Consider the following 127686-nt stretch of genomic DNA (forward strand, 5'->3'; position numbering starts at 1 on the left):
AGTACTTTATACTTCGCCACCATATCACAAATTATATCCACTAGTTTGAGAGCTTTTCCTTGAATTATAATTCGTTTTCCTGTGTTGTCGACTTGAACTTGATGTTCATCACCAGTTTCCAACATGAGATAAGATAATACTCTTTTACTCTGTTCTCGATAAGTCAGTGGCAATAGGCTTCCAATTTTCAATACAATCGAATTCAATTCTTTCTCCTTTGAATGCACTGCTGCTGCTGCAGAATCTTGAGGAGATGTTTCCTGTTTAGAGGGATTGGTGACAGCGACGGTGGGTCTCTCACGATAAGGCTTATGCTTGTCCAAACGTCGCAATGCATCTTGAAGTAACAGCAGTTTTTTGTTATCGGCAATATTCTCATCATTAATTAATTTGCTTAGATTGTCTTCAAAATGTTCGACGGGGGAGAGGAAAAGTTCAAATGGTGTCAATTTATAGGTTTTTGTAATCTAGAGAATACTTTTCACAAGTCCTGCAATTATTAGCAGTAAAATTGCAAAAAAGCTACCACCTGCCTGAAGAAGTTGTTTTCTTTTAAATTTTTCCCCTTGTTTTTACTAGGCCTGACACGTAAAATTGAAAAATGTTGCTTTGTCCGTTGTGTAGCGCCGTCCAATAATTGTATCTTGCCCTCGTTTATACTAAAACATAGTATATGTATTATACTAATGACATCGTTTTCAACACCATGTTTGAATATGGCCTTCCTAAGCGAGGGTTTTGAAATGCTTGAAACGGAAAATAAATGCCGTTGTTCGTGTAGTTATTTCAGTGTCATAATGGCAACTAATAGCCTTTTCTACTTTTCACCGGAAGATATACTGTAATATCACTGTCGAAAAGGTCGATGGCTACGCTTAGGTCCTCGGGTGTGCTCCGAATAAGATCTTGCAATATGTAACAATAGGACTTATTATTTAAACTTGTGCATGCCGAACAACTAAATTATGGGGTACCATGATATATCTTACTTCTGAGAGTCATGAGCGAGATAGAGTCGCGAGCAACTCGATAGGTAATATATATATTACAATTCAAAGCTAGGGTTTGTATACATTTGCTCTGATGAAACAGATTGTGTAGAACTAGGGTTATGGAAATGTGTTCATGATAGGAGTAAACAATGAACAGTTGTAGTAGTTCCTGTGAGAACTGGTCAATGGATTAAGCCAAATTTTCGATAATCATCCACAAGTTTGGTTTAATACTATTGAAAACATCAAGTCCCCGTATGACTTATATTGATATGGCTGTGGCAACTGCTTTCATTTTATCGTAGAATTCCTGCCAAATGTTATAGCAATAGTGGATTTTTTTCGGTTTTTCCAAAAACATTTTCTGACAATTTTGAATTATTTTAGTTAAAAGTGTTGTTTTCCCCGACATTGAGGGACCAGACAGAAACGATCTGAAGGGTTTTTTAAATTGATACATGCTGCTGTTGCAGCTGCTGTTGACAACAGTTGGACTATAACTAAATGTAAATCAAACGTGTGCAATGAATAAGTAGTAGTAATATTGATTTTCCCATAGATCTATCTACGTTAACAAGAACAACAACAAAAAAAAACAATATTTAATGGGCATTTATTTCGGCAACATGAAAACTATATTTGTTCAAACTGAACAACGATAAGAATAACACTTTATGTTCAACAAGAACCTGACAATATTTCATGATAACTTAATTGCAACATGAAAACTCTATTTGTTCAACAACAAAAACATAAGAATAACACTATGTTGAACAAGAACTGGACAAAATTTCATGGTCATTTATTTGCAACATGAAAACTCTATTTGTTCAACATGAACAATGATAAAAATGACACTATGTACAACAAATAAAAGCACTTTTTGTCCATCAACAATAACACTATCTGTACAACACTTATTGTCTATAAAACATTTTTTTTTGTTCACCATCACTTTATGTACATTAGCACAGAGTAGCACACTTTTCTTTACAACAACAACAACACTTTTCTTTGTACAACAAAAACACTTGAAAACAACACTTGAAAAAACACTTGAAACTTGAACTAGCACAGTTGAACATTACAGTGAATTTAAAAATGGGGCCCCCCCACCCACCGGGAGCTGCGGGCGGGACCCCCCACCCCCGGGGCCGGCCATGGGAAGGACCCCCCCCCCACCCCCCGGAGCCGCGATGAAAAAAAAACTGTACAATAGTTGTCGTCACTGCTGCTGCTACAGGTTAGGTTGGGTTAGATTGGGTTAGTTAATTTATGAACGGGTTGGTGGTCGGTTGGGTTAGTTAATTTATGAACGGGTTGGTGGTGGTGGTGGTTAGTTGGTTAGTTGATTAGTCTGGTTAGGTTAATTTATCCAGACCAAGTTGATTGCGATAGTCTATGCATTCAACTCGGTCTGAAATACGGTAGTGGCCACGAGGCAGGACCCTAACATCATTCTCGAGCACGTAGACTTTGTCAAATATACATGACATTGCATTTTTTTCCGCTCTGACAGTATAATTTCTATACTGTAGAGAGCGAATTGCAAGCACTTCTGCTCTCGGCACTAGGCTACTTTCTACACAGTCTCTGTACACGCTCATGTTGAAATTACTCTTTACAAAGTGTGTAGGCACCCCTTTACACGTCTTATTTTCATCTCCTTTATTAATTTTAAAGCAATCAACCTTAGGACCCGGAAGCACCCCCCGGGATATAAATCAGCCCCCATCTCAGATTTTAGTAGGAATTGTTGGTCTGGGGTTTGAAATTTTAAAAGCTTGGGACGGAAGGACGGATTTGAATTGGTAAAACCCATCCGCGAGCTGATGTGTTCCCCCTTTTCTAGATCACCCAATAAATCTTTGGTCCTATTTACCTTTAACAGCAGATGATCTGTATCACCATAGTAAAATTGAACCTCCCCCGCCCGTGTCCATTGCACGTTGCACACATTTTAAAAAAACGACAAAATGAGCTTTTTGGAAATTTCCAGTACTGAACTGCCTCCTGCTATATTCTTGTTCAGTACCACATTTCTATTTCGCCTATGTAAAAGAACCATGCCAGTCTCTATGCTCGTGAACGATGTAAAATTGGGGTCGGCAATAATTCGTGCACACTCTAGAGGGTCAGTCACAACGTCTCAGCGAGATCTGTTACGTACGCTTTCACACATTTTGCCAAACGCTGAATTTAGAATGAGTTTGTACAATTCCTTCTCTACCTTGGAGTTTGCCCTAGAGCGTTTATCGACAAAAGTGTCGATAAACGTCTTTAAATAAGGTTTCTGATTGAACTGCAGCACCCTATGTATTTTAGTGATCTTGAAACCATTGTTCACCATCCAGTGCAAAAGCACATTGTGAACTACGATATTCTCCTTAGGATTCAAATCAGCAATCACTTTTTGCTTAGAGGGGGTCCAGTGCATCCCCATATTCTCAACCACTGATCGATTATAGGGGTCCAATGAGTCCCTGCTCATGGGCCGATTGATACAGGGAAAAACAAAATCTCTGACTGAATCGTGAAGCGCCAGAGGAATGTGCCCGTCAATTTCAAAGAACCATCCTTGTGGCCCATTGTCCTCGACGGTGGTAATGTCGGGGAACTCAAGGATTCTCAAGTCATTGATAGTTCCGACACGGCAAAGAGTAGTGAGTCACTTCCAAGTGGTACAATGATTTCATGTCCAAGAACACTGCATTTGACTTTGCATCGGTGCTGTTTTGTCCGCTCGAATCGGTTGACAAGACCCGGTCCCCATAAAAAATAGACACTCCTCTCATTGAACGCTTTACAAAAAGGTGTTGATCTACATCTGTGATTAGGCCTATTTCCTCCCTACTAATTTTTAAAATTAAATCTATCACCACATGCGGCGTGGAAAAATAGTAGCCTATATCTAACGCGAACTCTGAATAGATTTGATCTGTGTTCTTACAGACTATATCCAACAGAGTTAAAACGTCACTGGCCAAGTACAGTCTACAATAATCCCACCCATTTTTACATTTCCCCTTAGACCACATCTTCTTGGCAAACTCATATTCCTCGGCTGTGCATTCATTGCTGGTCAGTAAATTGTAAAAAGCTTCAATTGGAGGTAGTTTCACCTCGCTTAAGCGAGCGCCAGAACAGTATTAGTCGCATGCGTATACACCTTTGCAGGTCAACAGGTCATACATTTCACTGTCTGGAAAGTGCTGTTTAAGCAAGGGAAAGCTATCAAAATTTTCACTTTTCTGCACTTGAATCAATTGACTCAATACCTCGGGAAACAAACTAAAGGAATCTAAAAACCTGATTTTATTCCAACACGTATGCCCATTATTTACTGCCTGCCATTTAAGCTCAAAAAGCAACAACTTCATGCCGGCTTTGGAATAATGTTAAAGAAAAATGAACTGTTTACCCATGGACTGTCTACTCCCCCTCCCTTCTTTTGCATACGTGCCAGTGCCGGTAAAATAAATTTTAAATCGTAATTTGAGTTGTGGATAAAAACTGGAATAAAAAACTGCTGGCTAACATTTAACTTACACGATTGATGCGCAACCCCTCTAAAATTACTACCCCCAGAGGATATTTCCTGCCACAAATGATTATGATCTCTGACTTTCCCCCTCCCCCCTCGTTTCCCGTTAGGCCCCGTTTCCCCCTCTTCAAACCCCCCTTACAAACCCAACATATTTTTTTATTTTTAATCGCGAGACGATCGTCTGCAGACAACATTATTGGGTACTTTGTGTTACTTAAACGAGAAATTGAGCCTTCAGTCTCTCCTACGGGTTTGATAAATGAATGGATAAAAAACTCCTCCTTATCTTCTGGGTAAGTTATTACTTAAAACCAAATGTTATGAAAATAGTTTCTTTGCAAATGGGCATATACCAAAGAACTAGATTTGTTTGCTATTACGTGGTTCATAGATCAACTGTTGGATACCTCCTCTTTTTGATCCTTATGGTCTGACATATTTTGTTGCACTGGAGGAGGGTGTTTTGAAAATTTTTAAAACGTAAAATGGCCCTATCCCCTGAAATCGTTTCCACTGTCTGGTAGCCATGCTGTCTACAATGCTTCATGTGATTTTGCAGCTTAAATTCAGTCCAAAATCGAGAGAGGCATGTTGGACAGTAGAAACGTGTCCCCCTATACTTACCCTCCCCCAGAAATCTACTAATGTCTGTGATCGGGTTAAAATGGCCAATTGGATTGGCAAAGTCACTAGATGGTGGTGTATACAACAACCAAACCCAGTGTTTGACTAATTCAATTGACGGGCCTCTTACTGGGAAAACCACTCCCTTCTTTTTAGAACGAACCCCATCTTCAAATTCAGTTTCATACTAAACCACAGTAATGCCGATATTTAAATGGGCATTAGCCCTTTCAAAAAATATAAATAGATCTTAGCGTTATTGGGTATATTCCCTCTAAACAAGAAAAATCTACAATGGAAGAAATCGGACCCCTCCTTCCCATGTTCAGCCCAGTGATCTAAATTCGTCTTGGAAGCGTTATCTGCTAGAGGCTGAAATGCTGATATGAGGAAAGCATACTTGAAACATTTTTGATCTGTTTCAAAACAGATCTTCTGTACACCACGACCACCAACTAAATCTGGATTATAATTTAAAACTATTGACCTCCCAGACCCTGCCCCCCTCTTAAAATAAAACAATTCTTAAATTTACAAATATTAACGCTTAAATTTTCGACATAATGAACCACAGACCCGCTCCCATTGTCGTTATAATTCTTAAGATGCGCAATAATATGACCTATCCACTCGCAAAAAAACACTCTCAAAAATATCTACATTCGGATAAATCATGCGCATCTCAGAGTGTATATAGTGATGGTAAACTTCACTTACCCCTCATTTAAATAGAATACCTTTAAAACAATAGAAACCTTAATTGAATCCCTCCCCCACCCCATAAATGAATTTGGTTCTCCAGCAGTGCACGAATTTTATCTACATAGTCATGCACAAATTCTACGGGGTCAAACACATAATTTTCCCCCATAATTGAATTAAACAGATTCCCAAAAGTCGCAGTGTAGACAACTATTGCATTTAAAATTGTTTTGGACAGCTGAAATTCGGGAAAAGTCGTGAATTGGACATTACCCCCCTCCCCCTCGTGTATATTATCAACACTCCCTCCACATTGTTCAACAATAGGGCTATGGGAATCCACTTCAGTTGTTTGAAGTGAAAGTAGGTAATCAGTGGGGGTTAGAGGAGAATTCCTTGTTAAATCCCGGTTAAAATCGTCTAAAATTAGCATGGTATTTGGACTTAGCTATGGCAAGTCCCCCTCTGAACTAGGGACATTACCTTTCTCAACTGTGCTATGATCTACATTAAAAAGAAAATCATTTAAAAAATCATCAATATTGTCAGGTATTTGCTCATTAACGATACCGCTCCATGCTGAATTGTTGGGGAGCTCCACCGGTGCGTCCTCCTCTCCTTCTCCAACTGACGAGCAGGGGGGAGATGGGGAGTATGGAACCAATGGTCCAACCTATAAATGAAACATACCTTATTTTCAAAGTGTTCAAATCCCCCCTACTGTTTAAAATTTGGATTATTATTATTTACATATTATTTAAAACGCGCTTAGTAGTAGTAGTAGTAGTAGCAGTATGCACATAGTAACATTTGGTTAATTCACTGTTCCCCACAACTATCGATATTCTGAAAGTTCCAACTTAATATAAGATATTTACAATCTAAAACGCTTTACATAGAAAGCAATTTGATTTTGCTCAAACAACTCCGCCCCCCCATAAATTTCCACTATTTAATCCCCCCGAGCCGGCCCAGCGGGCCATCGCAGCGCTTCCACGGCCCGCGGCGCTTCTCGCAGCGCTTCCTGGGCCCACCGCCCTTTCCCGCTGCGGTCACTGGCCGTTTACATAATGTTCAAAAAAATAAATAAAAAATATTGTTAGACCATAAGTCGTTTCTCTCTCTATCTCTAATTTCCAACAGGTTGTCTAGGACTCATTAGCTTAATTATTGTACGCCGCGTCTGTTCTGTTCCAAGACTGTTCAGCAAGAAAATACAATTAAATGGGGACCGTTAACTCCCCTAAAATCTTGGCAAGTTGTAAGTTTGAAAGCTGTCAAAAATATTACGCAAATTAGAATCCATATGTGCAATAGATAAATGGGATAATCTCTGTCCTTCAAATTGAGTGGGGGGGAAACATCTTTAGCAAAAAAAATATCTTTTAATATCTCTGAGACACACTTTTACAGTGTTGAAAAAAAGCGAAAAGAAAAGGCCTAAAAAGATTGGAAGAAAAGGTAGGTAAGAAAAAAAATGCTCACATTTGCAAATTCCAGTTGCACTTGGGTGCCAGATGGACCTGGCATAGCATGCTGGAGGGCAACCTCCTGACCTAGCGTTGGTGGGGCGGCTATTAGAGGTCCACGGAGAGCGGATGAGCAAGCGATGTCACAATCCTGCGCAGAATGGGCTGCGGCTTGGGCAGGTAACACTTGTTTAGGAGGCTTCGGCCAGCGACCATATTGGACAACTGTCACCTTCGCAGGGGCCGCATTATTACCCCTTGCTCTCTTACTGGGTGGCGGCGGGCATTCTTCACAATTTGCCTTAAAAGAAGAGAAAAAAGTTAGTATCAAAATAATTTCCCCCTTTTTTTACAGAAGGAAAATTAGTACCCCCATCCACATAATTTTGTCTAGAAAAGCATTTATCACTAAGAAACCCCCCCTACGCCAGCATTTTCAGTAAAGCAAAAAGTAAAAATATACTAAACTCAGAAATCAAATGCTATTTTAATTAATTAAAAAAGCTTATTCATAGACATCCCAACCTAACCTTACTTTTCATGCAAAGAAAACACTTTTTTTTCATTTTACAATAATGGCGATAGAATTGGGGCGTGTCCCCCTCCCCCCTTTCACCAATGTCCTAAATATATTGTTAGTAATTATTTTTGGAAATAATCCCGTTTCACTCCTCCATAAATACAGGTTACGAATCCACAAGCTTAATAAACAGCAATCTCTTTTTGCTTAAAACTGCTTTAATTTGAGAAAGAGAGAAACAATCCTTTTTGCCATTGAAACCTTTTGGTTAAGTCGCTAACGTAAAGGATTAACAAGCAGGAAGTGCAATTGTGGGGTATCATCTTTTTAAATCATTGCAGAAAAAGGTTTTGAAGCCAATTAAGCGTCGGCGGCTTAAATGGAAACAGTCTATTAATAGCTAAGAGATTGATAGAATTTGACTGTCACTTTTAGATATGCTTACAGAAATAATAAATTTATAGAAAAAAGACAATTGTTTCCATTGGAAGAATTATACTTGTAAAAACAGTGGGGTTGTGGGTTTGATGGGGGTTAGGTAGTAAAAAGAACACATTTTATGTTTTCTATCGAGTATAAAGATAGCATGGTGGAGTTTTTGTATTAGACTGGGCGGGGGAGGGGGGACTTACCTAAATATACTAGAGGGTGACCAATTATAATCTTGTGGAAATGTTTTGTCAATTTAGCGGCTTAATGGCTAAGGGATTGACAGAAGTCAGTGGACACTTTAAATCACAATACAGAAAAGCAAGAATTTTATCGAAAAAAGACAATTATTTCTATTGGAAGAATTATACTTGTAAAAACAGTGGGGGTGGGGGGTTTGATGGGGGTTAGGTAGTAAAAAGAACATATTTTATGTTTTCTATCGAGTATAAAGATAGAATGGTGGAGTTTTTGTATTAGAGTGGGAGGGGGGACTTACCTAAATATACTGGAGGGTGACCAAGGAAAGTAATTTTATTTTGAAAATGAAAATGTACTAAAACAGAACTCACATTGCTAATTGTGGCTGCCAAGGCTTCAAGCTCATCAATAATATTCATTCTTGTTCTTTCAACTGTGTCACAATACTTTCTGATAATTTAATCACAATGCATGTTTATTATATACGAAATCTCAAGGGCGAATTGTTATGTAATGGGGAAAATCATATGTAAGCGAGTCTGTGATTGGCTGAGAAGGGGGATGTAACCGAGCCTCTGATTGGCTGAGAATGATGCATGTACTTCCGGTTTCTTATTCCTGGATCTTAACATTCGCCCCGAGCGTGCACTTGGCCAAAACAACAACAACAAATAAATCCCCCAGGCCTAAAGATTAAAGAAGCCATAATGTTTCTTAACTCCCCTTTCGTGAATCAATAATTCCCCGCTGATTATGTAAATCAATTTCTCAGGTTAGGTTAGCCTACAGATCAAAGAAGCCATGATTTTTATTAATTCCACTTTGGTGAATCAATACATTCTCCCCACCGATTATGTAAATCAATTTCTCAGGTTAGGTTAGCCAAAAGATCAAAGAGGCCATTTTTGTTTCTTAATTCCCCTTTCGTAAATCAATACATTCTCCCCACCGATTATGTAAATCAAGTTCTCGGAAATTCACTTCCCCCTCGAGTGCTAGATCAATACATTGCCCCTAGCGTGTACCTGGACGAACAATAACAACAACAACAAATAAATTGACCTTGAAACATCCATCAAAGTGAGAAAAATCCTGTTTTTTCATTCTCACTGACAAAAACCATAAAACAGACATAAATTACTGTTGACATCCATGAAAAACATTAAATAAAATGACCAACACACATAACCTTCCAAGAAACATCCATAAAAGTGAGAAAAATCCTGTTTTTTCAAGTGAGAAAAATTCTGTTTTTTCATTCTCAGTGAGAAAACCCATAAAAACATGCATAAATTATGTAAAAAAGTTGTAGGTGGCAGCACAGTGTTCTCGTGGGACCTTTAGGGTCCTTTCTACTAGTGTAAAGATGACAAGGGCTCTCCGTATCTCTCATCTAGGTGAAAAACTTAGAAAAGCGTTTGGTGTGCTATTATGCTGTAAAGCTTGCTACAGCAGGCGTATTCTCGCCCGTGTCTACAACGCTTTTGCGAAGCCTCATGTCCTCGCACTGACTCCATTTTAGAATATGTTTACGGCTACTGATAAAAAGACTATTAGATCCGTATATTTTTGTTTCGCGAAATTTTTCTTGTTTATACCCTTATGGGCTAGAGACAAAAGACTGGTGTCAGTGTACGGGTTAACTGAGTCACTAAACATGGCTGAGCAACGGTGCGGTTGCTATTTTTCTAGGCTTGATAGGACAAACAGCATCCATCCTGCTATGTGCTAGTAGAAATACTTGAATCTGTTCTTGGTAGTATAGTTTTCTTTGTGAATCCGTTCTTCTTCTTTTTTTCTTTTTTCTGTATTTTCATCTACTTCGTATTGAACCCCTTTTGTGTTTTTTGGGCAAAAAAAGATATCGATATTGAATATTTAAACAGCATATATCTGCTTGGTAGTTTACGTGGGATCTTAGAAAACAAATACCTAATTTAAGGTATTGCGTTGAAAATATTTATATTTATTAAAATATTAAAATATTTTAAAAATGAAAACATTAAAATATTAAAAAAATTTGAAAATATTAAAATATTTATAATATTTGAACAACTCATAATTTATTCCTTTTCGTCAAAAACAATTTGTTTTAAATTTCAAACTCTTTTGTTGTTTATTTTAAGGTAACACGGGACCCTTTCAAATGCTTGGCCCGATTAGACCCAATCACCCTTTATCCGACCCTGTATGACATATGACTAGATATAATGAATGAGGGAAATATATTATTAGGGCTTTCTTTATATTGGACCATCAGGGGGGGGGGGGTATATACTCAGTGTAACAGTAATTATATTGAAAAAAGTAGCGTAAAAAAGGGAATCTATTGGTACTGCTTTCGTTTCATTAAGAGTTTTTCTCCATATGAGCTGTCACTGTAATGTTACCAGTAAAATTTAGGATGTTGACGCATAAATCTTATTTCCAATAAAATGTTTCATGATGGTTTGAGAAATACTGCATCTGCACTGGTCATATAAGCATTAAAGGCGAAAAACTAGACTGGACAGGGTGTCTTAACTAGATTGGATATGGACAAACAAATTTTAAATTAGGTATTTAAGACTACTAGGATCAAACATAAAGGTATCAAGTATTGCATCAACTGTATTGAGTATTTCTTTTTAGTTCGATCCCAGCAGCTCAGGATTAGAACGCTTTTGACAAAATGAAAATCTCCCATTGGCGAATATTTTGGACCAATCAGAAGAAAGAGAACTTTTCAAAAATTAAAGGTTATATACACATTCTTTACAGGAGTGACAGTTAAGGAACATTTGTAGTAGAAGGAGGTAATATAAGTTAAACACGGATGTCTGAAGGATAATGATTGCCGATACTTTAAACAATAGGTAATAGTATTTTACTTTTTGGCTTTTAAGTATTGCTGGTTGCGATTTACTTATTGCTTCGGTTAAATTTTCATGCAACATTTATTTTCCATAACCTCAAAATGAGAAGTATTCTAACCTGAGAACGGGCACCAAAAACAAGACTGTAGGAAGCCGCCCCCCTTCTGACCAAATTTGCAATCCCGTCAATACTGCTTTTATAAAATTCCCCTTTTTGAACTTTCCCCTCATAAGAAAAATAGTAGGATCATTCTGGAAATTTTGCCATGTGTCATTTAGCCTGAGATCTGGTTATGGTCAGAAACGTTGGTTAATTACAAAAAACCTCAAAACACCAAATGAATTTTATGGCCTTCTTAATTAAGATTATTTAATTGAGATATTAATGAATAACTCATTATATTGCGTACAGTGTTTTTTCGGTCATCTCAATAAGCAAAATAAAATTATGACTGTCTCACCTTTTTTCAGCGAGGGACTCACTAGTGGTGTCATTTAATAAAAATACAGAGGGGTAAAATGTATTTTTCAAAATCTAGGACTGGTAATTTTGTTGTTCTTTTTATTCAGTGAAAAAATGCATTTATCAGTGAAAATTTCAAAGAGGTAGGTATCAGTTTAGTGGTTAAACACTTCTAATGGAAAGGAAGCATGCCAAACAAATTAAAACAGTACTATTAGATCCATATATTTATTTCATTGTCATATTTCCTGGTCGTTTTTTCTGACAATGCACCCCAATCCCCCTGATAGTACCAGATATAGCCCTAGGAATATTTAACAACTAAAAGAAAATGCTAAAACAAATAAATTCGGTACTTATGCATTAGCTGGTTTCCCACGCGAGAAGTCAAGTTTGGTTAATGCCAATGAAATAAAACAAACTATGGTGAAAATACAATAGTTTAGAAACGAATTTGGGCTTTATATTTGCATATTAGGGGGTGGGGGTTAAGCACAGCATATATTAAATACGTAACCTAACCTAGGTACCTTTTCCCCCCTAAACCCCCAAAACCAAGTGTTTAAATATTTTAAACGCAATGACAAACCACGATTTGCGATCCAACTCTCTATTGACAGATACCCGTCTGACTAGTTTCCTTTAGCACAATACATCACGTGGGTACCAGCTAATGCACAAGTACTTTAAATTCTTACTTTAGAATATGCAAGATCTTTCTATTAATCAGATTATCACATTTATTTCCATTATTGTCCACTTTTTAAAAATATTTCAATTACGAGACCATTTATATTCACCATTAATATTATTATCTCGTATTAATAGTTGAATCCAATGATGAAATTAGTCACTGGTGAAACTGCGCATCATCGGCTTTAGAATACAGAAACCCTATTTTAACAAAGAATACATGAAGTATTACAAAATTCAACTAAGGGTTAAATATATCACAGAAACATAGAACCATCAGGGGGGTAATATCAAAAGCGTATCCAGGATTTTGTTCGGGGGAGGGGTTACCAAAAAAATTTAAAGAGCATAAAAAATTTGTTTGTGTGAGTTTATGCTACGTTTTTACGAATCTGACCAGAATTTCAGGGGGAGGGGGGGGTTTGAAACCGGTAATCTTCCCCTTAGATATGGCATTGGGTAGGATGGATTGTCAGAAAAAAAAACTATGTGTACTTATGTATTATCCAGAACACACTCAAGAAGTTTGCTTCGTTTGAGCAGAGCAAACCGGTTTATACCTCGCATTGGGTTTTAATTAACTTATTTTTTCGTGAAATAAACTATGATGCGGGTATATTTTAATTAAATATTTAATATATAGAAGTGGTTAGGCTAGGTATTTAATATAATGCGTTCTGGGAGGCCTACTTTCTATTATTCTTTGTTGTAGTTTCCGTAATTTTGTTACTAACATATTATATTTTCATTATATTTCGGTAGGCCTATATATCATTATGATTAACCTATCTTCACTTCTTGAGTGTGTTCTGAATAATACGTAAGTACCCATCTATGATATTTCGAAAGAGCATAAAATAAAGACTCTAGTATTGGGCTATTACTTTTGTTTAGTAGCATATTCCCTGTAGAAGTGGTCTTGGGGGGCGAATACCCCCTTTAATTGATACCCCAGAGACCTACAAGGGAGTATGCAAATCATTATTTACGAGTCGTGGTGTTAGATAAGTGCAATCACCTTCCTTCTCTCTCTCTCTTTACTTAAGTCTATACAGCTATCTGTTTTTCTATCGCTCTCTCTCTCTCTGTCTATGTTTTCATGTGCTAGTACACGCACAGTTAATTTGTTTAACAGGAAAACATATTGTCCTGTTTACCCAGACGCGTACTAGGGCCTCAATCAGTTTGGGATATAGCTGTGCCTCCAAGTGGGGATCATGAAGTCATAAGCCATTTATTTTGTTTACCCAAATTATTCGGTATTAAACTCACATAGTACAACATGCAGCTTTTCAGTTTTTATTGTTATTTTTACAGCTTTCTTATCTTTTTTATGTTCCCTATGCAATTTTTGGTTTCTTATTTTCCTGCTCTCCTGCGGCCTTAATAAATCAACGGAATATGATAATTTGCTACTATTTTATAGATGAGATCAAGTTCTGTCTATTTACCGAACTACATTTTAAAAGTCCGGAGTGCATAGTTTTTTTGCTGGAAAATTTGTTGAATATTCTTTGAAAACTGTTGAAAAAACAACAATTAAGAAATTATCTGAGTTTGTGTTTCGTGTTAAAGGACTTTGTTTTAGTATTTATGGTGAAAGGGATTACTCTCTGGCAGGGCCATATCCAAGGTTTTTCTTCAGGAGGGGGGGGGTTACAAAAGGATTTTTTCTGGTTTCGTATAATAAATATACGAAACTTACGAATTAACTTACGTAACGAACTTCTATATTCATATATTTTTAATACATTTATTATGGGGTTCGCCCCCTAGTCAATACCTTGCTCTTTAAGCGAAAGTTCAAATTTTGTTCCAATTCTTTAAAAATTACCTCTTAATCACAAAGGCCGTTAATTAGAATAAATAGCTCTTATGAAAGTACTAAAAAATCTTTGGCTTAAAGAGCGAGGCATTGAACACGGGGTGAACCCAATCATATATGTAATATTTTCTGTTCGTTTAAAGTTTCGATGTTGCTGCTGTTGCAGTTGAAATACTTGTTTTTTTATATTAAATTTCTGATCTTTTTTTAAATAATGCTGGGATGTCCGGCGTCCCCTTCATAGCAATGTCCCTTCCCCCATGAAAACTTCCTTCATGGAAAGATTCCCCCACATAACCCCCGACCCACCCACCCCCACCCCCCACAACCAGGAAAAATCTCCCCTGAAAACGTCCGTATACTTCCAAATAACCCATACTATATGTTAACATTGGGTAAAGTTCATAACCTTTAGCCCTCCCCCGGGAACTTCGGGGGATTAAGTCATCCTAAAAGACATACTTACAATATTTTCGAACATGCTGAACAAAATGGCTATCTAAAAATTTTGATCAGGTGACTTTGGGAAAAATGAGCGTGGGAGGGGGCCTAGTTGCCCTCCATTTTTTTTGGTCACTTAAAAAGGGCACTAGAACTTTGAATTTCCGTTCCATTGAGCCCTCCCACGATATTCTAGGACAACTGGGTCGATACGATCACCCCTGGAAAACAAACAAACAAATAAACACGCACCCGTGATCTTTCTTCTGGCAAAAAATGCAAAATTCCACATTTTTGTAGATAGGAACTTGAAACCTCTACAGTAGGGTTTTCTGATACGCGGAATATGATGGTGTGATTTTCATTAAGGTTCTATAACTTAAAAGGGGTCTTTCCCCCTTTTTTCGAAAATCAGCCAAATTTTCTCAGGCGTCTAACTTTTGATGGGTAGGATTAAACTTGATTAAATTTATATATTTGAAATCAACATAAAAATCTGAATCTTTTGATGTATCTATTTGTATCAAAATATCGTTTTCTAGAGTTTCGGTTACCATTGAGCCTGGTCGCTCCTTACTTACAGTTCGTTACCACGAACTGTTTGATATCATAATTCTGTCTCTGTGAGTAGATCTAAGATTAATTAATCCAATGATATGAGTGTCTTGTCTTTTTGGAGTAAGTTGCAGCTGCATGATTATCGCAACACCACTTGTTTCAGAGTGAACATATACCTAAAATATATATGTTCAGTCATAAAATATATGCTCAGAGCAAACGTATACCTGAGATAAAAAAAAGAACCAAAGGGAGATGCCAAAAGGAGATAGTTTGATACTTAATTAGTGACTGAAAGGGAAACCCGCTATTTTATATCTACAATAAACTGAAAATAATCTACAATAAACTGAAAATAATCTACAATAAACTGACACAAAAATAAACGAAGAATAAGCATAACAAAATGCAAAAAGAGAAAAGAAGGGAAAAACCGAAGGGGCACCCACTTTCCGTCACCCGGTGTATATTTTAGAACGTCATGTTTGCCACAGAGTTCCACCATACGTTGCCCAGTTCTACCATGCTTGCCATAGTTTCCACCACACTTGTTTCTCCCACAATTCCCCCCCCCCTAAAAAAACAACTTCGAAATGAAAAGTAAGTGGATCCCTTTAGAAATCAATTACGTTCATTAATAGAATGTGTCTGTATCAGTGGGAAATTGAAGTACTAAGAACTTGGTAAGTTTAAAGACACCAAGTTGAATGGAAAGAGGAATAACAGGTCATTCAAACGTTTTGGCAAAAGCGATCGAGGAAAAGAATAAAGGCCCATTCAACGAGGACGTAGTAGCAATTTTCAACATTACCATACGAGCAGAGTGGAGTGTCACTTTTTTCTGATTCTATGAAGAAAATACTTGGCGGCTTTACCTTGTTATAAATTGTGTTAAGCAAGGAGACGAGTTAGATTTCTGAAGAGACACAAGGTTTATCCAAAGTGTGAAATTAAATTGAAAAAACAAGCTTTTCAACTGAAAATAAGGAGCAATATTAAAACTTAAAAGGAGCAGAAATTATTACGTATATGAGGGCGGTTGCTCCTCCTCGATCTTTACGCTAAAGTTTGTATTTTGTCCCAGTTCCTTAAGAATGACTTCTGAAACACAAAGTTCGTTTAATTAGAACAGTAAGAAGCTTTTTTTTAAATCTAAAAACTTTAGCGTAAAGAGTGACGTGTTGAGGAGGAGCATCCCCCCTCATATACATAATAATTTCTCTTTGTTTTAATTTTTAATGTTACTCCTGACTTTCAGTTGAAAAAATTACGCTTTTAATTTAATTTCTGATCGTTTTTGAATAATGCTGTGACATTTGGCTACCCCCTCCATGGAAAATTCCTTCCCCTCGCGGAAAATCCCTCCGTGTAAAGTTCTCCCCACGTGAAATACTCCCCGTCCCCTAGTAGAAAGGTGATCCCGAAGAAAATTCCCTCCAGAGAATTTATCCTGTGGAAAACTCCCCCGTGGAGAAATTTTCCCGTGGAAAATCTCCCTACCTACGGACAAATACTCTAGACAAATTCAACACGGTAAATACATCCTCCGGACATTTCCTCTTAATATCTCCACATGTAAAATTGACTCGGCAAAGAGAAAGTAAGACAAATAAAAAAAAATTGCATAGGAATCTTGGAATATAGGAATCCCAGTGTAAAATTTCCCTTGGAAAAGTCAACCCTGACAACTTCCCTCTCCACGGAAAATTGTCCCCGTAGAAAACCCCCCAGCAGAAAATTATCTCCCCTCCCCAAAAAATGTCTTTATACTTCCCATTAAGAAATACTATACGTAAAAAATGGGCAACTTTCCTGACTTACAAACCTATCCCAGGGGCTGCGGGGGATAATGATATCCTTAAAGAGATAGTTACTGGGCATGTCAACTATGCTGAACAAGATAGGTGTCTCAGAATTTGATCGGATGGATTTTAGGAAAAGAGGTGGGTGGGAGGAAGGCCAGTTGTCCTCCAGTCTTTTTGGTCACTTAAAAAGGCACTAGAGCTTTCAATTTCCGTTCAAGTGAGTCCTTTCTCAATATTCTTGGACTATTGGTTCGATGCGATCACCACTGTGGAAAACAAACAAATAAACATCGATTCGTGATCTTTCTTTTGGCAAAAAAAAAAAAATGCAAAATTCCACATTTTTGCAGATGGAAGCTTCATACTTCTGCATTAGAGTTCTCGGATACGCTGAATCTGATGGTGTGGTTTCCATTAAGGTTCCTTGAATTTTAGGGGGTGTTTCTCCCCTCTTTTAAAATCAGGCAAATTTTCTCAGGTTCTTGGCTTTTGATACGTAACGCTAAACTTAATGAATCTTATATATTTGGAATCAACATAATAAGCCAATTCTTCTGATATATCTATTAATATCAAAACTCCGCTTTTTAGAGTTTCGGTTACTATTGAGTCGTATCGCTCCTTATTTACAGTTTGTTACCATGCATTTTTTGAAAAATTCATCGTTTTGCTACCAGGGTTGCCACCACGGTCAGTTCCTAAAGTACTACAATTGCCCAAATTTGCGTGCTATACAGCGATTTTCGGTCGTACAGTAAAAAAAGTTTTGCATGCGTCGTTGCTCACGCCGCGACACGCACATGGTACGTAGTTAGATTAGTTTTAGGTCCATGTTTTATTCTTTTTTAATACAGAGGAATAAAAATGTATCCAAAAAAGTGTAGCGCTGAATGAGAAAATACACGCGCACACACATATCCCGTTTTTAAATGTTTTTAGGTGATTGTCATGTATAACAAATGTTCTGGCATATATTTTGATGTAAGACACATCATGTGAGTGTATTTTATGTGTCCATATTTTCAATTTGGCCAAATAAAAGAAAAAGTGCTATATTCAATGTAGCACGTGCTACAGTGTCACACATGATAAAATAGTGCTAAAGTAGCACTTTCGTGCTACAGGTAGCAACGCTGCCTGCTACTGACGGAATTTTCAAACTTATTTTGCCAATTGTGATGTACTACGTCAGTCAAAAGGACACGGTGAGTAGCGAGATAGGGGAGACACTTTTTGAATTATAATATATGTGCCCCAGAATTTAGTGGTTAATTCTTCAGTAAAGGTACTATGAACGGTAGAATAGCAAAAATGTGGAAATAAAGGGTACGAGAAATTTGCCAGTCACTGTAGGACGAGCTTTATTAAACAAGAGGAGTTTTTTTTTTGAATTGGTATGTCTCCCATGAAGGACTTGCCCCAGGACTGCCCAAGGACTCCCATCAAGGACTTGCCCCAGCTACTAAAACTGCAAAATAATCGTTTGGGATAACGAATATAACTTTTCGTGTGTGAATTTTAAAATTATTTAAATTTATTTCAGTTTGAATTTATTTAAACTCAAATGATATTTGAATTTATTCATAAACTTCTCTATGTTTTGATAAAAGTAATCAAACGGATTAACTCAAAACATAAAATAAACTCCAAATAAAAGGAATCCGTGAAATTGCAACTTAAAATAAACATAGATTCTATAAAACTATGAGAGGACTGCTGCCCTCCTCATCACCCCACCAGGTTTTGTGCCAAATACTTACTATTTTACACAGTGTTATAATAATGAAAGAGCTCATTTAGGCGTAGGCCTATTTTCTTCACATAGTAAACATTTTTCTACCCATGTTTTAGTTCACAAACAGGACCAAAATGCTATCCGGTGTCAAAGTTTCGATTACTAATTGGTTTGAGATTAAAGATAGCAAAATTTACCACACAATTTCCGAATTTATCACAATAAATTGCCAAGTTCCGCCATTTTGTGCCGCAAAATATAAAACTTTGAGCCGAATTGGGACAAAAAGCTATCGAGCGAAAATTGTAAGATAGCCCATCAGCTTAGAACTATCAAAAAACTAAATAAAATCCACTGGGCTTAGAGCTGAATGCTGCCACATTCGTCTGTAAACAAACACAGAATGAAGCATTGAACTTGCATACAGCATTACTAACGATTATACAGCATTCCAGTACTTCAAACCATATAGTTGGGGCAGGGTGGAAGGTTAAGTTGCATTTACGCGAAACTAATAGGTGAGTGGAAGGGGGAGGGTTCCTTATTAGATAAAATGAGCACGCTGAAATTTTTAGAGTATTGTCGGCTAGTTTTTTATGTAATCTATTTATAGGGATAAAAGATTTTGTAAAGTGTCATTATGATTTGCCCCCAACTTCGCGTTGCACTCCCGGCCAAAGGCAGAGAAATAGGAGAATGTTAGCCATGATATGCAGACCATTCGTCAGTATACGAAAAAAAAACAACATTTTTTTTTTTATTGCAATGGCCCAACAGGGAGAGGGGTGTTTCCGGGAGTAATATTTTCCTAATGAAACCTCCTTAAAAACATTGAAAATGCTTCACGAAAAACAATTTTGGCATTTGAGGCCCCTATTAAGAAAATCTTAAGGGGCGGATTTTCTTAGGGGAAGGGATTTTCATTTTCAAAGCACAGTTATGCTAGTTTTAAATTTTAGCGTAAAGACCAGCTGCAGTTGTGACGGGAGTTTCCGTCATGTTTATATTACACCTAGTGTATCATTATAACGAAAGGAACTTAAACAAAACAGAAAAAGTTTTTCAAACGAATGTAAAGAGTGGCGTTAAAACTCAAAACGAACATGAACTATCCTGTATATGAGGAGGAGAACCTCCCCCTCAATCCACCTTTTGCCCTAAAATTTAAAATTTTCTACCAATCCTTCCAAAAAAATTCTAGTAGAAGAACGATATTAAACCATTTTTTTTTCATAATCCCTTGAAAAAATCGAAGAGTTTATATTTTGCATCTTTTTTAAACAATGAAATTTTTAGTTTAAATTTTTTGAAAGGCAATCGGTGAATAAAAAGTTGTTACCAACTGGCTATGTTTTTGCACTCTAAGATGCTTTCAGTTGAGTCTTAGTTTAATTTAAGCCGAAAGGCTATGGGGGTTCGAGGGTGAGGCAACACCTCCCCTCATATGTTTGGTTTAGCTGACTAATTTAATGTTTGACTTTATACTAAAAATCTCAATGAGGGAGGAGGTACTGCTTTCTCACCAATTAGGCTACTATTCTTAACACGTGATATAATTTTATTTCTTCAAATGAAGGTGAATTAGTGCTCGTAGCCTAAGGGATCTCTGCCGCAAAATTACAAAGTTGATTCTCAAAATGTACTTTTTGAATCTCACGTCTAAGTTATATTTTATTGAATTTAAACGCGATGTTATATTAAATGATGTGTATAATTATATTAAATGTAAGTTCCCTTGTTTTGAAATACCCTTTGGAAAAGGGTCTGATATGAAACTTGAAGTAAACCTAAAACCGCGTACCGCGTTTTACCGTGGTAAGCAGGAGCAAATATCCAGCATTTTTATTGGCGGGGGGGGGGCAAGAGCGGTCCATATCTGGATATTCAAAGGGCATGGGATATATAATAATTTTTTTTCCACATTATTGGGGGGCAACTGCCCCCCCCCTTGTCAACCCCAAACGACGCCCCTGGTGGTAAGCGCTAAACCACTTACCGCATTGATTTGATTTACCCAAGACAACAGAATAGCTTAGATATCACTCATAACTTAAAATATTGCAGAGCAAGAAAATGAGTGCTAAAATCTATCAATTAATTCATTGCTTTATCCATCCTTAATGAAAAATAAAGCAACTTTTCCTTGAAGGCACCATTGATTATTTTGTCTTATACCCCAAGCAAGACAAAGAATTAGGGAGGATTTTTGCCATAGTTTCCAATTTTTTAATTTTTATTTTAGCACCATCAAAAGTTTCGTGCTTTTCGGAACTTGCCATTTGGTTCGCTATCGCTGCACAACTGTGCCCAACAAACGGTTGTAGGTCTTATCAGTGAGAAAGTAAAAACAGAGCAAGGGTTGAAAGCCGTATCAAATTTTAAAAAGAACTGTAACCTTTGTAAAATATTGTATTAAAATGAAACAGATGACTGAACTTACAATGGAATAGAAAAGATAACTGAATGTGGGTAAGCAATCAGAACTAGACAATAAGATATTGACAAATAAATAATTCTAAGACTTGAAAAATGTTCATTGAACCAAACCAAGGTATATTTTTGAAAGTACATCTTTGGGGTTAATTTAGCAAAAAATATAAAAATAGTTGAATCTAAACGGAATTTAACGATTAAAATGTATTTTCTCTCCTATGTAAAGAAAGCTGTGACACCATAGTCCCTCGTCTTTGAAATTGCGGCCAAAATGGACATGAGAATCAGTTGTTGATAACGAGGGGGTTCAGATTGACAAATTCGGAATCTCATGTCTGGTCAAATAAGATTAGCTATAGCTTCATAAAAGTTAAGAGTTATAATAGTTTATTGTTCCGCCTCGCTTTAAAAGTCTTAATCAGAATTAACTTCAAAACGATGGGCTTATTATAACTGAGAAACATAATCTTTATAAACAATCTAGTCAGCAGAATTGAAATATGAGGGGGTCCCTGATTCTTTCAAAGAGCGTCCGAACTTCAGGAGGGAGTTTAGAAGTATTTAGACATTTCGACTCAAAAGCATTGACTGGAAATTTTGAGGATACAAAGACTGGGAAGAATTTGCTAATACAGGTTAACAAAGAAGTCTTGACTCCTTTATTATAGCAAGGGCCTTTGGTTTGTCATTCATCTTAGTTTGTTTTTACTACATCATTCAAAATACTAGATACGAAGAGATAGAGCGAAAGAGAGAGAGAGAGAGAGAGAGAGAAGGATGTCCAAACTGTGCGATCAATCCATTTTAGATTATGAGGAAGCGTTCGATTCTGTTGATAGAAGAGCTTTAGTAAGGGTTTTATCCTTGTATGGTATACCAGACAAATACATTAAAGTGATTAGTGCTATGTATGCACTGCTGCGGTTAAGATAGAAAATGAGGTTAGCAGCTGGTTTTGTATAAAATCAGGAGTTAAGCAGGGTTGTGTTCTATCCCTTTTTATATGGATTATTTTGATGGACTTTGTCTTAAGGAGCACAGGAAAGGCAATGGGAGACCACGGAATCAAATGGGGAGGAAAAAATGCCCTGGACTTAGATTATGCTTATGATTTAAGCATCCTAGATGAATGTGTGAGCAAAATGAATGAAGTTTTAGAGGTTTTGAGAGTACAGAGTGCTAGAATAGGTTTGAAAATTAATGTTAAGAAGACTAAGTCACTAAGGCTAGGAATAAGTGAAGATGAAAAGGTGACGTTGGGTAATGAAAAGATTGATCAGGTGGGCAGCTTCACTTACCTTGGGAGCATTATTAGTAATGATGGTGGGAGCAGTGAAGATGTTAAAAGTAAAATAGCCAAGGCTCAGGGTGTTTTTTCACAGTTAAAAAAAGTTTGGAAGAATAGGAAGATAAGTCTGCAAAACAAGATTAGAATATTAGAAGCTACAGTGATGATAGTGGTCAAATATGGCTCTGAAGCATGGACGCTCCGAAAAACGGATGAACATTTGCTAGATGTTTTCCAGAGAAATTGCTTAACAATTGTTCTGGGTGCCCGGCTGACTGACCGTATGTCAAACAATAGGCTATACGAAAAATGTGGTTCAATACCGCTCTATAGGGCTAAAATGAAAGAAAGGTTGAAGTGGCTAGGGAATGTTGTACGGATGAAGAATGACAGATTGCTGAAGATAGTCCTTTTCAGCCAACCGTCTAGGGCTAAACAAAAAGTAGGTCGTCCTCGTCTGGGGTGGGAGGACGTCATAAAGAAACATTTAAAGGAAATGGGAACTTCATGGGAGAGTGTAAAAAGGGAGGCTTTGAATAGATTTGGGATGGAGGAGAAGCGTGCGTAGCTGTGTTGGCTTCAGGTGGCTTGGTGCTGCGGTGAGTTGTTGTTAGTAGTAGTAGTAGTAGTAAACGGGCGACGCAAAGAAGAACAATTCAAAAAAGAGTAGTCAACATAATGCACCGTAACCATCTTACTCAGCATAACCTCTAGCTATGATCGTTTGTGGCGTCCCTCTGTCTGTCACATAAAACTACTGAGGAAGGTTGTGTAAGTGAAGTGAAAAAACACTCACTTTTAACTAAAATAGTTGGTGCTTCTAAAATGAATTTCTATTTACTTTTCCAATGCTAATAGCGAATCAACTTTTGTCATTTGCCCTCCAGGCAGTATTTAAGCCTCACAATTTCCTCCAACTTCCTTCTTTACGATTGAAAAAGCCTTGGGGTCATGTAGTTACATTTTCATTTTCTCAGCTAAAGTATTTTTCATTTTCAGTACTGAATGCTGCCACTTAGATAAAAACTTGATCGAGTGCTTGGTATTACTTTTGAATGCCATTTTTAGGGTACTCAACTCAATGCAATCTTAGGGGCACCACGTGATATTGACCACCACCGATCTCATTCGATCATATACCGCACACTTTAAAGACCCCACATCCTGGCTGGTTTGAATATGTTCAAAACCATTTTTATAGCTCCTGTATTTAGTAGTAGTTTTAGCAATTGAATTTTTGTTGCGCCCTCGATACTTGTAGCAATAAAAAAAAAACAAGTTTTTTTAACTGAAAGTAAGGAGCGTCGTTTTAACTTTAAACGTAAACCAATTATTCAGTATATGAAAGGGGCTGTCCCCTCCTCAACGCCTCGCTCTTTACGCTAAAGTTTTTTATTGTTTTAAAAAATAAAGTTGTGAGACAGAGTCAAACTTTAGCGTAAAGAGCGAGGCGTTGAGGAGGGGACAGCCCCTTTCATATACGGAATAATTTCTGTTCGTTTTAAGTTTTAATGTCGCTGCTTACTTTGAGTTTAAAAAAACTTGTTTTTTTTATTTAATTTCTTATCGTTTTTTAGTTAATGCAGCTTTTATTTTGACTCACCGTCATTGAATAAGTAAACAAAAATTGCATAAAAATTTTACTTTTCTTTTGCTAAATGGCTGTCTCTAAATTTGGTTCTGACGTAATTTACAAATTAACTTACGTAACCCTAGTTAATACCTTGCTCTTTAAGCTAAAGTTCGAATTTTGCTCCAATTCTTTAAAAATTACCCCTTAATCACAAAGGCCGTTAATTAGAATAAATAGCTCTTACGAAAGTACTAAAAAATCTTTGGCTTAAAGAGCGAGGTATTGACTAGAAGGTGAACCCAATCATATAGCTAATATTTTTTTTTCGTTTTAAATTTTGATGTTGCTCCTTACTTTTAGTTGAAAAACTTATTTTTTTAAATTTAATTTCTGATTTTTTTTTTTCAAATAACGATGGTAAATCCGGCGCCCCTTTCATAGCAATATCCCTTCCCCCCAGGAAACTGTCTTCATGAAAAGATCCTCCCATATAAACTCCGACCCACCCCACCCCCCACTACCAACAAAAATCCCCTTGAAAACGTCTGTATACATCCCAAAAACGAATACAATATGTTAACATTGGGTAAAACTCATAACTTTCAGCCCTCCCCCTGGGGGCTTCGAGAGATTAGGTCATCCTAAAAGACATAGTTCTAATATTTTCGACCATGCTGAACAAAATGGCTATCTCAAAATTTTGATTGGGTGACGGTGGGAAAAAAATGAGCGTGGGTGGGGGCTTAGTTGCCCTCCATTTTTTCGGTCACTTAAAAAGGGCACTAGAACTTTTAATTTCCATTCTAACGAGCCCTCCTACGATATTATAGGACGACTGGTTCGATACGATCACCCCTGGGGAAAAGAAAAAAAAACAAAAAAAAACAAAAAAACAAATAAACACGCATCCGTGGTCTTTCTTCTGGCAAAAACTACAAAATTCCAAATTTTTGTAGATAGGAGCTTAAAACATCTACAGTAGGGTTCTCTGATACGCTGAATAAGATGGTGTGATTTTCATTAAGGTTCTATAACTTTTAGGGGTCTTTCTCCCTTTTTTCGAATATCAGCCAAATTTTCTCAGGCGCTTAACTTTTGATGGGTATAATAAAACTTGATAAAACTTATGTATTTGAAATCTGAATTAAATCTAATTGTTGGGATGTATCTATTGGTATCAAAATTCCGTTTTTTAGAGTTTTAGTTACCATTGAGCCGGGTCGCTCCTTACTTACAGTTCGTTACCACGAACTGTTTGATAAGAAGACTATAGCCTATATGTTCTAAGGAAGTTGCTTTTTATTGAATTTTGTTTTAATTGCCCGCAATAACTACATTAGTCCAAATTGAAACTCGCATAATGAAAGTTGATTATTTGCCTTATTGAAATTACTTGTCAAATAAATTAGACTTTTGAACTTCATTTGGGTTTTTATGGTAAATATTTTTACACTAGTCTTCCCTTGTAATTAACTTTTATGGTTTAATTATATCCGCTATTGCTATTTATCACCGTGTGAAACACTCAATGTTGAATCATCGGTTACGAAGTAAATGGAGGACTTTAGTACTGTGTTGATTACACTAACTAGGGGCTTTTCTGATCGATATACTTGTCGTTTTCTAATGAAATTTAGCTTTCAGGTGCCGTGAGCTTTTAATTTGAAATACTACTACTAATAACATCTCACTGCAGCACCGATCCACCCGAGGCCAGCATAGCTGTGCACGCTCCTCCTCCATCCTAATCCATTCCAAGGTTTATTATTTACCCCATCGCATAAAGCTACAATTTCCTTTGAATTTTTTCTTATGGCCTCTCCCCACCCTATCCGAAGACGACCCTATTTTTGTTTAGTATCTTTTATTATAGCCTTAGAAAGTGGTATCGAACCACATTCTTCGTATAGCTTATCCGTTCATATACGGCCAATCAAACGAGCATCTTGATTTTAGGATCCCCCCAGAATATTTGCCCCGAAAAACTTCCTCTCGAAAAGTACTCCTTCCCGTGAAAAATCCCCCAAATGGAAAATTGAGCAGCCGAAAGGAGTGTATGAGAAATAAAAATAATGAAAAAAGATGGAATTTTTGAATGTTCCAAACAAAGGAATAGCATGAGGTATTAAATATCCTTTAGTATTTCTTTTTATATTTTTATTTTATTACTTTCTTTTCGTGTTTCTGGAGATTTAATATATATATATATATATATATATATATATATATATATATATATATATATATATATATATATATATATATATATATATATATATATATATATATATATATATATATATATATATATATATATATATATATATATATATATATATATATATGTGAGTAATAATTGTGTATGTATATATTTATTCTATTTCTCGAAAATGAATACATATTTTTTCGGGAAAATTGGTATCTAGGGATATTTTCGCATAAAAAAAACGATCTACATAGGTCAGAATTCTGAGAAAAATCGTTAAGAGCCTGAATTTCGGTTTTTGCAAATGCCACCATTTACTATGTTAGTACATCATATAAGCATTTCTTATGACACCATATATGGCATCATATAAGTATTTTCTTATATGATGGCATTCCATTAATAAGATTGTTTAGTTTAATCACCACAGTTATTCATACAATATAATGTCTGTTGGAAGACCCAAAAAACAAAAATTTGCAGTTGCAGTTACTTATAAATGATGATTCTTTGGAAGTAACACCTGAACTAACGTTTCAAAAACGAAAATGAAGAGCAAAGACACAAGCGGTTAGAATACATGCGAAAACGACAATTAGAGCGTTTTAAAAATGAAAATAAAGAGCTGAGACACTCGCAGTTAGAAAACATACGACAACAAACAAGTGAGGGGGTCAAAAATGCAAATGAAGAGCAGCAAGTCAATGAAAATCGACCTGGACAGCGAGAATCAAAACGTGTCAAAATTGAAAATGATAGCCATGATGATTGAGTTTGAGATTTTGACATGGATAAGGTCATGAATGCCCACCATACCTTTGTTAAAAAAACAAATGTTTGGCGACATGTATTTCATAATGACGAAAGATAAGCCGAGGTGTAACGAAGTAAACAAATTGATAAAGATAGCAATGATGGTTGAGTTTTGGGTTTTGACATCGATAAGGTCATCCATACCTACCATACCTTTGAAAATCAAAAATATGGACTGGATAAACCGTTGGAAGAAAAATAAATCTTTGCTCCACCAGCTGAACAATTAAAAGAAACAAAGGTTCGACGATATGTCTTTCATAATGACAAAAGACAAAAGAAGAAGTTTTTGTCCCACCATCTGAGCAATTACAAGAAACAAAGCTGGTCGTCAATACCTTCTATACCCAGCAAAATCAATAACCTGGACTAGATAAATTGTTGGAAGAAAAAGAAGTTTTCGTCCCACCACCTGAACAATTTAAAGAAACAAAGGCTCTGTGATATGTCTTTCATAATGACTAAAGACAAGCCGAGACAAAGGTTAAAGATCCAATAAAAAATTTAATTATACAAAGGCACCATTTCTAATTTAAGGGCCATTTGGACGTCATGACATCAAAAAAGGCTCAAATTGTCTGCGTTTAGAAGACAAGCTACAGTGGGAATAATAGGCAGCGCAATCGCACTGCCTAAGTAAAGAACGTATGTTGGCTCAATGTATTATTTATTTTTTGTTTTCTTTTTCCATACCAGGGCACTTCGTATCGAAGGAGTTGTCGTAGAAACTTCGAAATGGGCTCATTCGATTGGAAATTGGATTGACCTGTGCCCTTTTCAATAGTCGAAAGTGATTGGAAGGCAACTAACACCCCTTCCACCCCCACCATTTCCAAAAACACATTCAATCAACATTTTGGGATAGCCATTTTGTTCAGCGTAGCTGATTTCCAGATAGAAATTATGTTTTTGAGGAGGACACTCCCCCACAGCCCTCAGGGCAAGGGTTGTAAGTTACGCCCTGGGGGTATATAAGGTTTTTATAGAAGGCGTTGTCGTAGAAACTTCAAAAAAGGCTCATTCAATTGGAAATTCAAAGGGCTAGTGCCCTTTTTAATTGTGGACAGTGATTGGAAGGCAACTAGCCCCCTCTCACGCCCACCTTTTCCCAAACACATCCAATCAAAATTTTGAGATAACCATTTTGCTCAACGTAGTTGAAAGTTCTGGAAATTAGGTCTTTGAGGATGACGATCCCCCCAGCCCTCAGGGCAAGGGTTGTAAGTTATGCCCTGGGGGCATATAAGGTTTTGTATAGACAGCGTTGTCGTAGAAACTTCAAAAAGGGCTCATTCAAATAGAAATTGAAATGGCTAGTGCCCTTTTTAATAGTCGAACGTGATTGGAAGACACACTAATCCCACCTTTCCCCAAACACATCCAATCAAAATTTCGAGATAGCCATTTTGTTCCACGCGGTTGCAAGTTCTGGAAATTATACCTTTGAGCAGGACACTCCCACCAAAGTCTTCAGGGCAAGGGTTATAAGTTATGCCCTGGGGGCATATAAGGTTTTTATTGAAATCTTTGTCTTAGAAACTTGAAAAAGGGCTCATTCGATTGGAAATTCAAAGGACTAGTGGCCTTTTTAATAGCCGAAAGTGATTTGAGGGAACGCCCACTCCCTCTCACGCCCACCCACGTCCACCTACTCCCCCAACACATCCAATCAAAATTTTTAGATAGCCATTTTGTTCAACGTAGTTGAAAGTTTTGGAAATGAGGTCTTTAAGGATGACAGCCCCTCCCCCCTATAGCCCCTCAAGGCAAGGGTTGTAAGTTATGCGCTGGGGCCATTTAAGGCTTTTATAAAAAGCGATGTTGTAGAAACTACAAAAAGGGCTCATTCAATTGGAAATTGAAAGACTAGTGTCCTTTTTAATATTCGAAAAGTGATTGAAGGGTGACTAACCACCCTCTCACGCCCACCATTTCCCCAAAAACATCCAATCAAAATTTTGAGATATCTATTTTGTTCAACGTTGTTGAAAGTTCTGGAAATTAGGTCTTTTAGGATGATAACCCCCCTCAGAGCCAAAAGTTGTTGTAGAAATTTCAAAAAGGACTCATTTGATTGAAAATTGAAAGGTCTAGTGCCCTTTTTAATAATCGAAAGTGAGTGGAGAGTAATCAACTCCCCTCTCATGCCCACCATTTCCCCAAACCCATTCAATTAAAGTTTAGAGATAGCTATTTTGTCCAAGTAGTTGAAAGTTCTGGAAATTATGTATTTGAGGATGAAAAGCCCCCGAGAGCCCCTAGGGCAAAGGTTGAAACTTATGTCCTGGGGGCACATAAGGCTTTTATAGATAGCGTTGTCGTAAAAACTTCCAAATTGGCTCATTCAATTGGAAATAAGAGGGCTAGTGCCCTTTTTAATAGTCGAAATTGATTGGAGGTTAACTAACCCCCTTCTTACGACCACCATTCCCCCAAATACATCCAATGAAAATTATACGATAGCCATTTTGTTAAACGTAGTTGAACGTTCTGGAAATTATGTCTTTGAGGATTACAACCCCTCCCCCAGCCCTCAGGGCAAGGGTTATAAGTTATGCCCTGGGGGCATATAAGGTTTTTATTGAAAGTTTTGTCGTAAAAACTTCAAAAAGGCTCATTTGATTGGAAATTGAAAGGGCTAGTGCCTTTTTTAATAGTTGAAAGTGTTTAGAGAGCAACTAACGTCCCTCTCACACCCGCCATTTCGCCAAACACATCCAATCAAAATTTTGAGATAGCCATTTTGTTTAACGTATTTGAAAGTTTTGGAAATTAGGTCTTTGAGGATGTTGACATTTTTATAGTAAAGATCGACGTGGGTACAATGTATTATTACTTTTTTTTTTGTTTAGATCAGGGCATTTCGTTTCGAAGGAGTTGTCGTAGGAACTTCGGAAAGGACTCATTTGATTGAAAATAGAAAGGGCTGATGCCCTTTTAAATAGTCTAAAGTGATTGGAGGGCAACTAATCCCCTTCCCTTGCCCACCCTCTCATTTGCCCATTTTGTTTAAAAACTAAATGTTGCTTTAATATTAAATCCAAATGCACTGTGTTAATGCTAATTCCCAATAAGCATCAAAGCAGTATCCTAAGAACGACTGAGGGTATTATGTTCAAACTTTCGGGGCTACTTTTGCTCTTAAAATCTAACCAAATCAATATAGGTTAAGAGTATCCAAGCTATCAAAGAAAGTAAACAGATTTTTTTGCGAATGGTATCAAGTTTCCCATTTCAGGTCAACTAGAGGAGATATGAAACTAAATTAAACACTACTATTTGTGTCCACATTTTTAAAAGGGTGTTTGTTGTTAAAAATTGATGAAAATTTTTCTCCAGCATAAAATTAGCAGGCCAAACTATAAAGTCTTAAAAAACAAAAATATTTAAAGTATTATTTTATTTTTCCCTGAAAAGACTAAGTCAATATAAAACGAACAGAAATTAATTTAAAAAAACTTTTCTACAAAATAAGTTTTTCAAAGAAAAGTAAGGAATTCCATTAGACCAAAAATGAGCAAAAATTAAATCAAATAATCTACTAAATGTGAAACTACCTCAAATCAGCATCGATATATAAATGAAACCTAAAACAGACAGAAATTACAATAAATAACCGAGTCAGACTCAAAACGAGCAGAAATTAACATGAGTAGGGCTCAAAACCCCTATGCCTTCCCAAGGCCATAACACAATTTGCACTTTTCTGAAAAAATATAAATTGTTATACCTTTATAACTTTAATAAATAAAATAGTATTAACACTTTGATTACTAAGTATCAGTATATGTATATTAAACTGACAATGCACATTCATTTGTATTTTTTTCAGTAAAGTGCAAATTATGTTCTGGCCTTGGGAAGGCATAGGGGTTTTGGAGCCCAACTCATGTTAGTTTCTGTTCGTTTTCAGTTTGACTCGGTTATTTATATATATATATATATATATATATATATATATATATATATATATATATATATATATATATATATATATATATATATATATATATATATATATATATATATATATATATATATATATATATATACATATATATATATATATATATATATATATATATATATATATATATATATATATATATATATATATATATATATGTATATATACAAATATATATATATATATACATATATATATATATATATATATATATATATATATATATATATATATATATATATATATATATATATATATATATATATATATATATATATATATATATATATATATATATATATATATATATATATATATATATATATATATGTTACCGTGAATTTCTGCAGTCAAATAAATTGTTAAAAACCTTAAACAAGAAAACCAGAAGCTTTATGCTTAGTAGGTATCGTTGTTAGAAATTGGACTTGCTTTAATAATGAATATCTTTGAAAAGACCCAGTATGAAACGACAGCGTCTGCGGTTAGATGACAAGCGACAATGAGAATCCATATATAGAAGCCAGCCGCGTGCCGAGTGCCGGGGCCTGGTGGCTGGTAATTACAAAATATTTGTGTTTATTTTAACAAGGGATTACAACAATTCAAAAACCTTAAAAAAGAAAACCAAAAGTTTGAAGCTTAATAGATATCGTTGTTAGAAATTAAACTTGCTTTTATAATCAAATATCTTTGAAAAGTCTGCAGTATGACAGCAAATCGTCAGAAATGTCTGCAGAGTCTGCAGAAAAGACAGCAAATTGTCTCAAATTGTATGCGGTTAGAAGACAAGGGACAATGAGAATCCATATGTAAAAGCCTGCCGCGTGCCAAGTGCTGGGGTCTGATGGCGAAGCCACCGGGCTCCGGTACTATATATATTATATATATATATATATATATATATATATATATATATATATATATATATATATATATATATATATATATATATATATATATATATATATATATATATATATATTTATATATATATATATATATATATATATATATATATATATATATATATATATATATATATATATATATATATATATATATATATATATATATATATATATATATATATATATATGTTACCGTGAATGTCTGAAGTCAAATAACGGGTGACAGAATGTATTGCGCTTGTATATTTTGGTCTATATAAATGCAAACTAGTGGGGTGGGGTAAGGTTAGGTTAAGTTAGGTCTCCCCTAAAGAAGTGATTTTAAGTGTGACCACTTAAAATGCAAAGATAGTACTGAATTGTGACAGAAAATGATAAACACGCCCTCCTTCTATTTTACAGAACATTTTTCTATATCCCAACTCTCTTAACAGCAAACTACCCCTCTGGTTTCTCAACTATGTTTATTTATGAAATAGTAGCAAAAGACAACTTTTCTGACCACACTAGTTTATTGAAAGGAACTAATATATGTTTACCACTATATGAATTTCCAAATTTGTTGACGGTTTGAGGTATAAAAATTAAATAATTTGCCTTAAATTATATGATATTGCAAAAGACAAGTTACAAATGGATCTTCAATAAACTACGCAATGCAAGAATTCCTGATTTAACCACATCTAAAAACAAGAAGTAACAAGATTTTGAACCTTTGTTCATCTAATTGCTTCTGTAATGGTTCACTGCATAATGGATTCCAGCATAGGCCATAAAAAATGAAAGATCGTCTATAAATAATAGCAAATTACTTTTGTCCTTTTTACGGCACTACTTAAATGTAATACAAGCACTGTTATCACAGTTTTACCATATTTCCGCGATTACTAACTCAGCAATTACTTTTTATGTTACCTATTGTTGGCATTGGAGCATGAATAAAAGTAGTCAGTTTTCCCCCTGTTTAACTATAGAATAATTGTTTCCCTGTTTAACTGTTTAACTAAAGAATAATCGTGGAAATTCTCTTTGATAAATTTGGAAAGAAAGGTAAATTATGAAACATTAGAGATCCACGTAGCAATCTGACTTTCTGAAAATATATTACAATTTTTGCGTTAGGGACTATAGTATAGTATGGTAGTACAGAATACTCATAATTGATGCAAACAAATATACGCAGGGTAATGGCCACTAAGACAAAATCGAAAAAAGAGAACAACATACAATAACAATGAAAGAAAAATCAATTTAAGCAGTTAAATACAACATAAAAATCAAGAAAAACCTAATTCAAGAACGTTAATATAAAGAAATTCATCATATAACACGCTTACGGTGGGTCATGCCCACACAAATAAACCGCACTAATAGAGCTACTACTACCACTAATAACTCGCCACAGCATCAAGCTGTTTGAGGCCAACACAGCTACTCATGCTCCTCCTCCATCCCAACCTATGCAAGGCCTCCCTGTTTATACTCTCTCAGGAAGTTCCCATCTCCCTTAAATCTTTCTTTACGACATCCTCCCACCCCAACCCAGGACGTCCTGCTTTTCATTTTAATCCAAGACGGTTGGCCAAGAAGGACAATCTTTGGCAATCTCTCGTCCTTCATCCGTAAAGCGTGCCTAGCCATCTTAACCTTTCTCTCATCTTAGTCCTTAAAGTGTGATTGAACTACGCTTTTCGTGCAGCTTACAAATTGAAATTCGGCCAATCAGTCGAGTACCCAAAACAATCTCTAAGCAATTTCTCTGGAAAAAATTGCAAATCTTTCTCCATTTTTCGAAGCACCCATGATTCAGAACTATTTGGCCATTGTCATCACTATAGCTTCCAATATTGTAACCTTGGGTCGCAGAGTTATCTTCCTATTCTTCCCAACTTTTTTCATCTTTGAAAAAAAAAACATTGGCCACTGGCTATCTCATTTTTAACATCTTCACTGCTTCCACCGTCTTTACTAATTATACGACCAAGGCAGGTGAAGCTGTCCACTTGATCGATCTTTTCGTTACCCAACGTCTGTTTTTCGTCTTCACTTATTTCTAGCCTTAGCGACTTAGTCTTCTTAACGTTAAATTCAAACCTATCCTAGCACTAGATTCCTAGTATTTATAAGACACCCAATTCCCAACAAGTTTTCTACCCAAGGCTCTTCCCCCTCATCCACTTCAAATATTTCCTTTCCAAAGCCCTTAACCCTTCACACTTCCCTAGAGAATACAAAAAAATCCTCCGACTCTCCCCACATCGGACAACTGTAAGGACGACTCTTCATTTTAACCCTTTCCAAATGTGTTCCAATTCCCCTATAAAATTGACATACGATTTCCTCTACAAGAAATACACTGGATAGTATAAAACCATCACACTGGTTAAGGTTATTATGGAACTTGTGACACATCCATGAACTTGATAAAGCATTTCATTATTTCATTTATTTATTTTTCTTACAAAATTTACTGAACCTTTCTTAGTTTGCTATAGAAAATTATATTTTACATAGACAGTCCGTAAGTAACCAGAAGGATGATTTACAAAAGTTATGCAAAAAAAAATAAATCAAAGGGGCTGCTTGAACCCCTTGCCACTACTGATAATCATCACAGCACTAAGCTGATTGAGACTAACACAGTTATGCACGCTCGTCTTTCAGCCTAGTCCGTTTAGAAATTTGCTATGCTCCATCCCATAAGGTTTCTTGTAAATGTCGATTTTCAGGCCCAAATCGAATAGGTGCAGGGCTCGATTGGATGTTTTTTTGTGCGGCCCTCTCTATATATCAAATATTTAAATCAAATGTGCCAGCATGTTTGTGTCCGTATAGTTCCGTATGTGTCCGTATAGTTTGTGTCCGTAGTTTGTGTCCGTATAGTTCACGCACGTAGTGCAAAAACTCTCTAATATAGGACTATCCCGATTAAATTCAATAGATTTGACATGGAATTTTACGAGAATCAGTTGTCTGTATTATAAAGTATACACTATTTGATAATAAACATATTAATAAATCCCGACCAGTAATGCAAACTTAAATAAAGGTATTTTTAATTATTTGAAAAGTTCATAATTTATTCCTTATTATCAAAAACAATTTGCTTTTATTTTAAAGATCTTTTTCTTGTTCATTTTGATGGTAACAGGGGACCGTTTCAAATGTTGGGTCCGATTGGGCCCAATCGCTCCAATCGTCCTTTATTCGGCCCTGCTGATCTTAAATATGTAAAATTCACCAATTTTAAATTTACCCGTCGGAGACTTTGTTTCAGACAGATCGTGGTAACAAACTGTAAGTAGCGATGCGGCTCAATAGTTTACCGAAACTCTAAGAAACAGAGTCTTGATAAAAATGAACACATAAACAAATTGAATTTTGATGCTTCTTAAATATATGTAAAATTCATCAAATTTAAAGGTACCCTTCAAAAGTTACGAGCCTGAGAAAATGTGCCCAATGTTTGAAAAAGGGGGAAACACCCCCATAACATAAAGTGGTCTTAATGAAAATCACTCCGTCAGGTTCAGCATACCAGAGAACCTTACTATACAGGTTTCAAGCTCCTATGTATACAAATGTGGAATTTTGCAATTTTTGCCAGAAGAAAGATCACAGATGTGTGTTTATTTCTTTAATAAACGTAAGATCTTTTTTCTTCAAGAAACATTTTCTTTAAAAAACATTCCTTTTATTTCTTTAAGAAACATTTAGTAGATATTATATCTTTAAATGCTCATTCAAATAAGCCGTCTTTTAATAAACTAAAACTACTAGCTATGGATTGTCACATTCGCGGAAAAACGACCAATTTTATTTATTTCTTAGATAATAGTTATAGGGTTCTCATACAAATTGAATTTCATTGCATAATCAAACAGTTCCTGGTAAGGAACTGTAAGTAAGGAGCGACCCGGCTCAATGGTAACCGAAACTCTAGAAAACGGTATTTTAATACAAATAGATACATCAAAAGAATCAGATTTTAATGCTGATTTCAAATTTATAAGTTTCATCAAGTTTAATCGTAGCCATCAAAAGTTAGGTGCCTGAGAAAATTTGGCTGATTTTCGAAAAAAGGAGGAAAGACCCCCTAAAAGTTATAGAACCTTAATGAAAATCACACCATCATATTCCGCCTATCAGAGAACCCTACTGTAGAGGTTTCAAGCTCCCATCTACAAAAACGTGGAATTTTGCATTTTTTGCAAGAAGAAAGATCACGGGTGCGTGTTTATTTGTTTGTTTGTTTGTTTGTTTGTTGTTTTTTTTGTTTTTTTTCCCAGGGGTGATTGTATCGACCCAGTTGTCCTAGAATATCGTGGGAGGGATCATTGGAACGGAAATTAAAAGTTCTAGTGCCCTTTTTAAGTGACCAAAAAAAAATGGAGGGCAACTAGGCCCCCTCCCACACTCATTTTTTTCCCAAAGTCACCCGATCAAAATTTTGAGATAGCCATTTTGTTCAGGATGTTTGAAAATATTATAAGTATGTCTTTTAGGATGACTTAATCCCCCGAAGTTCCCGGGGGAGGGGTGAAAGTTATGAACTTTACCCAATGTTAACATATAGTATTGGTTATTTGGAAGTAAACAGACGTTTTCAGGGGAGATTTTTCCTGGTAGTGGGGGGTTGGGTGGGTCGGGGGTTATTTGGGAGGATCTTTCCATGAAGGAAGTTTTCATGGGGGAAGGGACATTGCTATGAACGGGACGCCGGACTTCCCAGCATTATTTAAAAAAAGATCAGAAATTTAATATAAAAAAACAAGTAGTTCAAGTGCAACAGCAGCAACATCGAAACTTTAAACGAACAGAAAATATTACATGTATGATTGGGTTCACCCCGTAGTCAATGCCTCGCTCTTTAAGCCAAAGATTTTTTAGTACTTTCACAAGAGCTATTTATTCTAATTAACGGCCTTTGTGATTAAGCGGTAATTTTTAAAGAATTGGAACAAAATTCGAATTTTAGCATAAAAAGCAAGGTATTGACTAGGGGGCGAACCCCATAATAAACGTATTAAAAATATATGAATATAGAAGTTCGTTACGTAAGTTAATTCTTAAGTTACGTATATTTTTTATTAATAAAAGCATTCGTAAATAAAATTAAACAAGTTTTGAGAAAGCCATTTAACTAAATAAAAGTAAATTAATATGAACATTTTGTTTTAATTATTCATGTACGGTGAGCCAAGATCAAAACCTGTATTTATTCAAAAACGCTCAAAAATTAAATAAAAAAAATTAGTTTTTAAACTGAAAGTAAGGAGCGACATTAAAACTTAAAACGAACAGAAATTATTCCCTATATGAAAGGGACTGTCCCCTCCTCAACGCCTCGCTCTTTACGCTAAAGTTTGACTCTGTCTCACAACTTTATTTTTTTTTTTAAATAAAAAAACTTTAGCGTAAAGAGTGAGGCGTTGAGGAGGGGACAGCCCCTTTCATATACGGAATAATTTCTGTTCGTTTTAAGTTTTAATGTCGCTCCTTGCTTTCAGTTTAAAAAACTTGTTTTTTTTATTTAATTTTCGCCAAGACCGTCCTCCTTTTTTCTTATAATATACGATTATAGACTATGGATGGCCAGACGCGTGATTAACCTTCTCTTGAGAAATAAGAAATTTCATATTTTGTCAACTTCTCTTGAGAAATAAGAAATTTCATATTTTGTCAAAAGTTTCTTTGCAAATTTCTTTGCAAACTGCAAATTTGGTACTCCTATGTTAAACGGACTCTTTTATGTAGTGCTGGTTTGGTTAATGCTAATAAAATAAAATAGGATTAATATATAATAGTTTAAAAACAAATTTGGGCTATATATTATTACATTAGGGGGGTGGGGGTATAGCATAGCATATATTAAATACGTACCTTTCCCCCCTAAACCCCAAAAAACACAGTTTAATATCGTATACGCAATGAAAACGATGCTATCATTGCCTACTCTGTAGCAGTTAACACGTCAAAAACGGGTTTTATCATTGCCTACTCTATAGTGGATGCCTCGGGTTTTCGTGACTGGTTTTAAAAGAGTCCGTTTAACATAGGAGTACCGCAAATTTTTATGTGCTAATGAATTTATGATGAGCAACTTTGAAATTAATCCACTCGTATATTTGGGATCAACGTAAATCATAAATTTTGTTGTTCTATATGCTGTAGGAATAAATTTTTTCGAGGGGGGTGGGGGGGTATTCAGGGTCGTTTTTTACTCTTACTCACAGCTTGTTTACGACGAAATGTTTGTTCAAGGTTTTCCTTAAGTACGGGAGGATACTACTCCCCCATCCAAGTCGCGGTTTTTTACATTCAAGTTTAATGTTTGCATAACAATACTTCAAGAATGTTAATCATTCCTGAAAATGTCCATGTGTCCAAACATTTGTTAGAGTGGGGAGGGGGTCCAAAATATCAAAACTGGATTATAGAGTCATTATTTCCATGTTTTTCAGGGTGAGTTCTTTTAATATGCCTTTTTAATAGGAATGTTCTCATTGAATACAGGCAGGCAGAAAGGGAGGCCAATACCCCTCCCCCTCTGTAAAACGAAAAGAGTTCAAATACATATAAATAGGACAGTAGTAACGTTGCAATTTAAACCCAGTGAAATATTGCATACAGCAAACGAATATTGCTGTAACGTTCGTGTTAGTATTTTTAAACTTCCCCCTCCTTGGGAATTTCCTGACGGTACTCATGATGTCCCCGTCTCTCCTGTGGAAAATAATTCTTGAAACAAGAGGATACTCATCAACCCAAAGACGCCGTGCTATAGACTTAGTCTAAAAACACCCCCAAGAATGAAGGGAGATTACAGATAACTTTCGACCCCCCTCCACCACTACCTTATTCTATAATTTCCTGAAGGCTTGAGGAGATTTAGAAAATTTGAGCCTAAAAACACATTTTGTTTATCAGACACAGCCCCCCCCCCTCCTTACCTCTACAAAGATCAACCAGTCCTTCTCCATAATAGATTATATGCAATAATGCTTTTGAGCCTAAAAGGATTCAACTTAGTTAAACAACGCTTTAAATAAATGTCAATACTAACCTTTATATTTTTTTTAGAGTACGTGTATTTTAGTCAACGGCTGTGCCAATGAGTTTAATACATAGTTTAATAAGGCTCAATAAATGGTTTTTTTTTACAATTTCAAATCGAACTATTTGCCATAATCATTTTTACTACTTGAAAAGGGCGCTAGAACTTTCAATTTCCGGTCGAACGAACCTTTCTCGTTACTGTAGGACCACACGCTCGATACGATTTCCTCTTGTGGTTGAGTATTTGCCAAGTTCAATTTTGCTTTGGTAAAATTTTGTTTGAGCTGAGTTTGCTAGGCTGAGTTTTGCATGAGTTGAATTTTGATTGGATTTATTTTTATTAAGGTGGATTTGTCAGATTGAGTTTTCTTCGATTTTGTGTTGAGTGAGTTTTAACCCCCTCCCTACCCTTTTTCAAAACACTTTTTTACTGGAAGGGATATGAAAGCTAACTTTAGGAGATTCAGAAAGTAATATTCTTTGAATCTGGGAAAAAAATAAATCGAAATGCTAAAAAAAAGGCAGTTTAATATACTTCTGAATAGTTAAGTACGGCAGCTGAAAGTGATTATGAAAGTTGTTTTGATGTATCTTTTTTTCTTATTTTCAATAAGTGAATTGTAAATTTTGCAGTGGCTCAATATGCGAAGAAGAACGTATCAGTTGCTATGGAGGGTTGTCATAATAGTAAACCAACTGGGATATTTTGTACAAGCCAACTGGTGGTAAGATTTCTTATCAATGTTATTTCTATTTATTAAGAGATTGTTTCAAAGAAACCCCATTTTTTAAATTTAGTGAGTTGCCTGTTACTAAAGGAAATTCTTCCTTATTCCTAGAGTTTCTATAAAAGGGTCCACTAATGGAATATGGGAAATTAATGGGACTGTAAGCTGGTCTACTAGGAGAAGATAAGCAACCAGAGCCGTCTAAGGTTTCCAAACAATATCTTGAAGTTTCCAATGATTTCTTAATGTTCATGTGTGTCACCAGACTGCTTGTGACACTTTGTGCTGCATCCATTATGTAGTTTTCAGGTCAACTGGATAACGCTTTGAGGTTTTGGAACAGACAACTACTGCTACAACGGCTACTACTATTGAAGCTAAGGGTATTAAGGTGAAACTTCCAGCGAATGTTGAGGCGGATGTTGAACTAAATCAAAATACACTATAACAGCTTAGAGCATTAATTTGACAGTTTCACGACATCTTGATGAGGACTTTGAACTATTAAAAAGGTACTCTGTGTATACTACTACTACTGATACTAGTAGTAGTGCTAGTACTACTATCACCAAGGATAGCGTATTAAGGAGAAACTTTCAGGGATTGTTGAGGTGGATGTTGGACTAAGTCAAAATACAATCAAACGGTCACAGTCAAATCAAACAGGCGTATAAGCAATATCTTGGAAATGGCTTAAAATATTAACTTGAAATTACAAGGATATGTTGAGGGGATATTGAACTGAAAGCACTATGTGCATACTACTGCTTCTGCTACTATTCTTATTATTAATACTACTCCCACAGCTCCTACTACTACAACTGCTGCTACGACTAATATTATAACTGATGTTAAGGCTATTAAGGTAAATTTTTCAGGGAATGGTGGGGGCGGTGTTGAACTAAATCAGAACAACACTATCAAGTTGAAGCTTTCAGAGTATTTCAAGAGGGTTTTTGAACTGAATCAAAACAGTCAAGTACTAATTCAAGTACATGCGAGTTATCAAAGGAGTATATCATCTGAATCCCAGCATCGCCATAAGGTATTAAGCCAAAGATGTCAGGGCTACTAATATTACCACCGCTTTTACTACTCGTTCTACTACTACTACTGCCACTATTGAACTAAATCAAAATAGTTTAAATGCATCCAGGCTGTCAAAATAATATAGGCGGTATATATTAGGTCTGGAATAGGGTAACTTTAAGAGGATGTGGGTTTAGCTTTAATTTGGATTTGTTTTGATTTTGTTCAACATCCCACTAAACATTCCCTAAAAGTTTCACCTTAATACCCCCAACCTCAGTAGCAGAAGCAGTCATGGTAGTAGTAGTAGCGCAAGTAGCAGCATAAGTAATAGTAGCAGTACGTATAAAGTTCCCTTTGGTTAGCTTAATATTCCCCTCAAAATGCCCTCAGTGTTTCAACTTAATAGACTAAACTGTTTCTGAAAATTTGCTGACAAGCGATTTTAGTAACCTGTATGCACATAGTGTGTTTTGACTTAGTTTTACATCTCCTGGAAACTTCAACTTAATACCCTTAGCAACAGTAGTATCAGTAGTTGTAGCAGCAGTAGTAGGCTAGTAGTAATGGCAATGGCAGTACCAGACACATAGTGCCTTCTGGTTAGCTCAAAACTCCCTTCAAAATGCCGTGAAAGTTTAGCTTAATGCTCTAAGCCGTTCTAGGGTCTTGCTTATTTGCCCTTTTCACAACCTGCTTTCAAATGGCAGAATCAAGTGTTTGATTGAGATCAAACACTCCCTAAACATTCCTGAAACTTTCACCTTAATGCTGTTAGCCTCAGCCGTAGCAATAATCGTAATAGTAGCAGTTGTAGTAATAGCATTAACATATTGCCTTTTGGTTAGTTCAGCGCCCCTGGTGAGTGTGTTTTGGTTTAGTCCAACATACCCCTTAAACTTTTACCTTAACACCCTTAGATTTTGTAGTTGTAGTAACAGTAGTAGTAATAGTTTTAGCAGTAGCAGTAGTGGTAGTGGTAGCAATAGGTACAGAATACACATATTGCCTTATGGTCAGATGAAAAACCCCTCATCATTCCCTTGCAGTTCAACCTACCACTCATTATTCCCCAATATCGTTAGTCTTAGCAGTTCTAGAAGTCGTGGTAGTAGTAGTAGTAGCAATAGTAGCGGTAGTAGGAGAAGCAGTAGTAGCAGCTACAGTATTGACATATTTCCTTTTGATTAGATGAACAGCCCCTCATCATGCCCTTAAAGTTTCAAAGTAAAGCTCTAAGCTGTTCCTGAGATATTGGTGATACGCTTCTTTAAGAACGTGTATGCACATGTGTGTTATGGTTTAGTTCAACACCCGCTCAACATTCTTTGAATATGTTACCTTGCTACTCTTAGCGCTAGTACTAGTTGCAGTAGAAGTAGCAGTTATAGCAGTAGTAAATGTAGTGTGCACATATTCCCTTTTGATCAATTGATCATTGCCCTCATCTATACCTGAAAGTTCCAACTTAATATCCTAAGCCATTCCTGACATACTCCCATTTGACATCATGCATGCATATAGTGTGCTGTTACTTAGTTCAACACTCCCCTTAACATTCCTTGAAAGCTTCACCTGAATGCCCTTGACCTTTTTGGACAACAAGAGTAAAACATGCCCCCTTCTCCAGATTTCAAATACTACACGTTATTAACGGACGAATTGGTTAACCTACAGCCTTTGCTCCAAAGGGTGGGGGGCTTTCCTTCCCAGAGTCTTAATTATTTGACCTTTCAACTATGCTGAACATGTCTATCTCAAAATTAAGATCAGATATATTTGGTAAATAAAAACAGGCAGGGGAGGGCAGTCAGATGCCCTCCATCACTTTTGACTCCTAAGAGGGGCTCTAGAACCTTAAATTTCCGATCAAATGAACCCCTTTAAAAGTTTCTGTCACAAATCCTTTCATACGAGTGCCTTGGCGGAAAAAAGTTAAAAAAATAAGAAGATAACTAAATATTATATGGAGGCAACTTTGCTTTTTACTTAGGGATTGTTATTGGGATGCCATTGATATGTCGGAAACAAATTCGTCAGTTTGATTTTTTTTTTTTTTTTGCCCTTTGCTCTTGGTGCTGCATAGCTCGTGTTTCGCTTGAAGGCACTTTGTTTGGATCTCTCGATTAATCTTAGTGAAATGGCTTCTTCCAAAATTCAGATCCGATACGATCATGGGACGAGGACTGATTGCCCTATTGTCACCTTTGGTTCCAATAAATGTTACTAGACCCTTCAATTTTTGATCAAAGTGGACCCTTCCAAGTATCTAAGGCCATGTTTTCTATATATATACATATATATATATATATATATATATATATATATATATATATATATATATATATATATATATATATATATATATATATATATATATATATATATATATATATATATATATATATATATATATATATATATATATATATATATATATATATATATATATATATATATATATATATATATATATATATATATATATATGAGGAGCAAAAAGGATTTGATAAATAATGTATGGGAAACATGTCACTTTTATTTAGTCAATACTAGTGCACTGACTCTGATAGATTTTCATAAGACATAAAAATGTATTGTCAACCATATTCTTGGCTCTGTGTTGCCTGGACCCCGAAAATTTCGTACTCACTCCCATCTTTTCAGGCCCAGTGACACTAATGTACTCATAGCTTATAAAATACACTAGTCCAGTGAAACTACGAAACAATGCCAAACCTCGGCATTTGAGCAATAGAAATATTTTTGGCAACAAAATGCTCAGGAAAATTTTCTTAATAATACATCCAAAATTGGCCAAATTCAGCCGTGGAAAAATACCCCTTTTTTCAGGGAAAAGGTCGGAAAATCTTGAATCTAAATTTCTGCAGTATTTTCTGGAAACAGGTCGTTTCCTAATAACTCAAGCCCAATGAGACAAAAAATGACATCGGAATTGGAAAACTCCACCACTTAGTACCACATTTCAACTCAAGCAAGGTCATAGGGGATTAAAAATACGAATCTCAATTTGTACAGTATTTGGTGGAGTAAAAGTACATCTCTAATATTTGTTTAAGTCTGGGGAGATCGAAAATGACATCAGAATTGAAAAATGACATCACTTAGTACCCATTTGCACCGTAGGCGAGGTCAAAAGGGGTAAAAATACCGTTTATGGCGTTATAATAACATAATACGTAATTTCTATAACGGTAATTCTGCACGGCTGATTTCCGATGTGTTATTTAGCGAATCTTTGTGAACATTTGAGCACCATACCGTCAAAACCGTATTTTTATTGGACTCAACAGCTATTGAGAAGTTTGCATGTGCATTTTCTCTCGACACTATATACATTATTACAGTATACCCGAGTGTGTATCTAAAATCTATGAATGAAAAAAATGAATAGATCCCTATTAATATCACATAGTAAAAATAAAATTCAAGATTTCTACATTTCCTTTATCCAACCGTACGCAATGTTTGTCCACCGCCTGTAGCACAGCCTCGCAGATAGATACATACCGTAGGGACTCCTCAACTGTCATACCTGTGTCTCTGACCTCCTTGTGCCTCCATAGCCTTTGATCTAGCCCTACTTCCTTACCCTTTGTCCTTCCTTTGGTTTGCAAGAGGTGACCTAAAATGAAACATATTGACCAATATCTCTATTTTAAATCGTGAAAAACTTCGAAGTTCCCATTCATTGCTTGGAGACTTTGAAAAAATGTTTATCTTTCAGATTATATTCCTAAGATGTCTAATCTTGAGGCTACCGTGAACCAAAAATATCAGCTTACATATTTTGTTAGGGTATTTAAGCACATTTCCGATTTTCCACACTGCAAAACCTTAAAGCTTATTGGATCATTTTAAGGGAATACACTTTTCATTCTGTAACTTAAATATTACCTCTTCTATTGTGTAAGGATAATGAAACAGTTTCAAGTTTCATCTGACAAGGGGATTATTTAAAACTTTTGGGACGGTATGAATTGAACCAACCGGAGTATACAGCTTTGTCAAGCAGATGTTTGATTTCAACTTATTTGAGGATGATATACAACTGTATAATCCTATTTTGCAAAATAGACAAGGACTCAGCCTTCAATAGCGGGGCTTAAAATGCAATATAGACTTTAAGTAAGTCTTATATGGTTGAAATGGGGGGGGGGGGGAAGTGTAAGCTCAAAAATAAGATATGAAGACGAGTAAGGCAAAAGAAACATTTTTCTTTTGATTCATCCTCGTCACTCTTCTTTCAACCCATATGCACATAAATTGAACCAACGCTGACGAAATTAAGAAACAGAAAAACACATGGGAAATATATAATTTAGGCTATATATTACCTGGTTAGGGGGTTGGGGTTAAAGTATTGTGGAAGCATTCAAAACGTGTTAACTACAATTTTTCTACACGTTATGAAGTAAGAATTGTTTTCTTAAAATATTTTCTTATCAATAGCCCCAATTCTTGGCAAAACAAGAAACAAAAAATCAAGAAATATAAAAACACACGGGATATATATAATTCGGGCTATATATTTGCTCGTTATGGGGTAAGGGGTAAAGTATTGTGAAAGCGCATTCAAAACGTGTTAACTACAATTTTTCTACACGTTATGAAGTAAGATTTGTTTCCTTAACATGTTTTCTTATCAATAGCCCCAATTCTTGGTAAAACCTTCTAAATCATGTTACGCTTAGATAAACAACCTTCCCCTTCCTTCCTCACTCACTCCCCCTCTCAGTATCTCGGTCTCTCTCTCTCTCTCTCTCTCTCTCTCTCTCTCTCTCTCTCTCTCTCTCTCTCTCTCTCTCTCTCTCTCTCTCTCTCTCTCTCTCTCTCTCTCTCTCTCTCTCTCTCTCTCATTTTTAAACTTGGATTTGTCAAAATTTTCAAAATAAGCTGCGATAGTATGGACAAATTATAATAATAGCTATGAAATTGACTTGGTAATCGTAGACTTCAAGAACTTCCAAAATGTATAAACTGTTATAGCATGACAAAATCATGATGATAGTCATGAAATTGACTTCTAGTAGTAGTAGTAGTAGTAAATAGACTTGATAATCGTAACCTTCAAGGAGCTCCAAAATTAAGATATTTAAGCATCCTATCGGGATTCCTTGGCTGTCCAAATTCATACTGCGTAATCGGACGTAATCGCAATCTAACACAGATGTGTCGGATCTATTCTATTCAATTTCGGAACCGTTAAAACTTTGCGTCCTTGATAAACCCTTCTCTCCTTTTTGCCAGTACACGATATTTTCAAATCCAAAAAGCCTCTGAGGCGTTTTTTTGCTGGATGTCAGGGGTGGCGTTTCCGGGGGGACAAGGGGAGGGGCAGTTGCCCCCTCCAATAACTTGGAGTAAAAAGCTACTGTATATGCCCCTTGAACATCCGGATATAAACCCCTCTTGCCCCCCCCCCAATAAAAATGCTGGAGCTACTCTCCTGCTGGATGTTATTGCATAAGCTTTAATTTTGCATTAGGTTTCCTTGGTTTTGGATGATGGGGATATATTTCTCACAATCTGTTGTCTCTTCAAAAGATGCAACTATTCTATTCTACAAACCTGTACTTAGCGTTATTATACCTTTGTTTTACGGTCTAAGACCTACCCAGTAGGAAACTAATTCTCAAGATTTTATTATCCAGATCAATATGCTGTTTTACAGCCCTTTTCATGCTTTAATAAAGGCTAAATAGACCTTCTGATAAATTTTACAAGTCCATATTTAAGATAGTGTCAAGGGATTACGGGCTCTATCTTAAATGTATATGAACTTACACTTCCAACCATTCCTTCGAATATGCATCCAACCCTTGCCTCCTGCACTTCCAAGTCCATATTTTGTTTTATGTCAACGCCAAAAAGGAATAGAAGCTGTTATGCGACTTTGGCCCTTTAACCGGCTAATGTTTATACTGTTGTTTGTTGTTGATAAAATAGCCAGGGCTAGATTAGTATTTTTTTTTTTTTTTAATTCCATATGGACAAACGATTGGTATGTTCGCGCCCGTACGATGTTACCAACCCTGAAGAAACGGTTCTGTCGCAGATTGATCGATATAATTTGTCAGTCAAGTCCCACCCATGGGCCAAGGTTTTACAGCAATGGTCGGCATCGGTTGTTGTGGTTTTTTTTTCGTTGTGTCAGAAGAGTTAGTGTCTTGTGTTTTGTTTTGTTTTTCTTTTTTTGTGTTCCATCTGTTTTTTTTTTATTGATGAGCATTAACTGCATTCACTCATTCGTATTTTTTTTAAATTTGAACTTTCATTCATTTCTACCCTTTTGAATAAGCGATTATGCTTTCTATTATCCCATGTAAAGTAAAAAGAAAAAAAAACAAAAGTGAAAATAAGCCCGAAATTTACTTTATATACGGTTTTATAATTACATGATATAATTAAATATAATTATATATAATAATTATATTATCACAATTATGTATGATTTTGATGGGAATGCCACCTTTCGTCGGTCCTTCTTTTCTGAGAGACATTATTGATTTTCTTCTCTATTCAGCTTCTTCTCTTCGGTCCATACCTCTTACATGGGTGCCCATAAGCTGAATTCCAGGGGGGGGGGGCAAACCTCGTCTAATTGGCACTTTTAATACGATATAATGGAAATTTCAGAACAAAAATATAAAAATAAGGCAACATCATTCAGCCAGGGGGCGGGCACCCCCTGCCCCCCTTATGGGCGGCCATGCAGTACTTCATTCGCCGAAGGATATCATGCACCATAATTAGTGAAGTTAGCAACCCTCAAATTTATTCATTGGTTGCTTTTAAAAAGGCCTATTGTTTCAAGATACTAGTTTTTACAGCTTTGTTTAAAAAAAATCGATTAGGCAAATTCTCTTTAGTTTAAAAATATTGCCCATAAATCCTGAAACACAATTCCAGGAGATTTGCGAAAAATACCGGAACAAATGGACTTCTTGTGTTGCGATAACAGAAATTGCTAATTTTGGGTTTTTCCCTCTTTGTTATCTAAAATTCTCATGAGTTTAGCAGTTTAACTTCTATTTGAATATCTGACTTATTAACAGTATTTCATATTTCTTTTTTTTTTCAAAAAATCAGCCTTAAAGCGTTATTTGCTTGTTCTTGTGCCTCAAATAAAAATTTACCGCTACTAAAAGTATGGTAGGCAGTAATAAATTCTACAAATTCAGAAGACTTCAAATATGATTTCAAATAAAACTTCAAATATGAATGCCATGGGCTTGCTTTTTATCTTCAAAGCATGCTTCCTTGTTGATGTCACTTCTAAATATTTAACGGGACTAGGCGTAATCTCTCCTGGAAAAATCCACTGGCAGAACACACCTTCCCCCTGGAAAATACCCCACACAAAAAAATCCCTCCTGAGGAAATTTCCGCTACATTCAAAATTGAACAGCCAAAGAGAAAGTATGACAAATAATATGGAAAGAAGAAATAATGATAAAGGAAAGAAGGAATCATGTACAAGAAGAATATATCAGGAAAGAAGAATGGAAGGAGAACACATCAGAATGGCTTTCTAAAGCACCTTTAAGGACCTTGTTTATTTTAATTTAGTTTTATTAACATGAAGTCTTTTGTAACATAATTTAAATAAGATGGAGTCAAACTTTGCGTCAAAACCAAGAAAATTGAAATTGAAATAACTCCTCATTCGAAAGAAGCAAGCAATGGTGTAAGTAAAGAACATTTTCAGGCAAAAAACTATTGGGAATCATCCACTAGGTTTATGTCATAAGATTTCCCCGACTGACGTACATTTAAGGGGTGTTTTTTTAAAACTTAATTTATGGAGTCAAAATCCAAGTCAGAATCAAGAAAAAGTAAGATAAACAGAAATCCTTATTTCAAATAAGCAAGCAAATTCATTTCTTTAACCTTTATTTTACCCAACTATGATCGCTCATCCAATGCCCCAAATACTGCAAAAATAAAAATTAAGAAAATAAATAAAACATATAATCCTTAGCTGTAGCAGCAGCAGTCTTAATACAAATAGTATCGCACTTTCGTTAGTTACACCCCCCCCCCCAAAAAAAAAACATATCCTAAAGTTTCAATTTAATACAACTTTAAGCTGTTCCTGAGGTATTGTTGATACGCTCCTTTGTCAGTCTGCATGCGCATAGTGAGTTTTGATTTAGTTCAGCATTCTCTTCAATATTTCCTGAAAGTTTCACCATTACAGCCCTTAGCCTTTGTAATAGTAGTATTTGTAACAGTGGCAGCAGTAGTAATAGTAGCAGTAGTATCCACTAGAGCCCTTTCATTAGTTAAACATCTCCTCATCAAGCCCTTAAATTTTCGACTTAATGCTCTAAGTTGCTCCTGAGGTACTGCTGATCCCTTCCTCAACCCTCGTTCTTTACGCTAAAGCTTGACTTTTTGTCACAATTATTTCGAAAAGACTGCTAAACACATAGGCCGTTGAATTTGAATGAGAAAAAACTTTAACACTTAAGGGTAAAGAGTGAGGGTTGAGGAAGAGGAATCCCCCCTTATACATGAAATACTTTTTTTATTCGTTTAAGTCTTAATGTTGCTCCTTAATTTCAGTTGAAACAAACTTGTTTTTATTTTATTCAATAATTCATAGAGCCCACTTCGCTCTTTATATGAGCAGCACTATTGCGCTGATTGCGCTGCTTACATGATATTTCATTTCATTTGCACAACAGGGGATAGGTGAGATCTGGTGTTCATAAAGGCAGGCTCAAAATCAGAGAAGTGGGTTTAAAACAGAAAAGACGGTGAACGGGAACGGTGAAGATAGAGGGGACTGGATGAAAGGGAATAAGGCATTTAGAATCGTCGTCACAGTAAGCAGCCCCTGAATTTTAAGACTATATTGAAATTATCTCAATTTGAATACATCTTAATGACCCCATAGACACCAAAAACAGTGAGCTATTTATCACGCGATACAACCATTAAATAATTAACTCAGAAACGTGTGCTTTTTTATTCTTGTCAAATTACTGGCTATAACTAAACTAATAGTAGGTTTCATATATGACAATTTCTCGCTTATTTACCTCAGGGGAAAGAGGACCGAATGCAAAACATGGTTAAAGGACCTTTATACCTTTAACCTTTAAATGATAGTGCAAATGATAGAAATTGGTAGTTAATTATTAAACTATTTTAAAATTAACTAGCTAAAGAACCTATGAGAAGGCAGTCATAAAAAAAGGTCACTTTTTGTTGTCATTTTTTGTGTATTTTTTTTTGTTGTCATTTTTTGTGTCATTTTTGTCATTTTTTTTGGTGTCATTTTGTTGTTGTCATTTTTGTGTCATTTTTTTGTTGTCATTTTTTTGTTTGTGAGGGTTATTTTGTGTTAACTCTTTTGTGTGAGGACTGATAAAGGTTAAAGGACTGGAAAGGTTAAAGGTTAAGAAACAAGGTTAAAGGTATTTAAGCTAAGGGACCTAGAACTCGTGCAAAAAAAACTATTTGAAGGATGCTTGGATTGTAAAACTCAAGATCTGACTGTACAATTAAACGATTTGTTTATTATGAAACCGTGTTTGATTAGCTATCTTGTTGAGTCTGAACTGAGCACAATTTAAACATAAAAAGGATAATACTTATGTTGTGATTAGAAACATTTAAAACTTATTAAATTCATAGTTATCGGTAAAACTGTATAAGCATAATAAAATTTTCCCAGTCTTAAAAGGGGGCGGGGCGGGGGGTATTTTTGAAAAAAGGGATGTGATCGTGCTAAATAAGAACATCTTATTCAATTTGGCTTTAAATCTTTTAGCTAAGCTTTCAGCCTTCCATCTGCAAAATAAAACATTTTAACCCTAATACACTGTCAAATTTAACAGGAGTAGGAATCATTGAACGTAGATTCTAGCCTTTCATCTTTGAAAATAGGGAACTTTGCATTGTTCCTTGAGAAGGTTAGTCCTGGAAAGGTTTTTTTTTTTTTTATTGGCCTTTTTCTATTGCTTTTTCTTCACCAGGGCTGATCGTGTCGAATCAGTAGTCTTTGAATATCGGAAGGAAAAGATTTATTTGAATGGAATATTGAGGCTCTACCACCCTTTTGAGCAGTGACCGTTCTAGGCCTGGGCAGGGGGGGGTAGCTGCACGCCACTTTTTCTGACATTAAAAACTTTTGTTTATGTTTACTCCCCTATTAAGGTACTTAATTGAATTAAAAAAATTATTGCGATTGTAATTTTTGTATACCTTCCCCCCCCCAGTTTATGAGGCCTAAAACCTTTACTGCTTTTTAGCATGAAAATGAGATAATGCCACAGCAAAGGGTTATTTCCTTCTATTCGTGTAACAAAATAACAATTTTCAATTTGGGCAAAAACATATAAGGATCAAGAAGAAATTTCTATTGGCTGAGAATGATGAGATATCCAATTGGGCCCAAACTGTCGAAAATTGAGCGAAAGTCTTCCTTGTATTGCACGATATACAGCCGTGCATTGGCATATCGTTCCTAGACAAATATACAGTCCCCACAAAATAAGCAGTTAGGGTAGACAATCGAACAGTTCGTGGTAACGAACTGTAAGTAAGGAGCGACTCCGGTCAACAGTAGCCGAAACTCTAAAAACGGAATTTAGATATCATACATCAAAGGAATCGGCCTGTTACGTTGATTCCAAATATATAAAATTTGCCAAGTTTAGCGTCACTCATCAAAAGCTACGAGTCTGAGGAAATTTGCCTGATTTTCAAAATATGGGCAAACTCCCCCTAAAAGTAAAGTAATCTTGGTTCAAATCACACCATCAGATTAAGCGTATTAGAGAACCCGACTCTTGAATTTTCAAGCTCTTATATACAAAATGTGGAATTTTGCATTCTTTGCCAGAAATTGTTCTGTATATGAAGGGGTTGCCCCCCTCCTTAATACCTTGCTCTCTACTCCAAGGTTTTACTTTTTGCTCCAATTTTTTGGAGCGAAAACTTTAATACGAAGAGAAAGCTGTTGAGGAGGAGGGGCAACCCCTTTATGTACGGAATAATTTCTGTTCGTTTTGAGTTTTAATGTTGATCCTTACTTAAATTTGAAAAAAAAACTTATTTTTTATTTAATTATTTGTATGGTTCATCTGATTCGTTCGATTTATCGGAGATTTCACGCATATATTTACAAATTTTGCTGCGTAGTTGCACACTTACTAAAAGAGGAAATTTTAAGTTCTAGTGTCTTATAAGTTGCAAAAAAGGATCGTCCACTGAAACGTGGAAATTTTTTCTATTTTGATTTGCAAAACAGTGATTTTGGGCCAAATGACCCTAAGAGTTTCTGTCGCAAATTCTCACATGGCGGAGATTCTAAGATAGCCAATTTACTTACGATGGATTATAGAATAGCTATTTTTTATAACCTCATATTTCAGGGGCCATGCTACCATCACGACCCGATTTAAAGCTTTCACGCTCCTAGGCCCAAGCGTTTTTGCCGCTCCATTTTTGCAATATTTTTGGGGGAATCACCCAAGAATCGAGGATAGTGGAAACATTGAACAAATCACAACTGACGAGCCAAAAATAATGAAAGAGAGAGGTGATATTGAACTCTCAGCTGCAATTCTTGGGAGGCATATGGCAGCTTCTAAGTGGCCACAGAGTCCTGTGTTGTTTTAAAATCACTTTTCTGTGAATAGGCAGCGTGGTGGTGGAGTGAACCTTATAATTTGACGATATATCATATTAGTCAAGTTTTGTTGAGAAAAAAATCACTCAGTAATAATTTATAGCGCCCCCTGGCATTGTGAGTTCCTAGACCAGGGCCTAGAAGGCCTATTAGTAAATCCTGGCCTGGCTACCGCGTAGTATAAATAGGTTAGGGAAAAAGAAATCCCTGCTGCCACTATAGCAGATACTCTGTCCTTCCAAAAGGAAAAGTTATTGGAAAAATAATTCACAAATTCCAATGGAAAAATGGAAGGCTTCATTTAATTATCTGAAGTACGCCATAGTTGCACTATCAACGAGGTGGTTGGTTTGATTTTTTGGGGAGGAGAAAGGGGTTCAAAAGCAATAAAAGGTTTATTAATAGGACTTGATTCCCAGATTTACAAGGGAGACTCTTCAGATCAATATAGAACGAGGAGAGAGAGTTTGTCCCCTAGCCTTGGTTTATTCGGAGGTTTATCGTATATATATTGGTTTATCAATATTTTGACTACATTTCCAGGACGAATTTAGTGGTAATTTCTTATTCCAGAAGTATTTTGACAAAGAATTAAGATATCAAATTCTTTCGTTACATGAACTCGGGGAAGAGAAGAATACTTCCTTAAGATGTTTTTTCTTATTAATAAAAGTCGAAAGCTAGACAAAGTTGTGTATTTAAGGAATTTACTTTGAGTATGGAATTCGTGAACGGACAGTGAAAAAAGTTTATTAATAGTTTTCGGATTAATAAAAAATATTTGAAAAATCAGAAGAATCATGAAGTGAGGAGGACAAGCTCCATAGCCTCTTACTCTTGCATATATGTCAAGTAAATAAGACATTTGCATAGGGAATTTACTGGCATATCGACCACAATTACAAGATTTCACCACTTGGTCGAGATAAAATGGATATTGACGTGAGCATATTTTTCAGTCTCACTGCCCCAGACGATAACTATTAAAATTTAATTGCCTGCAATAACAGATAAAGTGAAAACATTAACTCTTATGGCGAAACAGCTCATTTCTTGCACCATTAATAGCCAGACACATTTTGATTTCAATGAGTGTGATTAATCATAATTAAATAAGTTTGTAAGATAAATATCTAAAATCTTCCATAAACAAGTTGCAAAACTAAATTAGTGCAAGTCAATTCTGAAGGAGGAGGCCTGATTCATTTCGGGGTACATCCAGTGAAGTAAAGGGTCATCATTCAGCCATCATCAGAGGCAATGCGCTAGTATTACCTTAGTAAAGAGCCTTGTGCCTCCCAAATATTATTGCTATTTATTTGTTTTCTCGCCACTCGTACGGAAGGCATGGCTATAAAACTTGAAACAGGACCTATTCGATCTAAAATTGAATGTTTCAATGAAATTTTTAAGGGGTGATACTGATTGGGAAGCAGCTAGCCCCCCTCTCATGGGGTTTTCCCTGGGTATCCCCATGGTATCGTAACGGAATTTTGAAAGGAGAAAGGGTGGGTATGTTTTGTATTGGTTGTCTGATCAGCTTAGAATTCCTAGGGATTGTTTCTTAAATTAAATTTTCCATGGAGTCCAAAGGATATACTGTGTAAATCAAAAAATTTTATTTGCAATTTTTTCTCGATTATGGCTTGGGGGGTTCAAACTGAGACTTTAATGGATTGTTTTAGGGGAGGAGGGTAAGTGGATGTTAAACTTTAGGAGGGGTAGAACTGATTTGAAAAAACACTATGTTCAACACAGGTTATCAAAATTGCATCTCTGCACTATCTCAGGAATTGTTTGGGCGACGGGGTTGAATTTTTCAGGTAGTGTTGGAAGGTAGTAAGGAGGGCCAAGAAAATTTATCTTCAGTTCCACCTAAACACTATGCAATATAGCCTAGAATTCATTCATGATTAAGTAGTGAGATTTATTAAAAGCCAAGTTTGTTGTTAGGTTACAAAATAGTGCCTCTGTAACATCTTAGGGGAAGCTTTGGGGATCAAGACGAAATTTTCAGAGAGTGTTTGGGGGCTAAGTGAACTTAGATTTTGACTTGAGGGAGAGATCAGATGAAGGATGGGTGCAAAATGTTTTGTCAGCAATCTACCTAAACTCTTTGCACGTAAACCTGTCTGGGGCTTCAATTTACGGTTAATTATGGAGGTAAATCAAAAGACTCTATAAGTTGTTAGGCTGTAGAATTAGTGTATCCACACTGTCTCGGGAACGGCGTGGGATATTACGATGACATTTTTAGAGAGTTATTTTGGGGGAAGAAGAGGGAATTGGACTTCAAACTATGACTTGAAGGTTGGATAAAATTTGGTAAAGGGTGGGAGCAGAAAATGGGGGATAAAATTTTTGTGGCGTAAACTCACGTGAAAGTTTTGGCTATGAAATAGATTTCCCTTCATAAGTGGCCTTGACACGTGTTTATTGAAACAAACCAGCAGTTAAAACCAAATAGAGCTAAAAAAAAAAGTTATTTTTATAAATATTGGGCTATGTTTTTACATGTTCAAGGATGTCTACAAGATAGGTTCAGGAGTCATGGCAGATGGCAGACGACCATCAGTTATGCAGATTTTCAATCTGTATAACTGAAGATCAGCCACCCTCTCCACCCTGAATTTTGTAGTAAAATATATTTTAAAAATATTATTGCAAAAACTATGGCTGATCAAAAGTTTTGACCTAATATTCGAATGTTTCCTAAAATTTAAAATTAAATTCACAATTTTAGCTCTTTAATAGAACAACAGAAAACAAACTTTATAAATATCCTCGAAATTAACCAGTAATATTACTGTGACAACTAAAAAAAAACAGAAATTAATTAAAAAACAACTTTTTCCAAAAACGAAATTAAAGAAACCATAATAAAACCTAACAGGAGCACAAATAGAGTCTTATTTTGATTCAAATTTAAAACGAACAGAATTACTAAGAATGAATAAATAAGAAGTAGAATGAAATAGCAAAAGTCATAGAATAAAATGTAATAGAATGAAAAAGTGATAGAATGAATAAATGGAACCTACAAGAAACTGAATTAAAATAAGTAATGTTCTCAAACATGAAAACAACAGATGCTAGAATAGAAAACAATGTTAGAATAGACGAAATATGAAAGGAATAGAAATCAAATGAAGTATCAAATCAAAATACGAACAGATATTGCCCCAAACAAAAGTAGGGCCAGTCTAACCTCTACAAGCAAAGTGCCATTTGTTCTTCACTGATAACTAATTATATTTTAAAGACTTTCTTTTTTGTCATTTAACATTGAAAAATGAAAATCAGACACTTTCAGGAATTGGTCATTATATTTTAAACAATTAATTTAATATCATTAGTCTGGAACGCTGCATAATTTTATCTACACTTTCTCGGTTTTAGACACATTCCTTTCAAGTCTGCAGAAAGCAAATTGGTACGTCTTTTATTCATTTGTCAATTCCAAACTTTCCTTTTAGAAATTAAGGAGATTCAGTGTGGCCGTTGTACAAATTGTGCCGTTTTCGGTACAATTTAAGGGGTTGTTTTAGAATGTAGCACATTTGGGAGTTTTTTCGTAGAATACAAATTTTGTTCTACATTTTGGTTTTAATTGCTTCTTTCTTGCTCAGACATCTGTTTAAGTATGAGTTCATTGAAAATTTCCATCTCGTTATGGCAGATTTTTAACCTGTTATTCAGATGGGTCAAATTATCCTCCTGCGGTACAAGTTTAGTCGAAAAACTGGTACGGTTTACTCACTGTATATAAATACAAGTATAATACAGTATTAAATATCATATAAATATTATATTATTTATATATAGCGGGTTTACTCCAAAACGTTGGTGACACTGATCAGATTGATTCAAGAATAACCCGTGCTTGTTTCAAAAGTTTTGTTTAGGCCAAAATTTTTCATATGTTTTAACAAGATAGAAATAAAAGGAAAAGCTTTGACAAAAAAGGTTCTTCTCAGTAATCCCAGCTGGGTATGATCTCTGTGAAAAGACTGATACATATACGTACATCCATAATTCCGGTTCAACGACAAACATTGACCATGTGCTATGTAACTTCTCTCTAGGTGCTCCAGTCACCGTGGACTCTGAGCACACGGTAAGTGATCACCTTGGCTTGTGCTTTAAGGCTAATTTCTTCCCGTGTAGGCCGAATAAGCCCCAAATTTATGCTACCAAGACTGAGTGTAATAAAATAAACGCCGACCAGTATAAACAGACATGTGATGAGATTCTCGGAAAGATAAAAGTTCCCTTTCAGCTCTTGATGCATGGCTCGAGTGATTTGGTAGCACTAGACATTTATTGTACTGAGATTATACATGCAATGAAAACGGCTGAGCAGGCTTCTGTACCCACTCGCCGTTTTAAACCTGGAATCAGCAAGCCTGGCTGGAGTCGCTCTCCGAAAGTAAGGCAAGCCAAAGCTCGTGCTAAGTTTTGGCTGAGATTATGGCGCGATTGCGAGAGGCCTAGGTCAGGTGTAGTGTTTGAGCAGTTCCGCAATATGAAAAAAACTTATAATAAGTCTGTAAGTGATCTTAAAGCTGCCGAAGCCGAACTTGCTTCCCAAAAAGCAGCAAATAATCCTGTATCTATGTGGAAGTCTTTTAGACAGTCTAAACCAGTGACAAACCCTGCTAGTAACATACCTGAGGAGCAGTGGGTAAAACACTATAGTGAAGTTTTTGGGATTAAACATGCCCAACTAACAACCGAAAGTGATAGTGAGCTCTCACGAGCTTTTGCGTCCCTCTTGAGCCAACGGAACTATTTTACCGTCTCAATAGGCGAAGTGCTCCAGGTTATTAAGCAGCTGAGAAAGGGCAAGGCTCCCGGGCACGACGGAATTGTGACTGAACACCTCCGCTGTGGTTCACCTCTGCTCATTGAGCACTTGACGCTGCTATATCAAATGTGCCTTGATTCTGGTGCAGTCCCTAGGTCGTTTGCCCTAGGTATTGTGTCTAACGTCTTGAAGAAGGGAAAAAATCGTAACCTCTGCTCTAGCTATAGGCCTATAACAGTTTCTAGTACATTAAGCAAAGTGTTAGAGAGACTTCTGGTACCTGAGCTGTTACGAAAGTGTAAAATTGACAATCGACAATTCGGGTTCCGTCGCCACCTCGGTTGTGCATTTGCACATCGCCTTCTTACGCGTATAGTATCGAAAGCTCAGAATCAATCACGGACTCTTTTAATTTGTGCAGTAGATGTGTCCGCGGCGTTCGATTCGGTAATTCATTCAAAGTTAATTTTGAACCTGCTGCACCAAGGTGTGAACCCACATGTAGCGGCCGTCCTATGGCACTGGTATTCGAGTAGCCTTATCCGTGTTAAGTTGAGTAGTGAACTCCTGTCGAAACCGATTAAGCTTCACCGGGGACTGCGTCAAGGGTCGGTTTTAAGCCCTGTACTCTTCAATTCACTAACCTCGTCGGTAACAAAAAAGATTAACGGTGGTTTTAACACTGAATGTATGGATGTGAGCCTACTGTGCTACGCAGACGACATATTACTGGTGAGCACATCGCTTTGTAACCTTCAAGCTAATATCGATCTCCTAAGTCGAGGTTATACTAATATTGGTCTGGTTATTAACCCTGCTAAAACAGAATTTCTTGTTTTTGAACCCCCGCGTGCGCCGTCTGAAGTTGCCCGTCGCGAGGCTACCCGTGTTACCGTTGCAGGGCAAGTAGTACTTCCAAGCCGCAAGTTGAAGTACCTAGGTCTCACATATGGAAGCGACCTCAGAAGCTCGCGTGCTCTTTTTGTTGACCAGGTTCTGTCGGGTTTTCGGTCTGGGTATGCTAAACTTGCAGCCCTGAAGTTTAAATTTAATAAGCATATCCTTGCTAGGTTGTATCGTGCCGTCGCTCTTCCCTTTGCTCACTATATCTCACCCGTTTGGCATTGGCTATCGAATTCGGATATGTTGCGAATCCGTTCAGGCTTTTGCAAATATTTAAAGTTTCTGCTTGGTCTGCCACTTTACCTCCGTAACACTGGTCTGCTAGAAAAGTATCATATACCTGATCCTGTTGAGTTCATGCCGAATTTTGAAAAACAAGCTCTCGTGAAACACAGGGCACTATTATTTGATTTCCCAGCGACTTTGTTGCTTGATAGTTGAAGTGTGACTTGTTTGTATTTAGTAGATTATTATGTTCGGTTGATTTGTTTTCGTCTTTATTTTCTCTTTTCTTTTGTTTTGCTCCGCTTCTTCATGCTTCTTTTTTATAGCGGGTTTGTAATAAATTATTATTATAGTAGAATTCTGTATGATGTGATTGTTTTTTTTTTGTTTTTTTTTAATTTATATGCGTTTAATGCTTCATGTAGTCACTTTTAATGATCAGGGGCGTCCTGAGGCTCATTTTATTGGGGGGGATCTTCGTAAATTTTACCTAATCGCTACCTGATTTATGCCGAATTTTCTGCAGAAATCAAGAATTTTGCAAAATTTCGGCCGATTTTGCAAAATTTTTCGTGACACTTTTACCTTCGGCGAAACTTTTACCGAATGAAAAAAAGTTGGAGGGGGGGGGAGTGGCGTGCCAAACCCCCGCCCCCCTATCGGAACACCCCTGTTAATGATTACTGCTCATTTTAATTTTGAATTATTTTATGAATTTGCTTCTGCTCGTTACCCTTTTGTTGCTCATTTTTGATACATAAAAAAAGGTACTATAAAGGTGCTTAAAAGTATATTACTTAAGTATATTACTTAAGAGTACTATAATCGAACTTAATATACTGAGCATAGGTTCCGAGGTGTATATACTTCATAAAATGTGAAGGGGGACTAACTAAGAGGTAAATAGATTTCGTTGCTATAGCCAAAATACTACCTCATATGCCTCTAAGGAAAATTTAGATGTAAATCAATTTCAGGGTATTTGGTCCAGACTACAGCTTATCTCGGCTTGGTTTCTTAAACTGGTAAATGCCTATATTAAACACTAAATTTTCCACGTACAGCTGGACATTTCTTCTTCCTCATTTATTTTAGCTTGTAACAATTGTGCTCCACAGGGTTTGGTTGTGGGTGATTGTGTGATTTGTTCGGTTGGTTTGTGATTTGTATTGAGCTATACTTAAAAAAAAACAACAATAAAAATTCAACTAATAGATGATAAGTTTTGAAGCTGAATTTTCACACTCAATAAAAACTAAAAATTCGTTTCTAGCAACTAATCCTTAAAAATACCTTTGTTGGTTTGCAGTTCTTAGAAATTTTGGTGTTTTCTGGAAACGCTGCGGGGAAACCATTTAGATCGCCACCCCTACGATGTTTACATCTAAAGAGCACTTAAATGGTTTGTACCCCTCCTTGTTGTAAGGCAGTAATTCTGTGTAATGGCCGTCTGGGGAAAGAAATACAGCAGTTAATCAGTCATTTAGTTAGATTTTTGCATGTTTAGCTATAAGGGAGCAAGTACAGTTTCCGAAATGAGATCTAGTTAATAAACCAGAACAATTGCCCGTGTGAAGCAATAAGTCAAGATTGATCTTTGATAGGTATCTGCGATTTGCGCAAGTTGATGAGAATTGCCAGATTGATTCAGCTGATGAAACATCTTTGAAGTACTAACCCTTTTTGGTAAATATTTTGAACAAAGAATATAAGAATAAATAACACCAAAAAGCAATTTTAATTATAATATAATTTCGCACACCAATTTGAAGACATTTTATAATTTCTGATCGTTCTATTAGTTCAAATACGAAAACTCAGTTTCCTCGCCTGTACAAAAATTGCCTGGCTTTGATGACAAAATAAAAAAAAACAAGTTTTTTAAACTGAAAGTAAGGAGCAACATTAAAACTTAAAACGAACAGAAATTATTACGCATATGAAAGGGGCTGTCCCCTCCTCAACGCCTCGCTCTTTACGCTAAATTTTGTTTTATTGTTTTAAAAAATTAAATTGTGAGACAGAGTCAAACTTTAGCGTAAAGAGCGGGGCGTTGAGGAGGCGATAGCCCCTTTCATATACGGAATAAGTTTTGTTTGTTTTAAGTTTTAATGTCGCTCCTTACTTTCAGTTTAAAAAACTAGTTTTTTTAATTTAATTTCTGATCGTTTTTTAGTTAATGCAGCTTTTATTTGAATAAAAATTTTACTTTTCTTTTGCTAAATGGATGTCTTTACAAATTAACTTACGTAACTAACTTCTATATTCGTATATTTTTCTTCTGGCAAAAATACAAAGTTGCAGATTTTTGCAGATTAGAGCTTGAAACCTATGTAATAGGGTTTTCTGATACGCTGAATCTGACGGTGTGATTTTCATTAAAATTCTTTTACTTGTAGGGGATGTTTCCCCCCTCTTTAAAAATCGAGTAAATTTTCTCAGGCTCGTAGCCTTTGATGAGTAATACTAAACTAAATAAAGTTTATATATTTAGAATAAGCATTATAAACACATTCTTTTGATACATTTATTGACATCAAAATTCCGTTTTTAAAAGTTTCGATTGCTATTGAGCCGTATCGCTTGTTTTTTTATTGTTTTTTTATTACGTATACGTTATTACGTATATGAGGGGTTCTCCCCTTAGTCAATACCACGCTCTTTACGTTAAAAGTTAAAAAAATTTTTGATTCACAAACCCCTGAATCACAAAGGCCGTTTAATTACAATAGATAGCTCTTTTGAAAGCACTAAAAAAACTGTAGCGTAAAGAGCGAGGTATTCACTTGGGGGAGAACCCCCCTCACATACGTTATAATTTCTGTTTGTTTTAAGTTCTAATATTCCTTCTTACGTTTCAGTTGAAATGTAATTATTCCGTATATGAAAGGGGCTGTCCCCTCCTCAACGCCTCGCTCTTTACGCTAAAGTTTTTTATTGTTTTAAAAAATAAAGTTGTAAGACAGAGTCAAACTTTAGCATAAAGAGCGAGACGTTGAGGAGGGGACAGCCCCAAACCCCTGAATCACAAAGGCCGTTTAATTAGAATAGATAGCTCTTTTGAAAGCACTAAAAAAAACTGTAGCGTAAAGAGCGAGGTATTGACTTGGGGGAGAACCCCCTCACATACGTTATAATTTCTGTTCGTTTTAAGTTCTAATATTCCTTCTTACATTTCAGTTGAAATGTAATTATTCCGTATATGAATAGGGCTGTTCCCTCCTCAACGCCTCGCTCTTTACGCTAAAGTTTTTTATTGTTTAAAAAAATAAAGTTGTGAGACAGAGTTAAACTTTTGCGTAAAGAGCGAGGCGTTGAGGAGGGGACAGCCCCTTTCATATACGGAATAATTTCTGTTCGTTTTAAGTTTTAATGTCGCTCCTTACTTTCAGTCTAAAAAACTTGTTTTTTTTATTTAATTTCCGATCGTTTTTTAGTTAATGCAGCTATTATTTGCATAAAAATTTTACTTTTCTTTTGCTAAATGGATGTCTTTACAAATTAACTTACGTAACTAACTTCTATATTCGTATATTTTTCTTCTGGCAAAAATACAAAGTTGCAGATTTTTGCAGATTAGAGCTTGAAACCTATGTAATAGGGTTTTCTGATACGCTGAATCTGACGGTGTGATTTTCATTAAAATTCTTTTACTTGTAGGGGATGTTTCCCCCCTCTTTAAAAATCGAGTAAATTTTCTCAGGCTCGTAGCCTTTGATGAGTAATACTAAACTTAATAAAATTTATATATTTAGAATAAGCATTATAAACACATTCTTTTGATACATTTATTGACATCAAAATTCCGTTTTTAAAAGTTTCGATTGCTATTGAGCCGTATCGCTTGTTTTTTTATTGTTTTTTTTTTATTACGTATACGTTATTACGTATATGAGGGGGTTCTCCCCTTAGTCAATACCACGCTCTTTACGTTAAAATTTAAAAAAACTTTTAATTCACAAACCCCTGAATCACAAAGGTCGTTTAATTAGAATAGATAGCTCTTTTGAAAGCACTAAAAAAACTGTAGCGTAAAGAGTGAGGTATTGACTTGGGAGAGAACCCCCTCACATACGTTATAATTTCTGTTCGTTTTAAGTTCTAATATTCCTTCTTACATTTCAGTTGAAATGTAATTATTCCGTATATGAAAGGGGCTGTCCCCTCCTCAACGCCTCGCTCTTTACGCTAAAGTTTTTTGTTGTTTTAAAAAATAAAGTTGTAAGACAGAGTCAAACTTTAGCGTAAAGAGCGAGACGTTGAGGAGGGGACAGCCCCAAACCCCTGAATCACAAGGGCCGTTTAATTAGAATAGATAGCTCTTTTGAAAGCACTAAAAAAAACTGTAGCGTAAAGAGCGAGGTATTGACTTGGGGGAGAACTCCCTCACATACGTTATAATTTCTGTTCGTTTTAAGTTCTAATATTCCTTCTTACATTTCAGTTGAAATGTAATTATTCCGTATATGAATAGGGCTGTCCCCTCCTCAACGCCTCGCTCTTTACGCTAAAGTTTTTTATTGTTTAAAAAAGTAAAGTTGTGAGACAGAGTTAAACTTTAGAGTAAAGAGCGAGGTGTTGAAGAGGGGACAGCCCCTTTCATATACGGAATAATTTCTGTTCGTTTTAATTTTTAATGTCGCTCCTTACTTTCAGATTAAAAAACTTATTTTTTTTATTTAATTTCTGAGCGTTTTTTAGTTAATGCAGCTTTTATTTGCATAAAAATTTTACTTTTCTTTTGCTAAATGGATGTCTTTACAAATTAACTTACGTAACTAACTTCTATATTCGTATATTTTTCTTCTGGCAAAAAATACAAAGTTGCAGATTTTTGCAGATATGAGCTTGAAACCTATGTAATAGGGTTTTCTGATACGCTGAATCTGACGGTGTGATTTTCATTAAAATTCTTTTACTTGTAGGGGATGTTTCCCCCCTCTTTAAAAATCGAGTAAATTTTCTCAGGCTCGTAGCCTTTGATGAGTAATACTAAACTTAATAAAATTTATATATTTAGAATAAGCATTATAAACACATTCTTTTGATACATTTATTGACATCAAAATTCCGTTTTTAAAAGTTTCGATTGCTATTGAGCCGTATCGCTTGTTTTTTTTTGTTTTTTTTTATTACGTATACGTTATTACGTATATGAGGGGGTTCTCCCCTTAGTCAATACCACGCTCTTTACGTTAAAAGTTAAAAAAAATTTTGATTCACAAACCCCTGAATCACAAAGGCCGTTTAATTAGAATAGATAGCTCTTTTGAAAGCACTAAAATAAAAACTGTAGCGTAAAGAGCGAGGTATTGACTTGGGGGAGAACCCCCTCACATACGTTATAATTTCTGTTCGTTTTAAGTTCTAATATTCCTTCTTACATTTCAGTTGAAAAAACTTGTTTTTTTATTTAATTTCTGATCGTTTTTTAAATAATGCTTGGAAATACGGCACCCCCTTCATAGAACTGTTTCTTACCCCAAAGACACATCCTCCACGGAAATATTCTCCAGAGTAACCCCCTCCTCTAGCCCCCCACCTCCAGAAAAAATCGTTCCTGAAAATGGTTGTATACTTCCCAATAAACAATAAATAATTCTGGCAAGTCCGGCGCCCCCTTCATGGCGAATTCCCGTCCCCCATGCAAAATTCCTTCATGAACAGATCCTCCAATAACACCACCGACCCACCCTTCCCTCCCACTACCAGAAAAAAAACCTCCTGAAAACTTCTGTATACTTCCCAATAACCAATACTATATGTTAACATTGGGTAAAGTTCATAACTTTTAGCCCTACCTCTGGGAACTTCTGGGGATTAAGTCATCCTAAAAGACATATTTATCATATTTTCGACCATGCTGAACAAAATGGCTATCTCAAAATTTTGATCGGGTGACTTTGGGAAAAAAATAAGCGTGGGAGGGGGCCTAGTTGCCCTCCATTTTTTTTGGTCACTTGAAAGGGCACTAGAACTTTTAATTTCCGTTCCAATGAGCCCTCCCACGATATTCTAGGACCACTGGGTCAATACGATCACCCCTGGAAAACAAAAACAAAAAAACAAACAAACAAACAAATAAACACGCATCCGTGATCTTTCTTCTGACAAAAAATGTAAAATTCCACATTTTTGTAGATAGGAGCTTGAAACCTCTACAGTAGGGTTCTCTGATACGCTGAATATGATGGTGTGATTTTCATTAAGGTTCTATAACTTTTAGGGGGTCTTTTCCCCTTTTTTTGAAAATCAGCCAAATTTTCTCAGGCGCAATCAACCAAGCTTAAAACTACCACAAGTCACCTTTCAATAAATAAATGAAGACCAAAATCAACAGATATTGCAATAAATAACCGAGTCAAACTCAAAATGAGCAAAAATCAACTTGTATAGGCCTGACAAACCCCCATGCTTTCTCAAGACCAGAATATAACTTGCACTTTACCAAAAAAAAAAAAAAAAAAAAACGGACGTGGATTTTCAGTTTAATACACATATTTAATTCATGAAAGTATTAATAATTTTCAATTTATTAAAGTTAAAAAAGTGAAAACATTTAAAACGCGCAATGTTCTTAGTAAAGTGCAAATTATGTTCTTGTCTTGAGAAAGCATAGAGGTCGTCAGCTCTATTCATGCTAATTTCTCTCGTTTAGAGTTTGACTCGGTTATTTATTGTAATTTCTAATCGTTTTGGGCTTCATTTATTTTAGTGTTTTTTTATTTATTTTTAATGCAACATTTAGTTTTAAAGCATAATGAGTAAATTGCACAGTGGAGGGGTTAAAATACCCAATATCCTTTGAGAAATAGTTACAGTACCCCCCAACTATGTTTAACGAAATGGTTTTTTCAAAAATTTTGATTGGATGTGTTTGGAAAATTATGGACTTGGGAGGAGGGCTGCTATCCCACCAATCACCTTTGACTCTTAAAAGGGAACTAGGACTTTTAATTTCCAACTGAAATAGCTCCTTTAAAAGTTTCAATAAAATTGCTAGCTATGATAGAGTAGCGCTGCCTATGATATTGCTTGTATACCCTTTTGAAAGCCTGCATGTATATATATTATCGTTTTATTGAAACTCTCCCTAAGCATTTCATAAAAGTTCCATCTTAATACCCTTAGCACAAATAGTTACAGTAATCGTAGCATTAGTAGTATACATAGTGACTTCTGGCAAGCTCAAAATCCGCCACAACTTACGCTGAAAGGTTTAAATTTATAATGTAAGCCGTTTTCGATATGTTTCTTTTTCACCCTTTTGAAATGCTACATGCTTGTAGATTGTTTTGATTTAGGTCATCCACCTAAATATCCGCCTAAATATTCCTCTGAAAGCTTCACCTTAATAGCCTTAACTTGCGTAGTAGAAAATTTCACCTTTATACCCTTAGCATGGGCGTAGGCAGCATTAGGCAGCATATTGTCTAGGGGGGGGCAGTCGATAGTGAGATGGAGTTTTATCAACTGTTTTTTTCCAAAACATCTGCTTTTTCAGCCATATTTAATGTACATTTGAAGGTCTCGGGGGGGCAGCGGCCCCCCAGCCCCCTCCCTTAGGCATATTTATAATAGTAGTCACAGCAATATTATTAGTATTTGTAGTGCTAGTAGTAGTATTACTAGTAATAGCGCTAATACTAGTAGCAGCTCTAGCATTAACATATTCTCTTTTGGTCATTTGAACACCCCTCTAATCAAATCATGGATGTTTCAACTTTATACAATTAGCCGTTGCTTTGACATTTCCGATATGTCCTTCTAATAGCCTGTATATTCATATACTTCTTAAAACTTTCATCTTAAGGCTCTTAGACTTATAAGTAGTAGCAGTAGTTGAAATAGTAGCAGTAGTAGTAGTAAATGTAGTCCTCAATATTCTCCCAAATTTTCACCTCCATTGACTTAGCCTTAATAGTACTAGTATAATAGTATACTAGTAGTGGGGTAGGAGAAGTGGTCGCAGTTGCAGAGTTTCATTAGTAGTAGTAGTAACAGTAGTAGTAGCAATATTATTAACAGGGGTAGCATGTACATGCTGCTATACCTTTTGGTCAGCTGAACACCCCCCTCATGATACCCCAGAAGTTTCACCTTGATACGGTAATTAGTTCCAAAATCATTTCTGGTGCAACTTTTGACCCCCTTATGACGCCCTTTTTATCTCATCACTCTTAGCCTTACAAGTAGTTGCAATCGAAGTAGTAGTTGGACTGGTTTAGTAGCAGTTGTAGTAGTAGCAGTAAAAGTAGCGTTGGTAGTAGTGTTAGTAGTAACATGCACATATTACCTTTTGGTCAATTGATCTTCCGCTGTAAGCATTTTCTGAAAGCTCCAAATTAATATCCAAATGTTGGCTAGTAGTCAGTTGAATATCCCATTCATGATGCCCCAGAAGTTTCATCTTGATACGATAAGCAGTTTCAAAAATATTGCTGATACCCCTGAATCAGCACTCTGTATGCACATGGTATGTTTGGATTTAGTCAAACTTTCCCCTCAACGTTTCCTCAGATGTTCCTTTCAGTATCCTCAGCCTTGGTAATACTCGCTACAGCAGCAGTAGTTTTAGTGGTAGTAGTGGTATTAGTAGTAGTAGCAGTAGTAGCAGCGTGCAAATATTGCCTTTTGATCAATTGATCATCTCCCTTGTCGTTTCCTAAAAGTTCCAAATTAATATACTTAGTCATTCATGAGCTATGCCCTATCGACAATCCATATTCACATAACGTGTATTGATTTAGTTCAACATTCCCCTCAACATTCCTTTAAAGGCTCACCTGAATTCCCTTCATCTTTCTGGAAATTAAAGGCCAAGCATGTCCATCTCTCTCAATAAAACATACTATATGTAAATAAGGAACGAATTGCCTGACTTATAGCCCCTTCCTTGAGGGCTGAGGGGGGGGGGGTTGAGTTCCCCAAAAGAATAATTACTGGACCTTTCAATGAAGCGAACAAAACTGCTATCTCATAATTTCGATGGGATTTATTTTGGGAAATTATGGGCGTGGGGGAAGGGAGCTTGTTGCCCTCCAATCGCTCTTGACTCTTCAAAAGGACACTAGAACTTCAAATTAAATGAGGCCTATCCGAAGTTTATACGACTACTAATTCTATAAAAAAATTGTATGCGCCCGGGCCGTAACTTGCAACCCTTGCCCCTGGGGATCGTGTCAACCCTAGAGACATTGCTATGTGTTCTTTGGACTATTTTAAACAAAATAGCTGTCTCAAAATTTTGATCAGATGTGCTTGGAAAAAGAAGGTGTCGGGGGGTGGGGATGGTGGTTATTGACCTCCATCACGTTTGACTCATAAAAGGGAACTATGACTTTCAATTTCCAATCAAATGAGTCTCCTTAAAAGTCTATGCGACTACCCCTTCTCTAAAAACCTTATGTGACCCCCTGGGGCATAATTTCAACCCTTGTCTTCTGGCTTTGAGGGGTTGTTTCAACCCCTAAGGCCTTTTTTATGATCTTTAGACTATTTTGAACAAAATGGCTATCTCAAAATTTGTATCGAATGCATTTGGGGAAAATAGAATGTGGGGGGGGGGCCAGTTACCCTCCGATTACTTTTGACTCTTGCTACGGGCTTGTGATTTCCAATTGAATGAGTCCCCTCCAAAGTTTATACGACCACCCCTTTCCATAAAAACCTTACATTATATAATGGACAACAAGCATAACTTATAGCCCTTGCCCTAAGGGCTGTGGGGGCTGTCATCCCCGAAGACATGATTTTTGGGCCTTTCAAATATGCTGAATAAAATGGTTATATTAAAATTTTGATTGAATATATCTGGGGAAATGGATGGGTATAGGAGGGGAGCTGGTTGCCCTCCAATCACTTTTGACTTTTAATAAAGATGTTGAATCCTGAGACTCTTGAAAAGGGCATTAGGAATTTTAATTCCCAACCGAATGAGACCCTTTCGAAGTTTCTACGACAAATTCTTATATGCGAAGTTCTTTGGTCAGAAAACATAATATATTTTGCCCATATCGCTCTTTATATAGGCAGCGCTATTGTGCTGCCTATATATATTGTGCTGCCTATATTTCATATCATAGGCAGCGCTATTGTGCTGCCTATGATATGAAATATTTCAATGCATATTTAAACACAGGTATATAATGCATTTATCGTTCAGAGAATCCTATTGTAGAGGTTGCGATGGCTTAAGCCACGTAGAAAATCAGGAGGGGCCTAAGATGTAATTCATGGAAGTTGACTATTGTTTATAAATAAAGTTTGTTGTTGGGACAAGGAGCATTTTGATCCTGGGTCTCCAAAAAGGCTCAGAAAATGTTGAAGGGGATGTTGAATAAAATCAAACCATAAAATATTCAGGAGGATTGTCAAAGGATGTGGCAGGAATATCTAAAGAACGGCTGAGTGTTCATTAGAAAGCCATTCAGAGGAGAAAATTCCCTCTATGGAAAATTTCCCCTCACCCGGGTAAAATTAACCCCAGCAGAGATTTTCACAACGGGAACTTGTATCCCGAAAAACTCACCCCTTGGAAGATCTCCCTCCATGTAAAATTGAGCCATCACAGAGAAAGTAGGTCAAACTAAAAAAAATGAAGAAAAGAAGGAATTTTGGAATATTCTACCAATATTCCAAAATACAGGCAGAATGAGGGCCGGATTTTACCAATCCCCCCCCCCCCCGGCGATTACCCTCCTGGAAAATACCCCCCAGAGAATACCTCCCTGGAAAATACCCCCGTGAAAAACAAGGCTTTCCAAATTTGAGAATTTTATTTGAGTTTTTTTTCCCGTAGGGGGAAGGAGTTTTGGTACTTGTGTATTATACGCCACTCAGTCAAGTTTACGGTGAATGAGCGATTTTATTACGCTGTAATATTTTTTTTCAATGTTATAAATAAAAAATATGTGTATGATATATTTTATTTATCAGCTCTAGTTTGTCACCGCCTAAAAAGTTCCTCTGGAAAATACCCTCCCCCGCAATAATCCCCTAGCGGATAATCTTCCCTTGACAGTTTCCCCCTTGGAGAATTATCCTCAAATGTAAAATTGAGCATACAAAGGGGAATTAAAACAAATAAAATCATACGCAATTATGCTCGTACGCATCAGCTATTATAAAGGAGGGGTCATGGGTCATTTTATAGAGGGGGGGCAGATGTCTCAAAGAGTGCAATTTAATGCTAAAACTCCCTAGCTCGGACAGTAGCCAAACTCCTGTTTGCAGTAAGTTTTGTTCGTTTTAAATTTGACTTGAATATTCAATTTAAGATTTAAGCTCGTTTTAAGATTTATTTATTCATCAATATTAGTATCTGATATCTTTGTGCTTGAGTTGATCATTTATTTTATTTTCTGTTCGTTTTGGGTTTTGTTTATTCTTTGATAGTAGCTTCTGACTCTTTTTAGATTGAAAGATTGCATGACTTGTTTCAGTTGGTCCTAAGTTTAATATGGCTCTTTTTTTTCATTGAAAGCCTCTTTTTCGGAAAGTTTTTTATTTAAGCTCAATTACATAATCAGAGTTAATTACACCTGATGACGCTAGAACGTGCTTGATTTCATAACCCAATTATCATGAAAATGGAATCATGATTTAAGCTACATTCACCTAAGATGATCAGGCTGAATTTCATAATTAAATAATTATTGAAAATACATCCTCGATTTGAGTTGGGATAAAACATTCTGTTGTAATTTGGTTTATTACAACTAAAATCATTCTCCATGTTTAAAAGAAACACAATCATAAATACAGGCGGAGGAGGAAGAAGGCTCCTCAAATGTACACTCAAAAGGACCCACTGGTTTGTCCACAAGACCCACGAGTTGCAAACCTTCTCCCAGTACTGGGTTAAACTGCATGGTGATGCAGAACACCATTGCAGGAGGATCCTCTATAGGAGGACAACTGAGGCAGGGCGTAAGATCCAGATCTATGGACAGTGCCCTCTGCAATGGGGCTGCCTCGACCCTTTCGGGGTACCTGCAAGACTGGGGATCTTACGGTCAACTTTATTCCCACTTGATGAGTGGTGCCCCTCGAGGAAATTATAGCGTAGTAAACGACACAGCATTCAGCATTCGCACGGGGTTCCGACTAATGGACAATTCTTCTGGGCTTGGTATGTTTTGCCGAGTGTCTTCGGGCTGAAAAACCTCTTCCTAGCTAATTTATCTATTATGGGCTACCTCCCCGTAGTAGTATAATATTTGTAGGCATGAATATATAATGAGTCAGAGGTAATAGGCTTGAGACTGTCTGTGCAGGATTTCGACTCTTGTTGATAGAAGAGCATCGCCAAGTGCTGAAAACCATGTTGTGACCAAGATGGGCCCAGAATAGCACAAAGGCTCCATTCATGGAGGTCTCAGGGTCTTATTGCTGTCCGGTTCTAAGCCGGCTTAAGCACTTCCGTGTAAACTTGAGAAGATATGTGATCCCCGTACTGCACTGGTATCCGGGATCATTACTTTTCCTGAGGCGAAAATAATTTCAATGATTTAAAGAACATGAAAGTTGGAACTTGGAATGTTGCAACATTTCGACATATCGACATTTTGACTGACGAATTCAAGCGATTCGAACTGAATTTATTAGGAGTTTCAGAAACTCATATCCCAGGGGTATGAAACACGAATTTAGTTGATGTAGAATTTGTTTGTTCAGACAGGAAGATGGGGTACATAGGAAGGGATTAAGGATCAGGATGAATAAGGAAGCTGCTAAATCTTGTTTGGGCTGGAAAGGTATTAATAATATAATACTAATTGCTCATTTTATGAATAAGAAGTTCAAGTTCAAGGTATCAGTTATAGTAGTATATGCCCCTGTAGAACCGACTGACGGAGATACCAGTGACTCAGATGAATTTTACTTACAGTTACTGGAGTAAATAGACAGGGTCCCAGGTAAAAATATGGTGTTTTTACTGGGAGATTTTTCCCAGGTCGGTAGAAATAGGGATAGATAATATCCTAGCCTAAGTAAATTTGGTGTAGGAAAAGAAAACAGTAATGGATACAGACTTTTGCAATTTTGTATGTATAACAATCTACTTATAACCAATACCGTGTTTGGTCATAAAATGACTCATAAGTTAACATTGTATTCACGTCATGGTAAGACAGCAAACCTTATTGATTATGTTATCGTAAACCGAAGACTGGCAGGATACATTATACTCGGGTCTATAGGAGTGCCATTATTGATGTTAAAAGTAAACAACACCATCTAGTAGTGTCAAGGGTTAATTTAAGGCTGAAATATCGGAAGGATAACTACCTCCCGGGAAGTTATCATGTTGGTAGACTCTAGGATGAGAATTTGAGAGAAACTTTCCAGGAACAGTTGAATGCTAAGCTTTAGAGTTTAAAATTTGATAATGTGGAAGATGGTTGGAATAATTTTATAAAAATAATTTGTGAAGTTGCTGAAAGTGTCTTAGGGAAGAAAGCTAGAACTGCAGCTAAGAATATTTATGAGAAAGCTTTATGTTTAATAGAAAGGAGAAAGGACTTGTACAAGAATTATCTGAATGATAGATGATATGAAAACAAAAGGAATGTAAAGAAAGTGGAGAAAGCATTAAAATATAAACTAAGGAGGCGTGAAGTGGAGGCCATGGATAAAATTGCCGAGGATCTGGACGGTATAATAGTAAAATATTGTACTGGCGTGTTAACAAATTGAGAGGGAGTAGTCAAAAAGATATTTAGAGTAGTAAAATTATCATGAGTAGGTCAGTTATAGCTTAGGGTGTTTTTTCACGATTAAAAAAAAGTTTTGAAGAGTGAAGCGATCGATAAGTAAGCCAAGACAAGAAAATTAGAAGCCACTGTGATAGCAGTAGCTAAATATTGCTCTGAATCATGGACCGTCAGAAAAGCGGATGAAGATTTGCTAGATGTTTTCCAGAGAAATTGCTTAAGGATTGTTCTGGGTGCCCGGCTGACTGACTATATTTTAAACAATAGGCTAAACGAAAAATGTAGTTCAATACCGCTTTCTAGGGCTATAATGAAAGATATGTTGGCTAGGGCACGTTGTGCGGATGAAGGATGACAGATTGCCGAAGATTGTTCTTTTTGGCCAACCGTCTAGGGCTAAGTGGAAAGCAGGTCGTCCTCGTCTGGGGTGGGAGGACGTCATAAAGAAAGATTTAAAGGAACTGGGAACTTCGTGGGCGGGTGTAAAAAGGGAGGCTTTGAATAGATTGGGATAGAGGAGGAGCGTGCGTAGCTGTGTTGGGAACAGGCGGCTTGGTGCTGTGGTGATTTTCTTTTTTTAGTAGTAGTAGTAGTAGTAGTAGTAGTAGTACTAGCAGTAGTAATACCGTAACATGTCTAGCTCTGATTACCTGATTGAAAAGCCCAGTATTGTGATTTGATCTTTAAAAAATTCGGGGGTTCTCTGGGAAATTCAAGGGATTTTTGAAGGAATGATATGGAATTCTAAGGAACTTTCAGGGATATATACTATTAGAACTCCCCCGGTGTATTCTTCCAATATTTCAAATTACGATTAGTTCCAGGTTTTATAATATATGCAATACAATCAAGCAATAGTGATTGTTGCATTATCATTAATTTTATTTGATTAATTTGACGCATAACAAGGCACCTAATCAAGCATTGCTGCTGAATGCAAAAAGACAAACATAAATTTGACTAACTCAGTCTCAGAAGGCATTAGCCTTATTAAAAAAAATATATGTAAAAGTTGTTTTGAAAATAGGATTAGACAACTTCGAAGATTTTGTGGAGGGAAGAAGTTTCAAAAAGGGAGATTTTTGAAATAAACAATAATTTTTAGAAAAAATTTGAGGATTCCGGGAACTCACTTGCAGAAAATTGCTTAACTTTGGGAACATATATGAAAATTCAGAGACAGTGGAGACAATAAAACAGCCTCTAAAAAGTGTCTATATGGTAAAAAGGGGCCAAGGGGAATAAAAAAAGTAAATTTTGAGACAATAAACCTATAACTGATCTGTTGCATTGTAGATTCTTAACCGCCCACTGCTTTGAATCTACCAAAAGTGTCTGTTAGTTGTTAACACTTAAGCAAGATACTTCAAATAAATCATTTGTGTAATTACATTTCGAATGAGAGGGTTCTTAAAAGATTTTTCTTAAACAAGTCCTTTGACAGAGGACAATTATTTCTCCAGTACAAACGCATTAACTGTCACAAGCCAACGCGTGCACCCACTCTAATTAGGTTAACATCTGGAATATCTTAGGAATAACAGCATACAAGTCAAAACAACTCACACCATTCGATCTAAATTACACTACAACATACTTAGCTAGAATGGCTTATTAACATTTTGGGCTAAAGCTAGCCCATTTTATGAAGAGCCCTGAGAAATGTATGCATCATCATTGGCCATCACCTAGGCTTTTTTTTACGTAAGAAAAAATTTATTTTTCATGTTTTTATTCAAAAATATTAATTAAAAAATATTTTTCATATTTATTTTCATGTTTTATAAGTAAAATTTTATTAATATTGGGTACTCGCGTGTTATATCAACCACATCAAAGAAGTGAAGTTAGGTTAATCATAATGAAATATACCAAAACATGATGAAAATAAAATACTCTACTAACAAAATTATGGAAAATACAAACAGAGAATTATGGAAAGCAGGCCGCCCAGGTAGGAAGCATGAAATTAGGTGATATAGAATTTGTTCACTCAGGCAGGAAGGATGGGGTACATAGATAGGGAGTATGGCTCATGATGAGTAAGGAAGCTGCTAAGTCTTTTTTAGGCGGGGAAGGTATTAATAATAGAATACTAATTGCTCATTTTATGATTAAAAAGTTCAGGGTATCAGTTATAGTAGTATATGCCCCTGTAGAGCCAACTGACGGAGACACTGGGGACTCAGATGAATTTTACTTAGTTACAAGACCAAATAGACAAGGTTCCAGGTAGAAATATGATGTTATTACTCGAAGATTTTAACGCCCAGTTTGGTAGAAATAGAGATAGATGATATCCTATCCTAGGTAAATTTGGTGTAGGAAAAGAAAGCAGTGATGGATACAGACTTTTGCAATTTTGTAGATATAACAATCTAGTTATAACCAATACAGTGTTTGGTCATAAAATGGCTAGTAAGTTAACACGGTATTCACGTGATGGTAAGACAGCAAACCTTATTGATTATGTTATAATAAACCGAAGACTAGAAGGATCAATACAAGATACTAGGGTATATAGGAGTGCTGCTATTGATGTTAAAAGTAAAGATCACCATTTAGTAGTGTCAAAGGTTAATTTAAAACTGAAATATCGGAAGGATAACTACCTCCCGGGAAGTTATGATGTTGGTAGACTCCAGGATGAGAATTTGATAGAAACTTTCCAGGAACGGTTAAATACAAAACTTGAGAGTTTAAAATTTGATACTGTGGAAGATGGTTTGAATAATTTTAGAAAAATAATTTGTGAATTTGCTGAAGGTGTATTAGGGAAGAAGGCTAGAACTGCATCTAACAATTTTAGTGAAAAAGCTTTATGTTTAATAAAAAGGATAAAGGACTTGTACAAGAATTATCTGAGTGATAAATTGTATGAAAACAAAAGAAACGTAAAGAAAGTGGAGAAAGCATGGAAATATGAACTAAGGAGGTCTGAAGTAGAGGTCATGGATAAAATTCCCGAGGATCTGGAAGATGCAGCTAGACGGCATAATAGTAAAATTTTGTACTGGCACGTTAACAAATTGAGAGGGAGTAGTCAATCCGGACTTGTCCCAGTTAAAGATAGGAATGGGGTCACAATTAGCGATAAGGAATATACTAAAGAGAGATGGGCCGAACATTTTGAGAACTTGCTTAACCGAGATAGAGTTGCAGGAAAAAATATAGAGGAAAATGAAAAAGTTTGTGATACCTTGGATGTGAAGGAAGATTTGTTTTGTGAGGAGGAATTAGCAACAGTACTAAAAGGATTAAAAAATAATACGGCTCCAGGTGCTGATAGGCTAGTAAATGAGTTTCTTAAATATGGTGGCTCTGGGGTTAGAAATATGTTACTGAAAATTATGAATATGATTTTTGAAAAACGGGAAGTCTTTAATGATTTTAGGAAAACCTTAATTAAGCCACTTTATAAGACAGGTGATAAAAGTGAGTGTGGTAATTATTGAGGCATTAGTCTGGTCTCTGTAGGTAGCAAATTACTTAGTAATATGATACTTTTTAGACTGAGAGATGCCGTAGACAAAGTTTTAAGAGAAGAGCAGTGCGGTTTTAGAAAAGGTAGAGGATGTGTCGACCAAATTTTCACTCTTAGGCGTGAGAAGTGCCTGAGTTTTCAAACACCTTTGGTCCTCAGTTTTATAGATTATGAGCAAGCGTTCGATTCTGTTGATAAAAGAGCTTTAGTGAAGGTTTTATCCTTGCATGGTATACCAGACAAATACATTAAAGTGATTAGTGCTATGTACGAGAATAACACTGCTGCGATTAAGGTAGGAAATGAGGTTAGCAGCTGGTTTTGTATTAAATCAGGAGTTAAGCAGTGGTGTCTTCTATCCCCCTTTATATGGATTATTTTGATTGAATTTGTTTTAAGCAGCACAGGAAAGGCAATGGGAGACCACGGAATCAAATGGGGAGGAAAAAGTCTCCTGGACTTGGATTATGTTGATGATTTAAGCATCCTAGATGAAAGTGTGAGCAAAATGAATGAAGTTTTAGAGGTTTTGCGAGTTCAGGGCGCTAGAATTGGTTTGAAAATTAATGTTTGGAAGACTAAGTCATTAAGGCTAGGAATAAGTGAAGAGGAAAAGGTGATGATGGGTAATGAAAAGATTGATCAGGTGGACAGCTTCACTTACCTTGGTAGTAGTATTAGTAAAGATGGTGGGAGAAGTGAAGGCTCAGGGTGTTTTTTCACAGTTAAAAAAGTCTGGAAGAATAGGAAGATAAGTCTGCAAACCAAGATTAGAATATTAGAAGCTACAGTGATGACAGTGGTCAAATACGGCTCTGAAGCATGGACGCTCCGAAAAGCGGATGAAGATTTGCTAGATGTTTTCCAGAGAAATTACTTAAGGATTGTTCTGGATACCCAAACAATAGGCTATACGAAAAATGTGGCTCAATACCGCTTTCTATAGCTGCAATGAAAGAAAGGCTGAGGTGGCTAGGGCCCGTTGTGCGGACGAAAGGTGACATAATGCCGAAGGTTTTTCTTTATGGCCGAACATTTAGAGACATATAGAAAGCACGCTGCTCATGTCTGGAATGGGAGGATATCATAAAGAAATAACTAAAGGAACTGGGAACTTCTTGGGCGGGTGTAAAAAGGGAGGCTTTGAATAGATTGGTGTGACGGAGGAGCGTGCGTAGCTGTGTTGGCCTCTGGCGGCTTGGTGCTGCGGTGAGTTGTTAGTAGTAGTAGTAGCAATTAAAATATACCTGCAAATTAGTTTGTCTCACTCAGGCTAAACTGATTATCTCCGATTGGACAGAGAAAGCTTGTCATTACAAAAAAAAAAAAAATCGCATGCTGAGCAATGGTATGCGTTGCGCAGGTGCCGATTTCCTGATTCAATGCCTCCAGCCGAGAGTGCAATGCGTGGTTGGAGGCAAATCATCCGAAGAATCACCCGTGTTTATCCCCCTAGATTTCTCCAGGTACCCATTTATAGCTGGGTGGACTCTGGTTGAAGTTACACAATCACACCAGCGACCCACGTTCCAAACCAAATAACCAGCGACACCAGGATTCGAACCTCTGACCTCAGGATTTCAAGTCCGGAGCACTAACCACTCAGCTAGGACGGCAGATCAAGATCATTACAGATCAAGAACAAAGTGTGGTCGCTATAACACACAAGTAACTAATATTTTATTACATTGGTAAACTACCAGTGGATAATTCATCGATGGAAAATTCCTAATGCTGTCTTTCTAAGCCCTGCCAGGGTTCGAGGAAAATGATCAGTATAATCATAGAAATATATCTCACTTTTATTTACTACTGTCCAACTCAATATTATCTAGATGAACTCTAAACAAGAACTAACTAGAAAACGTATATACAGAAAAGAGGTAAGTTACCTCTTTCACCATAACGTGACGACGTAGGCCAATGAAGGCATTGGAACCCAACATTTGAAGTAAATTTATCCATAAACTATGAATTAATGGCAAGATTTAGCTAGCCCTTGAGAAGACTACAATAGAACTTTAATACAACCCATTTATTCTCTTTTGCGAAATTATTGCCTTTAGAAAAGAAACATTTATCTGATAACAAGGGACACGGGCTCCAACAAATAGTTCTTTTTATATTTCATTAAATAAAAATAATGAAATTTTATATTTCATTTCCTAATTGGACTAATTATTAGACCCCGGCGTCACGCCGGCGCATCGACCGAAAGCCACCAACGAGAGGCCCGGTTGACCGCCGCCGAAGTATCGCAATGCCGCCGACGCACCAAACGCGCGCCACCGCCGGCAGAGGTGACAATTTTCGGCTGGCTTTGAATTAATTTTGCGGCAATTCTTTATTGCGGCAACCGCAAAGTCGGAGCTTTTCTTTTCTCGAGTGGTTAAGTATTTCGATTTTCCTTATTAGGAATCAAGCAGGGCTTGCACTATCCCCGAATTTTCGGGGATATCCCCGAAAATCTATGTGTCACTCCGAAAAAAATTGTGGTTCCCAAATGCCCGAAAATCACCCAATCACGGTGCCTCTCTTAGTGATTTATCACTAGTGACTATCCCTGCCAAATATTACTTTGCATACCATAATTCTTCACTACTCTCTTATGCGTTCATTTCCGTCTCTTGTGTTACTTTGCATATAAACCAAACAGATACTATTGCAATATACACGGTTCTTCATATGTTGACGAAAGTATCGTCTTTATTAAATTAAAAATAAAAAAACAAGTTTTTTAACTGAAAGTAAGGAGCGATATTAAGACTTAAAACGAACAGCAATTATTCCTTATATTAAAGGGGCTGTCCCCTCCTCAACGCCTCGCTCTTAAAGCTAAAGTTTTTTTTTTATTTTTTTCATTTTAAAGTAGAATGGTGAAAAAGAGTTGAACCTTAGCGTAAAGAGTGAGGCGTTGAGGAGGGGACAGCCCCTTTCATATACGGAATAATTGCTGTTCGTTTTAAGTTTTAGTGTTGCTTCTTACTTTCACTTAAAAAACTTTTTTTTATTTAATTTCTGAACGTTTTTCAACTAATACAGGTTCGATTTTGGCTCACCGTGCATGGAGAATTAAAGCACAATTTTCATATTAGTTTTTGCAGATTTATTTCAGATATGAAGGGGTTCCCCCTTCTCATTATCATCCTCTTTACGCTAAAGCTGTTAGCACTTTTAAACAAGCTTCCTATTCTCATTAAACAGCCCCTGTGTTTCAATTCTATTAAATAGTCAAACTTTAGCGTAAAGAAAAAGGTATTGAGGAGGGGGCAACCCTTCATATATGGCATAATTTCTGTTCGTTTTTCAAATAATGCGGGTAAATCTGACTCACCCTCTATGAAATATACCCCTCTTCCTTACTGAAAACTCCTTCTTGGAAATTTCATCCAACGTAAATTGTACCCCCCCCCCGTCAAATTCCCTCCAGACAGTTCCTTCCTCACTGAGACCCCTCCCTCCCCTCTGTAAAATTGCTTGTGAACGATTCGCCCTGAAAAATTTTCCTTAGCATTTTTTATTGGAATAAGATTTTAATCTCTGGTCGATTTCTTGATCCACTCCAGAAATGCCCCACTTCCGTGGAAATTATTTCTCAGAAAGCAAAACGCGCAGAAAAAAGCCCCCGGATAATTCCCCCATAGAATCACATATAAAAAATTTGGAATACAAAATTTAAAATAATTGCGTATAGTAATTCTGCTAAAACCCCCCAGTGTAACATTTCCCCTACAATATTCAATCATCAGAAAATTCCCTCCTAAAGGACTATTCTTCCCTCAGACATCTACCCCAAGCACCCCCCCCCAAAAAAATGGCTGTATGCTTTCCAATAGCAAATACTATAGGTCTATGTAAACAATGGGCAAAGTTCACAACTTACAGCCCTCCCCCTGTGGACTGTGGCGGGTCATTTTATACCTGAAGACATATTTATTAAATTTTTCAACTATGCTGAACAAAATGGGCTATCTCAAAATTTTGATCCGGAGACTTTGGGAAAAATATGAGCGTGGGAGGGGGCCTAGGTGCCCTCCAATTTTTTTGGTCACTAAAAAAGGGCACTAGAGCTTTTGAATTTCCGTTTGAATGATCCCTTTCACGATATTTTATGATCACTAGGTCGGTACGATTACCCCTGAGAAGCAAAAACACAAACAAATAAACACACATCCGTGATCTTTCTTCTGGCAGAAAAAAAAATACAAGATTCCACATTTTTGCACATAGGAGCTTTAAATCTCTACATTAGTGATAATCTGATACGCTTAATCTGATGGTGTGATTTTCATTAAGATTCTATGGCTTTTTGGGGGTATTTACCCCCTTTTTTCGAAAATAAGGCAAATATTCTCAGGCTCGTAACTTTTGATGGGTAAAACTAAACTTGATGAAATATATATATTTGAAATCAACATAAAAATTCGATTCTTATACGTATCTATTGATATCAAAATTGGTATCCGTTTTTTAGAGTTTCGGTTTTTACTGAGCCGGGTCGCTCCTTACTTACAGTTCGTTGCAACAAACTGTTTGATGAGATTAAACCATTTCAAATGTAGTTTCCCAATTGCTATAAGATTCTTAAATTATCCGTTGTCAAGAATTTTATTTTCAAGTTGAACGGAGCGCATACACTATATAGGTTCAGTTGGACATTTGAAATTGACAGTCAACAGATTGTTGCGACAACTGAATCGTAAGTTTGTAGAATTTTGTTTTATTTTGCTATTTTTAGATACATTTTCTTAATGTTTAAAATAAAATCTTCTTTCTGAAAGTTTTTTACCCCCCCCCAAAAAAAACAAACAAAAACAAACCTCCTATTGAGACAAAATTTAGCTATAGACTATGTACAAGGTTGGAGAATTGAAGATTGAAACGGAAGTGACCCCAAAAATATGATTTATAAAAAAAAATTGTATGTTATTGCCTATAGGGTGAGATAGAGGGCTGTAATTTTTAAATGATAATACCTCAATTATTTTTTTAATTGAAAGCAGGCATGCCAAAAAGCTAATTATTTTTTTTTTTCATTTAAAGCGGAGACGGAAGAAAATTATATCAAATTCCTTGGGAAACCATAGAAATCTTTTGGTAGACCCAGGGCCCCCAATCGGGACCTGTTTATTATTTTGGGTATTTTTGGATTTTTCATAGGCTACTGGCCTAATTTGGCTTTTGTGGGTGCTCCGTTTTAATTAGATTCCTAGGATCTGATTGAATGCCACGGCGAATCTATTATCTACCATTTCAACTCTTATACAAGGGTTCTGAAACGCCACAGCCATTTCGTTTCTACCTGATTTCTACTTCTGTTGATGAATAACGAAAGAGACTAGTATCCAGGCAGCGACTTGCAAAGTTTTTAACTCATGAATAGGCCAGAATCCGTTGTAAATTCAAGCTAAGATTTGAGAAAGACTGATAAAAATATTAATGATTGCGGTCAATATTGATCGTGCCGGCAGCGCGACGCCGGCATCTCAACGGCAGTGGCGCGACAAAAATCATCGGCGGCGCACCGCTGCTGCTATTTTTGACCCCACCTCTGCCAGCCTTCCCTTATCGACGCGGCGCCGGGGTTAACTGATTACCATATAACAGCCTTATAGATGTTGGCATTAATTTAGAATATTGAATTATTATTATTACACCGAATGCTGTTTCAGTCAAATAACTTTAATTTGAACCAAAAATAAGCATATTCAAGCTATAATATCTAAATCTACTGGAGGCCCCTCCCCCAAGAGTTAATACAATTAATTTACATTCACTTATCCGTCACTCTGTCATCATATTTGTAAATATTTTTGCTACAGCATTTCCCCAACAGCTGCGTTGTAAAGTCCTTGGTCTGTAATCATGATAAATTGTGTCAATCTGGATGTTCTGAGGTGACCTATCAACACGCTGTTCAGAACCAGTGCCCTTAAAAGCTGGTTCAAAAATTGACCCTGTCAGTCTTTTACGAAAAGGCAGATTTTCACGAAAATACTTATCACTTCACACGTATCTTCTGCTTACATTACTTGCAACTACGAAGCAAGACCAATTAGTGTAAAAGCACCAGAAGTGTTAAAAAACATTGGACCTCTGGTAGACTTAACAACTGTTTGATTGATTTTGTCCGTTAGCGAAATTGAGGAAGTTTTGGACATCTGGTAGTCTGTTCCTAGAATATCCGAATCGGAAGTTTATTTGTCAAAGATTTTGCCGAAAATGTATTTGATTCAAAAGGTATTTGGGAATGCCAAATTATGAAATTTAAATGTTCCTAACCGAAAGCAAATTAATGTGTTGTTATAGACTTGAAGCTTTACTGAGAAAAAAGTTTTCGACCGAATCAGCCATCGGCTAAACCGAACTATTTATAGGTTAGTATTAGAAATGACCAAATACATTGCTGGAGGGAAAAGGACATGATTAACAAACTTCCTGACTCCCTGAATGATTCTAAGTCTTTTATCAAAAAGTCAATTGGGTTAAGTGACATCGACTTCTAATGTTCGGGGTACTAACAGATGTCCCATTGTACCGCCTATTAATATTTTTTTTAAGCAAAACAGACTCGCAAATCTTTGAATATATTGAATTAAACTGTTGTAGTAGTGACGAATTATTTTCCAGATGACAAGATAAGGTATAGGGAGCAACTTATATATGGCCTTCAGTAGGCCATAATCTACATAAAATGGTTTGCACACGAGAATAATCCCAGAAATAAATTAATATCTGTAGAGTAGCCAAATAATCTGACAGCAATATTTGCTGACTAAACCCTTATGCATTTGAACAAAATGTTGCCCAAATTCGTCCAAGGAAAAATTCGTCCAAATTCGTCCAAAGCACAAATTCGTCCAAGGAAAGCACGTCTTTAATTTTTTCTAATGAGGAGGGCTTAGAAATCTCTGATAAAAACTATTAGAAAATCTGATGCCGTGGTCATGGAAACAAATCTGTTTGAAGAAGGTGTTTAAATTAACGTTATTTTTGCAAAAGTTAATGTGTAATTATACAAACCTAATATGTTTGAATTAATATTTTATCGTATCATTCATATTCTATCGTGTTTCGTTCGAAATAATCTAATATTTGCTCGAATATTTTTTTAATATTTGCATTACCGTTTTTTTTTTAAATCGAAGTTTTTAATCTGTCCGTAAAAGAAGTTTTTCAAAGAAAAGTAAAGATCATTTTAAACTTAAGATCAGCATATACAAATATCTGTTAAAATTCAAACCCAAAATGACCAGAAATTACTATTAAAGAATGAATGAAACCCAAAACGAACAGAAATTAAATAAACAATCCTAGCAAAAAACATGCAACAGGTAATAATATAGATAAATAAATAAACCTTAAAGCGAGTAATGCTTAAAGTGAATATGCAAACCAAGCTTAAAACGAAAAAAAATATTTTGCTATTGAAGAATAAATGAAACCCAAAACGAACCTAAATTAAATAAACAATCAATGCAAACAAATATACAATAGATACTAATATAAATGAATAAACAAATCTTAAAGCAAGTGAAACTTAAATTGAACATGCAAATTAAGCTTGAAACGAACAAAAATAACTACAAACAAGAATTTGTGTATCACCTCCCTCTCTCACTGTAAAAGTCTGAAACCTACTGCGTCATTGGCGCTTAACCGAAAACTATATGCGTCTTGAACAGTTTTGGAAAGTATGAACAAAATCAAATTGAATATTTGATATATAATGATATTAATTGTTGAAAAATCCATCAGTTCAAGATTTTTTTTCAACGTAATTTTTTTCCCTTTTTCAATGCTTAAGAACTGGAAAAGACACTATTTGTAATATAACTCGTTTATATTACTTGCTTTACGATCTATTTATTCATTGATATTATTACTTGTTGTATGTTTTTCTTCTATGAAAGGATTTGGGGAGGGGGCTATTTGCCCTCCGGTCTCTTGATTCTTAAAAAGTGAACAAGAACTTTCACTTTCCAAATAAATTAGCCCTCTCTGAAGTTCATACGAGCATCCCATCCATAAGAGCCATATTTGCCCCTGGACATTACTTACACCGAAGTTTTTGTTGTCTGACCTTTCAACTGTTTTAACAAAATAGCTATCTCAAAATTTTTACCTGATGCATTTGGGAAAAAAGGATATGGAGAGGGGGGATAGTTTCCCTCCGATCTCTTTTGATTCTTAAAAAGTGAACAAGAACTTTCACTTTCCAAAAAAATAGCCCTCTCTGAAGTATATACGGGCATCCCTTCCATAAGAAGCATATATACCCTCAGGGCATAACTTACAACGCCTGCACCCGTGACCTGGGGGGCTCTGTCGACACCGAAGTTTTTATTATCCGAACTTTTAAATATTTTTAACAAAATAGCTATCTCAAAATTTTTACCCAATTCATTTGGGAAAAAAAGATATGAGGAGGGGGGATAGTTTCCCTCCGATCTCTTTAGATTCTTAAAAAGTGAACAAGAACTCTAACTCTCCAAACAAATGAGCCCCCTCTGAAGTATATACGAGCATCCCTTCCATAGGAACCATATATGCCTTCAGGGCATAACTTACAACGCCTGCCCCTGGGCTCTGGGGGGTTGTGTTGAAACAAGAAATTGTTGTTATCTGACCCTTGCACTATTTTTTACAAAATGGCTAAAACAAAATTTTTATCTGATACATTTGGGGGAAAAGGGGCGCGGGGGGGCTATCTGCCCCCCGATTACTTCCGACTCTTAAAAGTGAACTACAACTTTCAATTTCCAATCAAATGAGCTCTCTATGAAGTTTATACGAGCATCCTTTCCATAAGAACCATATATGCCCCAAGGAAATAACTTACAACGCCTGCCCCTGGACCCTGGCTGGCTGCGTCGACACCGGAGTTTTTTTTTTTATTTGAACTTCGACCTATTTTTAACAAAACTTCTGTCTCAAATTTTTTATCTGATGCATTTAGGGAAAAAAAGGCGTGGGAGGAGGGCTAGAAGCCCTCCGATTACTTTTGACTTATAAAAAGTGAACTATAACTTTCAATTCCAATCAAATGAGCCCTCTTTGAAGTTTATACGAGCATCCCTTCCATAAGAACCATATATACCCCCAGGAAATAACTTACAACACCTGCCCTTGGGCCCTGGGGACTTATGTTGACCCTGGAGTTTTTTTTTATATGAAATTTGAACTATTTTTAACAAAATCGCTACTTCAAAATTTTTATCGGATTTATTTGGGGGAAAAGGCGTTAGGGGGGGGGGGAGAGCTAGCTGCCCTCTGATCGCTTTTGACTTAAAAAAAGTGAACTAGAACTTTCAATTTTCAATCAAATGAGCCCTCTCTGAAGTTTATACAAGCATCCCTTCCATAAGAACCATTTATGCCCCCAGGATATAACTTACAACGCCTGCCCCTGGGCCCTGGGGCCCTGGGGGCGTGTCGACATCGGAGTTTTGTTACCTGACCTTTGAACTATTTAAAAAAATGACTATCTCAAAATTTTTATCTGATGCAATTGCGAAAAGGGGGCGTAATGGGGGGGGGCTAGTTGCCCTCCTATCTATTTTGACTCTAAAAAGTGAACTAGAACTTTTAATATATAATCAAATAAGCCATCTCTGAAGTTCTTACGAGGATCCCTTGTATAAGAACCATATTTGCCCCCAGGGCATAACTTACAACACCTCCCTCTGGGCCTTAGGGGCTTGTGTTGACCCTGGAGTTTTTGTTACCTGACCTTTAAACTATTTTCAATCAAATGGCTACCTAAAAAATTTTATCGGATGTATTTGGGGAAAAAAGGCGTGGGGGAATAGTTGCGCTTCGATCACTTTTGACTCATAAAAATGGCACTAGAATTTTCGATTCCCAATCGAATGAGCCCCCTTTGAAGTCTGTACGATGACCCCTTTCATATGAAATGCCTCTGGGAAAAAAAATTATAATAAAACATTGGAGCCGTATGGCCTTTACTATAGGCAACGCTATAGCGTTTCCTCTGATAAATTGGGCTAAGCAAGGAGATGGACAAAAAGTTCTGGGGCATCGAATACGAAAAATTTTTATTCTGTTAGCCTTAGGGTCATATTCCAGATTTTGAATTTGCATAGAACTACCCACGGAACGCGTAAATGTTTTGCCTTGTGAATATAAAATTGACCAGGCATGATTTTTATTCCAGCCTTAATTTTTATTTCTTTTGATGCTTAGGTTTATTCGAATTCCGCCTACCTCTAGAATAGAGAAGGCTCCCCTGGGGGACGAAACTCTTCATTAGGCTAGATACCTTGTAACTCCCCTACTAGATCCAAGATGAAGGCTTTTTCATTGATAATCTGTATTCTTGATTTGGAATTTTTGGAAAAAACGATAAATTTATTTTCGCAATGAGCTTTTATCATTGAGACTAAAACAACTGATACTATCCCTGAGTCAGTTTCCAATGGCGATTCCTCCTCATCTGATTTTTTTAACATATTTTTAACAAAGTAGGATTATTACATTCCTATTTTATGCTCCTTCCAATACTATAGTTGCTTTCTTAATAATGTAGAACGCCCCCCCCCTGAAGGTTTCAGATATATCCCCAGGATAAATAAAAACCAAAAAATAGCACATTAAAACAATGAAATTCTTACTGTCTAATTGCAGCAAGTTTTTATTGACCAGATCCATTATTATCAATATTTTAATTGACCAGATTTTATTGACCAGATTATTTAATTGACTATATTTAATTGACTATAATTTAATTGACTATATTTTATTGACCAGATTATCAGGTTTCCTTCCATTACTATCTATATTTTAAAATCATATCCAACAATATTTTTATCCAACAGTTGCATTGAAATCTCTTGGAAGAAACCTTTCCACTGGGTAAAAAATGTGAAAAAATTGGCTGACGAAGAGGATATAACTTATTACGAGATGTAAAACAATGAAAAAATATTTCTATATAGCTATATCTGGGACCCTTGGGAAGGTGGGGCATTTTCAGAGAAGCAACCATGATATTTGGAAAGATCATAAAATAAGGAATCTAATGGTACTGCTTTTATTTTATTTAACCGCAGTAAATTTGCCAAATGGTTATGAGTTGGCTGGGATTGGGTTGTATGGGTTGAATCGATTGGGGATTGAGTTGATTGGGTGTTCAGTTACATGGGTTTCAACAGTTTTTGTTTCAAACATTTTGTCTTAACAAACTATAAGTAAAGAGCAAGTCTTGCAATAGTAATCAAAATGCTAGGAATAGCACGATTTGAAATAATATATGCATCAAAAGAACTGCCATTCTGCGCTGCTTCTAAATGTATTAAATAAAAAAAAGTACTTTTAACTGAAAGTAAGGAGCAATATTAAAACTTAAAACGAACACAAATTATTACATATTCGAAGGGAATTGCCCCCTCCTCAACACTTCGCTCTTTAAGCTAAAGTTTTAAGTATTATTTAAAAGGCTTCTTATTGTTCTAATTAAACGACCTTGTGTTTCAGGAGTCGTTCTTAATGAATTGGGGAAGAAGTCAAACTTTAGCGTGATGGGCGAGGTATTGAGGAAGGGGGTAATCCCCTTTATATAAGTAATAATTTCTTTTTTTTTTAAGTTTTAATGTTGCTCCTTACTTTTGGTTGAAAAACTTGTTTTTTTATATTTAATTTCTGATCGTTTTTTAAATAATGCCAGGAAATATGGCCCCACCTTCATGGAGAAGTCCCCCTCCCCATAGAAATATCCTCTGGATAATCCAATCCTAGTGAAAATTTACCCCGGGCAAATACCCTGAACAACTACACGCGTCAAATTGAGACAGAAAAGGGAAAGCAAGACACATAAAAATAATTTTATATATGAATTCTGGCAAACTCCCCCAGTGTATGATTTCCCCTGACAAGTTCACTCCTTGAAAACCTCCCCTCCCCTATGAAAAACTCCCTTGGAAAATTCCTGGGGAAAAAAAGCAGAAAATTCCTCCCCCCAACAATAAGGGAATTTTATAACTTAAAGACCTTTCCCCTGGAGCTGTGGGGGGTCATGTTGCATCCAAAGACATAATTATTGTGCCTTTCAATTATGATGTTCAAAATGGCTAACTCAAATGTTTGATCAGACGATTTTGGGAAAAAAGAGACGGGGGAGGGGCCTAGTTGCCCTCCAATCTGTTTAGTCACTTAAAAAGGGCACTGAAACTTTAATTTCGGTTCGAATGAGTCCTTTCACGAAATTCTTGGAACACGGGGTCGATATGGTCACGCCTGAAAAAAAAAATAAATAGACACGCATTCGTGATCTTTCTTCTGGCAAAAAAATACGAAATTCCACATTTTTGCAGATAGAAGCTTGAAACCTCTACAGTAGTTTTCTGATTCGCTGAATCTGATGGTGTGATTTTCATTAAGAATTTATGACTTTTAAGGGGTATTTCCCCCTTCTTTCGAAAATAGGACAAATTTTTTCAGGCTCGTAGCCTTTAATGGGTAAGAACAAACTTATTCAAACTTAAATATTTAAAATCAGCATAATAAGCCGATTCTTTTGATATATCTATTGATAACAAATTCTGTTTTAGAGTTTTGGCTACTATTGAGCCGCGTTGCTCCTTCCTAGTGCTTCGCTCCTTACTGTAAGGCTTCTCTTTAATTGCTGAGACGGTAATCTTTAATGGAAATTTTAACGACATTCTTTAGGGGAGGTTTTTTTACTATCAAAGCCTTGTGATGACAAGTTGAACTTAAGCGTAAAGAGTGGGGGTTTGATTCCCTCTAGTTTAGGACAATTATAGTACATTTTGAAAAGCAAATTCAGCTAAATGCGCCCTTTTTCTAAAAGTGTTCCAATCTAAAAGTTGAGCTTCAATACAAAGAATGTGGGTTGAGAAAAAAAGTATTGCAATCTAAAAGTTGAGCTTTAATACAAGGAATGTGGGTTGAGAAGTTGGTGACCCCCCTTATGCTTAAAATAATTTTTAAAACAAATATAAATAATTTTTAAATATTTAAAGAAATATTTTTATATGAAAGTAAAGAACGACAGTAAAACTCAACAACCCTTTCATTGTAACTTTGGTTTAGGATTAAGAGAGTAGGGGTAATAGTCAGTAAAGGCCTTCATAGGATAGTTGCTATTCGTTTCGAATTTCTGTCCCACTCTTAATTTTCATTTGAAAATTATTTTTTTATTTAATTCTATTCTAGTGTATTGAAGAGGAGCGATATATATATATATATATATATATATATATATATATATATATATATATATATATATATATATATATATATATATATATATATATATATATATATATATATATATATATATATATATATATATATATATATATATATATATATATATATATATATATATATATATATATATATATATATATATATATATATATATATATATATATATATATATATATATATATATATATATATATATATATATATATATATATATATATATATTTATATTTATATTTTAATTTATTTTTTTAATTTTAATATTATTAATTTTGCATTTCTGTTCAGTTATTTTTGATTTTATAATTATAAGTTCATTTTATATAGTTAATTATATAGTTGATTTTTATTTATTTCAGGGAAATTTCTTCACCAATTGTAACTCCATCGAATCTCTACGAAGTTTGTCCTAGTGTTGTAAATAATTATACCCAGAAGAGACTCAATATCTGTTCACAGCCCAAAGGAATACTCAAAGTAAACGAATTTCCTTCTGCTATTTTCATTTAGTTTTTTTTTCTTAAATAGGTAGAGGCCAACACAGTTTTAGGAGTCCAGCTATAGAAAATGTTTTTGAATAGACATTATATACCCAATTAGTAAGCCTTTGAATGTAATTTTAGATACTCAATGTCAAAGCAAACTCTTCCACTACTCTGCAATGGCTTTGTATCTTCCTGCGTACAAGTTGCCCTCAAGCAAATACATTTCTGACTGCTGGAAGTTACTTGAACTCAGAAGTACTTATCGATTTATTTTGCAGAGGGAACGCCTTCAATTGGAGGGTGTATATTGCCGCATCTCCTCGCCCAGAAGACCATAAGTGTGTGCAAAGTTTTGTAATATTTCAAAATTCAAAGCTCTTCTTGTAAATATTATCACGCCTGACATTGTTTAGATCTTTACTCTCCTTTTTGAAAGATAAATCTAAAAATTAATCCATCCCCCGTAAAAATTTATATGGGCATACATGATTTGGAATAAGTTGGTGTCGGAACTTTACAAGTCACTTTTATGTACTTTCGCTTTACTGATTACAGGAGATTTACGATCTTTTGACCAAATTTGCCTTTTTTGATGTTCTTAACTTTTCTTTACAAGTTTGAAGTTGATATTCAAGAACAATAGTACTAGCGTTGAAACTTTAAAACATCTTACCCAAAAACTAGATTTACTAGATTTAAGTGTTGAAAATCTTCGGTCGACTTCGTTGATAAAAGTGTTGCGGGAGCAACGTTTTGATTTTGGTTCTTTGCAACTGATTAAATGCCTTAATTTTCAACTCTATAAAAGAAATTAAAATGGCATATCTCAGAAAAACTTGTTCCTTAAAAAACAAAAGATAAGAGAATGATGACACAGCCTTTAAGATGGTCTCAAAATACGCTATGTAGATAAACCAACTTCATTCTTTATTTTTTTACACCCAATCAATGCTTTCATAGAGGAGTGGCATACCGTCGTCAACTAATCCGCCAAGAAACCTTCTCTTAAAAAGTATGAATATAAGCCCGGGAAATCAAAGTGAAAGTGCTACCGTGTCCGGCAAAACTAGCGGCTCTTGTGCTTTGATGTTGATGACAAACAGGAATGATCCCGAATTTCTATCTTGTACTTGCGAATCTGACGACCTTGCGAATCTAGTTGTAGGAAGACTTATGGACTTGACGAGAGCTCCCCAAATTTAAAGTTAATCTCGACAAATAAAATGTCCTCAATATTGAACACTCAACATCCGGACATTAGCCAATCCTGGTGAAATCTATCTTGCTTTAACAGAAGTAAATATATACAAATGGGACATATATGGTCTGTCCAAGATGTATATCCCCCGAACCAAAAATGAAGCTATTCTTGGAACCACCCTTCTACTTTCAGGATACATAGACCGTGTCCATTGACAGGGTGTTGGTTTCTTCCTCTCTTCCGCTGTGAAGATGGCATTGATTACCTTTGCTCCGATATTGAAAAGAATAGCCGACATTTACCTGAAAGGTCTGCCAAATTTTTACTATCATCCAGATATGCGCACCGGATTCTGTCTGAAGCGAAGATAAGTAAAACCCTTTCTACTTCAAGTTAGAAAATTTCCCTGACCATACCCCCAAAATAATATACCCGATATATTAGGTGATTTTAACGGTATTGTGGACAGTAGCAATGACGGACTGACAGACGTAATGGAACCATACGGCAATGCTCGCCTCAACGCAAAAGGAGAACGGTTGGTTAACTTTTGCAGGGAGGTCAATCTATGTATAAATAACACCAGCTTTAAGAACTGACGTCACGAAGATCGCCCGTGAAGAGATGACATAAAGATCGCCCACTGGAGTGACAGAAAATATGATTGAGTAAAGGCTAATGTCTATGAGATGGAAGTCAGCCGTAGATAACACTTTCGAACTACCTAGCAGATATTTTGACTGGAATCATACTTTATTGATGTCCAAACTCAAAATAAGACTAAAATGACACCCAAAGGTCACAAAAATTTCTGAAATCCATACTGCCTTCTTCATGATCTGATAAAAAAAAAACTCTTACACAACCATCCTATCCTCGAAGTTCTCAGACATTCTGAGCACAGCCTCCCCCCTCACAACATCGAATAAAATTAACCACCTGGAGGATCAAGCTACCTCTACAATGACTGCAATGACACAATGAAGGACAATGAAGTTTCCCCCCTAAAAATGCTAAAATTTAAGCTTGTTTTGCCCCCCCAGATGTGCCACCTGAGGTGCTCTCATCCTCTAGCTACTTCCTTCGTCAAAACTCAATTTACCCTTAATTGCAAGAGAAATTATAGGCCAGAGAAGGAATTTACACCAATTCAATTCATCATACTCATCTCAACTTGGCCAAGGACACTTGCCAAAAGAATTTCAAGCTGATCAGTGAGAAGAAATACTTTCTTACATATCTGGTGAACGCTTAGTGATTAAAGGGGGTTTTAGAGGGGCCAAGATCCCAATTTGTAGCTCTAATCAATACAGATCAAAAGTTCTTGTGTGAATTTGATCCAAACAGGATGCAACATGTCTATTTTTCTGCCAAAATGCTGGTGGCAAGAGGGAGACAACATATTTCAACGTAAAATAAAAAAAAACTATTCCATGAATTTAAATAGTGCTTTGAGATTGTCTCCAGCTTGCTTTAAAAAATAGAAAGGAGTTTCGCGTTTTCACAGATTTTCTAAGCATTTTTCAATCTTCCTGTAGACAGCATTTTTAAAGAAATAGGCTGGTTCCATTAAAAGCTCGCAACAATAACCCTTTATATGACTTTTCACTATTTTTTTGTATAACAAAATTATATAATATACGAAGAAAACACGTTTCGATGATTAAATTATTTTATTGATGGCCATGATTATGTATTGAAAACAGCTGAGAGAATTGCTGTTTTGATGGTCCATTTTTGTATCTACAATTTACAAGGGGTTGGGATGGGGGTGTTGAAAGGGCAAGCCTCCAACTCTGGCTTTCTAATAATACTGATTGCAAATCCTTGTGTTATCCCAGTTTCAAACAAGGTGCAAAATACTTTCCCTTCTGCTGAAAACTTGGCTTGTGGAAGGGTGGGGGAATATGGGCTCATAAATGAGCCCATTTATGCTCTCACTGACACAGATTCAAAAACCCTATGCAGTTTCCTTTTATGAAAAGAAAGTAGAAATTAAGGACCCTTCTGATCGAAAATGGCAGGAAAGAAATAGGAAGAGTGGGTGTTGGAGGGTCAGTGGCCAACATTTTGCCTTCAATCATGCCTAATTAAAAATCCTTGAGTTATTCTTTTTTAAAACAAGGTGCATCATGTCTATCTTTCAGCAAAATTGATTTTGAAAGTGTCTGGAAGTGCTGTTGGATGAAAATAGGCCCATTTTGGTTTTCGCGTCAGGTAGATTGAAAGCCCTGACATGATTTAGGATCAAGAAAGAGAAAAATGTTATATCTGGGGTAAATGGTGGTGCTAGGAGGGTGGGATAGTGTTAGGAGAATACTTGCCCGCTTTGGCTCTCTAATCACATCAATGAAATATCCTTGTGTAATTTTGTTTAAAACAAGTGCAATATATCTAGTTTTCTGCTGAGAAGCAGGCTAAGGGAGGGGCAGGGGGAAGTTGAAGAACAGGCACACTTTACACCTCAAATAACATAGATCTTGAATGATTCGGCTTCAAATTAGGTACAACGTTTTCCTTTTGTGTCAAGTATAAATGGTTTAGGAAAGGTGGGGGAGCGGAATACAGACACGGTGCGTCAATTGCATTTTTGCTAAAAAATTGGCAGTAAGAAGGGAAGTGGTTTTATTTTTGCCTTAAATCATACATATTGAAAATATGTGTATCTATGAATTAAAAAAAAAAAGTTGCATCTCTCACCATCTCTGTCTTTGTGCTTGCAAGTTTAGGGTTTAGGATGGTGGTGTTGAAGTGGGTAAAAGCCCAATCTGTGTCTCCATTAATACAGATTTGAACCTCATCCAACGTTCTGCTTCAAACTAGGTATAATACGTCTATCGTTCTGCTCAAAAGTAAATGGTGAGAAGGGAGGGAGGTTGGAGGGATTAGGGGTCCACTGTTTGCCTCAAGTCATATGAATTGAAAACAAGATGCACAATTTCTACCTTTCTACTAAACAGCTAGCAAGGGATTATTGTTAGAGAGGTATAGCCCAACATTACTCTTTCCGTCAAGCAGATTGAAAGTCCCTTCATAGTCTAGATTCTAACAAGGGACTCATTTCCTATGATTGGCCAAAAGATCACCATCTTTTAGCCAATCATAGCGAAAGATGGGATGGCACTGGAAGGCCTCTCGCGCACTTTGGTTTTCTGATCTTACCAATTTAATATCCTTGTATAATTCCCGTTAACACCAAGTGTGACATACATAATCTTCCGATGAGAAGCTGGTGGTTAGAGTGATGGGGAGATGGTGCAGAAAGACCTATTTTACACCTTCAATAATATAGTTTCAGAAATGATGCACAATCTCATTTCAAATAAGGAACAGTAAACCCCCCTCCCCTTTTCTGTATAAGGAGGATTATTCACAGAGAGGGAAAAGGTCCCCCCTTTATCGTCTGATTGGCATTTTAGTGGATCAGGTATTAGCTAGTTGTTGAGCACGATCATTGTCCAATTTTGTTCGGTGTTTATAACAACAAAGAAGTTTTAAGTCCCTAAATCTTCAAAATGGTTTATCTCATAAATGAACAAAAAAAAAAAAAATAGAATAAAAAAAAACTAGTCCAATGTAAGTTCATCAGGTTTCAAGGAGTATTGATTAGCGTCAAGTATTAAATTGTACCTTTTAATTTAAAGTTGATTTTCTTATTATGGGCCACTCTTCTAATATCTCAACTGCGAAGGAAGGAAAGGGCAACCTCCAATTTCCTTAGCATATAGAGAATGATAAACCTTTGAGCGATATATACAATATCATTCATTGCTTCAGTCCTAAATACGGAAAATAAAGTAGCAAACTTTTGCGAACTCACAAAATAAACTCTTGTAAAGTAGATGGCAGCACTGTAAATATTCTAAAATAGTTTTTCTTGGACTCTTTAATTTTCTATTTATTATTCTAAAAAATTCGTTTCCCAACGGATATTTAAAATCCTTTCAGATCTAGCTCTTTAAAATTCAAAACTGATTTCAGTCGGAGCTAGCTTTTCATTCGAAAGCAGAAACTTGGCTCAAAGAAACGAAAGCGTAGCGGAAAAACTCCCGATAATCTATAATAAACTATAGGGACTCCACAACAAACTATGAAATTCTACTTCAGCCTACACACTGTACGCTCTGGATCAAAAAACCAAAGACATCGTGTTTGATCCTACGTAAGAATTACGAGCCGGGTCTAAAATGTTACGTTGCATTAATCAATCCAGCCAGAGGTCCGAACTCTCCTTAAAATCACAGTGGTTAAGTCACCTTTCTTGTAATAGACCAAAATTGGTGTATAGAAAAAAAGCAAAGTACATAACAAAACAAAATTTTTCTCCCACACAGGACCTTATCCAGGATTTATTTGGGGGGGGGGGGGGTAAAAGAATTTTTTGGGGGGGAGGGGTACAAAAACTAAGAAACTGCATCAAAAATTTGTTTATATTCATTTTTGCTACGTTTTTGCAAGTCGGACTGGGTACGTCCTTGCTCCCGCAAACCAATAATATAGGACCAGCTACCTAATTCTTAGGGACACAAACCCTACATGCTGGCAATGAATAGTAATTTATTTCACTCGTACTTTTCTCAGCCGTCTCAGGTCAAATTATATTATCTACGTTTGAGGGGTTTTGTGCTACAGATATATTAGAAGATCTGAGACTAATTATATTGTAACTAAAGCAACAACATATAAATCAGGTCTGAATATAAAATTAGTTTCTAATCAACAGCAAAATTTTATGCTTGTAATTTGTTAAGACTATTTGTTTTTAGCTATAGCAGCTCCAAATAATGATTTTATATTTTATGCTAAATGTTTATTAATTATTATATGTTAATTATTTATATTAATTAATATATTAATATCTTTAATTATTAATTGTTAACAATTTAAAAATTGATTATATGCTAAATAATGTCAATGTTGACATAATTCCCTCAATATTGCATAGAACTGCTTAAGTTACTATTTCAAATTTTTGGAATTGGTTGATCATTGATCTTGTAGATATTAACATGGGCGTAGGCAGCGTATTGTCTAGGGAAGGGAGGCAGTCGATTGTGTGATGGAGGGGGAGATGAAGATATGTCGGCATGGGTGTACGTAGCTTCTTCCCTAGGGGATGGGGCAGCCACTTCTGTGATGAAGGACGGGGGGGGGAACCGAAGTTATATTGGCAGTTCACAAAACCTTACATTGCCAGCAAGTTCTATCATACTTATGAAATCCTTATTAATAAGTAATCACCAAATATTGTAAATCATCAATATGCTACAGCATATTGATGAATGTCCAAATATCGGAACCGTTATTTGGACATATCTGTTTATTTCCAGTTTTTTCAACCATCTACCTTTTATCAACTGCTTTTCCAATCATCTGCTTTTAAGCCATATCTAATGTAAATTTGAAGGTCTAGGGGGGCAGCTGCCCCCTGCCTCCCCCTCCCTTTGCCCATGGATATTAATCTATAAATATTCCAGGCAATGATTGTTGGAGCACGGGAAGCTATTACTGAATGTCAATCTCAGTTTAAAACCAGACGATGGAATTGTACAACCATACCTGGAAGTGGTAGATATTCAAAAGCAATAAAAATAAGTAAGAGTAATTCATCTTTTTTTTCCTTTTTTTTGTTTCAGTTGTAGAGATTATAGACATACGAAATTCAAAGCTGAATTATTGCTGAAGCCAAATTTACCGAAGCCAAATACTAATCTCAATTGCAGAGTAGTTTTTTTAAACCTATTATTTAATATTCCGGTTTTGACATTATTTGTAATATACTTGTTAATTTTATAATTTTGCTTCCTATACCAACACACTACCCAGCACGATTAATAACATATAATGCTTTGTACAACCAGACATGGAAGCGGTAGATATCCAAAAGCAATAAGAATAAGTTAGAGTATTTCATCTTTTTTTCTTTTCTTGCTTGTTTCAGTTGCAGATGTTATAGACATACAAAACTCAAAGCTGAATTATTACCGAAACCGAATTTTACAAAGCCAAATACTAAACTCAATTGCAGAGTAGTTTTTTTTTAACATATTATTTAATATTCAGGTCTTACATTTATTCGAAAAAAAGCTTAATGAAGCCGTGAGTTTTTAATTCCTCCTTCTCAATGGCATGCTTTGAAAAAACTTTTTAAACTTTTTTTTTACTTGGTAGTAGAGTTTTTAGTTGTTAGTTGTTAGAATTTTAGCTGTGTTCTCCAGTATAAATGACACGTTTTGAAAAATTCACAAGTATTTTTTAGTTGTTAGTTGCTACAGTTTTTAGTTGTGTTCTCCTGTCTAAATGACACCTTTTGAAAAATGTTTAAAACTTTTTTGGTTGTTAGTTGTTAGAGTTTCAGTTCGGTTGTCCTCTATGAATGACACGTTTTGAAAATTTTTCAAATTTTTTTATTTGTTAGTTGTTAGAGTTTTTAGTTGTGTTCTTCTGTATAAATGACACGTTTTGAGAAATTTTCAAAAACTTTTAGTTGTTAGCTGTTAGAATTTTTTAGTTGTATTCTCCTGTATAAACGACACGTTTTGAATAAATTACAAATATTTTTTAGTTGTTAGTTGCTAGAGTTTTTAGTTGTGTTCTCCTGTCTAAATGACACCTTTTGAAAAATGTTTAAAACTTTTTTGGTTGTTAGTTGTTAGAGTTTCAGTTCGGTTGTCCTCTATGAATGACACGTTTTGAAAATTTTTCAAATTTTTTTATTTGTTAGTTGTTAGAGTTTTTTAGTTGTATTCTCCTGTATAAACGACACGTTTTGAAAAAATTACAAATATTTTTTAGTTGTTAGTTGCTAGAGTTTTTAGTTGTGTTCTCCTGTCTAAATGACACCTTTTGAAAAATGTTTAAAACTTTTTTGGTTGTTAGTTGTTAGAGTTTCAGTTCGGTTGTCCTCTATGAATGACACGTTTTGAAAATTTTTGAAATTTTTTTATTTGTTAGTTGTTAGAGTTTTTAGTTGTGTTCTTCTGTATAAATGACACGTTTTGAGAAATTTTCAAAAACTTTTAGTTGTTAGCTGTTATAATTTTTTAGTTGTATTCTCCTGTATAAACGACACGTTTTGAATAAATTACAAATATTTTTTAGTTGTTAGTTGCTAGAGTTTTTAGTTGTGTTCTCCTGTCTAAATGACACCTTTTGAAAAATGTTTAAAACTTTTTTGGTTGTTAGTTGTTAGAGTTTCAGTTCGGTTGTCCTCTATGAATGACACGTTTTGAAAATTTTTAAAATTTTTTTATTTGTTAGTTGTTAGTTTTTTAGTTGTATTCTCCTGTATAAACGACACGTTTTGAAAAAATTACAAATATTTTTTAGTTGTTAGTTGCTAGAGTTTTTAGTTGTGTTCTCCTGTCTAAATGACACCTTTTGAAAAATGTTTAAAACTTTTTTGTTTGTTAGTTGTTAGAGTTTCAGTTCGGTTGTCCTCTATGAATGACACGTTTTGAAAATTTTTCAAATTTTTTTATTTGTTAGTTGTTAGAGTTTTTAGTTGTGTTCTCCTGTATAAATGACACGTTTTGAGAAATTTTCAAAAACTTTTAGTTGTTAGCTGTTAGAATTTTTTAGTTGTATTCTCCTTTATAAACGACACGTTTTGAAAAAATTACAAATATTTTTTAGTTGTTAGTTGCTAGAGTTTTTAGTTGTGTTCTCCTGTCTAAATGACACCTTTTGAAAAATGTTTAAAACTTTTTTGGTTATTAGTTGTTAGAGTTTCAGTTCGGTTGTCCTCTATGAATGACACGTTTTGAAAATTTTTCAAATTTTTTTATTTGTTAGTTGTTAGAGTTTTTAGTTGTGTTCTCCTGTATAAATGACACGTTTTGAGAAATTTTCAAAAACTTTTAGTTGTTAGCTGTTAGAGTTTTTAGTTGTATTCTCCTGTATAAACGACACGTTTTGAAAAAATTACAAATATTTTTTAGTTGTTAGTTGCTAGAGTTTTTAGTTGTGTTCTCCTGTCTAAATGACACCTTTTGAAAAATGTTTAAAACTTTTTTGGTTGTTAGTTGTTAGAGTTTCAGTTCGGTTGTCCTCTATGAATGACACGTTTTGAAAATTTTTGAAATTTTTTTATTTGTTAGTTGTTAGAGTTTTTAGTTGTGTTCTCCTGTATAAATGACACGTTTTGAGAAATTTTCAAAAACTTTTAGTTGTTAGCTGTTAGAGTTTTTTAGTTGTATTCTCCTGTATAAACGACACGTTTTGAAAATATTACAAATATTTTTTAGTTGTTAGTTGCTAGAGTTTTTAGTTGTGTTCTCTTGTCTAAATGGCAACTTTTGAAAAATGTTTAAAACTTTTTGTTGTTGTTAGTTGTTAAAGTTTCAGTTGGGTCTTCGTGTATAAATGACAAGTTTTGAAAATTTTTCAAAATTGTTTTAGTTATTACTTGTTATAGTATTTAATTGTGTTCACCTGTATAAATGACACGTTTTGAAAAAAATTTCAAAAACTTTTTAGTTGTTAGCTGTTAGAGTTTTTAGTTGTGTTCTTCTGTATAAATGACACGTCTTTAAAAATTTTCAAAAACTTTGTTAGCTGTTAAATTTTTTAGTTGTATTCTCCTGTCTAAAGGGCAGATTTTTCTATTAATTTTTTTTTTAATCGCGTCAAAATGAAAATAAAAGTGAGATTACTTATAATATAAGTTAATTATTCACTATTCTATTTGTTTCTCACAATTTATACATTTGAAGAATTTTAGTACATTGTCTATAGCAGTGGTTCTCAAACTGTGGTACGAGTACCCCAGCTAAAATATTTTGGGGTTCGCGGCCGACCAACAAAAAATAAAACGACCTTTTAACTCTTTAATTTCATTTATATTTTAGCTATAGTTTACTTAGTACCGGTAACTGAGAAGGGGTACCTAAAATGTTTTGTGGGTAAAAAAGGGGAACAGTGTCTAAATAAGTTGGAAAGCCCCTGGTCTATAGATTATAGTAATTTAAAATGTATAAGAATCAAACACTTTCAAAACATCCCTTAAAAATGCATGGGTCCTTATGGAATATATCTGATACACCGTTTACACACAATATTCAAGGTTTAAGTTCAAGTTCCATTTATTTCCATAAAATAACAATAACAGAAACAAAATCCCAAAGGGCTCAATGGCCCGTCATTTGGGAACCGACATAGAATAAATAACTAATGTTAAAACTTGGCATAAACATACTAACAACGTCTAAATATAAATCTATAAAACTACACGAAACAGCGACCCTCCTATCACCCGACAATAAAAAACAGTTTAAAGTTATCTACTTCATCGAGGATCCAACGCCAACAGCAACCCCTCCCCCTCCCAAAAAAAATTAAAACCATAAAATAGCCCAAAATCATTTAATATTTAGTCTTAATAAGAAACTTTTCACCTGTCTCTTAAAGGAGCCAAGCGTTCGTGACTGCCGGATATCAGCAGGAACCAGGTTCCAAGCACGCCCCACAGTCACGACCAGACCGAAGTCTGAACCAACTGAGGGAGTAGCTGGAATTATCACATCCTCACAAGTTCGAACTGTGTAAAAATTTACTTCCCTACTAGTTTAAGTTGTCGACAGAAACAACATGGGAGATCTCCGTGGAAGTATTGACATACCAAAGAAGATAGAGATATAACATTAATATATTTAATCTTAAGGAGATCAACAGGAGTGTGCGCAGTCAACTGGAGAACTCTTACAGCTTTTTCCTGAAGATGGTGCAGGAGCAAATACAAAAAGAAATGTATACATCCACACAGACGAACAGTAACATACTTAAGGGTAAATGAGAGAGAATTATAAAAGACGGAGGATAGGAAAAGAAAATAAACGCTCTAATTTTTGGATGATTCCAAGTCCATGGGAAATTTTCACTCTTATTACTTGAACATGCCACTTAAACAATAAAGTTTTATCCAAAAGAACTCCCAGGAATCGCACATATCAATGTGAGGGTGACCTATGGAGCCTCTTGGTGTAGGAAGCTCAATAATTGTGGGGCAGCTCATACATGTACGAGAAAAAAAGAAGTTATGACTTTTTTTTACTTTTAAAGCTAGTTAATTTATGTCAAACCAATTAGGTATCTTCTCAGTCATTGCTTGAAGCTTTAGAGTAAGGGATGATTCATCCAGAGCCACAGCACCTAGAGTAATGTGATCTGCAAATGCTACCAATTCTTTTCGACTATCAGATGTGAACGCCGACATAGTCTGAGAATAAAATTTATGACACAATCCACAGCAAACACTGGTAATTGGGGTGTTAAAAAGTCGGTAGAGTATGTTTACATAGATGAGGAAGAGTGTTGGCCCAAGGATAGAACCTTGGGGTACTCCACATTCAATTGGAACTTGTTTGTCTGTATCTTCCATGGCGATAGATCTGTCAGTAAGGTATGAAGAGAACCATGACAATGCTTCCCCACACACACCATGATGAGAAAATTTACCAATGAGGATCTTGTGTTCAAGGCTGTCAAAAGCTTTCTTTACATCAAGAAAAATGGCTGCGGGAATAAGATTAGAATCTAAAGATCGTTGTATAAACTGAAGGAGTCTATTACAAGCATTTTTAACAAACAGCAAAAAACAGTTTCGGAGTTTCGTAGCTCTCGACAAAGTTTGGTTTTACAAAAAACCAAATAACTAGGCAGGAAGAAGCTGAGAAAATGCTTACATGTGATGTCAAATGACTGCATAAATGGTTTCTAATTACATAAAAGTTAATTGTTGTTTATTATTATTGTTTATGACCCAAAATGAGTACAGACACTACGGAGTACAAAGAAAAAAAACATTTTTAATAAACAATAACTAGTATAGTATTGTATAATATATTTGACACAAAAAAACCACAGGGCCATGGCCAAAAAAAAAAAAATAACATAACAAAAGCAAAGCAATAGTTTGTCTTCCATCCTCTTCATTTAAGCACAAAATCTATAGCAGGCAATACACCTGAGTAAAAAGCAAACTATTGTCCTCAATTCGGTAAAGTGGCCGGTAAATATCTGTAAATCTGGTAACTCATCAGTATGGTAAATTCTCAAGCAATGAAATTTAACCTGAATTGACGAGCAAATACTTTAAGTTGGATCCAAATCCAAATAAATCTTAAAAGAGATCATCGTCATCAATTCGGTAAAGTAGGATATTAAATACCGGTAAATCTGGTAACCTATCAGTATGGTGAATTCTCAACCAATAGAAGTTATCCTGAAAAGACGAGCAGTTTATTTTAAGTTGGTTCCAAATCCAAACAAGACTTAAAGGGGATACAACATAAAGTCTAACTCCAACTGTAATTTATCTTAGCCTCCTGGTACCAAATTAATGTTGTTGGATTGTTTGTGCTAACCCTCAGTTTCAAATTTCTATTTCATATAATGATCGTCTTTATAAATGACTTGTTCTTTATTGGTATTTGCTATACAGAGTTTTTCGTGTTTTATTTTCTTTTATTCTTTTTTTTTTGTTCTTTTGGCTCTTATAAAATCATATTATATTAATTAATGCCTATCATTGTGAGCTATTTATTTTTTATCTCTCATGCAATCGCATTGTCTTTATTAGCCTATTTGTCTTTATTAGTGTTTTCTTATTCTGAGATTTGTAAAACGTTTCTCTTTGGTATTTATTTCCTCTCTCTGTATAGGCTGATGTCCTTTTGTTTTGTACGTATGTTTTCAAATAAACAATAATAGCACTGAGAACTAATTATTGATAATAATCGTAGTATTTTCTTAAATGTAAATGAACAATTTATTTAGATTCAAAGAGTTCAGCCGAGCATTGGTAAGTCTATTATCATCCTCGATAGATGGATGTAATTTCTAACACTAAATAGATGGCAATGTGACATTTTGAAATAATAGTCACCCAAGACTGTAACAATAATTTTAAAAATCCTCTCTAAGGTAAATGCTAAAAGGATCAGTAAATAATAAAACCCTTAGATAGGCTAGCTTATGGTAAATTAGTTTTTGAATTTGAAAAATAAGTATTTTGGTTACTTTTGTGGTACTTTGTAAATACTAACAAAAGTATTTTGGGTACTTGCATGAGATTTTTTTTTGTTAGTTTCTTTCAGCTTATCGTGAGACAAGACAAAGAGAAGTGACGGAATAGATGGAAAATATATAATTTGGGCTATATATTTACACATCAGGGGTGTGGGGGGGGGGGTGCGGGTAAAGTATTTGGACAGTGTGAAGTTAGAAAGCAATTCTTACTGCATAACATGCAGAATAATTGTACCTAACACATTAGGCATGCAGACCCGCTATACTTTAGCCCCCCCCCCCAATGTGCAAATATATAGCCCAAATTTGTTTATAAAGTATTATATTTTTATCTTTCTTTTGTATATTTCATTGGGACTGAAGGTCCGAGAAACATATTAGAAGAATATTATGTAGTGGGTATATCATGGAAGTACCGTGTTTTGTATTGTCAAGTCCATTGTGAACAAAAAAAAAAATATTTAAAAAAGAAGACACACAATATTTTAAAAAGAATAGCTCACAATTTAAAACTACTCATCGAAAATCAAGTTGAAGCTATCAAACTAAAAATCAAAGCTAAAAAAGCCTAAGGGACATTAAGTCAGGGAAAAGATATCGTACCCAGTCGAGTAAGGGGAAGGAGGACTGGCTAGAATATTCATCAATTATTGATGCCTTTCTTTGGTGACAGATTCACAAGCTAGTTTTTTTGAGCTGTTTGTAGCTCAGACTTAAGGATTAGCAGCAGTGATTGACTTCTTCTCTTAAACTTAATCTTATGCACCTTAGATTGATTAAATAAGAACCAGGAAATCATTCATTATTCTGGTATGTTTTTTGCTTTTCAAGAGGCTTCAGTTCTTTCTAAAAGGGACCATGTATCCGTTTCACACAAGCAGAAACAAAAGCAAAGAAAGTTTTCTATACCATTTTGATTCAAATAACTGTCAGTGATTATGTGGATTTGAGTTTTAAGAGTTAGTGCCTTTAAGTTACTGTAACTGAGGTAATAAATTACCTTTTCTTTTTACATAGAAAGTAGAGAGCGTGCATTCATTCAGGCCATTACCTCTGCGGGTTTAACTACTGCAGTTACCCGAGCATGTGCCCGCGGAGAAGTAGCAGATTGTGGCTGTGATGCAAAAGCCAGACTCAAACCTACGAAAGGCTGGGAATGGGGAGGATGTTCTGACGTGAGTTACCAGCCTTTTTTTGTTTTTTTGAATGTTTTGTTTGTGCTTTACAGTTTTTGCTTCAAAAAGAGTGTACCGAAGAGAGGAGATATACAGCCAAAAAATGGTGAGTTGTTAAACTAGGACTAAATATGGAAACAATGAATGATACACGAAAAAAAAAGTGCGAGTGCGCTACAACTAAGGCCGCAATCAGGGGGAAGAAATTACCGGGTTTGAAACCCACTCCCTTCCAAAAAAAAATTTCGACTCGTAATTCTTAACAAAATTACATATTAACAAATTTCTGGTACGTTTTTAAACTTATTTTGTAAAAAACCTCTGGAAAAAAATGACCACTCCCCAAACAAAAATCCTAGCTACGCCCTTAAAGGTGCCTCGGATCAATCAGTCCGTGGTAACATATTGTAAGTAAAGAGCGATCCTTGTCAAGAGAAAACAAAAGCTCCTCTGTTATTGTGTATGTGATAGTTTATTTTGAAAAAATATAATATTAGGACCAATGGATCCTCAATTTTCAACGAAAACTAAAGAATCCAGTCAGGTTGTGTTTATTCGGGATGTCCATTTATTTTTTATTTTTTTAGACAATAAAAAACAGATGACCTGCATGCACCTATGTAAACAAACAAATAATTACAGTAAATATAATATAAAGAGACTCTTCAAATAAGATGGTGCATAAAGAGATATATTTATTCAAAGGTGTCCACAGGATTGGGGTTTTTAAGCGTAAAATCCCAGGTTTGTGTTTTTAATCATAATACGTTGGACACTGTTATTTTTTCATTTATTTTATTATAAGTGTATTGTATATAAAAAGAACTAGACTTCTACGAACCTTACGAGCATTCAGCCCTCCTACCCTTCGTAATTCTAATTTTGGCACAAATTACGCACTAAGTTTGACGCCTATGTTCTAAATGATAAAATAGATTAGATGGTGTTTAATTTTAGCCCTCTATTTGTACTACTCGCACTTCCACTTACGGGGAATAAAAGGGGAAATAGGACAAAATTGTATGATATGTTCCAACTAATTTGGGGTACCAATAGCTTGAAAATTCTAAAAATGGGATTGATGCAATTTAACATTAAACCTTTCTGTTGCATAGCCTTTTTTTTCTTTTTGTTTAAAGAAAAAAAGAAACAGAAAGAATAAATAATATGCCACCCATTCTCTTCATCTCCAATGAATTCTATTTCATTTATTTTATTTTAAATGGTACTAATAATTGATTAATTTTAATACTTTTCATTAAATTTTTTATTATTATTTAAGTGTACTTATTATAAAATGTACTTATTATTAAGTGTACTGATTATAAATTAATGTTCTGGAAAAGGGCTGCCACTAAAAATTCATTAATGTCCCAAATTCTCTTGCAGAGGCATCTAGGTTTGAAAAGATGCTAGATAATTATAATACATATGCTTAATATGCTTTTGAAATTTAATATATGGCATAGGTACTTCTCCCAAAACTTAAATATTAGGACTAAAGTTTAAATATTTTTGGGAAATTCCCAAGGAATGGCAACCCTGTTTTGAAAGCACATAAAGATTGATTTTTATTAAATGCTCATTTCAGGATTTGATAGCCGGGGAAAAAATCGGACGAGCATTAATCGACAGGAAAAGTAGTGATAAACGTGACTTCGATATAATTGTCGATTTGCACAACAACGAAGCTGGCCGCAAGGTATGTTCCATATACAACCACTAAGATTTGGTTAGATAGCTTGAAAGACTTTGCCTGCATTCCAGGTTCAATAAACAGTAACTAAAAGTTACGATTTAGTAACCTTTCTGTTCCAGCTGACATTGTTATAGTAGCTAGAATGACAGGAAAATAACTTAGAATTTACTTTTTTAGTAACTTTTACTAAAGATAGTTAACGAGCGTCTTTAGTGAAGTATGTTCGCATCATTATCATCATTGTTATTAATATCAGCTTGAAACATATTTAAAGTATTATTAGACTAAATTATAATGAAAGAGTAATGAATATAACTGAAATTCGCGAAAATTATACCTTTAAAAACCCTATAGGTCAGTGGTTGCTTCACAGCCGTTCCTGGTGGATGTAACTTGAAGTAACTTCTGTAGTTAAAGTGAAGTTACTACGGTTCACAGCCTTGTTTCATATAGTTTCTTGTAGTAAGTTGTAGTAAATAAACTTGTAGTAAGAGTTCAAAATGGGTTTGATTTCTTCGGCAATAAACAAAGACAAATTGTCTCTAAATGCATACTAAAGCCTTTTTTGTGTAAGTCTTTTTTATGTACTAGAAGCTTTTTATATAGAAGAAGTATATTTGTATCTGTAAAATGTATATTATGTATACTTTTATTTTATGCATAATACTAGAAGCTTTGTTTGTATACTTTTATTTTATGTATAAGGACCCGTAAGAACCCTTTTTATGCATAAGAAGTATATTATGTATATTTTTATGCATAAAATGTATACTTTAATTTTTATGTATGAGGAGTCATACATAAAATAAGGAGTCATACATAACTCCTTATACATGTATAAGGAGTTATGTATAATTTCCTGTGAGGCAAGGGGGGGGCAACTGCCCCTCCCAAACCCCTTGAGAACCGAGTTCCCCCCTAACTGAAATTTAGTTTCTACAAAAATTTTGTCAAAACTAAGATGAGACTGCATAATTTAAGCATCAACAGAAACGAATCAGTTCTCTTTAGTATATATTTACGTTTTAGTACAATAAAGTATCTTTATTTTACCTATATAGTACTTTCATGGTACGAAATGGCTCATTTTTCAGTTTTTACTGTCATTTTCACTTGATTTTGGAAAATTGGCTCCAACTTTGCCCCCCCCCTACCCCACAGGATTTTGACAAAAGTACCTTTTAATAAGTTTGACACTGTACCAATGTAGTGCTGCAAAAAGGACATTATCATATTAAATTGTCTTATTGAAATACTGTTTTAGACTATTGTGGCTATTGTAATGTTTTACGATTTGCGTAAATTCTTTATTACCAAAATAATTTTGGTTTAAATGTTTTACCTCACTTTTTATAGGTCCTGGTTGAACTTTGCTGAAGTAAGGATGCTGGGACTGTATTGAAAAATATTGTTTTTTAGTTTTATTGGTCGCATATTGTTGTCAGTCTTTCTTCTTTTATATATTTTTGTCTTTCTGAGGACGCTCCTTGAATATTCATAGGGCCAAAATATTCAGTCGAATTATCTTTAATGTCTTACGAAAAGAATTCCCTATTGTCCTTCTTGTTTTTGTTGTTTGTGATGGAAAGGCAGTGTGGTCTTCGTCGTTATTTTAATTTTCTCTGTTTAATACGATTCCTTTTGGATTTTCGGATCACAATCGAGTCGTAGAAAATATGCCAGGGAGATTAACCCCCAAGGAGAAATGCAAACCAACAAATTTTATTTGGGAAGATAGGGCACTTTTCTGTAAAGAAAAAACTTTAGTATATTCTCTTCGAAAAATATTTTGCAGTTTGTACATTCTCTTAAACAATTTTGTAGCAGCCAATGCTATCACTGGTAAAAGCAGGATTTTGGATTCTTGAGCCTTTATTTACAACATTATTTTTGGCTATAGCTTAGAAAAAAGTTGATGTATAGTTAAGACAATTACTGACTTCAATTTTATAGAAATTCACAGACTAAAAAAATTATTACCTAGTAAGCCATAGTAACATTATAACCCGAAAAATCTTCACTGAATAGTCAAAAAATCCCATGTATAGAATTAAGAATTGTGTGAGTGTAATTAAAGGAGTAGACTGGATAATCACCACCCTTCACCTACTCCCTTCACTCTCCCCTTTAAGAACCGCCAAAAGCAAATCATTTGGAGAAAACAATGATAATTTTCTGGTAAAACAATTTCTTAAACACGAACTGCCCTCTATATTCTCTCTAGTTTTTTTGCAAATATTTTGCCTAAAAATTTGTACTAAGAAAATTATCAACGAATTATTTTCTCTCCTTTTTATAATACAATTAATCAATGAAATTTTATTTTCAAAATGACTATGACATTACAGTTGAAAAATTGATAAATAAATAAGGTAAAAATAAATAGCTCACCAAAACATTATAACTGTCGCCATAAAAGAGAAGTGGATTCAAAGTTAACAAGACAGCAAATAAAATGTATGCAATGAGTACCAAATACCGTAGAATCATACAAATTTGAAATTAAGGGAGTCCGAACCGTGAGATATTCAGAAGATGGAGGAGGCAGCGTCGTTTGACATGATTTATACTGTCGGAGACTGCTGGTAAAAAGCTCTTGCTATATTTATTTTTGTAGCATAAATGGATGTTATCCTGAGCACTAATTATCCTTTAACCCTTTGAAACTAGATCCTTTCCTTAATATGAGGGATATTGAAGAGCATAGGCGTGAATGAGCACGGCTTTACTAGAGATACTTACTGAAGTGTAAGGATTGTCAATGCCATATTTTTCCTTAGTCAACAATTTTAGTTTTGGTATACTTCAAAGCCTTATTTTCATTTTTAGTTTACTAAATTGTGTTTGACAGCCGCCGTGGCTCCCAAACGAGTTCACTTTTTCTGTATTAAACGGTGTTCGCACATGGTGTTGTAGTGTTTGTCCTTCTTTTATTATTTAATGTGATATTCTTAATAAAATTGGTTAGTTGCCCCAGTGCTCTTAAGAAGCTACTCAAGGTTTGCCAGAGTTTCAATTCTGATGATGAAATCCCATAGAACTTCGCAAAGACAGAGGATGTATGTCTTCTCTAGTGGCAGTCTTGGATACCCCTTGTCTCACCGGCTAGTTTGTTTCTGTATTTAGTGAAAAGCCTCTCTCATTAAAAAATAGAAGATAATTTTGCAAACCAAGATTGGAATATTGGAAGCCACAGTGATGACAGTAGTCAAAAATGGCCCTAAAGCAAGTAGAGGGCGTTCTTAACATACTACCGGGAGTGACGTTACAGCCACACACGCTTTTTCTAGGCCAATCAGAGAGCTACAATTCTAACCGGAGTGAAATCAGCCCTGACTTCCAGGAATTTTAGTATGGATTTGCGCAATAGGCCCAAGAGGTCTTAGCGACCGCTCATAGCAACCACAACTAATGTAAGGAAGGATTTTCCGTATAGTTGTTATTAGCGTGAGAATAGAATTCAAGGAGAGAGAACAGTTTGACTATACTCGTTTATTTGTCAAGATATATATTTGCAATAGTGAGTGGTATGTTTACACTATCAGAAGTTGACAGAGGAGCTGGTAGCAGCAGCAATTATATAAGAGTACTAAATATTGCAGTAGAAATTACAAGAGGATCTCGACTTTGTCTTGAATGGGATGAATTGTATGCAAGATACGTGTTATCTTTGAGTAAATTTTAAATTGGAGGAACAATAATGCTTCGCTGCGAAAGTCGATATAGTACATATACATAGACTTCAAAGTGCTTTAAATGCAATAGTAAAGCATACTGAGGACAATAAGTTATATAAAAAATTGTATGTGTAATATATTTTTGTTGTAAATATTCTCACACACACAATCAAATTGTTTAGAAATCGAAAATTTTCTCTTTCTCTTTGTTAAATTTTTTTAAGCAGGCTAGCGAATATTCTTGAAGTAGAACGAATCGTGGTTAGTCTAGAGTCAGCAGTGAGAGTATTAGGATTAAAAATGAATGAATTTGAGAAAGAGAGAATTATGTCAAATCTTGTGATTACGGAAAAACATTTGATTTTAGATGACGATTTTCTCGAGTTATCAATTCAACAGCAAATATTTTCTCAAAGAACACTTGACAATATAATGGGGAATGATTCTCCACCGTTGGACTATTGTATACAGATTTTACGACGTGATTCAAACGCATTTACTCAATTTATTGATATATTAATTGAAACAAAGCAAAATGATATCGTTGATATACTTTTGAATACATTGCCATATATTCTATCTATATGATTCTCCCTTCAAAACAGGTTATGTAATGTCACAAAGTTACTCATCTCTCTCTCTCTCTCTCTCTCTCTCTCCCTCTGAATTTATCAAACGTAGGTCAGTTTATTTTTAACAGTGAGAGACTTAATACTGGAAACCAAAAAATGTTCTATACATGTCCACTATGAATGCATACTCTTTGCAGTTGGTCATCATGTGAGAATTGTACAATTATTGATGAGTATGATAAAAATTGTAAATTATGCAATCAATGCAAATTACATACAGCATATGCAGTACAAATTAAAGTCTGTAATTCATGTCTTGAAGAGATCTGTAACTCTCGACCTAGAGGGCAACTATGCTCCAATTGCCACTAAGATAAGTGTGATCAGTGGAAGAATACTTATCCTGTTATGATTGGAAGAACCCTAAAGGATATTTTATATTTCTACGAGATTGGTATTGTCGTGGTTTTAAATTATTTTGGAGGAAAAATCAGGTCTACAATTCAACTGTTGGGGTAACAAGACAATTTGGTTTCTACGTCATCGTTGTGACGACACTGCCTATTATGACTATAAACCTAGTGATTTGTATTTGGCTGTTACAGAATGTGATTCACCACTTGAAAACACTGTGTGATATTGCTTCAAATAGGCGCATTGAAACACGTGAATTTGACAATATGAATGCAAATAGTATCATTGACTATACAAAGAGATATGATAAGAGTGGAGTTATATTGTACTGTAGAATATGTGACCCTTCAAGATCTTTGCAGCCAATCAAGATCAATATACAGTGCATTCAAATGATCTACTAGCATTAGTTGTTCTCGACAGTTGCCTATACAGGAAGAAGAAGAAGAAGAAATCTAAAGTGAAGAATAAAGACATTGTTGTTGTGTATATACATTTTCTTTACTAATAAACAAATTTACATACATTTTTAAAACAAGTTGCTCATAGGGCACTAAAATCAATATTATACAGGTCTGAGAGCATATTTTCCACCATAAAGTCGTTCAGACGTGAATTGTCTACGTATATGTTGAGAAACAGCTTGTAAGTATAACCGCGACATCTGAAGACGAAATATAGTAGCACATGAAAACCGCAGCTTTTAGTCGTTAGATCCTACATTTTCTTCTAATTGTAAATAAAAGTTTTCCCAGAGCTTTCAACACGGCTGTTGATGTTTGGAGAATAAAATGTATAAGATAGACTGAGACGATTAAAAAAATTACTTGTCTTTTTCGTTTGAAAGATGCACAGCCAGTGATCGGTAGTCACAGTTAACGGGCTACTATTAAGAATGATAATTGTATTGCTTTCACTTTGAATTTTTGCAAGTAAGTCCGATGGTAGACAATAGAATCTGTATTTGGACATATAGGGGTCCATATTAAATTAACTGATTATTTGACTAGTGTTCATGGTGCAAGGTCTAATAGAACACTGCCTTCGAGAGTGATTTCCCAATAGGTTTCAAATCGATTTAACGAGATTAGTGCAATACTCTCAGGTAATGGGTCGGCAAATGTACACTCTAAGCACACACTCCCCGTTTGTACTATACTCATATCTTGAGTGCCAGACAAGTCTAGTGCAAGGATACCATGCGTTTTAGCGAACATTTCTTCGGTTATAACATTTTCAAATAGTTGTGAATCATGATCCAGGGTTTGCATTGTCAACTCATACATTGTCCTATAGGGTTTATCAAAAGATTGATTGTAGAGTGGGATTCCATTTACTTTACATACAAGAGATGAAACCCCAAACATCTCAAATTTATGTGGTCAACCAGTCCACGAACCTATAACACTAGTACTTAATAAAAATGCCAATGCTAATTTTGATGGAATTTCGCTATTGATAAGGGATGAGTCGGTGAACGTGAACGAGCCTGTGGCAATATGACGTTGATTAGTGATTGTATAAGGAACGAATAGTTTAATATTATTTCCACTGGCTTTCAGTTTTTCCACTGCCAAAGCAACAGAACTCATAACCTGCTGCTTTCGTACATGTAATATTGCCGAGGTGAGAGAGAGAGTTACATCAGGATTGGCAGGAAGTTCCTTTCGTAAAATGAAATTGAATGGGGCAAGGGTCAATTTTATATTCACTTTAATATTTGGTGGTAGCCATTGGGGTATATTAAATATCTCATGATATATTTTTTCGACTAGATGTAATTCACTAGTTGTAGCATTTTTAAGCGCATCTGTACTATTAGTGTCTGTGATATATTGATATTTATTGGAGGAACCTCTCAATACCCTGTATGACTTTGATGTCATCAACATGAACTACGTATAGCTTGTATAATTTGAGAGATTGCTGCTAGTGCTCACAAGTGTTCCATTTATGTTGAGACTGATTTGTCGAAATAAATTATGTAATATACAATTTTCATAGGATGTTCCGTCAGCAAGAATTGGCATTCCGTTGTCGGATTTTTGTACTATCACTTGTAAATCGATAAATGTCGAAGACATGTCCATGGAGTAATCTTCATTGGAATAAATTTGAAAGTGGATATTAAAGGAGAGCGGTTGTTGTGGATAGAATTGTTCATAGTATCCATGTTTTAAACTCACATCAACATTTTCTGCATTGAATAGATCTAAAGATGAAATGATTGAAGGATGGGAGTCCTTATGTGGTAGATGTACCTCTTTTCAGTCTATGAAAAGAAATCCAGTTTCGATCTAACAATTCTCTTCCTGGGGCTTCTTCTTTTTCTACTGTTTATTTTACTAGTCATTTTTTTACTTCTTTTCTTTTACAGGAGTGATGTCTTTCGTTTCAGACCTGAGTAGAGACTGATGAGTGATGCACTGTTTCTCAACCTTTTTAAACCTTTTCCATTTTGTTGAGATTTCAATTGCTCCCCAACGCTTCGCGCACTGGACCTAAGATTGTCCGAAGCACTTTTTTTTAAAATTCTTGCCAGAGCCCCAATCGTATACTTTAGGGGAGGATGCAAAACCTGTCGCAGCCGGTACAATATATTTTTTAGTAAAGGGTAGTGTAGAGCGAAACAGCTTAGCAAACCAACTACCAAGACCATAAGCCAGACATTGATGAACGACCTTTGTAATAGTCCATTCCATTGCCCAGTTGTTTTGGGCCGAGAGTAGCAACATAGCAGTCAATATCAGTATAAATGAATACTACATTTTAATAGACCCCTTGTTTTTGAACACCGACAAAGATGGGTCGAAAATAGCATGTAATCACAGCCAAACCTTTTGATATTGCTAGAGGATCACCCGATTCAGTTCTTAGTGTTAACTGACAGAGTTCCAAATAGGAAGTGTTTACGGGGATACACTGAAGATGCTTTATATTGTAATGGTGAATATGTTCTTGATTGGTTTTTCGATCAAGAACTCGTAAGAGGGGGACATTGCTATTGCCAACTCTGGATGTTTCAACAAATGAAGCGTAGAGAAATATACAAGTGTCCGTTGAGAAGGCAGGTGGGTAGTCAGCAAAAATAACATTAGTGTTTCCGGCACTTTTACCATTGATTATATTCAGTTTAAAGCCAAGAACATCTTTCAGATTATCATTGAGCATAACCTTGTCATTGGCACTGGGTGAACAGATAATTGGCATTAATTGATCACATTTATATTTTTTTCTGAGTTATTTGCCACCAATTATGTGATCCTCATATATAGAGCTAGGCTATTTATGCATTATAGTTTATTTCTCTCTTAATGTTTTTTTCTGTATGTTTTTATTAACAAATGCTCTTTCGATTGGTTTAAAAAGATGGAGTGGGATTGAACTCAAAAAAATAATTCTCGTCAAGGACAAACTTTAAAAATAACTCATTAGAAGATGGAATGGGTCCGCTTCTTTTGATGAAATGGAATACTTTAAGATTTTTGACACCAGATACTAATATGATCAATACATACAGTTTAGTGCATCAATAAATAACAGTAGTGAACGTTTTTCCAGGCTTTATTATTATATCATTATGTGTTTCTATTATTATATGGTCTTTTGATTGGTTGAAAAGAATGGATTGGAATTGAACCCAAAAAAATATTTTTCATTAAAAACAAACTTTAAAGATTACTCATTTGAAGAAAGGCTACTTTTTTTGATTAAATTAAACGCTTTAAGCTTCTTGACACGAAATACTATTATGATCAATACACACAAGCTACTGGATCAATATTTAACAGTAGTGAATGTTTTTTCAGGCTTTAAAACGTCAAGTTCAACTTGTTTGCAAGTGCCATGGTGTGTCTGGTTCCTGTACTGTCAAAGTATGCTGGAGGAAATTGCAAGCCCTACACCGCGCGGCTAAAAGTTTGATGGAGCGCTACGAAGGGGCTACGAAAGTAAAAATAAATAAAAAGCGGAAATGGAGAGTTGCTGGTGAAGGGGTTAGAAAACCGACAAAGAAGGATTTATTATACGTTAACGATTCACCTGATTATTGTGAAGCTGATGAAAGGTAAGGGTGTATTCCTAACACAAAACCATTAAATAAGCATTAAAAACAAAAAATAATCACACAATAAAGAGGGATATTTTATCCCGTTTTTAGTTTTTTTCGTTTTCTGAAATCAAGTTATATTAATGCAAATGTGATCGAAAAAGAGTTGTTTTGCAAATATTTGCGCTAATCGGAATCATGATATTGCAATATTTTATATTTCTCATACCATAAGAGAGGCAAGATTTTCAAAAAGGATATTGGCAAATTATACCAAAGGACTTTACTCCCCTTAGAAACATAAATTTTCATTCCAATTTGACAATGTGTGTTGACAGGATTTTCGCAAAATTGTGCATGACAATTCGCGTTGTGATGTACGTGACGATAAAACGTATTTGACCTGTTGCATTTCAATAGATCTTAAGCTTTAGCAATATTTTTTAAGTTAATAAGTTGATTATATAACTACAATATATTGTAGTTTTATAATCAAAAATATATAAAATTACAATGTATTTTACATTGTTTAACAGAATTCGAACTTTAGCATAAAGAGCGAGGTATTAACAAGGGAGCGAACTTCCTCATATAGGTAATATTATGGGGTTCACCCCCTTGTCAATACCTCACTCTTTACGCTAAAGTTTAAATTTTGTTCCAATTCCTTAAGAATAACCTCTGAATCACAAAGGCCGTTTAATTAGAAGAAATAGCTCTTTTGAAATTACTAACAATACTTTAACGTAAAGAGCGAGGTATTCAGGAGCGGGCGAATGTTTTTAAGCGAATTTTGTTGTTATGTAAAATTACAATTTTATATCCAAATGTTTTTGGATCCAATTACAAATTGTGTAAAAGCTGCAGATTAAATAAACTCCTGTGCTGAGCTAAAAAAAAAAAATAAATATAAAACGTTAAAATTCTTGAATAATTTAAAGGTAATGCTATCTTTTTGTTAGGCATTTCAACATTTATTTTTGTTTTTGAGGTACATTTCCCAAAAAACTAAAAACAATAAGTAGACAACAGGGAAAGGCAGTGTGGTCTTCGTCGCTATTTTTTTCCAAAAAACTATGTTCCATCTTAACCAAATATTTCTCAGCTCGATATCAGTGCTAAGCTCAGACAACCTGTTCGGTTTTAAAATATCTTATCAAAAATCTAAAAATAAAAAAAATAGACAAATGAAAAACCGCTATGGCCTACAATAGGGTCTACCAATTTCAAATTTTGTGACCAACCTCAAACATAAAACGTAAAATGAAAATAAGCGTTGTTTGAGGTTAACATGCTATAGTGGGATCGAATTTCGTGTTACTGGTAAATATTAGTGAAAGGCGATTAATTCTGATAAGTTAAATAGTAATAATACAACTTTATCCGCGCAATCTGCTTTTTTTATATACTATTCTTGAACTATTTCAAAGACTGGTTATTATTCAGTGCGGTCTTTATTAACTTTTCTGCCTTTTTTATCACTTTTTGGTACTACCTTTTTGCTCCGCCAGTACATATTCATACCCTCTTCACGTATCATTTATGCTTTTAAGTATGGTAATCAAAATTCCAAACCAATGGAAAGTAGTAATTTTAGCTTTCATTTGTGATTGATTGCAACCCCCTCTATCAAGACCGTATCCAGCGGGGTTAGGGTGATTGACCCCCCTCCCTCTCCCCTGAAATGTTTTACGACTCGTTAAAAGTAACAAAAATGAATATAAACAAATTTGTTATGTGTTTTTTGAAGTTTTCACTTGTAACCCCCCCCCCAAACCCCCAGAAAATTCTAGATATCGCCCTGCCCTCTATTTCTGAACTTCAGTTTCTTTATTAAATGGGTCTGTGTGATTTGAGCGTACCTGGAGTTTTTTATGTGGCACAGTTTCGTCAATGTAACAATAAAAGGTAAATCACCATTCGAAAGTTTGTTATATAGAACTATTACTATTGTTCTGCAATATTTGTGTGCACTTCTAATACATTTTCTTACAATTTTTTGTACCAGAAATATAAACTCAGCAGAGGGAGTTCGCATGGCGCAGAGTAAGTTGTCAGCATGCATATAATATTATATTTTCTTTACTTCGCTATACATCTTCCTAGGAACAGGGTCTCTGTATATAAACTCTGTATCCTATTATATTCTAGGCTAAATTCTCTATATATTTTATACCACTTTCAAACCACTATCTTTCAAACTGCTCAAATGGTTCGATCCAAAGTGAAATTCTTTTTCTGTTTCTAATTCTGGGGTTAATCTATCTATTATGATGCTTGTTAGATCTGAAATTGAAATTCTTTTCTTCAACTAAAGTATGCAACAAACAACATTGTAAAGGTGTGAAAAGCATCAATAAAGAGTTTTTACCTCCTACTCTTTTCAAGATCTGTATTTCCAGTGTAACTTATTGGCTAAATTTCCAGGTATAGGTTTTCTTGAATTACTGATGTTTTTTCAGCTAAAGTATACAACAGGTAACATTGTAAAAGGGCGAAGAGGATCAAAGCAGAGTTCTTACCACCTACTCTTTTCAAGATCTATATTTCCAGTGAAGCTTATTGACTAAATTTCCAGGTATAGGTTTTCTTGAATTGCTGATGTTTCTTCAACTAAAGTATGCAACAGGCAACATTGTAAAGGTGTGAAGATGATCAAAGCAGAGTTCTTACCTCCTACTCTTTTCAAGATCTGTATTTCCAGTGTAGCTTATTGACTAAACTTCCAGGTATAGGTTTTCTTGAAGTGCTGATGTTTCTTCAACAAAAGTATGCAACAGGAAACATTGTAAAGGTGTGAAGATGATCAAAGCAGAGTTCGTACCTCCTACTCTTTTCAAGATCTGTATTTCCAGTGTAGCTTATTGACTAAACTTGCAGGTATAGGTTTTCTTGAATTGCTGATGTTTATTCATCTAAAGTATGCAACAGGCAACATTGTAAAGGTGTGAAGAGGATCAACACAGAGTTCTTACCTCCTACTCTTTTCAAGATCTGTATTTCTAGTGTAGCTTATTGACTAAACTTCCAGGTATAGGTTTTCTTGAATTGCTGATGTTTCTTCAACTAAAGTATGCAAAAGGCAACATTGCAAAGGTGTGAAGATGATCAAAGCAGAGTTCTTACCTCCTACTCTTTTCAAGATCTGTATTTCCAGTTTAGCTTATTGACTAAACTTCCAGGTATAGGTTTTCTTGAATTGCTGATTTTTCTTCAACTAAAGTATGCAACAGGCAACATTGTAAAGGTGTGAAGATGATCAAAGCAGAGTTCTTACCTCCTACTCTTTTCAAGATCTGTATTTCCAGTGTAGCTTATTGACTAAACTTCCAGGTATAGGTTTTCTTGAATTGCTGATGTTTATTCATCTAAAGTATGCAACAGGCAACATTGTAAAGGTGTGAAGATGATCAAAGCAGAGTTCTTACCTCCTACTATTTTCAAGATCTATATTTCCAGTTTAGCTTATTGACTAAATTACCAGGTATAGGTTTTTTTGAATTGCTGATGTTTCTCCAACTAAAGTATGCAGCAGGCAACATTGTAAAGGTGTGAAGATGACCAAAGCAGAGTTCTTACCTCCTACTCTTTTCAAGATCTGTATTTTCAGTGTAGCTTATTGACTAAACTTCCAGGTATAGGTTTTCTTGAATTGCTGATGTTTCTTCAACTAAATTATGCAACAGGCAACATTGTAAAGGTGTGAAGATGATCAAAGCAGAGTTCGTACCTCCTACTCTTTTCAAGATCTGTATTTCCAGTGTAGCTTATTGACTAAACTTGCAGGTATAGGTTTTCTTGAATTGCTGATGTTTATTCAACTAAATTATGCAACAGGCAACATTGTAAAGGTGTGAAGAGGATCAACACAGAGTTCTTACCTCCTACTCTTTTCAAGATCTGTATTTCTAGTGTAGCTTATTGACTAAACTTCCAGGTATAGGTTTTCTTGAATTGCTGATGTTTCTTCAACTAAAGTATGCAAAAGGCAACATTGCAAAGGTGTGAAGATGATCAAAGCCGAGTTCTTACCTCCTACTCTTTTCAAGATCTGTATTTCCAGTTTAGCTTATTGACTAAACTTCCAGGTATAGGTTTTCTTGAATTGCTGATTTTTATTCAACTAAAGTATGCAACAGGCAACATTGTAAAGGTGTGAAGATGATCAAAGCAGAGTTCTTACCTCCTACTCTTTTCAAGATCTGTATTTCCAGTGTAGCTTATTGACTAAACTTCCAGGTATAGGTTTTCTTGAATTGCTGATGTTTATTCATCTAAAGTATGCAACAGGCAACATTGTAAAGGTGTGAAGATGATCAAAGCAGAGTTCTTACCTCCTACTATTTTCAAGATCTATATTTCCAGTTTAGCTTATTGACTAAATTACCAGGTATAGGTTTTTTTGAATTGCTGATGTTTCTCCAACTAAAGTATGCAGCAGGCAACATTGTAAAGGTGTGAAGATGACCAAAGCAGAGTTCTTACCTCCTACTCTTTTCAAGATCTGTATTTCCAGTGTAGCTTATTGACTAAACTTCCAGGTATAGGTTTTCTTGAATTGCTGATGTTTCTTCAACTAAATTATGCAACAGGCAACATTGTAAAGGTGTGAAGATGATCAAAGCAGAGTTCGTACCTCCTACTCTTTTCAAGATCTGTATTTCCAGTGTAGCTTATTGACTAAACTTCCAGGTATAGGTTTTCTTGAATTGCTGATGTTCCTTCAACTAAAGTATGCAACAGGCAACATTGTAAAGGTGTGAAGATGATCAAAGCAGAGTTCTTACCTCCTACTCTTTTCAAGATCTGTATTTCCAGTGTAGCTTATTGACTAAATATCCAGGTATAGGTTTTTCTTGAATTGCTGATGTTTCTTCAACTAAAGTATGCAACAGGCAACATTGTAAAGGTGTGAAGATGATCAAAGCAGAGTTCTTATCTCCTACTCTTTTCAAGATCTATATTTCCAGTGTAGCTTATTGACTAAATTTCCAGGTATAGATTTTCTTGAATTACTGATGTTTCTTCAACTAAATTATGCAACAGGCAACATTGTAAAGGTGCGAAGAGGATCAAAGCAGAGTTCCTACCTCCTACTCTTTTCAAGAGTAGGAGGTAAGTCACCATTTATCACCAGTCAGTAAATAACAAGTCAGGTGGTTTGTTGCAGCAATGAGTTGTTAGTGGTAATGCCAAGATTGTGATTATTAACTTTCCGTGCACATGCAACATACATGACACTATACTTAAAAACGACCTATGCAAAAAAAGGAAACAACAAAAAAACTTGACTTTTACAGATACAGGAACAAATAGACAGGATTCCTTGTAGAAACATGGTATTTTTATTTGAAAATTCTATGCCCAGGTTGGTAGGAATAGCAATAAGTGGTATCCTTGCTAAGGTAAATTTTGTAGGGGAATAGATAACAGTAAAGGTTACAGACAGTTGCAATTTTTCAAACAGTTCGTGGTAACGAACTGTAAGTAAGGAGCAACCTGGCTCAATAGTAACAAAAACTATAAAAACCGTAGTTTTGATACCAATAGATAAATTAACAGAATTGTATTTTTATGTTGATTTCAAATATATAAGCTTCATTAAGTTTAGTCTTACCCATCAAAAGTTATGTGTCTGAGAAAATTTGCCTTGTTTCGGAAAAAAGGGGAAAACAGCCCCTAAAAGTCATAGAACTTTAATGAAAATCACACCATCAGATTCAGCGTATTAGAGAACCCTACTATTGAAATTTCATTACAATTCAATGTATTTATATATACATATATATATATATATATATATATATATATATATATATATATATATATATATATATATATATATATATATATATATATATATATATATATATATATATATATATATATATATATATATATATATATATATATATATATATATATATATATATATATATATATATATATATATATATATATATATATATATATATACATATATATATATATATATATATATATATATATATATATATATATATATATATATATATATATATATATATATATATATATATATATATATATATATATATATATATATATATATATATATATATATATATATATATATATATATATATATATATATATATATATATATATATATATATATATATATATATATATATATATATATGTACATATGCATATATCTGTGTATATTTTCTTTTTTTCAGATTAAAAAAATACTTTTTTTTATAGCTTAGAGCTCCCTGGAACCCGAGGGCGCGAGTGCAATCGAACCAGTGTTGGTACTGACGGATGTTTGCTTTTATGCTGTGGTAGGGGCTACAGAACAATAGTGAGAATGGAAGAAGAAAAATGTAATTGTAGATTTGAATGGTGCTGCAAAGTCAAATGTGAGAAATGTATAGTAAGGCGTGATATTTATATTTGTAATTAGTTGTAAAATACTAACTGTCATTCGTTTGAATAAACTAATTTATGTATTTAAAATTTGCCTTAGAATGCTGAAAATTATCAAGGAAGTTAAAAAAAAATCTTGACTACTCTTTGAAAAGAGGATATCATATTTTTTTTTTCTTTTTTATGTCAACTTTCATGGCACCAAATCTTTAAAAACTTAACTCCAGAACAATCACTAATTTATCTTTTAAAAAGTCTTTCCATAGAATAAAGCCTATTGAACTTCCTTTCAAAGTCAACAGACGGGTTTTCAGAGAAAGCCTCCGTCAAAATAGCAGGGGAAGAGGTACAACATATTACAAGACAGTTTTTTAAGTACTCAGTGTCAGGTGTTACAACTTGGAGGTAATCTCATTGCACTGTGTTTCTGTATCCCATATCTTGTGTACCAACCCCGTGCAAACAGTCATTGAATCATACTAGTTTTGAAAGGAGGAATTTTTTCGAAGTTTTTCCTCAAAATGAAAAGGGAAGTATATGCATATGGAATGTCTCTATTATGATTGTGCTGCAAGACTGCAAACTCCCTTCACTTCTTCTTTCCTCTATTTTAAATTTTAAGTATATTTTAACTTTTCCCCTTTCCCAAAACACATATCCTAGAGGAAAAATTGAAAAAATGGTTCTTAATACTTTATTTGGCTACAACCAGGAAACTGGACGTCGTGACTAAATATGATTTTAAAACCTTTTAAAGCTGATAGGATTTTTAGCTGAAATCTAAAAACGATTAATCTTAAATATTCTATGAATTATCGTTGCAACCACTTCAAATTAAATTAAAGAGGATAAATTAAAACCACACAGATTAAGCACTCTGAAAAAAACTTTTTAAGCACTTCATAGAAAGTTACTTATTGTTCTAATTAAACGGCCCTTGTGTTTCAGGAGTCGTTTATAAGGAATTGGGACAAAATTTAAACTTTAGCGTACAGAGCAAGGTGTTGAGGAGAGAGCAACCCCGCTCATATACATAATGATTTCTGTTCGTTTTAAGTTTTAACGTTGCTCTTTACTTTCAGTTAAAAAAAAACTTGATTTTTGTTAATTTCTAATCGTTTTTAAATAACGCAAGGATATCTGGCTCCACTTCCACGAAAAAAAACCCTCCCCACGGAACTATCCTTTGGACAATTCAATCCTGGTGAAAATTTACCCGGGACAGTTACCCTTAATATATCCATGCGTAAAATTAAATCGGTAAAGAGAAAGCAAGACATAAGAATATTTCGTTTGGGATTTCTGGAAAATTCCCCCAATGTAAAATTTTCCCTGTAAAATTCACCCTCTGGAAACTTCCCTCTCCATGGAAAATGATCCCCGTGTAAAATCCCCGCATCATAAAATTTGTCCTCCCCTCCCTACCCGAAAAATGTATGGATGCTTCCCAATAACAAATACTATACGAAAACAATGCGCAAATTTTATAACTCAAAGATCTTTCCCCAGGGGCTGTGGGGGGGGGGTAATATAATCTCCTAAGTCATAGCTATTGGTCCTTTCAACTATGCTGAACAAAATAGCTATATAAAAATTTTGAACGGACAATTTTGGAAAAAAGGTGGCGTGAAAGGGGGCCTAGTTGCCCCCCTCCCCCTAAATTTTCTGGTCACTAAAAAAAGCACTAGAGTTTTTTCTTTCCGTTAGAATGAGCCCTCTCCCGATGTTCTAGGCCCAATGATTCGATACGATCACCCCTAGGAAAAACAACAAATAAATACGCATCCGTCATCTTTCTTCTGGCAAAAATTACAAAATTCCAAATTTTTCCAGATAGGAGCTTGAAACCTTTAAAGTAGGGATCTTTGATATGCTGAATCTGATGGTGTGATTTTCGTTAAAATTCTATGATTTCTTGGGGATCTTTCCCCCTATTTTCAAAAATCAGACAAATTATCTCAGGCTAGTAGGGATGCCCTTTCGATTCCAAAACGACACCACTGCTGCCATCTATAATTGAGTCTAACGCCGACAAGAAAAAATTGAAAAAAAAATTCTCAATGAAAAAGAAATAAGTTATTGATCAATTCTATTTTTCCAGGGAAAATAAATATTTTCCCTGGAAAATATTTTACGTCGTTTTATGGAAAATATTTTACGTTGTTCATAATTTACGTCGTTTTATGTAAATAATTGTTAAGCATGCGAGTTTGCTTTTTTTTTGTTCTTGATGTACTCCGCTTCTTTTTTGTAGTGGTTAATAAATAAATTATTATTATTATTATAGTTGTGAATATTTTCCAGGAAGATAAAAAGTTTTACTTCAATTTTAAATTTTCTCAACGAAGTGAAGAAAAGTTCAACTTCTATTTTGAATCTTCTCAATGAAAAAGAAATGAGTTATTGATCAATTCTATTTTTCCAAAATAATATAAAAATTTTACACTTCAGTTCAAATTTTTCTCAAAGAGATGAAAAAATTTAAAATAATGTTCCAAATTTTTCATAGAAGATAGAAAAATTCAAGTTCTCTTCTGAATTTTATTCAATTCTAATTTCTCCAGAGAAAATAAAAATCTTCCACTTCAGTTTTTATTTTCACAAAGACACAAAGAAATTTAAAGTTCCATTCTAAACTTTCTAAACGAAGTGAAGAAAAGTTCAAGTTCTATTCTGAATTTTCTCAATGAAAAAGAAATAAGTTATTGATCAATTCTATTTTTCCAAATAATATAAAAATTTTCCACTTCAGTTCAGATTTTTCTCAAAGAAATGAAAAAATTTAAAATAATGTTCCAAATTTTTCATAGAAGATAGAAAAGTTCAAGTTCTCTTCTGAATTTTACCAAAGAACACAATTCAATTCTAATTTCTCCAGAGAAAATAAAAATCTTCCATTTCAGTTTTAAGTTCACAAAGACATAAAGAAATTTAAAGTTCTATTCTAAATTGTTCCGTAGTAGATAGAAAAAGCTGTACCATAGTTGTGAATATTTGCTATGAAGATAAAAAGTTCTACTTCAATTTTAAATTTTCTAAACGAAGTGAAGAAAATTTCAAGTTCTCTTCTGAATTTTCTCAATGAAAAAGAAATAAGTTATTGATCAATTCTATTTTTCCAAAATAATATAAAAATTTTGCACTTCAGTTCAGATTTTTCTCAAAGAGATGAAAAAATTTAAAATTATGTTCCAAATTTTTAATAGAAGATAGAAAAGTTCAAGTTTTCTTCTGAATTTTATGAAAGAACACAATTCAATTCTAATTTCTCCAGATAAAATAAAAATCTTCCACTTCAGTTTTTAATTTCACAAAGACACAAAGAAATTTAAAGTTCTATTCTAAATTTTTCCATAGAAGATAGAAAAAGCTATACCATAGTTGTGAATATTTGCTATGAAGATAAAAAGTTCTACTTCAATTCTAAATTTCCTCTACGAAGTGAAGGAAAGTTCAACTTCTCTTCTGAATTTTCTCAACGAAAAGTAATAAGTTATTTATCAATTCTATTTTTCCAGGGAAAATAAAAATTTTCCACTTCAGTTCCGATCTATCTCAAAGAGATGAAAATCCTTTCATAGAAGAAATTTTTTCATAGAAGATGGAAAAGTTCCACTTCGATTCTGAATTTTACCAAAGAACACACTTCAATTGTAATTTCACCAGAGAAAATAAAAAGCTTCCACTTCAGTTCTTATTTCCCCAAAGACATAAAAAATCAAATTTCCATTCGAAATTTTCCGTAGAAGATAGAAAAAGTTATACCTTAGATGTGAATACTTACCATGAAGATAAAAAGTTCCCCTTTAATTCTAAATTTTCTCAATAAAGTGAACAAAATTTCAAGTTCTCTTCTAAATTTTCCAAGAAAATAAAAAGGTTCCACTTCAGTTCTGGTTTTTCTCAAAGAGATGAAAAATCTAAAGTCCTGTTCTAAATTTTTCTGTAGATACTTTGATTGTGAATTTTTCCTCCAAGAAGAGAAAAGGTTCTGCTTTAATTCTATATTTTCTCAAAGAAGTGAAGAAAATTTCAATTACTTTAGAATTTAGAATTGAAGTAGAAGAATTGCGATTTGAATTGAAGTAAAATTTACAATTTAATTTAGAATTGAAGAAAATTTAGAATTGAAGTAGAACTTTTTATCTTCATAGCAAATATTCACAACTATGGTATAGCTTTTTCTGTCTTCTACGGAAACATTTTGAATAGAACTTTAAATTTCTTCCTTGAAGAATTCTTCGAATAGAACTTTAAATTTCTTTGTGTCTTTGTGAAATTAAAAACTGAAGTGGAAGATTTTTATTTTCTCTGGAGAAATTAGAATTCAATTGTGTTCTTGGGTAAAATTCAGAAGAGAACTTGAACTTCTATTTTTTGTGAAAAGTTTTGAATATTATTTAGGATGTTGTCATAATTTTGGGAAAAATGTGAACTGAAGTGGAAAACTTTTATATTATTTTTCAAAAATAGAATTGATCAATAAATTATTCCTTTTTAATTGAGAAAATTCAGAAGAGAACTTGAACTTTTCTTCATTTCGTTTAGAAAATTCAAAATTGAAGTAGAACTTTTTATCTTCATTGCAAATACTTGCAACTATGGTATAGCTTTTTCTATCTACTACGGAAAAATTTAGAATAGAACTTTAAATTTCTTTATGTTTGGTGAACTTAAAACTGAAGTGGAACATTTTTATTTTCTCTGGAGAAATTCGAATTGAATTGTGTTCTTTGGTAAAATTCAGAAGAGAGCTTGAACTTTTCTATCTTCTATGAAATATATGGAACATTATCTAAAATTTTTTCATCTCTTTGAGAAAAATCTGAACTGAAGTGGAAAATTTTTGTATTATTTGGAAAAATAGAATTGATCAATAACTTATTTCTTTTTCATTGAAAAAATCCAGAATAGAAGTTGAACTTTTCTTCACTTCGTTTAGAAAATTTAGAATGGAACTTTGAATTTCTTTGTGTCTTTGGGGAAATAAGAACTGAAGTGGAAGCTTTTTATTTTATCTGGTGAAATTAAAATTGAAGTGTGTTCTTTGGTAAAATTCAAAAGAGAACTTGAACTTTTCTATCTTCTATGATAAAATTGGAACATTATTTTAAATTTTCTTCATCTCTTTGAGAAAGATCTGAATTGAAGTGGAAAATTTTTATATTATTTTGGAAAAATACAATTAATCAATAACTTATTTATTTTTCATTGAGAAAATTCAGAATAAAACTTGAACTTTTCTTCACTTCGTTGAGAAAATTCAAAATTGAAGTAGAACTTTTTATCTTTCGGGAAAATATTCACAACTATGGTATAGCTTTTTCTATCTACCATCGAAAAATTTAGAATAGAACTTTAAATTTCTTTATGTCTTGGTGAACATAAAACTAAAGTTGAAGATTTTTATTTTCTCTGGAGAATTAGAATTGAATTGAGTTCTTTGGCAAAATTCAGAAGTGAACATGAACTTTTCTATCTTCTATGAACAATTTGGAACATTATTTAAAATTTTTCATCTCTTTGAGAAAAATCTGAACTGAAGTGGAAAATTTTTATATTATTTGGAAAAATAGAATTGATCAATAACTTATTTCTTTTTCATTGAGAAAATATAGGATGGAAGTGGAACTTTTTATCTTCTATGAAAAATTTGGAACATTATTAAAAAATTTTTTTATCTCTTTGAGAGAGATCTGAATTGAAGTGGAAAATTTTTATTTTCCCTTGAAAAATAGAATTGATCAATAACTTATTTCTTTTTCATTGAGAAGATTAGGAATAGAAGTTGAACTTTTCTTCACTTTGTTGAGAAAATTTAAAATTGAAGTAGAACTTTTTATCTTCTGGGAAAATATTCACAACTATGGTATTACTTTTTCTATCTTCCATAGAAAAATTTAGAATAGAACTTTAAATTTCTTTATGTCTTTGTGAAATAAAGAAGTGAAGTGGAAGATTTTTATTTTCTCTGGAGAAATTAGAATTGAATTTTGTTCTTTGGTAGAATCCAGAAGAGAACTTGAACTTTTCTATCTTCTATGAAAAATTTAGAACAGTATTAATCTTCTATGAAAAGTTTGGAACATTATTTTAAATTTTTTCATCTCTTAGAGGAAAATCTTAACTGAAGTGGAAAATGTTTTATTATTTGGAAAAACAGAAATTGATCAATAACTTATTTCTTTTTCATTGAAAAAATTCAGAATACAAGTTGAACTTTTCTTCACTTCGTTGAGAAAATTTAAAATTGAACAGGAACTTTTTATCTTCTGGGAAAATATTCACAACTATGGTATCACTTTTTCTATGTTCCATCGAAAAATTTAGAATAGAACTTTAAATTTCTTTATGTCTTCGTGAAATAAAGAAGTGAAGTGGAAGATTTTTATATTCTCTGGAGAAATTAGAATTGAAGTGTGTTATTTGGTAAAATTCAGAAGAGAACTTGAACTTTTCTATCTTCTATGAAAAATTTAGAACAGTATTAATCTTCTATGAAAAATCTGGAACATTATTTTAAATTTTTTCATCTCTTTGAGAAAGATCTGAATTGAAGTGGAAAATTTTTATTTTCCCTCGAAAAATAGAATTGATCAATAACTTATTTCTTTTTCATTGAGAAGATTAGGAATAGAAGTTGAACTTTTCTTCACTTTGTTGTGAAAATTTAAAATGGAAGTATAACTTTCTTTCTTCTGGGAAAATATTCACAACTATGGTATTACTTTTTCTATCTTCCATAGAAAAATTTAGAATAGAACTTTAAATTTCTTTATGTCTTTGTGAAATAAAGAAGTGAAGTGGAAGATTTTTATTTTCTCTGAAGAAATTAGAATGGAAATGTGTTCTTTGGTAAAAATTCAGAAGAGAACTTGAACTTTTCTATCTTCTATGAAAAATTTAGAACAGTATTTCAAATTTTTCATATCTTTGAGAAAGATCTGAACTGAAGTGGCAAATTTTTATTTTCCCGGGAAAAATAGAATTGATCAATAACGAATTTCTTTTTCATTGAGAATTTTGGAGTGTGAAAAGTATTGTTTGATTTTGGAGTG

General features: G+C 34.9%; 1 protein-coding gene across 1 annotated transcript; it reads left to right on the plus strand.

The window, feature by feature from the left end:
* The first annotated feature begins 11191 nt into the window (after nt 1-11191).
* LOC148943367 (protein Wnt-2-like) lies at nt 11192-120799 on the plus strand. The gene is made up of 8 exons (XM_089101851.1): nt 11192-11339; nt 39743-39834; nt 89279-89396; nt 96083-96200; nt 103650-103807; nt 105399-105509; nt 113979-114235; nt 120464-120799. The coding sequence occupies exons 2-8, from the start codon at nt 39752-39754 to the stop codon at nt 120663-120665; spliced, it is 1047 nt and encodes a 348-aa protein (XP_088957977.1). The 5' UTR covers nt 11192-11339; nt 39743-39751; the 3' UTR covers nt 120666-120799.
* Nucleotides 120800-127686: the final 6887 nt, after the last annotated feature.

This window comes from Artemia sp. Qi Xiang Cuo, chromosome 15 (assembly GCF_049724085.1).
Source record: "Artemia sp. Qi Xiang Cuo chromosome 15, ASM4972408v1, whole genome shotgun sequence".
NCBI lineage: Eukaryota > Metazoa > Arthropoda > Branchiopoda > Anostraca > Artemiidae > Artemia > Artemia sp. Qi Xiang Cuo.

What these genes read in the sequence shown, in the direction of transcription:
- LOC148943367 (XM_089101851.1), top strand. Translation starts at nt 39,752, where the DNA reads ATGCGAAGAAGAACGTATCAGTTGCTATGGAGGGTTGTCATAATAGTA. An exon ending in TTCAAAAGCAATAAAAATAA is followed by an intron (nt 96,201 to 103,649) that starts GTAAGAGTAATT and finishes CTTTTTACATAG; the next exon opens with AAAGTAGAGAGCGTGCATTC. An exon ending in ACAACGAAGCTGGCCGCAAG is followed by an intron (nt 105,510 to 113,978) that starts GTATGTTCCATA and finishes ATGTTTTTTCAG; the next exon opens with GCTTTAAAACGTCAAGTTCA.